The sequence below is a fragment of the Ochotona curzoniae genome, unplaced genomic scaffold (assembly GCF_017591425.1).
Source record: "Ochotona curzoniae isolate NIBS_2020 unplaced genomic scaffold, NIBS_Ocur_1.0 scaffold_3208, whole genome shotgun sequence".
Classification (NCBI taxonomy): Eukaryota; Metazoa; Chordata; class Mammalia; order Lagomorpha; family Ochotonidae; genus Ochotona; species Ochotona curzoniae.
In genome coordinates this window covers 10,283,774-10,406,970 of record NW_024467106.1, presented here as the reverse complement: position 1 = coordinate 10,406,970, position 123,197 = coordinate 10,283,774, and the positions used below count along the sequence as shown (strand labels likewise).

At 49.1% G+C, this 123,197-nt stretch overlaps 2 protein-coding genes and 1 long non-coding RNA gene across 8 annotated transcripts; 2 read left to right on the top strand and 1 right to left on the bottom strand.

The window, feature by feature from the left end:
* The first annotated feature begins 23,735 nt into the window (after nucleotides 1-23,735).
* Nucleotides 23,736-27,541, top strand: LOC121144887. Its single transcript, XR_005881924.1, has 2 exons — nucleotides 23,736-24,080; nucleotides 27,267-27,541. It is a non-coding gene; the product is annotated as an uncharacterized LOC121144887 (long non-coding RNA).
* An 8,115-nt stretch (nucleotides 27,542-35,656) lies between these two features.
* On the top strand, nucleotides 35,657-86,830 carry GSN (gelsolin). Of its 5 annotated transcripts, none has more exons than XM_040963184.1 (17): nucleotides 35,657-35,722; nucleotides 66,458-66,662; nucleotides 67,568-67,722; nucleotides 72,480-72,641; nucleotides 73,908-74,057; nucleotides 74,689-74,778; nucleotides 76,107-76,239; nucleotides 77,011-77,099; nucleotides 77,205-77,420; nucleotides 79,319-79,452; nucleotides 81,284-81,374; nucleotides 82,405-82,575; nucleotides 82,937-83,111; nucleotides 83,738-83,862; nucleotides 84,055-84,132; nucleotides 85,642-85,702; nucleotides 86,448-86,830. In XM_040963184.1, the coding sequence occupies exons 2-17, from the start codon at nucleotides 66,467-66,469 to the stop codon at nucleotides 86,615-86,617; spliced, it is 2,196 nt and encodes a 731-aa protein (XP_040819118.1). In that variant the 5' UTR covers nucleotides 35,657-35,722; nucleotides 66,458-66,466; the 3' UTR covers nucleotides 86,618-86,830. The 5 variants fall into 5 exon arrangements, with proteins under 5 accessions (XP_040819118.1, XP_040819116.1, XP_040819113.1 ...); XM_040963182.1 differs by lacking the exon at nucleotides 35,657-35,722 and adding an exon at nucleotides 51,147-51,537; XM_040963179.1 differs by lacking the exon at nucleotides 35,657-35,722 and adding an exon at nucleotides 64,878-65,027.
* Nucleotides 86,831-93,180: 6,350 nt separating this feature from the next.
* On the bottom strand, nucleotides 93,181-120,977 carry STOM (stomatin). 2 transcript variants are annotated; one of them, XM_040963185.1, is made up of 7 exons: nucleotides 120,849-120,977; nucleotides 107,532-107,638; nucleotides 106,907-106,979; nucleotides 105,686-105,768; nucleotides 101,084-101,287; nucleotides 99,866-100,000; nucleotides 93,181-93,629 (listed from the first exon to the last, which is right to left on the bottom strand). In XM_040963185.1, exons 1-7 carry the CDS (start codon nucleotides 120,907-120,909, stop codon nucleotides 93,435-93,437), a joined length of 858 nt encoding a protein of 285 aa, XP_040819119.1. In that variant the 5' UTR covers nucleotides 120,910-120,977; the 3' UTR covers nucleotides 93,181-93,434. The 2 variants fall into 2 exon arrangements, with proteins under 2 accessions (XP_040819119.1, XP_040819120.1); XM_040963186.1 differs by having other exon boundaries at nucleotides 107,532-107,635.
* Nucleotides 120,978-123,197: the final 2,220 nt, after the last annotated feature.

The following is a 123,197-nucleotide window of genomic DNA, read 5'->3' as shown; positions in this document are numbered from 1 at the left end:
TTTTAGGGCCAGAGGAAGAATGCTTTAAGAGAACAACTAATGAAGACTGAGGATGCTCGCAGAAAGAGAGGGTCTGGGCAACCGACTCACTGATCTGTTTGACCCATTTCTTTCCACACCAAGGGAGGAAAATGGCCTGAAGGCCATTTGGGGGCAATGGAAGAGCATTCTAGATGAGCAGAAACAAACTGCCCCACACCCTCTTCCCAGTATCTGCCACACACCCTCTTAGGACTTGCTCGTTGCTGACGGGAGCATAGCAAAAAGCTGCTGCTCAGAGGAATGTGGTATAAGTGACAGCAGCTGGTAGTCTGCTAAAACAGGAGCTACCCCAGGGTCATCCACTCCCTGGGTTGCCCCAGTCATGGTTGTCATGGCCACCTGTTCTTGCTTCATTTCTCCTTATATGCTTTATATCTATTTTGTAAAAATAGATGTGATTATATTCATTTTCTTCTTCCAGAGCCTGAACAATGAAAGTCACTTATATATCTCTCTATTGGGCCTATTCAAGCAAAATCAATTCATTTCCTTATTGGTTTCATAGGCTTGATTTTTACTGGTTTTCTTTGTATGTTTCTGGATTTGGGTTTGAAGGTTTATCTTGGATTGCCCTTTCAGCTCTCAGCTCATTCCTTCCCGTCTAGTGGTTTTGGAGTTGCTGCTAATCCAGAATCAAATGCTAAAATTTAGGCATTTCAATTCCTGAGTTAATAGTAAAGATTCAGCAGCACTAATATAATTTTAAGTGTAATTTTGTTTCTTGGAAAAGCAGAGAAATGCCGACAAACAGATTCCTATGCAATGGGTCATTCCCCAAAATGCTCCCAACAGCCATGGCTGGATGAGGGCAATGCCAGGAGCCTGGAACTCAGTCCAGGTCTCCACTGTGGGTGCAGGGAACCCAGTACTGGAGTCATCCCTGCTGCTGCCCAGGGTGTGTATTCAGAGGAAGCTGAATCAAGAGCAGAGGAGGCAGTGCTCAAACCCAGGCACTCTGCCATAGAATGTGGGTGTCCCAAGTGGTAGTTTGTCACACCAAAAGCCTGCCTCAAAACGAATACAACTTGTGTTGTAAATTTTCTTACCGCATGTATGTGTCGCTTAATTTTAAAGACTGATTTATTGGGGCTGGCATGATGGCTCAATTGGTTAATCCTACACCTGCAAGCATCAGGATCCTGTATGGTCATCAGTTTGTGTCCTGGCTGCTCCACTTCCCATCTAGCTCCCTGCTTGTGGACTGAGAAAGAGTAGAAGATGATCCAAAGCCTTGAGACCCTGCACCAACATGGGAGACTCAAAGAAGGATCCTGGTTCCTGACTACGGATCGGCTCAACTCCGGCTATTTCAGCCATGTGGAGAACAAACCAACGGATGGAAGAGTTCTCTCTCTCTGTATCTTCCTTCTCTCTGTAAATCTGCCTTTCCAATACAAATACATAAATATTTAGAAATGGTAATAAGAATAAAACCAATATTTTTTGATGTGTGGTTGATTGGCTTCCAATAACATGTAATTCAGTTCAGTTTTAAAAAAAAAAACACTAGCTAATTTAAAAAAATGGTAACTTATATTTCAGAATTTAGCAGGTTGGTAGCGAAGTCAAAATCAAGTGATGCATGGATATTTTGGTTTCTGGATACAAAAAAGGATTTGCTTCAGCTTACAGTACTAAAGAAGATGATGCGTACTTGTAACAAGTTGTGAAAATGTTGTGTTCATTAAAATACCTCCTCTCACGTTGACATGTACTTTACACTGACAATTCTCAGAAATCACAGTTTATGAGGGAGTCACATTCTAAAGTTGGTCACATGAGGAGGCAAGCACTTGGCCTAGAGATTAAGATGCTTGTTGGAATACTGATTTCCATTGCAGTGTGCCTGGGTTCAACTCCCAGCCAAACCCCTAATTCCAGCTTCCTGTTGATGTGGACTCTGGGAGGCACACAGTGTGGCTGAAGCGGTTAGGCTGCTTCCACCCACATGGAGACCTGCGTTGAGTCCATGGCTTCCTGGCTTTGCTCCCCAGCCATTACAGATATTTGTAGAAAAAAATCAGCAGATGGGAGCACACATTCACTCCCTCCTTCTCTCTCTTTTGCATGCTTGCTCTCTCTCTCTCTCCCTCTCCTAGAAGTAAATTTTAGAAGGATTTACTCACATAAGATAAAAAGTATCCTTAGACATTTCTCAACAAAGCACCATACTGGAGAATAATTTATCATCCTTGTTTTCTTTTGGTGTTAGATCTGACAGTTATTACTTTGGCTAACCACCATGAGTAATTTTTATTTATAAGCCATGCAACATGGAAAAAAAAATCTTTGAACTTCAGGTTCATACCCTTTGTAGCAAAGTGACCATATTACAAGATCTCCATGGAAATTGAGATCTACCGAGAAAACAGATTAGACTCTTCCATTACATACTCACCCCATGGCATTTACTTCTCTAGAAAAGGAAAGATAACTTCAGTGTTTTACTTGATCTTGTATCTTTAGTAGAAATGGTTGAAAATGTGTATGAAGGGGCCCGGCGCGGTGGCGCAAGTGGTTAAAGGTCCTCGCCTTGAACGCCCGGGATCCCATATGGGCGCCGGTTCTAATCCCGGCAGCCCCGCTTCCCTTCCAGCTCCCTGCCTGTGGCCTGGGAAAGCAGTTGAGGACAGCCCAAAGCTTTGGGAACCTGCACCTGCGTGGGAGACCCGGAAGAGGCTCCTGGCTTCGGATCGGCATAGTATTGGCCCGTTGCGCTCACTTGGGGAGTGAATCATCGGACGGAACATCTTCCTCTCTGTCTCTCCTCTCTGTATATCCACCTTTCCAATAAAAAAAATAATAAAAATAAATCTTTAAAAAAAAAAAAAAAAGAAAATGTGTATGAAGAGTTGGCGTTATGGCTCAGTGGGTTGGGCCACTGCCTACGATGCCAATAATCCCATAAGAGTGTCAGTTTGAGTCCCAACTGCTCAACTTCTGATCCAGCTCCTTGCTGGTGAGCTTGGGAAAGTGGTGGTGAACGGTCCAGGTCCTTGAGCCCCTGTACTCATGTAGGACATCTGGATGGAATTCCTAGCTTTGGGCTTTAATGTGGCCCAGCCTAGCTGTTGTGGCTATTTTGGGGGGTAAAACAACAGATGCAAACTCAGTCTCTCTCTCTCTTTTTCTCTCTCTCTCCTTCCTCTGTCCCTCCCTCTTTTCCTCCCTCACTCTGTAACTTTGCTTCTCAAATAAAGAATAAATCTTAAAAAACAAAATCAAAAGCATGTTGACACAATTGTATTAAATTGATGGAGACTCTCAAATGGCACAAAAATGGCAGGTACTGTCAAGAACTAAGAGACCAAAAAATGATAGTAGCTTTCAAAGATAGAAATTTCCTTATCTCTCACTGAAAAGTCTAGGTAGTCAGTCCGGTGCTGATGTGGCAACTTGAAGGTATTAGATGAGCATTTTCTAGAAATACAGAATCAATAGGATGTGTGTATATGGGTCTACAAAGGAGGATTTGTTAGGGGAACTGGTTAATACAATATAGCAGCTGAGATGTCCCAGCAGGGACTGTCTGCAGGTTGGAGCTGCTGGGATGCTGATATTGTAGCTCAGACCAAGCCTAATGGCTTCAGCACCAGGGGAGCCAAGGGTGTAACCCTTAGTTTAAGGTCAAAAGCCAAAGCACCAGCACGACAGCCACTTGTGGAAGTCCTGGAGTTGAAAGACCAGCAGCTGATGTCCAAGGCAGGAGGAGTGGAGCAGGTGTCTCAGGAAGAGAGACCAATTTGTCTTACATATTTGTTCTCTCCAGATTCACAGTCATTTCATGGTGCCACCCACATGGAGGCTGGGTCTTCCCAACTAGTCCTCCCAGTCTCACACATTAATCTTGTTTGAAAACATCATCAACACACCCAAACCCACGCATTTCCAGGTTTCTAGCATTTCTTGTTATGTTGAAACGGCACATGCAATCATGTTGACACCATGATATTAACCACACAAGAGGCAAGTATTAAGATCCTTGTTGTTTGGTGCACTGCCACCAAAAACATAACAAACCAAAACTGCTTCCATCTAACGGGTGCAAGAACTTATATTGGGTGGGAATTTAGGCTAGTGACTGAAATGTTACTTTGAAATGTTCATGTAAACAAATTAGTGTGGGCCTGCCTGGCATGATTGGCTAATCCTCCCCTGCAAGTGTCAATGTTCCATAAGGGTGCTGATTCGTGTCCTGGCTGCTGGACCCATTCAGCTCCCTGCTTGTAGACTGGGAAAGCAACAGAGGATGGCCCAAAGTCTTGGGACCCTGTATTCCTATGGAAGACGCGGAGTAGGCTCCTGCCTTCTGATTGGCTCAGTTATGGCCTTTGAGACCATTTGGGAAGTGAACCAGCAATGAAGGATCTTTTTCCCTGTCTCTCCTTCTCTCTGTAAATTTGCCTCAAAAAAATAAATCACGATGGGCCCGGGACGGTGGCGCAATGGTTAAGGTCCTCGCCTTGCACCCCGGGATCCCATATGGGCGCCGGTTCTATCCCGGCAGCCCCGCTTCCCATCCAGCTCCCTGCCTGTGGCCTGGGAAAGCAGTAGAGGACGGCCCAAAGCCTTTGGGACCCTGCACCCGCGTGGAAGACCCGGAAGAGGCTCCTGGCTTCGGATCGGCTGTTGTGCTCACTTGGAGAGTGAATCATCGAATGGAAGATCTTCCTCTCTGTCTCTCCTCTCTGTATATCCACCTTTCCAATAAAAAAATAATAAAAATAAATCTTTAAAAAAAATTAAAAATAAATCACGGGCCTGCACATGACTTAGCATGGGCTAAGAGACTGAAATCCTTGTTTTGCACGTGCTAGGATTCCACATGGGTGTCTGTTCATGTTCTGGCTGTTCCACTTCCCATCCTGCTCTCCGTTTGTGGCCTTGGAAACCAGTAGAGGGTGACCCAAAGCCTTGGGACCCTGCACCAGCGTGGAAAACCAGAAGCAGCTCTGGATCAGCTCAGCAATGTCCACTGGGGCCACTCAGGGAGTGAACTAGCAGTTGGCAAAGCTTTCTCTCTGTATTTCCTTCTCTCTGTAAATCTGCCTTTCCAATAAAAAAATAAATAAATCTTAAGTAATAATAATAATAATAATAATAAATGAAACAGAGTGCCTGGGTTTGAGTCTAGGTCCTGCTCCCAGTTGCAGCTTCCAAGTGTCTGTGCACACCCTGGAAAGCACAAGGTGATGGCTCCTGTAGCTTGGGGCCCTGCGGCCCACCTCGGAGACCTGGGTTGACATCTTGGCTCTTGGTTTCAGCCTGGCCCAGACTCAGCTGTTACAGCCATTAGGAAGTGAACCAGTGGTTAGAAGCGTGCTCTCTCTCTCTCTTTTTTCCTTATCCAACAAATAAATAAAAACATTTTTAGCAGCTGACAGAAGGAGAAGAGAAAGAGTACATGACATACCTTCATTTTCAAGTGCATGATCCCAAATTGCATACATTACTTCTGCTCATACTCTACTGATGAACCATGTTGCCGCATCTATCTGTAAGAGATGCTAGGAAATTTAGTGTTTATTCTAGGGACAATTATTTCAAACAGGGGAGGAAAAGTATGGGTGCTGAGAAACAGCTAGTCATCTTGCTACTGTACTTCTCTGTTTAAAAGAGGGCAGACATTAAAGTAAAGACCTAGAGAAGCTAAAGTTAAACCATGAGGTCACCAAGATAAGAATCAAAGTTTGCAGTAGATCATGAATTCATTTCCACCAATGTAACTCCCTCAGGAGGCCCATGTGGGCCTCCCTGCAAGTCTGAATAAATAGCTTTGAATTCTGAATAAGTTGAGGAACAAAACTAAAAAGATGCAAAAATAAGAAAAGGTAGAGGGCTAAGTTGAGCATGGCCAAATCTTCTCAAGTTAACCAAACACATGAGTCCTTTGTTTCGCTAGGAGTGGATAAAGCAGAGAAAGGAGCTACCACCATATGTGCTCTGAAAGAAATCCTTCCTCACTGAAACCAGGTGGGGAAAAACAGTTCCCGACCATCCATGGTGAGCAGAGTGGTGCTTGGAAATAGCAAAGGAGATAACTTCCATCAAAAATACACAACAACAACAAAAAAGGAGTACACACACACACACACACACACACACACGATCAGACTACCAGGAATCAAGAAAAATCGTCAGAATGTTTCTCTACTACAGAATGAAGGTAGACTCCCATAATGAGCAAATAATTGGAACTAGATCTCTTTCATTTCTATTTTTAGGAGATTGTGCCCTGGTGATGCTCAGTGCTAACATGGCTAGGGATGTTTGGCTCATCCTCTCAGGGAACAGCGCTTTCTTGTTTCAATCTGCAGTTTTGTGGTGTCCAATCTGATTGTTTTTCCTGTGAATTTTACCTTTTCGCACTTCTTAGTTCTTTGTATCTTTCTCAATAAGTTCTGTGATGTGATTCATTAATCAATCATCCAGAAGAGACTAATTGCTTGCAAACACCTGCGATTGTTACTGTTCCTTTCAACACTGTTTTTGCTACATCTCATGAGTAATGACGTTCTAGTTTTTATTGTAACTTTTTTTTAGCACCACATGGGTCATGCACTGGCATCTATTCCTACATGAAGGTTTTTGATTCTCTTCTTCACCATTGTAGTTACACTTTTTTTTTTAAATTTTGAGTATTCATCAACTTCATGTTGATTCAAGTTTACTCTTTTTTTCCCTCCCCATTGTGGACTATGTACACTGGCTCTGTATTTAAGGAGAAGCATAATGGAAATGAAGCAGAGACTGATATGCTCAGATGTGGAGACAGCAGTATGTCTCTATGCACACAAAACAAGGGTAGACTCCCAGTGAAATGGCTGAAGATGTCCCAACAGTAGGATGCCAGACTCTCTGACATTGTCCATGCCTACATGGTCGGGAAACACTTCAACGGCAACATGATGGACTTATCACTGTTTATGAAGAACACCTATTGTAAAACTAGAGGGGAAGTCAATGGGGGCGGGGAGGGAACTTGGGGTGGGAGACAGGAAATCCCAGTACCTTAAAGCGTATCATAAAAAAAAAAAAAAAGAAAAAAGAAATAGCAGAGGAAGCAAGTGAGAAGAAGCCTACAAATGCAACTGAAGTGACAGGAAATTACTCATCAGGACACTTGGATTGGCGTCTCAGCCACGCCTCTTGGTAGCTGAGCGACTTTGGATAAGTTCCTTGCAGAAGGTCTCAGGTTCGTAATTCTCCATTTCCTTGTTTCTAAAACGAAGAACTAGCAGTGCTTAGTCCCTAGGGTAGTTTCTAGGACAGAGCATGTAAAGCTGTCAGCATTGTGCCTGGTGGGGCACAAACACTGGGGAAGCTTCTGCTGCTGTTACTGTTTCTGAGAGCTAATCACTAGATCCCGGATCAACTCCTCCATAGCCTCAGGGAAAGAAGAAAATGTCACCTATCACAGAATTCAACAGAGATCATTAAGATTTCTGAGGAGTAATACTCATTGGAGACAGAGGCGGGGAAGGGAGGAAGGAGTGGGGAATAGACATGGCTAATTTCGAAGGCTGGCTGGCGTCCAGGGCAATCTGGGTTGGGCCTTTCCTTTTTCATAGACCCTGAGCCATCCCAAACACACACACACACACCATAGAATAGTCAAGACTGACACAGAATCAGACGTCTCAAGTCCTTTTCAGGACAGGATATTGACTATAAAAGCCATATAAACTAAAAAGCGGGGAGAGGTTAGGTTTTGTTGGGTAACAGTAATCCCCAAATCTCAGTGGCTTGCAACTGTAGAGGTTCATTTTTCTTTCATCCCATGACTGTAATGAGTCCATTGCTTCTGTGTTTCTTGTAGTCCCCACTCTGGTATGGCTGCTAAGGACATGCAGGTGTCAGTGCTGCCAGCTGGCTGGGGATGGGGATGGAATGGGTGAACTCCAAAGCACGGGCTGGGAGCCAGAATTTGAGGCTGAGCCATAACTCAGTGGAACCCAGCTGGGTGAGGGCGGGTGGTGTCCTCCCCTTTCTGGGCCTCATTTCTCCTTTCTTTGATGTGGAAAGGTTTCTTGATCTCAAAGAGCAACAGTCCGGCCCCATGAAGGGTCATGGAGTCTTTGGGGAGGGAGGAGAGTTCAAGTAGGTGAGGCTCTGTGCCCCAAATATGTTCCTGCTACTTCCCCACCAGCAGCTAATATTTTAAAAATAAAAATAAATAAATCTAAAAAAAAAAAAAGACACTGTGGACTGGATTTCTGTTTAAACATATTTCTAAAAAAAATTGTTTATTTTTATTGGACAGGAAGATTTACAGAGAGAAGGAGAGATGCAGAGAGAGATCTTTCACCCAGTGGTTCTCTCTCCAAATAGCCACAATGGCTGGAGCTGAGCCAATCTGAAGCCAGGAGCCAGGAGCCTCCTCTGTGTCTCTCACAGGGGTCTAGGGCCCCAAGGCCTTGGACTGCCCTCTACTGCTTTCCCAGGCCACAAGCTGGGAGCTGGATGAGAAGTGGTGCAACAGGGCACAAACTGGTGCCCATATGGGATTCCGGCACTTGCAAGGGGAGGATTGGCTAATTGTGCTATCATACTGGGCCCTTTAGTTGAAACACATTGAAAACAGGTGGCTAAGGGGGATCTCTCAAGTTTGATAATGCTCTGATTTGATCACTTAGGAGATCTGGCCTATGGCTGGCTGGTGCTGGGATTTGTCCTGGGCTCCTGTCCCCTCCTGCCCACCTAAATCCTTCCAGACACCCTTCCTGTGTTTCTGGCCAGGCCTCCAGGCTGGCAGGCCAGAGAGAGACCACCCATTTTTCTGCACTAAGCCTTCACTACACAGAGAACACAGAGCCAAGATCCTACCTGACCGGCACAACTGCCAAGCAAAGTGATTTCTGAGCTGGAACTAAACACCAGACTTTGACCTTTTTGAAAAAAGATTTATTTATTTTTACTGGAAAGTCTGGTGCATGCTCCACGTTGGGGACCCTGGGATGCGTGGGTGGGGCTTCTCCCTTTATCTCTCCTGTTACCCCAGATCTAGAAAAAAAAATAATATGGAAACAATGGCCTTACCCCCTTTCCTGTAGTCCTTGACCCTTTGTGCCCTAATCAACTCTATAAAGATTATCCAAAACAAAAACAAAACAAAAACCCACAGTGGAGCTGAGCATTTCCTGTGTGCACCACAAGAGGGCGAAGCAGGTCCACGCCAGACCTGCCGTGTGGCCAGTAGGCTTGGCCTTGGCCACCGTCCCACTTGTGTGCTCAAACAGATCTGGTTTGGATACAGGGCTTCCTTGGTCTTTTCACAGCCTGGGAGCAAGTGAAGAAACTTGGGAGTCAGGTGCACTTGGATTGAGATCTTGGCGTTCTCAGCTGTTGACTCCCTGCAAAGGCTGAGGAATCATAAATTCATCCTCTTGTCTTAAGACGGGTACTCTGATATCACCCAACAGAGTGCCTGCATGTCATAGAGCAAGGCACTAGGGTCCAGGCTAGACATTTCTCAACTACTGAATGCGTAAGATATGAAGAGCATTCCTCAATGACCAAATGAATGGCCAACTAGGAAGCCCTTAGAAATAAAGGCAGCCATGATGGCAGAAGGATTGGGTTAGGTGGGATTTGGCCCTAAGCTATTGCTTGGCATGTTCACACCCCATATCAGAGTGCCTTGAATGAAATCCCAGCTTTTTCGCTTTTAATCCAGCTGGCTGCTAAGACACATCCTAAGAGCAGCAGGTGATAGCTCATGAACTTGGCTTCCCACTAACCATGTGGAAAGCCCAGATGGAATTCCTGTATCCTGGTTTTGCCCAGGCCCATCACAGGTTGCTGCAGTAGTCTGTGGAGTGAACCAGTGGGTGAAGGAGGTTCATTATCCAGTGGTTACTAATTTGAGCAAGTTACTTGGCCCTTACACCTCAGTTTCCTGTCTCAATGGTGGGGGCATAAGATGAGAATATGGATAATACCTGCCTTGTAGGGTATTGGGAGGGTTCAGTGAATGCCCATTCCAGAGCCTGGCACTTCACAGGCCTTGATATTAGTCCTTAAGATCTAGGTTAAGCTGGTATGTGCCTTAGTGTTCTCTTGTGTAAACTGGGAGTTTTTCATAGCACTGTGGAGAGATCAATGGTTCAAGGTGATGATATGAAATAAAATTGATGACTGTAAACATTTCATGGAGGAGTAACTATTTCTCAGAACACATAGGAATAAGGCTGAATTCATACCCATTCCTGAGACCTATCACATGTTATTCCTAAATACACTGTTTTGTGTAGAATTGCTCTGTGTCTCACTACCTACACAGCTCTGGTTCAAGGTCCTGCCAAGCAACCCAGTTTGATGACCCCAGAGATTCCTATCTTTCCCTCTTCAGCAACTTCTGCATCAGTTAAGATCTTATATTTTGGGCCCAGTGGCGTGGCCTAGTGGCTAAAGTCCTCCCCTTGAAAGCGCCCATATGGGTGCCAGTTCTAATCCCGGCAGCTCCACTTCCCATCCAACTCCCTGCTTGTGGCCTGGGAAAGTAGTTGAGGGCAGCCCAAAGCTTTGGGACTCTGCACCCGCGTGGGTTACCTGGAAAGAAGTTTCTGGTACCTGGCTTAGGATCGGCACAGCACCGGCCATTGCGGTCACTTGGGGAGTGAACCATCAGACGGAAGATCTTCCTCTCTGTCTCTCCTCCTCTCTGTATATCTGACTTTGTAATAAAAATAAATAAATCTTTTTAAAAAAATCTTGTCTTTTGTCCCCTGGACCTTTGCCACACACACACACACACACACACACACACACACACACACACACAGGGTTAAGACCCATCCTGACTTCATTTAAAAGATTTTTAAATTTGTTTTCACTTGTCAATTGAAAGGCAGCTTCAGGACAAAGAACAGAGACAGACAAGAGAAATACGCTGTAACAGTCTGTGCTAGACCAGGCCAGCAGCAGGAGCCCAGACAGCAATCCAGTTCTCCCACATGGGTGGCAGGGATCCAGGTACCTGAGCCATCATTGCTGCCTCCCAGAAGTTCCCTGGCTGGAAGCTTGGCAGGAAGTACGCCAGGAGACACAAAAACACGGGCATCCCAAGCAAGGTCTTAACCGTGTGTCAGTGTTCGCCGCTTTCTTCTAGTTTTGTTATATCTTTAAAGATCCCCAAATCTCCAAATACAACCACATTTAGAGGTTCTGGGCATTAGAGCTTCTATTTAAACTTAACCTATAATACTCATTTAAGTTTGTAAGAACTCCAATAATGCAGAAACTTAATTAAATTATTAAAATGTATCTTTCATTTGATATGATTGGGAGAAAGAGAGAGAGAGGTCCCCTCCCACTGGCTCATGCCCCTAAATTCCTGAAGCAGCCAGGGATGAGCCAGACCAGAGTAAGCAGCTGGGAGCTCCCTCCAGGCCTTCCCAGGGGATGGGAAGGACCCAAGCACTAGAGTCGTCACCTCCTGCTGCCCAGAGTACACATTAACAGGAATCTGGAGTCAAGCGCAGATTCAGGCCTGGAACCCAGGCACTCAGGCACGGGATGCACATGTGCCAAGCAGCATCTTCACTTCAGGGCCAAATACCTGTCCAGTCCTTCTCAGTAACCTTCGAGGAGTGCCTACGCACCCATCCTGAAGGACAACCGGAAGTCCAGTAATTTTAAGTTTCACTTCCTCTGTGTTTCTGAGAATCCTGGGGAATCCTTCCATTCCCCACACCCCAATCCACATAGTGCGAGCCAATTCTTTTTCCTTTTTTTAAAAAACATGTAATTATTTGAAAGACATAGAGACAGAGAGGAAAAGAAAGAAACAGAAAGCTTTCATCTGCCGATTCTCTCTTCGTATGTCCACCACAACCAGGATTAGGCTAGACCAAATGACTAGCAGGAACCCAGGGACTTGGGGTCATCAGCCATTGCCCCTCAGGTGCATTAACAGGAGGCTAGATTGCAGGCTGGGGTGGCCAGGACTCCAAGCAGATTCTCCAACGTGGGATCCAGGTGTCTCAGGCATTTGACCCCTTGTGCCATGTGGCATCAACTCCTTTTCCCAAGTAGCTCTGCTGATCTGTGTCCTGCTCGCTCTGCACCTGTTTTCCAGGCATGGTCCCTCAATGTACATCCAACCTCCAAAGGCAAAGAGAGATATTTCCCAAAACCTTTCTGATGGCACAATTCTCATCTTGACCCTTTTTGCCTCTAAACATATGCCTTCTATCTCCACATTCCCCAGAATCTAGGGAGTAGAGTCTGTGATTGCATCCAGTTTTGCAGGAGAAAACAAAGTTCAGAGAGGTTAAGGAAATTTCTTGAAGTCATTCAGAAAACGGACAGGAAAGCACAGTCTGGTCTAAAGCATCTTGCAAAGTTGGGCTGGTACCAGTAGTGGAGCTGTGGCTAATTTTAGCTACTCCACATAAACACATTAATGTAACTGAACCATGAGCAAATGACTCTATTTTCAATGATCTTCTCTTCTTTCTGATAAAATCAAGGGAAACCTCAGGTTGCTTCTAATATACCTTTAAGAGTTCTCCATCACATGCCAACTTCTCTCTCTAACAAAGAGAGAATGGGTAATAGTATCTGCCTAGAATGCATTCACCTTGTTTTGCTGTCCTTAATTTATTTTTCTGGGAACAATGTTGATGTAGCATTGTCACAGCCAGCTAAGGGTCCTCTAAAAGTATCAATGAGTTGACATGCAGGAAAGTATTAAGTATATCACAAGGTGATTCAATTACTGAGGTGGCAAAATCAACTAACCAACCAAACAAACAAACAAAAATACTAAACCAAAATATGGTGAGATTCAGGCCCTGAAGGCTGGAGAACTCTATAGGTAATATAGAGGACTAAAGCCCATGCCAGAATCCATCTCCAACCTTTTCTGTATCAAATCTGGCAGGGACCCAAGAGAGGCCCTCAGCCCAGCTCTTGTCTAAGAAAATCCACATTAACATAATAAGCCGTTCCTTCTTTCTGCCTCATTATCCTAAACGTCTCCATTTCAAGGGGGATTTCTGTTTTCTTCTGCCTCACAAAAGTTCTCTGATCACGGTTGGGTTTTGTTTTGTTCTCTTGGGTTTTTTCAGTTCACTGAAGGGCTGGTAGAGCATCAAGTGTTGAGGGCAGCCTCTCTGGGCAAGCCTTGACCTTGATTCTGTAATAGTCAAACCCTCCCTGTTGTTTCTGGGCTGATCTCCAGGTCCTTATGATCAACCCAGGTCAGTGAGGCATTAAGGCATTTAGCCAAAACTCTGCTCATGGAAAGCCCAGTGGCTGGGTACCCTCTGTGGCTTCCCATACCTCTCTCCCTCTTCAGGCCACAGGCTCTTCTCAGCAAAAACAAGAGACTAGGTTGGGTGAGCCTTCTAGGGCTGCCTGGTTGTGGCCTGAATAAGGGTCAGCTGACAGCTCTGGATCTAACCCTGATAAATAAATCCTCCTTTCCTTCTCATGTTTTGATTTATCGGTGATTTGGGAACTAACAGAATGTCGGTTCAGTTCAACAGATGAATGATGCTTGCTTGGGCATTCTGGGGACTGACTAGGGGGACACGGCTAGAATGGCTGAACTGAGATGAGGAAGACATTTGTGACTGCCCAGCCTGGTTTTAATAGACACCCTCCCCCACCTAGGTAATAATGTTCAATCAAATACTTTAGGCCAAAGGAACCCACTTAACTGGCATCAACATAATCAATGAAACTGACCCTGGGAACCTACCTGATCAATTGACTAAACCCATCATCTTTGCTCACCTCTCTTAACTTCCCTTTTCCTTTGAAAGTCCTCTTGCTAATTTGCACATGGAGAAAAGCCCTTTGAGATCAAAGATGGCTGTTTTCTGCCAAGAAATGCTTGTATCTTTGTGTCAGCTCTTGTTTTTGGTGAATTTGCTGTGCAGTGGCAAGTAGCCCAGGCCCAACAAGAGGTGAGGCCCAACCTCAGACATGATCATCCTCAACCTGACCATCAAGAGTGCTTGGCTGCCTTGCTGTGTTCCATTACTTTATGCCTGAATGCCTTGCGTTGGGAAAGACAGATCTGCTGGGAGCTAAGCTGGTCTGGCCTCCTTCCCAAGGGTCTCCTGGCATCAGGCAGGAGAAATGAGAATGAGAAAGCTGCTCACATTGGACCACCCCACCATCTCTCCTATCCCAAATGACCAGTTCTGGGAACAAAACCTTCAGTTTAGTCTTTTTTTTTTTTAAAGATTTTATTTGTACATTTGAAAAGGAAGCATTACAGAGAGAAAGAGAGACAGAGAGATCTTTCATCTGCTAGCTCACTTACCAAATGGCCACAATAGCTGGGGCTGAGCCAGGTTAAATCCAGGAGCCATGAGCTTCCTCTACATCTCCCAAGTGAGTGCAGGGGCCCAGGAACTTGAACCATCTTCCACTGCTTTCCCAGGTACATTTAGCGGTGAGAAGAATCAGAAGTGAAACAGCCAATACTTGAACTGGCAACCACATGGGATGCTGGCATCAGAGGGCAGCATACCCCATGGTGCCACAACGTTGACTCCATATTTTGTCTTTGCAAGAAAGAGAACAGATGTCTCTCTGTTTATTCAAGTTGCCATAAAACAGAATTCCATTATAAACAATGTTTGGACATTAGGGAGTGCAGTTACATCTGGACCTCGTATCCCCAGCTCAGGAATTCTGGCATCAGCATCTCCTACCTGAATCCCTTCTAGCTTCACTGTGGCCATCTAGGACCTGTGAGGCGAGGTCCCATTGCTGAGGACCTGGTTCATCTGGGGGTTCATTAGGTAGGCAAAAGTTCAGGTGCCACATGCTGCCTGCCTCACCACCACAGCCAGTAGGGACAATGATCCCAGTCCTGATCTGAACTCGGTTGCAAACCATCAGTTTCCTTTGCCAAGTCTCACTTTTCCGTCTCTGGCATGTAGCCCATGCTATAATTGCCTCCTCATGGGTCTTCCTCCATGACCTCAGGAGCCAACCCTGAAAAAAGGGGCACCTTCCTCTCCATTCCCAGCCCCAGCCCAGACCCTGAGGTGCAGTTCGATGCACATTTGTTGAAAGAATAGCAGCTGTTGCTTTGCAAAGAACTGGATTCCTGCACTAGCTATGTTTGGTTGGGCATCTTTGGTGTCCTGGATGCATTACCCATGCAATCTTATGACATTGCTCTTTGGAGAGTGGCATTACATTTTTCTCCATCCTCTCATCGAATCTACGTTCTGAAGAAATCCAGATAGGTAGGTTGAAAGAACGTTATGACAAACACCTCTAGGTTCTTCATTCAGGTTTGCTAACTTTGCACAGCTTATTTGTCTCTGTGTGCATAAAAGTGTGTACATATATGCACATGTGCAGGCATGAATATGTATACATGCACACACATGTCTAAAATCTTTCTCATGTATCTCCAAAGAACTAGGATGTTTTTCTATATGAATATGATGCCAACATCATAAAAATACAGGATATCTATACAATAATATCTAAGAATAGTCCATATTTAAGCTTCTCCCATTTGCTTAATTATGCTGTGAATAGCTTCTTAAACTTCCTTTAAAAAGATTTTTTATTTATTTGGATTGGCGAGAGAGAGAGAGAGAGAGAGAGAGAGAGAGAGAGAGAGAGAGAGCTTGCTTCCACCTGCTAGTTTACTCAAATTCCCACAGTGGTCAGTGCTAGGCCAGGCTAAAGCCAGGGACTCAGTCCAGGTCTCTCACATGCGCAGCAGGGACTTAACCACCTGAGCCATCCCCCACCACCTCCTGGTGCACACACCGGCAAGAAGCTGAAACTGAATGTGCAACTGACACTTGACACCAAAACGAGAGTCCCCAAGAAGCATCCTAACCCAGGCACCAAAGCTCATTCCAGCTTCTTAATTTTCTTCCAGCATTATAAGGAGCATTCAGTTGTCATGTCCTTTAGTCTCTTTTAGCCTGGAAAGAAATTCTGTTATATTTTAATCATTCATGATAAAAGTTTGAAGAGTCTGGTTCCAATATTTAGCATATATCTCACAATTTGGCTTTGTCTAATAGCTCTGCATTATTAGATGTGTTACATATTTTTGGCAAAAAAAATACCATTTAGTAATGCTATGTTTTTTGTTTTTAAAGATTCATTTATTTTTACTGAAAGACAGATTTACAGAGAGAAGGAGATATATAGAGAAGGATTTACTGTATACTGGCTCATTCCCCAAGTGGCCTCAATGGCCAGAGCTGAGCCTATCCAAAGCCAGGAGCTTCTTTTGGGTCTCCCATGTGGGTGCAGGGGCCCAAGGAGTTGGCTATCTTCCACTGATTGCCCGGGTCCTAAGCAGGGAGCTAAATGGGCAGTGGAGCAGCAGGAGCACATACCAGCAGCCATATGGGTACCAGCACTTGCAAGAGGAGGATTAGCCAGTTGAGCCACTGCCCCTGGCCCTGATGCTAAGTCTTCCTAGTGCATCTCATCAGAAGGTACAGGCTGTGAGCCAAGCTGTAGGTGCCAGATTTCAAGAAGGGATTCAAGTGAAGACAAGGACTTTATTGCCAGCTCTCCCTTTCTCTTTGTGATTAATAAGTAAGTTCTAAGGATGGACTATGAGACCATATGAATATTCTGTTCCCCAGTGATTTCTTACAGACCATGTTGCGACCATTGATGAGCTTACACAAGCAAATCACCACTATGGTGATTTTCTCATCCCTTTTATACTTTATCTATTTGGATGCAGTATCACTATGCATTCAGGGCTTTTTAAAAAAATTCATTACACAACAACTTTTTATGGTCACTATTAATTTTTGGTGCTTAAATCACCTCACATTTGACCAGCAGGACTTTGGGCTGGCTCTCATGTGCTTGGATGCATCTTCAGTAGCTTGGCCATTGTTTTACAGAGACGGAGCACAGAGGGAGAGAGAGAGAAGACAGAGAGAGAAAGGACTCCTTCCACACAGTATTGGCATTTGGGAGATCCTAACCACATTTAGGACTTTTGATTCCGAATCTCTAAGAAGGCAACTAAACCGATTGGCTAGCCAGTCCTACAGGTTTAGACAAGATCTTATCAATCCGGGAAGGTGATCACAAAGCCAGCTACATCCTTAGCAACTGCGTGGAGTGTGCCTAACAAGATAGAGACATCTGGATAATAATTGAACATAGACAAATAGCAACCATCCCAAGGATGTTTTATTTTTTGAGGGATAAAGTAGCAGTGGGAGTGTGGGTTTCAGAACATAAATTAGAACTCACAATCCTCCCCTACGAACTTTGCAGCAACACTCAAGAGATTTCTTGAGCACCTGCCATGTGCATGTATTCCACTTCCAGCAATAAAACCAAGGGGTGGAGGCTTGCCAGGCAACTCCTAAAACACTGTGCTCAGTGGGCATCCCAGAGGCAATGTGTGGCAAAGCTGGCATTCTATTCAACCAACTCTGCCTGCCCTCACTGCATTAGATGACAGAGTTCAGAAGGGTAAGCAAGAACTAGATGTGAACATTCTTTGTCAAACCCTCGTCCTGCATCAAAGACAAAAGAATGTCATCAGCAGCAGCATCGCTTTCCTGCCACGGACAATGTCATCGTCAGGAAAGCAGGAGACTTTGGACCTTTTCCCCCCTGAGTCTTGAGTTAGCACTATTTACCAAGAACCCCTCCTACATGACAAACAGGGAAGGGAGCAGAGCTTCACCCAGGCTAAAGAGCTCAACTGAACAAGTTGATTTTAAAACTGCTTTGGGGCCCAGTGTTGTGGCACAGCGAATAAAGCCACTGACTTTGGCACTGGTAACCCACATGGGTGCCAGTTCAAGTCCTGGCTGTTCTGCTTCTGATCCAGCTTCCTTCCCATACACCTGGAAAACTAGCTAAAGGTGAGTCAAATCCTTGGGCCCCTGCATCCACATGGGAGACGTGGATGAAGCTCCTGGATCCTGGGCTCAGACTGACCCAACTCCAGATGTTGTGGCCATTTGGGGAGGGAAACAAGCAGATGGAAGATATTTCCCTCCATCTCTCTCTATCTCTGTAACTTTACCTTTTAAATAAATAAATAAATAAATAAATCTTAGCAAAGCTCTTTGGAGCTATAATTCATTGAGGACACCATTTCCAAGAATAAGAAAATTAAGATAATTCAGTGACTTAATTGAATGTCAATTCAACCAGAGCTGGAAAATGGAGAGGAGAATGTTCCAAGCATTTGACAGATCGATAATAGGATGTTAAACTGCGTTTGTAGTGATACTGCCAGCAGGTGTTTCATTGTTTCAAAAAAACATAAATAAGAATAAAATGGGGGGGGGGTTGCCAAAAAAAAAAAGGGAATAACAATGGAAAATGATGGGGGAAAGATTTATCTTTAAAAAGTAGAAGCTTTTTCAATCATTCCAGATTACCATGGAAAGAGGTGGAGCAGGGACTGGTAGATGGGAACTGTCACATGTCCATTTGGGGCAGAGTGGGTTTGAGTGCCAAGGGATCAGGACCTGGACCTCTTCAGGATACTTTGTCCAGTGCCAAGCATGGGGTCTGGCTCCTGGTGGGAACTTGGGAAGCACAAGGAGAAGAGTTGGGGAATGTCACAGAAGATCCTGATCCCTCAGGGTCCTCATTGGGAATTATAAAAAGCATCGTAATCTGTTTCTGTAGAGATAAAAACCCTACTTCAGTTTTCATCTGGGAGTGTCGGGAAATCCATGAGTTATCCCTTTCACAGCCTCACAGTGGAATCTTGTGGGTGAAAGGCCTGTGTTTGTATGACAAGCATAGACCAATTGGTGAAGAAGCCAAACCCAACCTCATTCTTTTCTTTTTAATTTTAGGTTATTGCGATGAGAATACAGAAGATGTGGCTGGCATTGTGGCACAGCAAGTTAAGCCACCATCTGTGACAGCATCATCCCACGTGAGCACTGGTTCACATTCTGGGTGCTGTGCTTCTGATTCAGGTTGCTGCTAATGCACCTGCAAAAGCAGCAGATATCCAAGTATGTGGACTTCTGCTCCTAACTTCAGCCCAGCCCAGGCCATTGCAGCCAACTGGGGAGTGAACCAGCCAATGGAAGATCTCTCTTTCTTTGTAACTCAAGTAAATTTAAAAACAAAAACAAATAAACAAAACAAAACAAAACACACAGAGAAAAATTCAACACAGCTTTGGAATTTGCGGAGCATGGGCCACACTGAGGTGTTAGGGGACCGCCCCTTTCCCTGATTTCTGCTTGGCAAGCTGAGGATGAAGCCCTTTGCCCTTGGACTTTGCAGTAATAAACGGTGTCTAACATTAACAGTGTCTACGAAATCCTTATTCCTTTTCTGTTAAGTGACATCGTTTATTTCCTCTCTCCTTAAATCTGGGTTGGGCCGAATACCTAACCAACCATATGCAGAAGTGACTGTCAGTTTTCAAAGCAAAATTTTAGTAAGACTGACAGCTTCTTCTTTTTCTTTCCCCTTGGAGAGCAGGACAGCAGTGAGCTGTGCAGATGAGAGCTCCATGTCCTTCTGGTCAGTTGCCTCTTCTCTCACAGTCCTTTGGGTTGGCCAGTGGTGGAAGCGGGAATTGCTGGGGATGTGTGAGCAGACAATCTTTCCAGGACCTCATGCAGCCGCAGAGGGGCAGTTCGTCCAAGGAATGTGAGGGCTTGTTATGAAAAGCGGGAGCTGAAGGCTGTGCCCGGTGAAGTGGCATGTGTTTGCTGTACTTCCCCATGCATTTGACAAACACTCCCAGCTCAGGCAGCTGTGGCACTTGAAGGAGCCATTGAGTCATCTGGAAAACACAAAGTTGTGGAAGAATGCAGTGTCATGTGGAAAAAATAGGAACACGCCTATTGGTGCCGCGAGAACTGTTTAAACTGCTTGCAGATGCTATGCTTCTGTCCTGAATACAGAGGAGAGTCAGCTGCAAACTTGGAAACAAGAGGCTTCAACCAAGTGTGGAGTCGCTGATGGGAAGGAAGTAAAACTGATGCAATTAGGAAAAAGCTGTAACAGAAACCAACATGTTGTTCAGCCTACTTATGGAGGCCAAGTGTACAGACATAAACCCAGCTAGAAATTCTCAGCATTTCTATTAAGAACAAATACCATAAAAAAGAACAATAAGAGAGTTTAAGCCAAGTCAAAAAAACAAGGTTGGGGGATGAGGAGGGAAGAAAAGGAGTAGGCATTTGGCAGAGTGGATTAAGCCACTGCGTACAAGGTTAGCATTCCTTCTCAGAGCTCCATTTCCAATCCAGCTCACTGCCAATGTGCCTGGGAAGGCAGCAGTTGCTGGTGCTAGACATTGGGCTTCTGCACTCACATGGGAGACCTGGGTGGAGTTCCAGGTTCCTGGCTCTGCCTTGGCCAGCCCCAGCCATTGCATCCATATCGGGGAATGACCCAGATAATGGAAGATTCTCTCTCTCTCTCTCTCTCTCTCCCTAACTCTGCCTTTCATATCAATAAAATAAATATTTAACAGCAAACACTTGGTTCTCTTGAAAGCACAAAGGGCGTGTAGATCTGAGATAATAAATATGTCATCTCTCCTCAAAGGAATTGATGAATTCAGTGAGAATCTCAGCTGAACGACAGAGCAAGCCTCAGCCAATCCAAACCCCTTGAAAATGTGATCTAGAATGTACAGGAAGAGTCCCTGTCCTCAGCTGTCATCTTCAGAGACAATGAACTTCCTCCTAGTTTTTTTTTTTAAGAGTTACTTTATTTATTTGAAATGCAGAAAGGGAGAGAGAGAGAGAGAGAGAGAGAGAGAGATGATCTTCCATCTGTTGTGTCACTCCCCAAATACCTAAACTTCCAGGGCTGGGCCACTCTGGGGCCAGGAGGCTGGAGCTCTATCTGAGTCTCACATTGGGTGCAGGGGCCCAAGCAAGCAACTGGGTCATCTCTTCCGCTGCTTTCTCGGATTCTTTAGCAGGGAGCTGGATCGGAACTGGAATGCTCAGGACTCTTACGGGTTGCTTGCATTTTAGGCAGCGGCTTAGCCTTCTGTGCCAAACACTGGCTCCCTCCCCAGGTTTTGGTTGTGTCTCTGTCATTGAATGATCTGTAAGTACAGCTGCAATGGCTGGAGCTGGGCCAATTTGAAGTCAGGAGCTTCTGCTGGATCTCCCATGTGGGGTGCAAAGTCCCACGGCTTTGGCCCAACCTCCACAGCCTTCCTAGGCCACAAGCAAGGAGCTGGAAGGGAAGTGGAGCAGCCAGGACATGAGCTGGAACATGAACTGGCACCCATGTGGGATCCTGGGGCTTGCAAGGAAGAGGATTTAGCTACTGAGTCATTATGCCAGGTCCAGCTATCTGCTTTTGTAAGCAGGCTTGTTATATGACTGGTCTAAGGTATAAATTGATTGGGTTATTAAATAAATAATTTGTAGTAGCACCACCTAAGTTGATTGGAAGATCCCTGGTTGCTGCATGTCATGGGAGCTTAAAAGCTCCTGACTTCAGCTATGCAGCGAGGTGGTTCCTGGAGTGCAGCAGCAGGAGCTGCTGTTGCTAAGTTTGGCCACTGAAGACTCCTCCTAACATCCTACACTTGGTGTCTGGCGTGATCTTTCTCACTTTCTGTAACACAGGCAACCAGTTTTAGCCACTATGCCACAGTGCCAGCCCCTGCTTACTACTTCTTGATTGCTTTGAGCTCAAAAGTATTTATGTCAGAGGCATACTGTGTGGTTGGCACAGCCCCTGGGTGGTCAGGATCCAGCCAGGCCTCAGCTGCCCAGGGAAAGGCGGGGCCAGCACTCACACAGGCCTGCCTGCTTCCACACAAGGTTCCCTTGCCACACCTTTGTTCCATATTTGCCCTGTATTATTCATTTGTCACAGCTCTGTCAGTCCACCCACTTAGTCTGCCAGGCAGGCGTGATGCGGCAGCTGTGGTCTCCCATTTACGCAGCTCCTCATTGCCTCCAGCCTTCTATTTTGGTTCCCAGTATTCAGACAAATTGCTCTAGGCAGATAAGTAACAGTAGCTGCAAACAGTTTTGTCTCATCACCCCTTCCAGCTGTCTGGTTCAAGCTCATTTTTTTCACTCCCTTTAAGATTTATTTTATTTATTTAAAAAGCAGAATTACAGAAAGATATAGAGAGAGACAGAGAGAAGTCTTCTATCTGTTGGTTCGCTTCCTAAATGGCCACAATGACTGGAGCTGGGCTAAGCCTACCCTAGCAGCTTCTTCTGGGTCTCCCACATAGGTACAGGGGCCCAAACACTTGGACCATGTTCTGCTGTTTTCCCAGATGTATTAGCAGAGAGCTGGATTGGAAGTGCAACAGCTGGGACTTGAATCGACAACCAGTATGGAATGCTGGTATTGCACATGGAAACTTAACACAACATGCCATAACACTGGCTCCTCGAGCCAACTTTTCTTTTCTTCTTCTTTTTTTTAAAAAAAGATTAATTTGTTTTTAGTGGGAAAACAGATTTATATAGAGAAAGCGAGTCAAAGAGAAAGATTTCCATCTGCTGGTGGCCAAGTGGCCACAGTGGCTGGAGCTGAGCCGATCTGAAACCAGGAACCAGAAGCCAGGAGCTTCTTCTTCCCAAGACTTTGGGCCATCCTCTGCTGCTTTCCACAGAGAGGGCGGTGGATGGATGGAAAGTAGAGCAGCCAAGACATGAACTGGCACCCATATAGGATAGCGGTTCTTGAAGGGGGAGGATTAGCTAATTAAGCCATTGCGCGGTCCAGCTACTTTTCAACCAAACTAATCCAGAAACTTGAGAAAGGAGTGGGCAGGAAATTTTTTGTTTGTAACTGATGGTAACCAAAGAGCTGTGGGCAATCTGTTGCATTCATCTCATTCAAGAGGTAAACAGCAAAAATACATACAGAAAGGACCCCAGCTAGAGTCATGTCATCAAATGTACTCAGCTGTTCCATTGTGATCCTAGTAAACTCCAGTGTTAGCCCACCTGACTCACAGAAGCGTGGTCATGAGTCACTGACGAAACCCAGCTCCAGCAACCTCACCCTCAATGCTCCACCCACTTGTGGTCTCTAGTTCATAAAATGTCTGCCACACCATGGCCAGTTGATAACCACAGATGTTTGCCTAGACATGAAGGCAGTGCTGCCATACCTTTTTCTTCATTTGATCCCCAATACACCTGTGCGTTGGCTGGGGCAGGTGTTATTTTGTAAACGAGGCAGTGTGACAATGCATCCATGTTGGTAGGTGATACACAGGTGTCCTAACTTCCAGCCTTTGGCAGTTTCTTTAATCTTCCCTTCCTTCCTCTCAAAGCATTTGTGGAGTCCTTCGATGGGCCAGGCTGTGGGCTTGGCACTGGCATCCAGTGTCAGTAGGACATGCTGACTCCTCTGGGCAACACACACCTATCGAGAACTGATAATAGAACTAGGAGAAGAGGGAGGGCAGCTCAGGAGAGGGAGGGCTGCTGCCAGACCCAGGAAGGTCTTGAAGTCTCTGCTGGAAAGTGTGGACATTGCACGGACCACGGAAACGGGTGAAGCAAGAAAACCACAGCAGTCTCAGGTTGCAAGAAGGCTCGCATGGAGGCCATCATGTGGTAGATGATGAGACTCACATGAGCCTGCAAGGCCCTGAGACCAGTCAGGAGGTTGTTGCAACAGGCCCACCAGGGTGTGCAAAAACAGGGTATGGGGCAATGGAAGTGGTGAGGTAGGGACTATTTCACAGGTGGAGCTCTGAGACTTGGTAGTGTGAGATGACACACATAGAGGAAGAATCCCATGACGGGGTTCCCCCTGCTTTTCCCGGTCGTGGGCCTCACTGCCATACTCTCCAGGGAACATACTCGCACAGAAACCGCTTTCTCAGGAATGGCTCGCCCTCATGCAGATTTGATAGGCAGCAGCTGCTGTGTCTTGCCACCTTCTGGAGCCTGGTCCTTCTGCACACAAGGCCAGAGTGTGAAATAGCCCTGGATGTGCCTGGTCACTTTCCACCGTGGTCACCAGGGGACCCAATGGGCACTCGAGAGAGTTGGGCCAATCTAAGGCCCCTGGGATCTTGAAATTGGGACCAAAATCACAGCTACAACTCTCCTAAAATGACAGCAAAGGTAAACTTGGGCGTGGGCTAAGTGGCTGCTTCTTAATTTAAAAGGTTAGTGATGGGTGTTTGGCCTAGTGGTTAAGACGCTTACATGCCACCCATACTGGAGTGCCTGGTTCCAATTTTCAGCTCAGCCTTGCTATTCCGACTTCCTGCCTAATGTAGATGCTGGGAGCGGCCATGATGGCTCAAGTGATTGGGTTCCTGCCCCCACTTGGGGCACCTGGATGATTCTCCAATTTGTAGCTTCAGCTCAGCTGTTTTGGCCTTTGCAGACATTTGGGTAAATCAATCAGTGGATGAAACGGGCTTGCCTGCATATGTATCTCAAATAAATAAGGAGTGTAATAACATGTGTGCTCAGGGAAAAGCAGAGATGCAACAAGTGGGCTCTCTGCGTTTCCCGCAGCACCTGCAGCATAGCTTCTACTTCAGCCCATGGCCAAGGTGAAATTCCACCCAGCTCCACACTGAGTGTGCTCTTGCAAGTATCACTGCAGCTCAAACAGGGCTTGGTGCAATGGCCTAGTGGCTAAATCCTTGCCTTGCATACCCAGGATCCCACATGGGAGCTGGTTCATGTCCTGCCTGGTTCACTTTCCATCCAGCTTGTGGCCTGGGAAAGCAAGCAGTCGAGGATGGCCCAAAGCTTTGGGACCCTGTACCCATGTGGAAGACCCGTAAGAGGCTCCTGGGTTCAGATTGGCTCAGCCTTTGCAGCCACTTGGGGAGTGAACAGCAGATGGAGGATCTTTCTATATCTCCTTTCTATACATCTGCCTTTCCAATAAATAAATAAATAAATAAATTAGAGATTACAGTACATAGAGATTTCCCCCATTTTGGTTATGATACAATGGTATTGCAGAGAACATCTGCATTAGATTTATTCAAATAGTTTGCTTATGCACATTTAGGTGAGTTCAGTTTTCTCTATGATAAGCAAGGTTTGAATAACCTTGTAGATATGCCATTTCTACACAAACTTGAATAAATCCATAGAAAAAAATTCCTGTAGGCGAAATCACTGCATCAAAGAGAATAAAAAATATTCCAAATTACCCTCTTGGAGGCTTGTACCAATTTATACTCTCACTAGCCATTAGAAGATTCTGTTTTCCCACACGGCATTCTACATGTATGTCTAGAAAAATTCTTCTGGGGCCAGGAAGCATTGGTTGGAGGGAGAGTGCCTGAGGACTCCAGGGAGGGATGCTGTATTCTGTCTTCAGTGGGGCTGGGGCAGACTCACTTTCTTTGGGAGTCCAAGGTTTTCAGGAGGCAAGGACTTTGAGTTTAGTGTTAAAAAGGCAGGAATTTATCAAAAGTTGTGGGCGTAGAAGGTGGGCTTGGAGGTATATGTGGTCATGCTAGCTCTTCTGGAGTGTCTGGTCTGGACAGATGATTTTTACACAGGAAAAAAGCTGTATGCCTCAGGATGCTCCATGCAAAAATGATCTACAAGAATAAGAAATAGGAAGCAGTTTGGCTAAGGTTAAGAAATCATGATAGATGAACACAATGGAAAGTAATATAATCATCATCATCATAGGTCGGCACCAGGGCATAGGAGGGTAAGCCTTTTCCTGTGGTGTTGGCATCCCATATGGATACTGGTTTGAGTCCTGGCTGCTCTACTTCTAACCTAGCTCCCTGTCATTGTGCTTGTGAAAGCAACAGAAGATGACCTGAGTTCTTTGGGCCCCTGCACCCTTTTGGGAGATCCAGAGGAAACTCAAGGCTCCCGGCTTCGGACTAGCCAAGCTCCATCCCTTAACATCCATCTGGGGAATGAACCAATAGGTGGAAGATGTCTCTCTCATTTTCTCTATAAATCTGCCTTTCTAGTTAAAATAAACAAATCGTTAATAATAATAAAAATAGTGGTAATAGAAGTTACTATTTATTAAAAAAAAAACACTGTGTGTTAGGTACTAGGTTAACTGTTATGAAGTTCTTTTAAAAATTGAGTCAAATCATTATATCAACTCTAGGTAATGTACCATAGTGTTCAGTTTCCAGACAAGACCCAGAGGATCAAAGGTGACAAATGAACTTGCCCATGGTAACATAATAAGGAGCTCACGGAGCCAGGATCCCCATAAAGGAGTGTGACCCCACAAACTGTGTTTTCACCCATGAAAGAGCCCCTTTCCCTTTACTGACCCCTTGTGTACTCTGGGCAGGTGTTCTTTGAGCTGAAGGCATCATAGGTGGGACAACGGGCTCAGGAGATTAAGTGAACTATTCAGAGGAAACATAAAGAATCCATGACATCATGGGAAAACGGTTGCTAAAGAATGTGAAAAAGAAAGCAAGCTGTGTGCGCAATTGTTTTGTTGTGCTGATCACAGCTATATAAAAACAAAAATATCTGTGGGTGTGCTGACGGCCCAGGCAGAATATTCTAGGGCAGCCCTACCTCTGAGTTCCTGAGTACTGACAGTTTTAGCTGCATGCTTTGATTCTAGGAAACCTGGGGAATTGCAGCTGCTTTGCTTAATGCTGAAGAGTATCTTGAAGACATTTGAGTAGTTGCTGTTTTTTTTTTTTTTTCCTTAGAAATGAAACTTGGGAGAATCAGGGGGTGTTATCTGATACAAACTTAGAAGATCAAGAAAGCAGACATTTTGAGAAGGTAGCCTAGCCTTACTAATGAATGTAAATTGATACCAATGCCTCACCTATTCATGAAAGGGCTACCCCAGTCGTTGGGTTGTTTTTTAAAGGTTAGCCTTGGCCACCTCCATTAGAAGTTGTTGTATCAGTCTCCCGCAGTGCCAGGAATCTTATTTTGGCTCAGATAATGAAAGCAAAGCAGGTACTCATTGCTACAGAAAGGTTATTGAAAATCCCTTTATTCATCGTTGCCTTCGTGTTAGTTCTTTATCCACTTCATTCTTCCCCTCTGCCCACCATTTGCTAGTCTCCTATTATGTACCATGCCCTGTGTTTGGCACTGGGTGCATAACAGTGGCACAAGAGTGCCAGGTAAGAAGAGGCCTAAGGGGCCTGAAGGACAACCAGCAGCCAAGACGCAGGTGACTGCCAAAGCCAGGCTCCAAAAGCTTGCCCCCAAAGTCTGTCTATGACAAATGTATTTTATGCCATGGGTTAAGCTGTGTTCGTTAAGGTGTCATTGATGCCAGGGGAAAGATTTAAAGATTTCACTGTTTTCTCTTTTTGGTTCTAGAGAAAAACGGGTTTGGAAGTTCTCTTGTCTGGAAGTTGCTTTCTCTCCCATAATCCAGGATATGTGGGGCATCGGCAGAGAAGAGAGAGAGTGGGGTGAGTTCCCTAACGAAGGACCCATGTTGATACACGGCTCCTGGCCAGTGGGGACCCTGAAGATACTGCCTGACAAACTGATTCGGGATCAGGGCTAACACACCTCCCTAAGATACCTTGGATCAGTAAGATCATCTGAAGTCAAGGTCAGAGAACAGAGCCTGAACTAAGAAGAAAGTAGAAACTTCAGATAGGCAGCAGGCTCTGGGCTTGGCCTCCTCCTCTTTGCTGGGGCTGTCAGCTTCCATTGGCATTACTGATGTTTGAAGCCATGCTCACACATTGCACAAGCTGGAGCGACTTGAAAGTCTGGGCTGGTGTTCTGAAGAAGTTTATGCTAGCGTGGGGCTGATGCAGCTCGACCAGGAGCTGGCCAGACTCTTGGCTCTCTATGCCAGGTGGACACTCTTAGAATCAGTCAATCTTTTAGTCCCAGTTTGCAGATGAGTCAATTAGAGGCTTAAAGTCTTTCCCAAGGTGGAGGCGGAACAGGAAGTGGAACTCTTGTGTCCTAACTCCCACGGTGAGGCTGCCCAGACTCAAGACTGAAGACAAGGGGGGGAAACGAGAAAGGGAAGAGAGAGCAAAGAGAGGGAAAAACACGGGGGAAAGAAACAGAAGAACAAAAAACTGGGAAGAAGGGACCGGACGAAGAAGAAAACAGCAGAGGAGGCGGGAGCTCAACATGTGACTCTAAGTTTAATCCAATCAGCTGTTCTAAATTTTTTTTTAAATTTCTCCAACTTCCAAGGGAGGCAATGCATCGCTCACTTGGTTGTCTTTCCACTCCAAGGCAGAGCCTGGCATCTGAAAGGCGCATTGTCCCTCGTTGTGATAATGTAACTCTCTGTAAATGCTGCAGTCCAATGCACCAAGTCCTGTGCCCTGCTCTGCCCTCCCCCCGCTGGTGACCTGTGGGGACAGCTGAAAGCCTTCGGGTGCGCTGAGGCCAGAAGAGTGGGACTGGCCTTTCAGAAACAGCTGGGCTGATTCATCCAAAACAAAAGCCAGCTCTTCCAGCTAAATCCCTGGCAGGCACTGGTTGCCAGGCCAGCAGGCGCCTGTGCCCCTTGCCTCAGCTCCACGAGTCAGTCTGTCGTCTGAGAGCCTGCCCGAGCTCCCCACGGCCCAGTCCGCTGTCCCACCTGGCATGCTCCCAGCCCCACATGGGAGGCCGTGAATTTGGAATGGTAACAGGGTTCTGGTCCCTTTTTGCAGCTATGCAGTGGCAACAAGTGACTTCATGTGGCTGAGCCATCTGTGAACTGGGAGCCAGAGCAGTTTTAATCTGAGCCATTTATTGTTGGATTTGGACGAGATAATACCCAGAGCAGGCAGCCATGAATACTGTGGTTATTCAGTTTTCTTTGTTGCATCCTTATTTTTTTTTCCTGTTTTAAGATTTATTTAGTTGAAAGGCAGGGTGACAGAAAAAGGGAAAGAGAGACAGAAAAGTGTTCTACGTGCTGATTTATTCTCCAGATGTTTGCAACAGCCAGGGCTGAGACAAGGCAGAATATAAGAGATTGGAGGAACCCAAGAACTTGGCCATCTTTCATTGTTTTCCCAAGCATAATAGCAGGAAGCTGGATGAAAAATGGAGCATCTGGGACTCAAAGTGATACTCATATGGGATGCTGCTGTCACAGACTGATTAACCCGCTGTGCCCAACCCTTGCCCTGTCTGGATGCACACCTGTCTGACTTGGTCTTCTTCCAAACTCAGTGCACACACTCACACGGGCTGGCAAGAGCTCACCCAGCTTAAACACCTTGGCACTGCTTCTGGTGGACTCACACCAGTGCCTGTGTACAGAGCAATCTCTCTGCTCCAGATCTGGACATGAATAAGTTCATTTCCCCACATTTCTCTAACTGGACGTTGTTATCAGATAAAGAAACCAAGGCACAGACCTGGTGTTGCTCTCCACTAAGGTTTTTGAGTTTAAGAATACTGTGAAGTTTGACAGCAACTTTCTGGGCCAATGGAAACTCGGAGGTGGACTAGGACAGCCAATCAGCCTTGCAAAGATTTCCTCATCTGTGGAGCAGCACTACCAGCAGCATCTCAGAACTACTGAAAACCTATGAACAGAACCCTCAGAAAATGCTCACAGTGGGGAACCTGGGATGACATCGGGTGGCAGTTCCCCATCCCCCGGGGAATGTGGTGGTTGGGAGGCTGGGTGTGGCTTCTCTTGTAACCCCTCTCCCCGATATATGGGAAGAAGAAAATGTGTGAACAATCCACTATCCCCTGATCCTTGGCCCTTCCCACCATGATCAACTATGTACACATCATCAACAATAAAATTTTAAAAATTAAAAAAAAAAAAAGAATAACACTGCCTGAAAGATCGTTTGGTATCTGTGTATTTGAGGGATTTTGTAAATTACTTTTTAATCCTAAAAAGTAAAGGTTGGGGGCCAGTGCTGTGGCATAACAAGTAAAACCTCCACCTGTGGTGTCCCAGCTACTTCACTTCTGATCCTGTTCTCTGTCTACGGCCTGAGGAAGAAACAAAGGATGACCCAGTCCCTGAACCTGCCTGGAGGAAATTCCTGACTCCTGGTCCTGGTTCAGCTCAGCTCTGTCTGGCCATTGTGGTCATTTGAGGAGTGACCAGTGGATGGAAGATGTCTCTGGCTCTCATTCTCATTGTAATTCTGCCTTTCAGATAAAAATCAAGAAGTCTTTAAAACAAACAAAAGGGCCTGGTGCAGTAGCTTAGTGGCTTAAAGTCTTAGTAGCTTAAAGTTTTTGCCTTGAATGCGCTGGGATCCCATATGGGCACCAGTTCTAATTCCAGAAGCCCTGCTTCCCATCTAGCTTCCTACTTGTGACCTGGGAAAGCAGTCGAGGATGGCCCAAAGTCTTGGGACCCTGCACCCATGTGGGAGACCCGGAACAAGCTCCAGGCTCTTGGTTTCAGATCAGTGCATCGCTGGCCATTGCAGCTGCTTGGGGAGTGAATCATCAGACGAATGATCTTCCTCTCTGTATATCTGACTTTGCAATAAAAATAAATAAATCTTAAAAAAAAAAGTGGCGATGCAGAACAGGTCTATGTGCCTTTAAAAAATGAACAAGCAAAAAAACCTCATGGGTTGAGCACCATGGAGCAGCAGACTCAACCACCACCTATGATATTGGCATCCCATAGGAGCACAGGTTTGAATCTTAGCTGCTCTACCCACCTCCGATCCAGCTTGCTGGTAACACACCTGAGAAAGCAGTGGAAGAGAGCCCAAGTGTTTGGATCCCTGCCACCTTTATGGGAGACCAGGGTGGAGTTCCTGGCTCCAGGCCTTGGCTGGCTCAACCCCAGCCATTGAGATCATTTGGGTAATGATCCAGAGGATGGAAGATCTCTCTCTTTCCCTCTCCATAACTCTGCCTTTCAAGTAAATAAATCTTTTTTAAAACATAGCAATCTAAAAGCTCTCTTAAGATCGTTCTACATGTTTTAAACAATTGCAGAAACCATCTGAGAAAAGAAACCATGAGCTGCTACTGAGGGCTGCAGGAGGCGATACAGGCAGGGCCTGACACCTGGCCTGAGCACTGTCAAGATGAAATAATCCCTGACCCCAGAAAGTGCTGCGGAAAAGGGGGGCTGTCTTGTCCTTGACTTCTTCTTCTATGGCTGCAGAAGGAACTGGGTGCTGCGGCTTGAATATGGTTGGAGTATGTGTCTCTTCCACTCCCTCCCAAGGGACTTGTGTGTTAGATGCATGGTCCCCAAGGTGGCAGTGTGAAAGGTAATGAAATCTCTAAGGGGTGGAGTCTGATGGAGGTGTTGGGCGGGCACGTTGTTCTCTGTAGGGATAAGGTGGTTCTGTGGGACCCAGTTAGAGGGTGACTGCAAGACAGCAGGGCTGTCTTCTCCCCATTGTCTGGTCTCTTCTCTCACCTGTGATCCCTGCTGTCACGTGAGTACCTGCCACGAGGCCCTCACCAGAACCCATGCCTCGCCATTGGAGCTTTCAGCCTCCAAAACTCTGAGTTAAATGAACCTTTTTCTTTTGCAAGTGATCCAGCCTCAGGTAGTTCATTGTAACCAGGGACACTGGGCTGTGGAGAAAGGTCTGGAGTGTAATCTCACCCAACAAAGAAAGAGTGAGCAGACCATGCTAGCCACCTCACTTTAGAGGTAGGTGTGAGGCTTTGGTTGAAGTACCAAGTGGGAAGCCTATAGAAGGCACTCAGATTGTGGTAGTTAGAATTAGTTATCATGAGGAAGGTCATGGTCATAGTTGTTCCTTGGCAGTGATAGGCATCCGTGCTAAACACTTGTTTTGATTTGACACTGACGTTAGATCAGAAAATCAGGCCTTTGTGCCTTTTACTTCCAGGGCCATCTGAATGCAGGATGCTGACCAAGGGGCCCTAAGGGGTCAGAGCAGTGGCATTCTGGTACACCCTTAAGTGATAGCTTCTCGGTTGCAAGCATGACTGCAAACCTAACTTTTAGCCCTACTGGCATGACATTACCAAACATGAAAGAAAGATGCAAAAACATACAGTTAGAATATTTCTTTTAGATAAATAGCTAAAATCACCATAAGAGCATAGGTACAAGAAAGTAATTAGAAAGTACCTTTGAGAACTGGTGGCCTTCCAGCATAACTTCCTTAATTATGTACGTTTAGAGGCATGGTTATTGCAGGTTGTGGTCAACAGCCAGCTGTCACAATTCCTGATTTTTTTTAAAGGATTTAGTTATTTTTATTACAAAGTCAGATATACAGAGAGGAGGAGAGACAGAGAGGAAGATCTTCCATCTGATGATTCACTCCCCAAGTGAGCATAATGGCCGATGTTATGCCAATCCAAAGCCAGGATCCAGGAGCTTGTTCCAGGTCTCCCACATGGGTGCAGGGTTCCAAAGCTTTGGGCCATCCTCGACTGCTTTCCCAGGCCACAAGCAGGGAGTTGGATAGGAAGTGGAGCTGCTGGGATTAGAACTGGTGCCCATATGGGATCCTGGCGCATTCAAGGCGAGGACTTTAGCCGCTAGGGCACCGGGCCCACAAATCCTGAATTTTAACAGCCAACTCTTGTGAGTCAGAGTGAGCTGAGATGAAGATGGAGTTAGAGTGGCAGAGCTTAGGCAGCTGCCTGTAGCACTTGGGCCCACCTTGGGTCTAACCCCGAGGCCTGGCTTTCTCTAGTGATCCACAGGATGGATATTCTAGGGTCTCCCCAGAGTGTTCCCTTGAGTCAGCATTTCCACGGAATCCAGGTCTTATTCTCTGCCTCCGGGACCCACTACAATGCACTAGAGGCTCAGAAATCACTTGTGATATAGGCTTATGTGTTCTGAAGCTTGTACCAGAAGAACTCTGCAAACAGAAGGGCCCCACTGACCGAGTTCTCCCTGGCCAGCCTCGCATTCTCCTCTGTGAGTCCCCAGCACCCACTGGCCGCCAGTCCTACTGGCTTTCACTGTGAATGCCAGGAAGGCAGCCACCTCCCAAGGATGGCCAGAGCCTTTAGAGTACCAGTCATGACTAGCCACGATCATTGCATCCTAAACCCTGGTCCAGGTCCAGCATGGTTCCAGTATCCACACTCAACTGTGTTCTGGGGGAGGATTATACTACAGCACAGATGCCAACTGGGGATCCCTGGGGGTGCAGAGAGGGACTCCCAGGAGGGGATGGGCCCTCAGAATTATCTATTGCATGGCCTTTGTGTGGCCTTTGTTTCTTCCCATCTTTCCCTAGGGAGGAAATGATCTTCTGGAATAAGACAAAGTTCTGCTATCAGAGGAAACCCTGGTCAACAAGGATAAGCAAGGTCCTCCGGGGTGAGGATCCAGGGCCAGTAGGGCTTAGATCAAATGGGAATAGGAAGACACAACATCCAGAAGAAGCAGGGATGGACATATCCAGGTGCCCATGTAAGACAGACCTGACTCTAAAAGTACAGGCTGGGATACATCCTAACTGGTTATGAGACACATGTGTGGCTGTGTGAGGCAAAGCCTTAGGAAGGAAGTGGCTTGGTCCTCTGATGGAGGTACTGCTGTCATCCTTGGCCATCATCACCTGTAATCACTTCTGGTGACAGCCTGTGCCTGCGCACCCCTCCAACCTCTAGGTGAAGCCATCACAGGCTACAGGTGTAAGGACCTGTGCTGTTGCCCCATCTCTAAACATGAGAGGTTGGCCCCACTGCCCTCCAGGATGTCCTCCTTGATGGGCCCGTACCTGGTTCTGCCTGACTGAGAGCGCCATTGATGTGTCAGATCATATCAGGGCATGGGAATGCAGCGTCCTGAACCATAGTGCTTTGAGCCAAAGAGCTGAAACTTCCGGCCTTTCTCCCTGCTGGCCCCACAGTGGACCATGGGCAGCCTGGGGCTAGTGCCGAGCAAGGCTGGATGAAGGCGTGAGCACCCCTGCCCCTAGGCTGTGGACACCTTGCTTCAGCTCTCCAAGAAAGTGGAACTGGGCCTTTTCCCCAGCCCATCAGGGTGGTAGAGAATGATGTAAGATGTTGAGCAATGGAGCAGGGCACGAGACTCTGGCATAGAGGCACTGCTTGCACACTACACTTTGCGGTGACGTCCTAGAGCTGCAGAACCCTTCCTGGTAGTGCCTACCTGAGGAAGAGAGGGCAAGGAGGTGAGAATTATTGTCAGCAACACAAGGGCAGCCCAGAGTGCAGCTCACGCCATCAGGAAACCAATTCCCGTGATCACTGAGGTTGCACCAAGAGTAGGAGGAGGACAAGCCAGGCTGGGATTCCCCAGGCCTTGTGGCTTCCCTGGCTGTGACTCAATGGAAAAACCAGGAAGTGAGTGCAACACGCCCAGCTTTTCTGCCACTGAAACGCCAGCCTTGCTGGCTGTGATCCCTAGCAGCTGGCAATGACCACGTCTGTGTTGGAGCTGTCCTTGGCTGGACACGAGGCTGGCTTTTGGCACCCAGGCTGGGAGTGTCTACCTAAGATGTCTGGTCCTGTCCATTTGGAGTCCCAGAGCCACCGCAGGAGGCCTGGACCCACGTGTGCACCAGGACTGTTGGGGGGCAGTTCTCTGCACAACCCCCTCCCCCGTGACTTTCTCAGATGCATGTGACATGCTGTGGAGATAAACAAATCCTTTCTTTTAGAGTAAGAGAGGCCTTATAGGGTTGGTGTTGGTGTCGTGTGTCCTGCTTGCCCCACTTCTGATCCAGCTCCCTGCTGATAACCTGGGGAAAGCAGGGCAGGATGGCTCAAGTGTTTGGGCATTTACTACTTGGATGGCAGACCTTTGGCATCAAACTGGTCCAGCTCTGGTTGTTGCAGCCCTTTGAGCGAACCAGCAGATGAAAGACTGATCTCTCTCTCTCTCTCTCTTTGATTCTTTCAAATAAATAAATAAATAAGTAAACGAATAAATCTTTCAAACAGAGAGACCTTGCTCTGATCTTTCTGACTCATGTGAGTTGTCTGTCACTCCTAAGAATCCACAGCCCTTAGGCATTTTTAAAAAATTTATTTGTATTGTAAAGTCAGATAGATATACAGAGAGGAGGAGAGACAGAGAGGAAGATCGCTCGCAGATTCACTCCCCAAGCGGCCACAACAGCCGGAACTGAACTAATCCAAAGCCAGGAGCCAGGAACTTCTTCTTGGTCTCCCATACAGGTGCAGGGTCCCAAGGCTTTGGGACGTCCTCAACTGCTTTCCCAGGCCACAAGCAAGGAGCTGGGTACCAACCCGGGCCAATATGAAATCCCTTTGTGTGCAAAGCTAGGACTTTAGCTAGGCTACTGCCCCGGGCGCTAAGGGCCTTTTACTAAGTCATTCCCACCACTCTGTGAGGAGGCAACCCATTGTGTCCATTTTCCAAATGAGAATACTGAGTCTTAGGTTGTCACTAGCTTCAAGTTACAGACCAGAGAAACGGTGGGGGGTCCAAGCCCAGGCCCTGCCTCTTCTCTTTGAAGCACAACCTTAACCTTTTTTCTTGCTCCAATCTGGGGAGTTCATTTTACTCTCCGAATGGTTTCTAGCCTCAAGTCCTCCGCGGGCCCGGATCCAGCCCAGGACTCCGCCCACCCCAGGCTCCCTCCTGACTCCTCCGTGCCCGGGGCCTCGGCGCTGGGTGCCCGGCTGCTGGGTGTGGCACTGGGGGGTGCAGAGCGACACGCAGCGCACGGGACCGGCCTTACCCTGGAGCCAGAGTCGCCATCCCCGCGGCTGTCCGTGGACTGGCCGGACGCTCCTCCCTCGACCCCGCCCCAAGGGAGGCTCCCACCCACGCCCGGTCCGCCCCGGCCACCGTGCCCCGGCCCTGCCGCCCGGAACCAGCTGAGCACAGCTGGACCCAGCAGCCTCCATCTCGCCAGCCGCCGCAGCCGCAGGTAGGGAAGGGACACCTGCCCTGCCCCCGCCACCAGCTGACTTGAGTCCTTGGCTGGTTGTCCGGCTGCAGGGCCCACCGCTGGGGATGGGGCTCCCTGGGGACCCAGGAGCGGGGGGGGGGGGGCTGCGGAAGGGGGGGGAGGGGGCCGGGCCTCCCCTCGGTGCTGATCGAGAACCCTGGTCCTACTTCGACCTTGTTCCTGCGGGTGCAGGAGCGGGGACGCAGGTGAGCATGCACGCTGGGGGTCTGTCCCCCAACAGGCAGGTGGCCGCTGGCGGCGTTCCGGGACTTCCCTCTTAGGTGTGTCTCCTGCACTCTCCAGGGATGGGGAGCCGGCCACCGCTTCCTGTTTGTGGGCCCGGCACTGTTAACAAAGTTCTTCCTGGGACTGGGCTGTGAGCCTCGGCTACCTGGAGGGGCCGCTTTCTCCTGCCCCGGGCTTGCTCCCTTCCCTGACTCACGCGGAAACTTATTTGCTGGTTGAAGGCGGGGATTGCAGTAGGCTCCCATCTCTTTCCGCTGCTCCGCCGGCTCTCCTATCACACCCCCAATCTGAGCACAGCATCTTCACCGCGGCAGGTTGCTGTTGGGGACTCGAGGAGGACAGCCCTGGTCCAGTGAAGGCTGGGCCTGGGGGCAGGTGGGAAGCCCTATATGGCCCTCCTCTGGCCAGGCGCCTCCTTTCCCCCCTCCCCCAAGATGTCCAGGAATCCATTGGCTGTCCTGGGGCGTCCAATGAGGGCCTTGTGAAGGCCTTCAAAGAAGCGCTCCTGGTGGCTGTTTGGCCCAGGGGTGCTTGGGAGGATGTCTTGTTCTCCCAGGACCTGGGGCTGCTGTGCGTGCGGTGGTGATCAAGGCTTGCAGGAGTCCAACCACTTCCCCCTGCACAGCCCAGCCCCTCCACCGCTCTGCACTGTGTGAGGTTTCCTCAGTGGGGCTTTGAGGGCTTTCTGGGGGTGCAGGGTGCCTTTGCTGCAGCGCCAAGCCGCAGACACAGACACTTGCTGATGAGGGCTGGTTGGTGTTTCTGGGAGCGAGTTGTAAGGGAAGGTGGGAGGGGACTCTGAGCACCCAGCGTCTTTGAGCTGCCTTTTCCTTTCTGGGGTCTAGCTATTTATAAATGCCAGGGAAATTGTAAACAGTCGGTGGAGCTTTGGTTGGCACATGGGTGAGTTCCACAGCAGCCAAGAAAAGTTTTTTTTCTGGGAATCAGGGAAGGAAACTTTCTAGAATTTTCCATAGTCTTTTCAGGATGGACTAACATGACCTTAGGAATGCAGGAGCTGCAGGACTACCTCTTGTGGCATGTCCTTCTCTTCTTCCTTCCTTCATTCAGCACCCCTTGGCACCATGTTGCCCTGCAAGGCACTCGACGGCCCTAGGGAAAGACAAGGCTCTCTTTCCTCAAGATACTGCCATTCACAGTGATTGCCACAGCTAGGCTGAACTGAACAACTTTAGCCTGGAAGGAGGGGTGACTGGTGCTGTGAGCCCTGAGAATGAGGAACCGCTCACCGGGAGGAAAAGAAATTGGGAAAAAGTCACTGCACAAACTGGGAACAGCAGGTGCAAAGGCCCTGAGTGTTTCTGAGCGACCTATGGGGTCGGAATGGAGGGTGGAGGGGTGGGAGCTGAGGCTGGAAAGGAACTTGGAACTGGATAGCAAATGGCCAGGGGAAGCTGAGAAAAGTTGTTGATGGATGGAAAACTCTCATTAACCTGTTGGCCGCTGTTGGGGCTGGGTGGGCAGTAGAACTGGAAGCAGAGAGCCCCTGGAGGAGGCTGTGGCTCAGGCCAGTGAAAATGGATGCAGGTTGAAACCATGGCAGAGGCTGCAGAGCTCCAGGGGCAGGTCTGGCAGCCCCGCTGAAGGGCTTGGCTGGAACCCACTGTCCATCCCAGTCGCCCGCAGCTACTGGGTAAAGTTGCTAGATTGCTTTGAGTTTTTCAGTGATGTTACTTTCCCCTTTTCTGTATTGGCTATACAAAAATATGAGAGGAGTACAGGCGCCCCCCTACACCGTCCAATCTGGCTGAAATGTTTTTTTCCCAGAGGCACCTGCTGGGGAGAGCCACAGCCAGGGCTGCGACACTCCCTGGCCACCCAGAGGCACCTGCTGGGGAGAGCCACGGCCAGGGCTGCGACACTCCCTGGCCACCCAGAGGCACCTGCTGGGGAGAGCCACGGCCAGGGCTGCGACACTCCCTGGCCACCCAGAGGCACCTGCTGGGGAGAGCCACGGCCAGGGCTGCGACACTCCCTGGCCACCCAGAGGCAGTAGGGTCACCTTTGCCAACTCGTGGGGGGAGTTGGGTTCTATTGCCACTGGTCCTTGGTTTTCTTCTAGAAAACTGTGTGTATTCAATCGGCACTCCATCTCCACAGGTTCTGCAATCTGTGGGCTCTGTCTACTGTGGATCAAAAATATACATATTTTAAACACAGCCTCGGTGCTGAACATGGGCTGCCTTTTCACTTTTCTGCCTAGGTAGTGTGCATCTGACAGCGATCTGCACACCATCTGTGTTGGATGGGGTATTTCAGTTCATCTGGTAGGGACTTAAAGTAGCCTGGAGGATGTGTGTGTGTGTGAGAGAGAGAGAGAGAGAGAGAGAGAGAGAGAGACAGAGAGACAGAGAGACTTCATGTAAGGGTCCTGGAGTCTGCAGGGGGCACGGCCTGGAACCACTGGGCTGTTTGCTTATCAGAGGCCACAGGTGTGAGGAGTTAAGTGCACTGACCTAGAAGTAGAGACCCCTTTTGGTGATTCTGTGGCAGCTTCCACAATCCTGCCTTTCTCCCCTTGCACAGGTGAGAAAACAGAGGCTTAGCTCAGGGAGGCCACCTGCCTTGCCGCGGTGGTGGGGCGGGGAGGTGAGCATGGCTATTAGGAGATGGGTCCGGATTCCACAGGTCTGACCTCACTCTCGACCCGGAACTCCAGCTCTTAATGAGCACCCGACATTCGCCTTGACTTTCTCCTGTCCTGACTTGCGGAGTGGTGAGGGAGTTTTGTTGTGGCTAGCAGGAGGCCTGGGTTGGAGGGGGGAGAGGTCCATGTGTATGCCTTGGGGTGGGGGTAGGGGCTCAGTGCTGACACAGGGAGGTCTGAGGGTCTCCTGGGGCTATTCCTCAAGTCAGACCTCACTAGCTGTGGGACCTGGCTCGTGCAGAGGAAGTCATGGCGTCAGGACACAGGACTTGGTGGGCAAGGTCAGCTGGTGAGTTGAGAGCCTAGCCAGCGCCTATTTGCATCCTTGGAAGTGGTGCTCTGGGAATCTAACCTCTTGCCCTCTGGTTATTTCCTGGAAAATTGCCCATGCTGGGGGTGTGCATTTAAGGGAGGAGGGTGGGCAGCAGAATGGTGTTCTGTAAAAATCTCTCCTTCTTTTCAATTGAGTGTGTGTCATAGTTCAGCCCGATGTGGTTTGCGAAGCTGGATTCGCAGAACTGGCAGGCTGGGTTCCCGTGGTCTGTGAGCATTCTCCTCTTGCCCCCGTACCTCACCTGCAGCCCCTGCCCTACCTGGGACCACATCAACAGTTTGAGGGTATGGCAGAGCCTTGTGCTGCAGCTGATGAAGGCCCCTGGTTGGAGCCCTGGCCTTGCCCCTCATAAAATGCTGGGAGACTTGAACTCATGCATGCGTGCCTTTCTCTCTGGGTCACTGTGCCCCTTCTGCATCTTGGGGGTGGGCAGCAACAGGAGGGTCAGCAACCTTCGCGCTCAGCCCACGGCCCAGGAAGTGCCTGCCACCCTGCAAGCCTGCAGCAGTCGTGTGTGTTAACGTGGAGCTTGGATTTAGTCTGTTCAGACTGCACTGATTGCCCCATTCTATAGACAGGAAGGTTGAGGAGCAGGACTCAGGTACATGCCCTGTCACCCATTCTGCAAGCCGTGACAAGGGTCCTTGTGTGCAGCACACATACTGTGAGCTTGTCTTTCACTTTTTAAAAAAATGCTTATTTGTATTCATCAACTTGAAAAGCAGAGAAGGAGTGATGGTTCATCTTTTGCTTCACTCCCCAAAAGAGCACAAAAGCCAGAGCTGGACCAGACCGAAGCCAGAAGCCAGGAGCTTCATCCACGTCTTCCTCCTGGGCGGCAGGGAGCATCTTGCACTGCCTCCCCAGGTGTTCCCAGGAGCCCGGATCAGATCTGGAGGTGCTGGGGCAGGTGCGCTGCTTGGGACTGCAGGTGTCCTGAGGTTTGCCTAGCCCGTTGAGCCGCAGCACCTGTTCCTCCCTGTCTCTTTCATCAGCCCTATGTGGCAGGTGGCACTGACCCTGTATTACAGAAAAAAACTGAGGCTCATCCTTGAGGATGGGAAATGATTCTTTTTTTTTTTAAGTTTTATTTTATTTTTATTGGAAAGTTAGATATACAGAGAGGAGGAGAGACAGAGAGGAAGATCTTTTGTCTGATGATTCACTCCCCAAGTGAGCACAACGGCTGGTGCTATGCCGATCCAAAGCCAGGAGCCAGGAGCTTCTTCCAGGTCTCCTACATGGGTGCAGGGTTCCAAGGCTTTGGGCCATCCTCGACTGCTTTCCCAGGCCACAGGCAGGGAGCTGGAAGGGAAGTGGGGCCGCTGGGATTAGAACCAGCACCCATATGGGATCCCGGCACTTGCAAGGCGAGGACTTTAGCTGCTAGCCACGGTGCCAGGCCCTAATGATTCATTTTCTTTTCTGTGAGTCTCATGGTTACCTGGCTTGACTCTATGATCCATCTTACAGATGAACAAACCGAGGTCTGGAGAGGTCAGCTCCCTTGCCCAGAGCTACCCAGGGATCACCTAACCAATCGGGTGTTTTCCCAGGCTCTCCCCTCCTCCCCGGCATCCAACTTGTTCTGCCTCCTGCTTTCAATGTAGGGATTGCAAGCAGAGAGTAGCTCTCTCCCTAGACTGTAAAGTACCCTTGAAACCCAGGAGGGACTCACAAGGGGCTCACGCTGCAGAGCCTCAGAGTAGACTGCAGAAAATGGACCATGCCAGTGGGAATGGGCCCCCTTGCTCTGCTGGGAGGTGCTTCAGCAAAGTCTTGGTATTTTCCCACCCCAACGGGGACCATCATCTGGGTATATTCCTTGTGCTTGAGCTCTCTGGGTGGGGCGTGGCTCTTGGCTGTCTCTGCAGCAGCTGTGGCTGGACTGGCCTCTTGGTGGACGCTCAGTAAATACTAGTTAGTCCGTGGGCGTGGCTTCCCCTTGAGGGTGGCACAGGAACTTTTTCCTTCTCCCCTCTGAGTTCCCCACCACGATAATAAACACTTGTAATAGAAAATTGTAAAAAGTATATTTTAAAAAATCAAGAACTGTCTGTAGTTCTGCCAATCAGACATAATTCTACTAAGCCTTGGGTACTTTTCCACCCTTTTCCTTTTAAGCCAGAACTTCCTGATGTTTTGTTTTGTTTTAACCATTGTGTGGATAACATTCGATTGTAGCTTTTAGCTTTTTCTCAACAATGTAACATATTTTCTCATGTTTTTAAGGATTCTTTCTAAATGTAGTAGTTTTTAAAATAAGGATTTATTGTTATTTAAAAGGTAGATTTACAGAGAGAGGGAGACACAGAGAGAGAGAATTTTCTACCCACTGTTCACTCCCCAAAAGACCACAGTGGCTGGAGCTGGGCTGATCCGAAGCTAGGAGCCTCCTCCAGGTCTCTCAAGGACTTGAGCCATCCTTTGCTGTTTTTCCAGGCCATAAACAGGGAGCTTGATTGGAAGTGCAGCAGCCGGGATATGAACCAGCACCCATTTGGGATGCCAGTGCCATAGGCTGAGGATTAGCCTACTAATATGCTGTGATGTCAATCCCTTAAATGTGTGTGTGTGTGTGTGTGTGTGTGTTTTAACAGCTAAAAATTAAATTCTATTAGAGAGAGAGAGAGAGAAACATACAGACAGAACTACCTGATGTTGGCTTACTCCCTCTAGTGCCTGCGATGGCCGGGGCTCAACGGGCAGACAGGAGTCTGGGGGTCCCCTGTGGGTGACAGAGCCCCAGGACTGGAGTCATCGTCAGGAACTCTCTCAAGCACTCTGATACAGGGTGTGAACATCCAAACGGCTTAGCTAACTGCCTGCTCACATCAAAAGAGTTTTAAAGTATATGGTGCTTCAGTAAGTGAATGTGTGCTTCTTCTAGCTAAACATTTTCACTGCAATGACAGCAAGAAGTAAAGGAGTGAAATGATGCCTTTTAGATGTGCCAAAACAGTTTGACTTTTTCAACGATGGCAGTGATAATGACGTGATTTTTTTTATCATCCTCTATGCCATCTTTGGTGTGTGTATGCTGTATTCTGTTACTAGGCTAATGAGCTCAGCCCATTAACCACGTGCTAAGCAATCCTGCCATGACATTGTGGCGCATACTCCTTCTCACCCTTTCTTCATGTTTTCCCAGAACAGAGCATGGGAATGGAACTCGAAATGGAGTTTTTGGGTCAAAAAGGACACCTGTCACAGCTTCTGCTGCATTTTTGCCAAATTGCTGCCCAGAAGGATGACAGTGGTCCTTGGTCCTGTCCATGATGTGTCAGCTGGGGTGGAACATTCTTAAAGAAGTGCCTGAAACTGGTTATTGGGAGTCCACCTGTCCTGTGAGCAGGGGTATCGGCCAGTGAACTTTCCTTGGTTCTCCTTTGGTTTCTGCTTTGTCTTAGGACCATGTGCCTGTCCCCTGTCCCAGATTCCCTTTCCTCATGCGTGCAGGTGCCGCATCTCCTGTGATTTAATGCTGACCTGGGAAGAGAGTGGAGAAGGACAGAGCCTTCCTGGGTTCACACTCCTGAAGTGCCTGGCCACATGTATGGAGCTTTCTGAGCTTCGGATCAGGACGTGGTAGACCAGTTGAACAGTTCCATTCTGGAGGGTCAGACAGGCTCTATTGAGTGCTAATCTGGTCTTGTCCCACTTCAGTAATCTTTAAAAAAGGTCCTAAAGTTCATGCTTGCTGACAATTCTGCTTTCATCCTTATGAATGGGGTTGGAAATGCACTGGGGCTGTAGTGGTGAGTTCGCAGCCCCTCAGCCCTTAGGGTTATTATGTTTGCATTTCAAATAGATAATGGCTTGGGGTTTAGCCTTTGTATGTCCCCTGTCATATTTGGGATATATGTATATCAAAAATCCCAATGTGGATTTGAAATTCAAACTGAACTGGCCCTGCATTTCTCCAAGACCTCCAGATGATTTGTGTGCAAATTCCAGTGTAAGAAACTGCCCAAGGCTAGGGTAGATCCTTGTGAAGTGATGTTTGTATGAGAGCACTATTTAGGGACTGGTTCTTTCCATGTCATTTGCATGTCAGCATGATAATGGGTTGAGTTTTCTTGATACAGGACACCCCTGTGTTGTTGTCAGCTGAAGAGAAAAGCACTTTTGGCAGGGAACCTTCCCTTAAAGCCTCAGTTTCTTTGTCTGTAAAATGGGCTGCTTCTCGAGCATCCCTACCAGCCCACAGTGAAGAATGAAGTGGCCTCCAAAGGGTGCTTGGCCAGTGCTCCTCTGCCTCCACAAGCACTTTGTGTTTCCGACCCCAGAGCATCTCTGATGATCCTTGGCGCATAGTCTGAGGTCATCTCCCATGTCCTCCTCTGGCTCCCCCTGGGACCACCTGGCCCTACCTCGTGTCTCACAGCCAGGGATTCTCATCTCGGAGAAGGAAGTGACTTTCCTGAAGTGGACAGCAAACCCTCCCTTGGCCATGCCCCCACATGCAGGGTTGCCAAAGTATTCAGGGGGAAGGAACGCTCCTGCAGTCACTAACCAAACCCGGGGCCTAGGAAGGTGTTGCAGCCTGGCCGTGTCCATGCCCCCCGTGGTGTTGGCCGAGTGGCCTTGGGGAGGTTGTTTTCCTCCCTAACCTGTGTCCCACTCCATTCCCTTGTGCCCCAGGGTAGGTTTCGGCACTCAGGGCAAATGTTGGTCTGCCAGCTGTGACTCCTGAAGTGGGCGCGGTATGAAGCCCCTGGCTTGAGTGTGTGAGAGCAAGGCCTTAAGACTGACTGCACAAGAGATGCCTCTAGGCCAATTCCCCCCCTCGGGAAAAGGTTGTGTTAACTTTGTAGGACAGAAAGGAGGACCTAGAGTGCCCCTAGCTCACTGCGCACCCAAATCACATGGGGGAGCTCTTAGGATGCGGATTCTGGTCCAGCGGACCTGAGCCTCTGCACTGGCTTTTTTGTTTGGTTGGCTGGTTGTGTGGTTTTTTTTTTTTTTTTTTTTTGAGAGTTTTATTTATTTCCTTGTAAGGCAGAGTGACAGAGACGGGGAGAAAGAGAGAGAGACAGAGATCTCCCATCTGTTGGTCCATTCTCCAAATGGCCACAATGACTGGGGCTGGGGACAGTTCCCAACTAGGACCTAGAACTCCATTCTGGTTTCCCACGTGGTTGTAACAGGCCCAAGGGTCTGGACCAACTTCTGTTGCTTCCCCAGCTACGTCATTAGGGACCCGGAGCCAAAGCAGGGCAGCTGGGACTTGAAGCCACGCCCTGATGCGAGATGCCGACATCACAGGTGATGGCTCAATCGAGCGAGCCACAATGCCAGTGCAAGTCTGCTTTTTTTTTTTTTTAATTAGAAAGTTATATTTACAGAGTGAAGGAGAGGAGAGAAAAATCTTCCATCCACTGGCTCACTCCTCAAGCAGCCACAATGGCCAGAGCTGAGCCAATCCAAAGCCAAGAACCAGAAGCCTCCTCCAGGTCTCCCACGCGGGTGCAGGGCCCCAAGGCTTTGGGCCGTCCTCGACTGCTTTCCCAGGCCACAAGCAGGGAGCTGGATGGGAAGGATACAAACTGGTACTCTTATGGCATCCTGGGCATGCAAGGCGAAGACTTTAGTCACTAGGCTACCATGCCAGGCCCAAGTCTCTGCTTTTTTTTTTTTTTTAAGGTTTATTTTTGTTGGAAAGTTAGATATACGGAGAGGAGGAGAGACAGAGAGGAAGAGCTTCCGTCCAGTGATTCACTCCCTAAGCGGCTGCAACGACCGGAACTGTGTCGATCCTAAGCCAGGAACCCGGAGTCTCTCTGGGTTCTTCTCTACCCCCAGGTGCAGGGTCCGGAGGCTTTGGGCCGTCCTCGACTGCTTTCCCAGGCCACAGGCAGGGAGCTAGATGGGAAGCAGAGCCACCGAGATTAGAACTGGCGTTTGTATGGGATCCTAGTACGTGCAAGGCGAGGACTTTAGCTGCTAGGCTACTGAACTGGGCACAAGTCTCTGCTTTTATAATGAGCTTCCCAGTGATGCAGATGGTACAGGGTTCTCTAATTGGTTAGGAATTGATATTTAGGAGGCGAGGGACTTCAAAAGGCCGTCCCCTGGAAGGATTAGAGAACACTGGGAGTGATGGGCTGGGTCTCGAGCCCAGGAGTCTGCCAGTGTCAGCACTGAATTCTCCCGCCTGTGCGGTTCCCTCCCTCCGCTGTTCTCCATCATGGCTTGGGCTGTCTGTGCTGTTGCCAGCTGTGAGTTTTCTGAATTGTGAACAGCTCTTGAAGTCCTTTGCTGCCTGGCGTCAGAGCCCTTGGTCAGGAGAGAGTGACTCAACAGGCAGCGACCGGTCCAGAGCTGGGAGAAATGCAGCCGGCTGGAGCACTTGGCCTGGAGGGCCGTTTCCAGCAGAAGGTTTTCCACTTAAGAGGATAAACATGACTCTGTGTGTCTGCAGGCTGTTGCCTACCTCCCTGCTGAGGCCTCTGGCTGTGTTTAATATGCCTCTGAGCCTACGTGGGATTTAAATGTTTAAAGGGGTAGTATTTAAAGAGAAAGGAAGGGAAGGGGTGGGGGGAAGGAAGGCTATGTAACAGTGAGGAAGGTGTGCGAGTCTGAAATACTTCCTGTCTGGCTCAAGAGAGACCATTTGTTGATCCCTGATCTTGAGTGACTTAAGCCTTGTATTTTGCTTGCTTGTTTGTTTTTTCCAGCTAACAAGAGGCCTGGCCTCATTGCTTGAATGTCAGTGATGCCAAGCCAAGGGGATGCTGGGAATGCTGATGGAGTGTCTGGGCGATCCTGGGAGCAGTGCTGCTCCACCCTAAACTTGGGCCCTGACTTTAAACAATGGGGGACAATGCCATCTATCAGCCTGGCGGTATTATTGTGAGGGTATTATGATGATGATGATGATGATGATGGTGATGATGATGAGGGTGAGACAGAGAGTGCCATAGTGTGGAATGCTTGGCAGGGGCCAGAAAACGGTGTTATTAGTGCAGGCAGGCCACCCATGCCTTAACGGGTTGCTGTACTCAGGTCCAGAAGGTCTTTCAGGAGGAAAGACAGGGCTCTGCTCCAGGCTGCCTCCATCCACCCAGGGCAGGAAACTTCTCTCATGTTCCCTGAGCAGAGGGGGTTTGCAGGAACCCCAGCAGCTCTCTCTTTCTCTCTCTCTCTCTCTCTCTCTCTCTCCCCAAGGGCTGGTCTTTCTGCAGGTGCACCACCCTGTTAGAAGGCACCGTTTCTCCAGCCTGTCTCGTAGGATGCAGTTCAGCACGGGGCAAGAACAGCCGGGCTGGGACCCAGGGTGCCTGAGGAAAGCCGACTCCAGCTGCATCTGGGGTGCATGGGCAGGGGACCGAAGGCAGCGGTTTGCAGGTTTCCTTTTGAGCCTGCTGTAGCTTCAAGATATGGCAGGCAGACACTTGAAGCTAGCTGGGGCTGACTGAACCCAGCCCAGTTTAGAAACTTGGAGCCTGCTGAGTCCTTGTCTTGGAAACAGTGTAACACTTGTCTTGCCCATAGATGGCAGCATCTGTTTTGCTAGCGGGCTCTGTGCACGTGCGGGGGGTGTGTGTGTGTGTGTGTGTGTGTGTGTGTGTGTGTGTATGCGCACATTACACACGTGTGCCTGCATGTGATTCACTACTTCATACTTTTTTTTTGATGACTCTGTTTTTTAAGATTTATTTGGAAGGCGGAGATAGAAAGGGAAGGAGAGACACAAGAGAGAACTTCCATTCCATTGATTCACTCCCTGACTTGGCCACAGCATTCAGGGCTGGGCCAGGCCAAAGGCAATAGTTAGGGACTCCGTCTGAGTCTCCCTCATGCATGCAGGAATTCAGGTACTTGAGACCTTATCCTGTGGCTTTCTCTGCTGCATTAGCAAGGAGTTGAAGGGAAGCCATCCTACACAGCATCTCAAGGCACTCCACCACACTGTCCACCCCTTGGCTGAATCTTGAGTGGCAACAGCCTCAGCGCAGGCTCTTGGGCACTTAGTCTGCTGGAAAGCTGGATGTAGACCATTGTAGTACTGTGTCACAGGGAAGGGCAGGGGCCTGGGGACGCATAGGAGAGACCCTGCGTGGAATTTATGCAGAGGGCTATGGGTCAGTGTGCAGGTGTAACTGGCTGGCGCCTGGAGTTGTGTGTTGGGGGGACAGGAAGAGCGGCTCTTCATTGTCTCTTGGGACAGATCATGAAGCATGAATGTGGATGGCTTGCTAAGATCTTGAGCTTCATCTGGGGGGCCCCGCTCGGGAGCCATGGCGGAGTCTGGGAGGGAAGTGATGTGGTCCGGACTCTGTGGCTCTATAGAACCTGCCTCCCAGAGGGGAGCAAGAGGAAGCCACTGCAAAGACCCTGGTGACAGGTGGTGGTTAATGTAGTCAAGGTAAGGGACAGATGCCTTTGGGAGTGGTCAGGAGCTGACGTGGCAGGACCTGGTGATCCGTGAGATGTGGGAGTGACAGTGGCTAAGGGTAGAATGGCAGGTGGTGAGGAGAGCGATGCCCTGGACCACTGTGTGGATGGATGGATACTGTTGCTGATGGTTGCAAAGGGGGAGAGCCGGTGCACCTATATTCAAAGACTGCCCCTCGCTCGGGTGAGCCTGAGGCGGCCTGGGCTGTGTGGAGGGCAAGGGACCACTTATAAGCATTGCAGACCCTGCTCTGCTATGCCAGGTCCAGGGGAACCTGGACACTTCCGAAGCACTCAGAAAGTTGCACAGAGATCTTTCTGGCTCCGGGCCCCCAGAGGGACGCTCACTCTCTCACCTCTCCATTTTCGGGTGCTATGACTACGGATCTGCCCCCGTCATAGTTCGGGTCACTCAGGAACCTCTGGGCCATTTGCCTTTGCCTCGGGAATGGGTCTCCTTTGTGCCTGTGTGCCCAGAGCTTTCTGTGCCCCCTTCTGTTGGGGGAATCCTCGATTCTCCCTCAGGGCTAGGAGGAGCTGGTGTGGGCAGAGATGTGCTGGGGCACAAAACTGGAAAGGTGGCCTGTCGCCGTCTGGGGCCCCCAAATGAAATGGCATGGGTCCAGGATTAGAAGGAAACAACTTACAGGAAAAAGTCTCATGCCTTTAATGATTAAAAAGTAGAGTAAACATGCGTGAAACTCTTGCTATTTTTTTTTAAAGATTTATTTCTTGGAGGCCATAGTGATGTAAGTGCATAAAACTACCACCTGTAAGGCTGTATCCTCGTTCATGTCCTGTCTGTCCTGCTTCCGATCCAACTCCCTGCTAATGGCCTGGCAAGGCAGTGGAAGAGGTCCGAGTATCTGAGCCCTGCTGTCCACATGGGAAATCCAGAAGACACTCCTGGCTTCTGACTTTGGCCTCGCCCAACTCTGGCTGTTGTAGCCATCTGGAAAATGAACTAGCAAATGGAAGCTCTGTCTCTCTCTAACTCTGGCTTTCAAATAAATAAATACTTTTTTCAAAAAAAAAAAAGATGTTTTTATTTACTTGAAAGGCAGAATGACACAGAAAGAGCCATTTTCCATTTGTTGTTTCATTCTCCAAATGGCTGCAATGACCAGAGCTGGGCCAGGCTGTGTCTTCCACGTGGATGGCAGGGACATCCACTTGGCACTTGGGCCATCTTTTGCTACTTTCCTAGGGAACAGGATCAGAAATGGGACTTGAAGTGCCACTCATATGGGATGCCTGTGTTGCTGATGATGGCCAAAGCCCCTGTGCCACCGTGCCAGCCCCCTTCATTTAATCCTTACAATGTCTGCATGAGGGTGTTCTAATATTATCCCCTGGAACTGAGTAGGAAGCAGAGACTGGGGGAGGTGGCTTGATTTGCTCAGTGACACAGTGAAGTGAGGGGCTGGTTTGTATCACTCCAGACTCCTGAGCTGCTCCTGTGAGCAGAATACAGCCGGGCAGTGGGGCTGCCTTGGATGCCACTGGGGTGAATAGAGGCCTGGTGTCTAGAATGGTGGAAGTGATTGCTTTGCCCTGGGTAGAGCTTGTCTAAAGGTCTAATTCTGGGTCTTGGGCTGTTAGTAGGGTCAGAGTTTACCTGGAGCACACCAGGGAAAGGCTTATGAGAAGCCTACGCCTCGGTGTCGGGGAGAGCTGAAGTTCACAGCTGGCGGAAGAGGTGATGGATCACTGTCTTCAGTCTCAAAGAACCCACTGGAAACATGAACAGACCTGTTTTGAGTGCCCCCCCTGCGGGCAGGTACCAGACCCTGAGGCCGTGGGGAACCTGTCCCAAGGGCGTGTCTACTGTTACCCAGCCCTGGTAGGAGGCGAGAGAGTATGCAAGTGGGGGTTGTGTGACCCCTGGTGGTAGGGAAGAGAATTGCACCATGCACCATGGCCCTGGGAATTTAGCCAGATAACCTTGAACTCCCCACCTCACTTAGTGCTGTGATCTAGGCCCGTTTACAGGCAGTGTTGCTCATTCCCTTTGTCCCGTGCCTTGGGCACATTGCCTCCCTAGGGAGCAGCTGTCCTGGCAGTACAGCTCCCTGAGAGCCAGGTAGATCGAGGCAAGGCAGGTGCACGCTGCCTGCCCCAGCCCAGCCTTGGTTGCCCTGGAGAGTCTGGGGGCAGCCCCCTCCCGGGAGCCACAGTGGATTCGAGGGGAGTCAGGCTCAGGATGTGTTTCTATCAGCCCTATGGCTTTTCACTCTTGAGAGAGGGGCCCCCGGCACAGGCAAGCCAGTAGGGAACAGGCAAGGCACCTGGGCACCTGTCTCTCGCTTTGGCCATGCAGCTTGCCACCGCGTGACTCTGGGGAAATTGCTGGCCCTCCTACGCCCATGAGAAACAGGTGCAGGATTTCTCCCTGGAGACTGCAGGGAGGTGAGAAGAGCTGAGGTGTGGCCGCCACCAAGTCCCCTGCCTTCTTGTTGACTGTAGGAGGAGCACCTGAGAAGTGTGAGTCACGGGGAAGGAGATGAGTCATACAGCCGCTGGGGACAGCTGGCAGGGTGGGGCCCCTCCCCTGACTGTCACATTCGCAGGTGAGGTGACCCGCTTTGGGAGGCTAGGGGTAGTGAGGTGGAGTGCAGTGTTGGGCCAGAAGATCCTGTTCACACACCAGTTCAGGCCTCAGTTTCTCCCCCTGTAAGGTGGGTGCATTCTCCTCAGAGGAGGAGGACCCAATGAGCCAGCAGATGCGGTGGTTGTAGATGGGCTTAGTGAGCTGAGAAACAGCAAGGCTGCTGGGACCAGGGTGGGGAGCCCCAGACCCCTGGAACAGAAGCACATTCCTAAGAGCAGCTGCCCCAAAACCTTGCAAGACACCTCCTCGGCTGGCTGACCGCGACGTCACTTTGCATTGGCAGAAGAGGGGGCTGGCACACAAGGTGGCCTCGCGCCCAGAGGCCTGGCTGCCTTGGGGGGGGCTTGGTCAAGCTGACCGTGCTCAAAGCTGATGTTCTTTCCCAAAGCTTGGGTGCCAAGGTCCTTGGTGGGGTCTCCCCTCCCCAAGCTGGAGAATCTTCGAGAGCTTGCTGGACCTAGAGAAGGAGCACTTGCTGTTCCATATCAGCAGCTGCAGGGGGCTCAGCTGGCCTTGTGGAAGGACCCATCGGCCAAGCCTGGGTGCCCATGCTCCTGCACCTGACCACGTGGCAAGGTGATTGCCCCTGTGAACCCTGCTTCTCCTAACTGACCCAGAGGCACGGGCATCTGCTTGGCCCAATTCTGCACACCAGGGGGCCTGGCTGAGCACGCATTGACCCACCACATAGCCTGTTCTTGTAGCCATGAACTTGGGTTGAACCACGGAGGCCCCGGTGATCTGCTGGTGATCAAATCCAGGCGTGTCACATACCTCTGTGTACCTCGTGCGCTGGACATCCACTCTCTGAATCCCCCCGCCCTTCTTTGCTCTGTCTGGTTGATTTCCTAACTCCCTGTCCTGGATTTGTACTCGGCTTTGTGTTTTGCAGTTTTTCTTTATGCTTCATTTTACTTGGAGAGAGACAGAGAGAGGGCCAGACAGGGAGTTTCCATCTGTTGGGTTACTCCCCAAACACCCACAACAGCTGGGGAGCGGCCAGGCTGAAGACAGGCTGGGAGACAGGCCTGTTCATTTTCTCCTGGCTCAAGTGCATGTTGCAATTTAAAAATACTAAGATGCAGATAATCAAACAAAAGTCCCTGATCAGCTGGGTAAAGAGGGAGAATTTGCAGGGGACAGGGGCTTGCCTGGGCAACCCAGAGTTGCACTGGCTAGAAGAACCTTGAGGGTATTACGTCCAACCTTCCTGGCTTTTATCTGGGGGAACTAACCCCAGTAACTGACCACGGATGTGCAGGACTCCTGCCCCCCACATCCTCTGCCGTTGTCTGAGAAGTGAGGGATGCCGGTATCCTGGCTTTCATGCCGGTATCCTGGCTTTCTGGGGGCCCTTTGCCTTGTCGCTGTGTTGGGAGGAGCCCCAGGCTTGTGGAGTTGGGCCTAGCACAGCTGTTTCAGACTGGGGCCTATGGTCCTATTTATAGGCTGATTAGCAAGAGGCCTGTGGCCTGCCTTCCCTGCCTGGCCACAGGATGGCAGAGGATGAAGCCTCCTGGGGCAGTTCCGACTGGGTGAGTAGTGAGGGAACGGGATGGACCCCAGGGGAAGTGCTGTGCCAGCTGCCATTGCAGCCACCAGCCAGGCCCCTGCAGGGAGGAAGCCAGCTCTGCTCCTGCCACCAGGGCCACTGTGCCGGCCACCCATGCCGGACCACCCACCTGTGAGACGGAGAGTCTCTCCTCTGAACTTTGGCTTCTGTTTCCAGCACCACCCCCTCCTCTTCCTCTACCCCTGTTCCCTGCCCCTTCTCCCCCTCCCCCACCCCGCCTTCCCTGGGCCTGGCTTGCTGTTCCCAAAGACAAATCTCTGTTCACTGCTCAAGGCTCTGCCCGGTCACCCCTACTCTGGCTCCCCGTTTGGCCATGGTGCCCCTTGTCTGCCTTACATTTGAACCATTCCCCGTGTGCTGCCCCCTTCCCGGGGCCAGGGAGTCCCCTCCCCACCCCCAGAAGGCCTCATGCTGAGAGGAAGAAGAGCCTTGCAAGGGAAGGTCCCTTGACCCCACAGGTCTAATGAGATCTACCCACACCACCACCTGCAGCAGGTATGTGGACGTGACAGCCAGACTCCCAGGGGCAGGCAGTGCTGGGTGCAGCCCCTTCTCTGCACTTCCTACTAGGGTGAGCCTTTCTAAGCCTCAGTTTCCTCATCTTTAAGATGGGCTTGATGGCAGCTACTTGTGTCTGTTGCCTGCTGAGTCATCCTGAGCTTTGGCGCACAGCAAGAGGAACATGACTGAGCTCAGAACAAGCAAGTTCTTCATGCTCAGAGCCCCACAGCAGGCAGTGGCCAAGCGGAGAGTACAGGCCTCTGGCTCTCCAGCCCGTGTTCCCAGGCCCTCCCACCCTGGGCCTCTAGGGCCTCGTCTGGTGCGGGGAAGCTTTGTTTGGGGATTGTTTTTCCTAAGAAGGTTCCTGTGCAGAGCTGCTGGATGACTCATAGCCCTGAGTCATGGGAGGCAGAGAGCATGGGAGGGAGGAGGGAAAGAGGGGAGGCAGAAAAGGGAAAGGGGTCCCCTGCTTTGGCCCTAGTCTTGCGCTGCTGGCTCAGCATCGACCGAAGGGTCCTACCCTCCAGATATTTTAAAGGAGGTCGGTGACTCCCAGGGGTGGCTGAGCTGCAGTCTCAGCTTAGCAGGCCCCACCCCAGACTTCCGGGTCCTGGGGTGGGGCCTGGGAATCTACAGCTCACCTGTGCTCCCCTGGGGCCAGGCTGCTGCACACCTGGGCTACCTGGCACCCTGGAACCACCCTCTGGTGTTCTCTGGCCCAAGGCTGCTCCCAGCTGGAGGTCGGAGGTCGCAGCACTTGCTTGAGCAAGGGAGAGCTGGTGCCACCTGCCAGGGTTGTGCACAGGAGAAGCTTGTAGCTGTAGGCAAATTTGCACATGATTTGCCTACACTGTTCACACGTTGTAATGGATCCAGTGCTCTTTGGTAAATGCACAGACGTCTGTGAACACTGCCGCAGTGGAGAATGTAAAGCCTTCTTAGTGCCTGCTTGCTGTCACTGTCCATGCCGCCTTGCAGCTGAGCCCCGTTGCTTTCTGTTTCTTTGAATGCCCAGGCCTGGGTTCATCCCTCAGCCCCACCCAGCTTGGCCCCATGCCCGCATGCGAGATCGCGGCTTTCACCCTCTGTGCAGAGAGCTCCCTGGACCTTCCTGCAGGTGACTGCTGAGTTTCACGAGTGTGCAGAGGGTCCCTGAGGGAGCCCAGGAGCAAGAAAGCCAGGACCCTCGCCCATAGTGCCTGTGATAGCAGTCAGGCACCCAGGCCACAGTTATGGGTCGTTCCAGCAGTTGTTTGAAAGCTGTGCCAGGCACCGGGCATTGTCCACACTGAGCATCCCCTGTAGCTCATTCCCATTTTATTGGTGAAGAAGCTGAGGCAGGGAGAAGGAAAGGAGTTGCAACAAGGTCATGGTCACTTGGGTGAAAGCCTGGAGGCCTTGGAGCCGGCCCCAGGCCCTGAGTTCCTCACCCTTCTGTGCACAGCTTCAGGAAGGTCATGCCAAATGCATATTCTGAAAAGATGTACTTGGATTTCCAAGTTGTTTGGCAAACACACTTTTAATTTAGTCTTCTGCCCCGTGGCCCATACTTTCCAGGGCTAGAGCCTGCTTTGATGGGCATGGCTTGGAAGGATGGCGCACAGTCTGGAGGCTATCACCAAGGCATGATCCAGGGTAGTAGTGACATGGACTGCAGCTTCATGGAGACACGGAGGGCTCAGTGTATGGTGCAGACCTGGGGTCCAGAGGACTCCAGCATGGGCCTCAGTGTGGGATCAAAGTTTTGGCTGCTGGGCCCCACTCTCCCCAGGGCAGTGCCGGAGGCTCCAGCAAGCAACTGCCGTGCAGCCAGTTCCCTCAGATTCTTCCCCTCTTCCCTGTTTCTCCCGAACGCCAAAGAATGGGAGTGTCCCCAGAGGAGTGATGGCGCCAACTGGAGTACTCCCCAGCCCCCTCCTGTTAAGTTGGACAGGGATTAGGATGTGAGCCAGGGCTGGGGCCTCTCAGAGGCAGGCAGCCAGTGCCGGTGGGGGCCAAGCTGGGTAATTTTCCTCTAAGCCATCCTCACGTGCTGGGGAGCGGCCTGTGCTTAGGAGCGGGACCAGTGAGAGCCTGACCTGCTACAGAGGCACAAAAGCTGACAGCTGCCGGCCAGCGGGAGTGGCTGGTGCAGCAGAGGGGGTGAGGGGTATTGGTTACTAGTACAGGGGAAGGCGGGCATGGGCTGTTGGCACACATTCCTGTGGGCACCTGGAGCTCACTCCCTTGTTGGGACCCATTTGCACAAGAGCCCGGAGAGCCTGATGATGATGAAGAAATGGAGTTTCGGAAAGGCAAAGGGCTGGCTGGTCTGGTGGCTGCGGACCAGGTGTCAGCTCTTCCGGAGGCAGAAGGCTGTCAGTAGAAGCAAGGTTGGATGGTGTAGAAGTTGTGGGAGTTGTGGGCCATCAGGGTACCAGGGTGTGTGGGCACCAGATGAGAGGGGACCAAGCACTGGAGTCCTGGCACTGGGAGCCATAAGGGAAAAGGGGCTGGGAGAACTTAAGGTAGTGATGAAACAGGTGCAGGGACTACAAGGAAAAGATGGGGGCTGGTTGGTGGGCTGGCATGGAGGTGGGTATAAAGTGTGGATGGGGTGGACTTGAGCCTCTGAGCCGTCATGATGGGGCAGTCTTGGTGGGGTCCTGCCACCAAGGGTCTCTCGGGGGGTTCAAAAGCCCCCGAGAGACAGGCATCTGCAGGAAGGTGCTAGTGATTGGGCAGGCGTCTGCGTGGGAAGGAAGGCAGGACACTGTGTGTGTTCCCTATTGTTTGGGATTATGCTGAGGAAGAAAGAGCATTCCAGCACCGTGCCTCTGTTTAGGCTGAAGGGCTGAGAGCGCTCTCTGAGGACACCTGTTTGAGGAGTACATGGTGGCGCGGTGTGTAAAGGCCCGCAGAGGATGCCCACACCCTACACTGGAGTGCCGGGGCTGCTGTGCCAGCTCTGCCACTGAGCTCAGCTTCCTGGGAGGCAGGTGGGAGATGGCTCAGGTAGTCACGTTCCTGACATCCACATGGAGTTCTGAGCTCCTGGAGTTGACCTTACTCCAGCCCTGGTTGTTGTAGGGATTTGGGGAGTGAACTAGCAAATGGAAAATCAATTCTCTCTTTCCCTCTTTCTGTGAGTGTATGTCTCTTCCTTTCAAATAGTAGTTTGCAAAGCCTATCAGAATTAAAGTGACTAGTAGCAGTAAAAATATCTGAGTCTCTGATAATTCTATTATAGTTAAAAATTCAACATAAATTAGAGATATTCTGAATATACTGTAGTGTTTGAAATTTTTCTTTTTAAAAAATAAATTTTACTATTCATATTTAAGGAATACAGTATGCTGGTGTGAGATACACATAGATAACAAACTGGTTACTATAGTGAAGCAAATTGACATAATCCATCGTCTCACCTGGCTACCCACTCTTTAAAAGAGTTATTTATTTTTTATTTGAAAGACAGAGTTACAGAGAGAGGTTGAGAGAGACAGATTTTCCATCTGCTGGTTCATGCACAGTGGCCACGTTGGCCAGAGCTGGGTTGACCCGAAGCTGGGAGCCAGGAGCTTCCAGTTGACCACCCATATGAGTTCCAGGGGCCCAAACGCTCGGGCCATCTTCTGCTGCCTTCCCAGGCCATAAGCTGCAAGCTGGATCAGAAGTGGAGCAGCCGAGACTTGAACCGCTACCCGTATGGAATGCTAACACCACAAGTGAAGGCTTAGACTACTATGCCACAGTGCCAGCCCCAACCCTTTTTTGTTTTTGTTTTGTTATATGGTTTGTTTGCATGGCCAGAGCAGCTAACATATGTTAGCAGTATTCCAAAAGCAAAGCGTCCTGATTGCCTGGACTCCATCTCTGAGATTTCTGTAGGCTGCTTAGTATCCGCTGACCTGCAGCTGCCCACTGGAATTTTTCTGTTCTGGCAAGCCTGTGAGGGTATCTGACCTGTCTACACCTGCAGATACTGAAGCTTACAGAGGTTGAGGTCTGTGCCTAACATCACCCAGCCTCCCGGTGGCATGTCTGGCATCCAGAGCTCTCTCTTTTCTGGATGGGACATAAGAGTTGCTTTGGAGAGGAGTGGGGTTGTGATAAGCGGCAAGGCTGACCCTTCAGGTGTGGGCTCAGGGCCCTCTCCTGAAAGGCTTCCCGTGTCTGACACTGACCACTACCCCAGGTCTCTGGGCTTGGCTGGACTGTCCAGCTCTGCCCTACTTTGGATGCAAAGACCTAGAGGTCAAGGTCAGGGTTGGGGGTGCTGGGGCTGGTGGGTGTGCAAAGAAGCTGGTCACAACTGAAGGCTTCATCTTTGGATGTTACGGTTGTACCTGCTGTGTGCCAACCTTTGCTCCTCCAACCAAAGACATGATAGGAGCCTCATTTTACAGAGAGGGGAGCTCACTACTGCTGAGGAGCCTCTTTTCCAAGTTCACCGGTGGTGCAGGTTCAGGCTCTGTCCAGACTCGTGCCTGGATGTTGCTTTGTATTCCTTCGGTCTAAAGGTTACTCACCCTTCATCTTGTGGGTCGTCTTTGGTATCTCAGGTTCCTGGGGATTCTGCACATGCTCTCAGCTCCTGTCTTTTGCGTCTGGTCCCTGATCTTACTCCCTGAGTCCTCCTCAGGAGACTTCTGCCTGTAGGGTGCTAGTTGACATTCAGGCCAGAGGCTGGCACTTCCTGCCAGCGTCCAGCAATGGGAGATCTTGGCGGCAGATAGCTGGGGGAGTCTTGAGGACAGGGAAGGGCTTCATGGGGTGCCTGCAGTAGGAGGGGTGTGGCCTGTCATCGGGTGGGGGCATCATGGCTCCCATCAGGGTGATAACTATTCTGGTAGCTTCCACCAGCTCGGCTGGATCCTGGTGGAAGGAGAACCTGATCCTCTGACAGGGAGGACAGGACCTTGACCGGATGCACCAACACTGTTGGCCTTTGGCCAGTTCTTTCAGCATTGTTGAGTCCCATGGCCTGAAGAGTCTACCGAGACGGGCAGGTTCGTCCACTTGGTTCGTCCACTCAGGTTCGTCCTGAGTCCACTTGGCCGGGCTAACTCTGGGCAGCTCACCTCTTGGGAGGAGGAGAGTGACACCAGCCTTTCCTCCTGACAGTTATTTTATTGTGGCAGAAACACACAGAATGTAAAATATATGCCACCAGAACCTCCTTTTTTTTTTAGATTTATTTATTTATTATTGGAAAGTTAGATTCACAGAGAGAAGGAGTGAAAGAGTGAAAAATCTTTCATCTGCTTTTTCACTCCCCAAGTGGCCACAATGGCCAGAGTTGAACAGATCTGAAGCAAGGAGCCAGGAGCATCCCCTGGGTCTCCCATGAAGGTACAGTGTCCCAAGACATTGAGAGATCCTCTACTGCTTTCCCAAGCCACAAACAGGGAGCTAGATAGAAAGTGGAGCAGCTGGTCACTAACCGGTGCCCAGATGGGATCTCGCTGCATACAAAGTGAGGATTTAGCCACTAGGCTATCACCCTGGGCCATTGGGAACTTTTTTTTTCAGTTTTTTTCTTTATTATTCTCATTTTATGATACAGTTCCATAGGACCTGGGGTCTCCTTTTCCCCTTCCCCAAATCCCCTCCCCCCCGCCCACTGAATTCTTGTATATTTTTACTATAGTACAATTCTTCATAAACAGTCATATATTCATCATGGACAATCCCAGAGAGTCCAGCATCCTATTGTCAAGAGATAGTTAACAGTTAACAGTTTCATTGGGAGTCCATCTTTGATCTGGAAGTAGAGATGCATACTGCATTGTATCCTCACATCTGGATAGGATAGTCCCCATTACACAGTTAATATACATCCCCTTAAATGAAAACCACAAAGCAGAATCAATGACAGGAAGCAAAATAGAAATTTACAATGCCATGAAGTTAAATAACATGCTACTGAATGACTAATGTGTCACTGAAGAAATGAAGGTCAAGAACCTTTCTTCTTGAAGAAAATGTTGCTACTGTATGATCTATGAGTCAGTGAAGAAGTTAATGAGAAAGTATTTTGGAAAGATGAAACTAAAAAAAAAATCAAAATCCATGAGATATAGTTTCCACTGATCTTTGCTGGTGAGACATATCTCCTATAGGCAACAAATAGATGTTTTTTTTAAGGTTTATTTATTTTTATTACAAAGTCAGATATACAGAGAGGAGGAGAGACAGAGAAATATCTTCCATCTGATGATTCGCTCCTCAAGTGACCGCAACGGCCGGTGCTGCACTGATCTGAAGCCAGGAGCCCGGAGCTTCTTCCAGGTCTCCCACACAGGTGCAGGGTCCCAAGGCTTTGGGCCATCCTAGACTGCTTTCCCAGGCCACAAGCAGGGAGCTGGATGGGAAGTGGAGCTGCTGGGATTAGAATTGGCTATTGTTCTGGGCCCACATTTAAGGATCTTTTCTCCTTATGTTCGATTAAAGAGAGCTTGATTATCAGGTGTGGTGGTGAAGATCACTGTGGTCAACCCTGAGGGACTCAGAACCTCCTTTTTAAAAATAAGTGCATTTGAAAGACAGATTTCCCCTCACTGGTTCACAGTCCACAATGCCTGCAACAGCACTGGGCTGGGCCAGGTGGAAGCCAGGAAGTGTCCATGTAGATCTGGGTGTCCATTCCTTGCTGCTTCCCAAGGTCTGCGCTGGTATGTAGCTGGAGTCAGAACTCAGGGCCACAGTGGACACAAGCACTCCAACTGGGTGTGCGGAGGTGGGGGCTTGGATGGGTAACAGTTCCTGTCCCGGCAGCTTATACGATACCCAGCAGGGGACTAAGCCCAGTGTTTGTACCTAGTGAATGCTCACACCAGTCCCCAGGGGAGTGACTTGCTCAGCCACTGAGCTGGAGATTGGAGTTGTCCCAGAGGCTGCTCCTTGGAGCAGGACACTGCCTGGGGATGGCGGAGGGTGGGGGGAGGGCTTCTCCTGCCCCATTTGAACCTTGTGGACCATACCCCACAGGAGATCTGCAGCCAGCCTGTGCAGCTCCCAGTGTTCGCTGGTGCCAGTGTCTTTGTGCTGTGCTGGGTTGTGTCTTGCATGGGCTCCCGGATGAGCGGGATTACGGGCTGATGGAGCACATGGCTGTTTGTAGCTCTGTGCTGGCTCCCCAGGCCTTCAGAACTTCTTCCCCCTCAGGAAGGGTAGGCTGATTGCTGCAATGCCCCTGGTAAGAGGAGCCAAGGCTCACAGCCGTGGATAGCTAGGTCGGGCCACTTCCAGGGCACAGGGTCAGGAAGTGGTGGGGCCAGGCCATTTCCCAGTGGCCTGTGCTGGATCTCAGCACGAGGTGGAGCTGGCTCCGGAAGCTGGGAGAAAGCCAGTGGCTTGGGTCCCAGGGATTGTTGGTCTCTTGCAAGCGGCTTCAGCCAAGCCCCACTGGCCATCTCCCAGAGAACTGTCCACACCCAGGATGGGTTGGGCCCCAGCAGGACCCACGCCAGCTCTCACAGGGAGACCCAGGCCTCAGCTCTGACCTAATGCTGAGAACCCCAAGGTCTAGATTTGCTCTTCCCAGCACTTGCTTTGTGGTTCTGAGTCCTCCTCTTATTCTTTGTGCCATGGTCCATAAAAGAAGGGACAGACAGGTGATCGCTGCTGCCAGAAAGTCCTGCTTAGGTGTAGGATACGCCGCAAGCTCATTCCCATTCTCCTGCAGGCCCACAGCTGGACACACCTCTCCATATTGATAGAAGATTGATCTGAAGATCAGAGAGGGACAGTAACTTGCTCCAGGCCACACAGCACCATGCTGTTCTCACCTGGTGTGCCCAAGCTGGACACAGGGAAACTGGACTGTTTTGGAAGGATGCTAGAGGCATCCAGGGAGCTGCTGCTGCAAGTCAGATGTGGGATCTTCTTGTTCTTTCCATTTCATCCATGGGGAAGCTGAGGTCTTGATCGCAAGTGCTAAGCCTGCCTGATTCTCATAGCTGTGTTCTTTTGAGTTCATGGAACTTGCCCAGGTCCTGTCCAGTTTGCCTGGGTTTCATAACTAGCTTCTCTGTTTACCCAGCTAAATCCCAGGCCCAGAGGGGTGGGTGTGCCCTGCGGGACTGAGAACCACCGTGAGCCAAAAAGCAAGTGTGCTCCGAGGCAGCCTGGGAAACACAGAACAGCCGTGTTTTGGGTGAACACGAAGAACAGGGCTGTATCTTCCAGGTCCCGCTGACGCCTTCTGTGCCTGTGGCCTTGGGCAGAGGTGACACTGAAATCGCCTCCGCTGGGCTCTGGCCGCTGGTCCTGGAGGCCAGTGGAGATGCAGGGACTATGTGCAATCACATGGGGAAGGGGGCTGGGCTGCTTTGGGGGATCCTGGCTTTCACTAAGGAAAGGGAGAGGTCTGTGGTAGGGACACGGCTTCTCCCAGTGTGTCCTGTTGCAGACACAGGGAAGCTGTGTGCATGGCACCAGGCAGGACTTGGGGATAAACACAAACAATTGCTAAGGAGACCTGCACAGAACTCTGGACAAGACCTAGAATGTGCTCTTGTAATCAGTTGGTGGCAAGCCGGGCTGTCCCCAGGCCAAAGAAACTGTGCCAGGGGCAGGTGTCTGGCACAGCGGTTAAAACACATTGTGTGTCAGGATGCTTGGATTGCAGACCTGGAACTGCTCCCAGTTCCAGCTTCCTGCTGATGCACACCTTGGGAGGCAACAGGCCACGGCTCAAGCTGCGACCCCTAGTGGAGATCAGAGGGAACTCCCAGCTCCCAGCTTTGGCCCGACCTGGCCTGGCCCCGGCTACTGTGGGCATTCAGGGAGTCAGCCACGAGATCTCTATCTCCTTGTTTTTCAAATAATCAAAAAGGAAATTTAGGCACAGGAAAGAAGCCTTGCCAGGCAAGAGTGTAGGCTCTGTCGTCTCCTTTCTCTCATGGTCACAGCCTGGGGGTCCTCCTAGGATACACTTTGTGGAGTGTTTCTAGCAGGTGTCTGCAGGGCTAGAGGACTTTCCTGTGGGGCCACCTGCTCTGGCCTAGGAGGCGTGGTTGGGACAGCTGCCATGAGGCCCCTGGGCTTAGCCGGGGCATGACTGGTTTAACAGCTGGGCTGCTTTACCTGGCTGTGGCCTAGAGCAGGCAGTGTCAGGAAGGGCCTGGTATCCTGCAGTTCACGGATCATGTCTGAGTTTCAGCTATGTTGACTGACCCTCAGCAAGTGAGCTGCTCCACTCCCACTCCCAGGTTCCCCTATGGAAAGGCAAGCTGCTGCTGGTCGCTATAATGCCTCCTTATCGGCCATGACCTAATCTGATGCCCCCATTTTGCAGGTAAGAACCACGAGGCTCAGGGATGTATGAGTTCTGGATAAGACTGCCCAGCCAATGTCTGGGAATGCTTTGAAGTAGGGATGAAGCTTAGAGGCAAAGCACTGGAGCCCACCCTGTCTGTTCACTGGGAAGCATTGAGGTCCAGAAGGGGACGGCGGCTTACCCAAAGTCATGCAAGAAGCCAGTGGCAGAGCCAGCCCAGTGCTCCACCTTTTCCTTCCCACCAAGGGGCTTTTCTTTTGCACTGGAATTCTTCACACTGCCCTGGACTCCCTCACTCTGTTCCAGCTGGAGTAAGACAATGTCGCCCCATCATAGCTGCTGCCCTGTGGTTCAGGGGGCCTCTGGCTCTGGGCTTCTAGAGCATGGGGGTGTGTATTAACTGTGAGAGATAGTGTGTGTGTGTGTGTGTGTGTGTGTGTGTGTGTGCCTACCCTGCCCCCAGTGCCAAGGACTCAGGCTACAGAGCTGTGTGGCAAGCAAGCTGCAGGGCCTTTGAGATCATTAACCTGTGGTCAGCGACCCTGGTCTGGTGGTCAGTGAGCCCCAGGGCCAAGGCCACACCACAACAGCCTCCTGTTAATCACCAACTGGGCAGGTTGGGGCCACACTGCTCCAGAGGGGCTGTTCCACTGCTCCAGCTGCTGGCTCAGGGTCACTCTGGGGATCAAAGGATGAGGAGATTTCCTCTTCTGGTTTGGATTTTCCAAACTGATGAGCAGGTATCACCATAAGTATATTTTAAAGCATTGTTTTTGGATTGTTGATAAATAAATTTAAATGGCTTCAAATCTGACAGTTCTCGCTCTCTCTCCACCCTCTTCTCTCTCTTTGTTTCTGTATGTATGTGTGTTTGTTTTGGAGAGGCAGAGAGAGAGAGAGAACACTCCCATCCACTGATTCATTGCTTAAGTGCCCTCAATAGACACTGCTGGGCTGGGCCAAAACTGGGGGCCAGAGACTCACTCCAAGTCTCCCACTTGGATGGCAGGAACCCAGCTGTGTGAGCCATCGCTGCAGCTTCTCAGGGGCTGCAGAAGCAGGAGTCAGGGCCCAGGGCTGGGGACCAAACCCCAGCATTGTGATGTGGAACTTGGCATCTCAACTCCTTTCTTAACCACCCTGGTGGTGGTGTTTTTAAATTGTAAACACATGAATTGGAATACAATTTACATACCATCGCAATTCACCCACTGTAGGTGTCTAGCTCTATGACTCCTTGTGGATTTAATCAGTTACGTAACTCACCAAAATGCAGTGTTAGAACAACATTCCCATCACCCCAAATGCTTCCTAGTGCCGATGACAGAGCTGGAGGTGCTTCTCACATGTTCAGACAGCTGCTGCGGTGTTAGAGACTTGAGGCCTCCCCTACATCCCTTCTGGGCAAAGCACTGGGACGGTCTGGCATGTACCTCCTTAGGCTTGCATGCGTCTCTAAGCAGAGGAGCCAGGTTCTGGCCCCTGGCATAGTGCTGCTATTTTGCACCTGGACATTGTTCCCTGTTCTTTGAGTGCCTACTGTGTGCCAGGCGCAGTCTGACCCACTTCGTTCTTTTCTTTCCCAGCTGCACAGTGGTCAATTGTGAGGAGGCTCCATCATTTATTTAGCCAAGACCTTTGGGTCTCTTCCAGTTTTCTTCAGACAATGCCACAGTGAACACCCTTGCACATACATTTTTGTGGTCGCCTGTAAGTCGTTCTGTAGGGACTGGAACTGTTGTTGCATTGTGTGCCTTGAACCGTCGTTAGCCAGTGGATGGTGGCATGTGAGAGCTAGGGGGGTTTTCATCATGCTGCAAATGGCTGGGAGGAGGAGGAGTCTGGGTTTTAGACAGGTGGCTCTGCAGGTTTAGGGGTGCACTCTCCCTGGGGAAGGGTCCCCCATATTCTGGGATGGAACTTGGACTCTGCAGTGGAGACACAGGCCCCTGTGACAGCTGCCATCTGGTGCAGCCTCACTCTCTCCAGGTTGCACACTGGCTGTGGCCCGTGTTGGCCTGTCCTTTGCCCCCACGGCCCCATCCCCCAGGGATGCCTTTGCTTTTCAGTCTCCATTTTTCTTGTCCTTCCAGGTTATTCCTCTCCTCCCCTCCCAGGTCACAGTAGCTGTCGCCACTCAGTTGTCTTAAAATTCCCCCAGCCAGGAGGATCTTGTGTGTATTGCCTTGGCTTTGCAAGGAAACATTGCCCTGCAGGTGGAAGGAAGCTGTGCTGGGAGAGGGCAGACACCAGTCCTCAGCCTCCTTAGGAGGAAGCTGGGCCGCAGGAGGAGCTGTGGGGTCGGGGACTAAGGCTGTGTGCTGCAAACAGAGGGGCTGCCCCTGACCTCGCCATAGGGCCAGCTGTGGTCATGCAGACTGATTTAACCCTTGGCACCTATTGCACCCATCTGGTAGATGAGGACACTGAGGCATGTGAAAAGGAAGCACCTCGTGCCTCGTGGAGGTGGATAGAAAACCCAAGCATGCTACTCCTCACTTGACTGCCCTCACCACACCAGGCTTGGTGGGGGGTGGAGGTGGGGATCAGGGATGCCAAGGACATGCAGGTGGATCCCCCAGAGGGGTGGAAAGTGGGGATGGGGGAAGGTGGCGCTTCTCCTAAGCTAGCATGCGTCTAGTGGGGTGTGTGTGTGTGTGTGTGTGCACGCTAACCCTAACCCAGAGCCTGTGCCACTGGGGGCTGGGTGGGAAGAAGAGTCTCAAACCTGTCCTCCCCAGGGTTCCATAGGGGGTGCCTAGAATGGACAAAACTCTCCCAAGGGCCTGTTATCTGCAGATGAGGCTGCGAGCCCTGAGTCATCTGCTGGGGAGGGCCAGCGGGATTAATAGTTGGGACATTATGTTTTGATCAAAACTTCTAGAAACAAACAAACAAAAAAACCAGTTTTTTTAAAGTAGGAAAGATAGGCCACCTTGAGTAAGGTAGACCCAGCCATCCCAGGACATGAGAGTTGGGCCTGCCCGCTCTGAGCCTGGTAGCTGCTGGCTAGGGGTCAGGCAGGCTGCCTGGGGCTCTGCCCAGCCCCAGTCCCAGTTCTACCAACAGTACTGCCGGTACAACCTCTAAGCTCCCTTTGCTGCTCTGTAAAATGGGCTGTGGGCAGTACCCACTCTGAAAAGGGTGATCTGGTGAGGCGGCTTCACTGTGCGGCTCCATCACATTAGCATTTGCCTGGAGCAGAACTGCCAGGAGCCTGCTGCGGACACTGGAGAGAAAGAGACTGAGCTGGACTCCCCGCCACGAGTCCTTCCTGTTTAGCATGCACTTAGAACCTGCTGTATGTCAAACTCCGTGCTTAATTTCCACCCTGGAGCTGGGGTGCAGGCGCGGCCGCACCCAAGTCGGGTCGGATCCAGTGGGAATCCAGATGTCTCCAAGATCCCTGACAGATCTCTGCCCTGCCCTGCGCCCTCCCTGCGGGGGAGGTCCGGGCTGGGGCCGGCTGGGGCGGGCTGGGGCGGGCGGCTATTTAAGGTCGGCGCTCCCGGGGTTGGGGCTGCGGGTCCTCTACCGACGCCGCCGCTGCTATGGCTCCGCATCGCTCCATGCGCGCGCTGCCAGGCGCGCTGCTCCTGGCGTTGTGCGCGCTGTCGCTGCTGTCGCCGGCACTGGCGGCCACCACATCGCGGCGGGTGGCTCCTTCTCGGCCGCCCCAGGCGCGGGTGAGTGTCGGGGGGGTTCCCAGGGCCCCCAGAGTAACTCTGTGTTATAAGTTCTTGCAGATAACAGCGCTAGGAAAAGGGGAGTAATTCAGGTCTAGAATGGAAAAACTGTTTTGTTGCTTTGTAAGTATCTCTGGCTGTTTTAGGGGGCTTGGCGGAGGGTGGGCGCCACGGGGCTCTGGCTGCCTCCCTTGCTGGAGTCTAACCTCACCTCAGCTGGATTTCTCTTGTCTCTTCCACCTTTTCATTTTGTACCCATCTCCACTGGCTGAATTTTCCTTTCCTTGTCTAAGGTCCCCCCTCCTCTCCCCAATCTTCTTGCATCTCATCCACCTCTAAGGTTCCTCTCCCCCCTCCCCACTATCCCCTCCTCTTGGGTGATCCCACCCACCTTCTTGTCCTTAATGACACCCAGGTTCTCTCCTCTCTGCTGTCTCCCCTGCCCTGTTTGATCTCTCCCCCATACCCCACTGTTGTTATTTGTTCCATTTTTGTGCCCAATTCCTTCTCCCCATCTGACTTTACTCACTTCTGCCCTCTGGGTTTTGCTCCCCTCCCAGATCTCTCTTCCAGCCAGCAAGGTGACTGACCTGCGCCTGCTAATTGCCATTCTCCAGGTCTTGCCTAACCCTCCGCACCGCCAGCCGCCATCCCAAAGCGTGTCTGACAGCCTCCTGGCTCCCTGACTACTCCCCGCTACATCACCCTCCCCACCAAGCAGGCTCCTGCAGACCCTTCCCTCCCCCACCCCAGGGCAGGGTATCCCCTCTGCCTTTACCAAGGAATGGAATTTGGGGGTGGGCTGTTGGGGGTGGGCAGAGGGAGGAGGCAGACAGCACAGGAGACTACTTGGGCTCAGCTGTTCAGACCCTTCCTGCGGGATATGAAGTGGATTGGTGGGGCATGGAAAATCTACCCAGAGGCTATGACCTTGAACTAGTCTCCTCCTTTCTTTCGGCCTTGATTCTCCCTTTTTCAGAGCAGGGTGAGATACAGAGCTCTCTGAGGGCCCTTAGCCTTAAAAATCACCTAGGGTGCTGTAAAGCAGCTAGCCAAACCCCTGGACATCCCCTGGGTTTGCCACTGTGTGTGCGTGTGTGCTGGGTGGTGGGAGGATGGTGGTCTACCCATAGCCTGGAGCCTGTGGTCTTTGCGCTGTGGTCTCCTGGCATGGTGTCCCGGTCACCTGTACTCTCAATGCCTAGATGAATATGGTCCAGGACAGGATGAAGATATGGCAGAGGGAGGCAGAGCCCTCCTTTCCCGGGGAGTGAGCATCCAGGAGGCTAACTGCCTTGGGTGTGGAGCAAGCAGGGGGTCCAGGTGGACGCTCTCGGTGCTGGAAAGCAGCCTCCCTCACGCCCGGGGTCTGTGCCTGCTGAGGCACGGGGCTCTCCCCAGCTCAGGCACCACCGTCTGTTTCTCCCCAGCCCAGCAGCATGGTGGTGGAGCACCCTGAGTTCCTCAAGGCGGGGAAGCAGCCTGGCCTGCAGATCTGGCGTGTGGAGAAGTTTGACCTGGTGCCCGTGCCCCCCAACCTCTATGGGGACTTCTTCATGGGTGATGCCTACGTCATTCTGAAGACGGTGCAGCTGCGCAATGGGAACCTGCAGTATGACCTCCACTACTGGCTGGGTGAGGCCCCTGCCCAGCCCCCCAGCCCTGCCCCCCACCTCTGCTCAGCCTTGCCCTGCCCCCCTTAAGTGCAATAGGGGGCTTACTTTTTTTTTTTTAATTTGAAAGGCAGAGAGAGAGAAATTGACACACACAAAGTCAGAGAGATCGTCTGTCTTCTGGTCCATTGCTCAGATGTACACGAGAGCTGTGACAGAGCCAGGCTGAAGCCGGGAGCCTGGGGCTACAAGCTGGGCCTCCTGCATGTGGTCAGTGGAGACCCCAGGACGTAGGCCATCCCCGCTGCCTTCCAGGTTGCACCTTAGCATGAGGCTAGAGTCAGAAGCAGAGCCAGGCGCTCTGACGTGGAATGTGGGCACCCTAGGTGGTGCCCTAACTACTATGCTTGAAAGCCCACCCTTGATTATTGGCATCAAGCAGTGTGCACCAGGCTCACCAACCACCCCCCTCGCCCTTCCCCTGATGCTAGGGCCAGCTGGGCTCCTGACCACAGTCTGCCTCCGCCAGGTATTTGTCATGGCTCTGGGAGCTGTGAGGTTAATTAAGCAAGTTGATGTAGTTCTCAGACTTGAGGCGGGGGGGCCTGCAGACCCTTCCCTGGCTCTGCTCTGAGTCCTGCCACTTCACCAACCCTCCATTTCCTGTACTTGAGCTGGGCCACCTGTCCCAAGTCCTGAACTGAAGGAGAATATGGAGCGATGTGGCAGAGCTGGGAAGACCCATAGGATAACATAGTGTCCAGTTCCGTTCCCGCCCTGTGCTGAACCCATTGTATCGATGGGTTAATTCAGGCTCACAGGGGTGCGGGGGCTTGCCCAGCTTCCACAGGAGAACCAGGGAAGTACTTGGGAGGGCTTGGGGGCATGTTCAGGAAGCCTGGCTCATGCTGCCCTACTGTCTCCTAGGCAATGATTGCAGCCAGGATGAGAGTGGGGCGGCCGCCATCTTCACCGTGCAACTGGATGACTATCTGAATGGCCGGGCTGTGCAGCACCGTGAGACCCAGGGTTTTGAGTCGGCCACCTTCCTTGGCTACTTCAAGTCCGGCATCAAGTACAAGGTGGGTTGGTCCCCACCTGACTCAGGTAGATGTGTTAATGATGGCTCGGACTGGTATGCTCATCTTTCAGCCATGAGGGGTGATGTGTGGAGGTCAGGGGTCAGCTTTGAGTGAACTAACCCCAAGTTCAAATCCTGGACTCTTCCTAGCTGTGTGACCTTGGACAAAGCACACTTCCTCTCTGAGCCACTGGCTCCCTATATTGATGTGAGTGGCAGAAAAATCCCTCGGGCTTCTTTGGGTTATGTGACGCTCCTTCATTCCCTGACCCCTGCCAACAGAGGGCCAGCCATGTGGTAGTCATAGCATAGGACAATCTTAGTCACTTTCCTCTTTCTGTTTGATAGGTTCCACTTTGAACTCGTGAGTCTGGACCAGCCTCAGCTCCTTTCCCCAGCTTCCAGTGGCTGGGACGAAGCAGATCCTGGCTGAGTCCTATAGCCTGTGGTGCTGCTGGTGACACAGGTGGCCTCCTTGAGCCTGTTTGTCCTCTGCAGTCACCTGAGAGCCAGTTGTACCTGCCCTACAGGGCTGGGGAGAGGATCTGGTGAAGGGTGGCTAGGAAATGCCTTCAGTGGGCTTGGCTCCTTGGCTGGCCAGAATAGGGAAGGGACCCCTCCCCTCCCTCCAGTTGTCATGGCCAGGGGGACTCTAAGGTTAGAATTCAGACCGCTCATGTTTTCCTGGGGTAGGGATGGCAACTGGGGCTTAGATAGGCTAAACAACTGCTCCAGGGTGGCACAGCGAGTTGGTGCCGGAGTCTGAAACACAGCCCAGACTTCCCTACTGGCAGCACCCTTGCGACCAGAGGGCTGGGGTCGGCCTCAGCTCTGGGCTGTGCTGTGTGGCCCTGGAGAAGTCTGGGCCTCGCCAGGGGCCCGGCTTTTGTGCAGCAGCCGTCCTGTGGGCCCTGGTGAAGCAACCGAGACTGAGTAATGGGAGGGTGCCAAGGGGGCTCTGCCAAGGGCAGGGTGTGTCCTGGGAATGGGAGCCAGCCTGGGTGTGGCTGGGCTGGATTCCCTGGAGCCTGTTGGTCTGTGCAGTTCTGTCCCATTCCCGCAGCCCGTTCTGCCCTCCATACCGCAAGAGGGAGAAGGGCCAGGTGTTTTTGCATCCCCTAGGACAGGAAATGGCAGAGTGTTTGACACAGGAGGAACTGCAGAGATGGGGGTCCCGGGGCCAGTCTATACCTCCGGGCGTTTGATGTCACTGGTTGTCCATGCATCATTTGTTCACTGAGTACTTGGCACAGCACTGTCAGAGCAGCACAGCTTGTTGTCACTGCTGCTGTAGGGCAGGCTCTGCACCCGGGACGTAGCTGGCACTGTGCTCACGCCCCATGGAGTGAGGCAGTCGAGGCCCATGACTGAGATGGACTGTGTAGCTGGTACAAGATGTTCATCTTCAAACCTGTGTGTGTGTGTGTGAGTGATTCCTTGGGTGCTCTAGTTGTGTCATTCATTTCATGCTGGGAAGTGGTTTCCAGTGTTAGCACCATTTGGTACAGAACACCAAGGCACAGAGATGCCAGGCAATTTTTCCAGCATCACAGTTCCTAAGTAATGGCACTGGGGTTTAGACCTCAGGGGTCCAGGGGCTGCCCAGAGCTGGGACAGAGTGGACATGGCCAGGCTCCCACGTCTTCAGCCGGGATGGGGTTCAGGCTGCCCTCCTTTATTAGCCATCCTCCTCTCGCCCAACCTCCCCACCCTCTCCTTGGGCTAACTGGGGACATTCTTGACCGTGCCAGGGGAACACTCCAGAGGGTAGGGTCCAGCCCAGGCATGAAAGGCAGGCGTCCCAGGTGGACCTGCGAGGTCCCAGGCTGGTCCTGTTTCTTGCCGACCCCACGTCCTCAGGCCGCCCCCGCACTTGGCCGGGCCTGAGGTTCTTGGCCTGGCACGCTCATCAATTATACAGGCAGAGGAGCTGGGCTTGTTATGCAAGACTTGTTCCCCTGAAAGCCTCTTCCTCGAGCCAATCAGGCCCTGAGAGTATGAGAGGGGCAGGGAGCGGTGGGGCACCCAAAGGCTGTCTGGGGGGCCTGGCCCTTCTGGCTTCCTGACCCCCGAGTCCTTAAACGTCACCACTCTGCAAGCCCATTCCCCATCCCTCGTCTAGCTCCTCCTTCCCTTCCTCCTCCAATCCTCCCCTGTTTTCCAGCCCAAATCCTCCAGACCCCCTGGGGCCGGGTTATTTGAAACCCTTTGTGCAGAGGCAGTCTGGGTTGGATCTTGGCCCGAGACCCTGGAAACACAATGAGAGACCCACAAAACCTTCCTCAGCCTTAGAGGGTGGAGCAGACTGGCCCATCAATGCAATTTTTGTTGTTTTTTTTTCAGTTTTGTTTTTTTGGATTTATCAACGTGGGGGTAAGGGAAACTATTCTGTTGTAAATATTGGCCTGGGAGAGCAGGACCAGCTTGTGGCAGAATGTCAACATTGCGTAAGTCCAGGCTTTGGAAAGTAAACGCCTCTCATTATTTTACCCATGGAGATGGACCAGAAGAGTTTACACAAAATAGTTTAACTAGTTTAAAACATCGTAAGTTTACTGTGGCACAAGAAGAACATGCTTAGCATTTTCCTAATGAATATTCTGCATGAACTTTTTATTGCAGCATGAATTTCCGAAATTTTTGCAACAAAATAAACCCATCTCTTACCAATTCTTTTCATAACTTTACAAGTACCCTTTATACCCAATGGTGGTTAATATTTTCCTTTTTTTTTCTGTCTATAATATATCTTCACTTTAGTATGGAAAGTGTTTTTTTTTTTTTTAACAAATTTACCCTATTGCATTTTGTCCAAATATTATTTGATGCCGGTTTTTCTCACTTAAAGATTTACACTACAGGAAGCAATAGCCTATCCTAAAGACTATAATGAAAGAATTAGGAAAAACCTAAAAAAGTTCCTGCCCCTGGCTTTTGGATTTCCACAAATGTGTTCAAAGAACTTGCTGTTACTCTCTCTTTTGTTACTAATCTTTCCAGGTCTAATTTCCTGAATTAAAAAGGGTTTGTTAGGATTCCCCTGGCCACAATCATTAGAAATCAAATATTGTTTTTATTTTCTAAATTAATTTATGGAGAACTTCCAAGAAACAAGGTTTATGATGCAAAGCAAAGCTTTCCCTTTAAAAAGTATTTTCTGGTTTTTAGATGACAAACCTCGAAGGCATGCTTGATCAAATAACATAGAAGGATATAGACAAGGCAAAGGCGTGCGTCTCCCTATTTCCTTGTGTCGGAGGTATTGGTGGACATGGCTGTGGGTCCATTAGAGTCCTTTGGAAAAGCTGATCACACCTGCCTCTCTGAGGGCTGACAGGTGGACACGGCTCCTCCCTGGAAAGGAAGACTTGGGGTGGGAGTGGTAAAACTCAGACCCATGCCTGCTGGCTGGGCGTCCTGGCATTATAGTGCCGGATCTCTGAATCTCAGTCCCCGTACAGTTCCGGTGCAGATGAAGCACTGATCCCTCCCTGCGGGGCTCCTGTAAGGTGAGGAGCTAGCACATTGCTTGCTGGAGGAGCAGTTGTCTAGCTCTGGCTGGAGCTCGGTCTTCAGGCCCACCTGGAGCCTTCCTCATGCTCTTCCTCCCCTTTCTTCAGCCAGTGGCTCTCAGAGCCTCTCCCCTCTATCTCTCTCTCTCTGCCTCTGCTCCGCTTACAGCTCTGTGCCTCCAGGCCTCTCCCAACTCATCCCACTCTAGAACCCCAACACATCCCTGGTGGTGGGATGGTTACTGTCTTGCGCACAACCCCATCCCTGCTCCCCTCCGAGGTTCTGCCTACAGAGTAGCCGTCCCTCTGTCTTCTTGAAAGGAGCCTGGGACAGGACAGGAGGACAAGGAGTCAGCCTGTGAACAGGATGGCCCTGTTGAACCCAAGGGAGCGTTGGAAGGACCCTGTGGTAATTCCAAGAAGGGATACCAGGGGGCGCTGCAGCCACCCGCATCCCAAAACACCTGTCTACTCCAAAGGCTGCCTCCCATGCTGGGTGACCTTAATGACAGTGGATCTCAGGAAACCTGGTGTTGGGCAAAGGACGTGAGTTTTACAGATTCAGACATGCCTGGGCTGGCTGTGCCTTCTTGTGTGGACCCTGCGTTTCTCATCAGTGCGATGGATATAGTGCTGAGAGCATAGCCTGTGTGAGCAAGGGCCCAGCACCCTAGGGGTTATTGTTTCAGAAATGTTATCTTATTCCATAAGATGGTATGCTGCTTGTGAAGCCAAAGGAGGCAGGTGCACTGACCATAGGGTGTGCCAGCGTCTCCATCACATCCATGTCCATCATTTCACGTGTGTGTGAGTGTGCACTGTGGGTAGGGAGGGAGTAAGGAACTCTCCCTACACTTGACCATGAACCTTCCTTGCAGGGAATCTCGTGTTTGGGGGTGGGGAGGGCTTGGGTGCTGCAGAATATCCTGTTGTGAAATGCTGGGTTTGAGAAAGGAACGTTCACGATTCTTGGATGCAAGGGGGTCTTTGTCCACAGTCAAAGATGGCAGCCTGGAACAGTCATTTGGGGTCGGGCACCTCTCAGCTGCATGCTGGGCCAAGTCCTTGCCCTTTCTGAACCTGGGTCTTTTTTTCCTGTAATGGTTCTAAGAATGACCCAGGCATGCAAGGGCTGTGTAGGTTGACCTCCGTGTTGTCAGCAGGCCGCTGATCCACAGGCCACCTCAGTCCCGTTCGCCCCTCTGGTCCCTCTCTCCTGGACTAATGCTGTCTCTTGGTCCCCCAGAAAGGAGGCGTGGCATCGGGATTCAAGCACGTGGTCCCCAACGAGGTGGTGGTGCAGAGGCTCCTACAGGTCAAAGGGCGGCGTGTGGTCCGGGCCACCGAGGTGCCTGTGACCTGGGACAGCTTCAACAACGGCGACTGCTTCATCCTGGACCTGGGCAATGTGAGTGCTGGCCCCGCCTGACTTTGGGGAGGTGGATCCGGGAGTGGACACAAGGACACAAGGAGGGCACACCCCTGAGCTTCGTTGTGAGCCACCCAGAGGTCCAGGCACACACGTGTCTCGCGTGCAGTGGCTCCCATACGTGGCGTCTCAGAGCCTCATGCACATGGGTAGGCCTTGAGTGTCACACAAGCTCACCAGCGTCCTCCGTTCACGTGCATGCCTTAGGTACTGCTGTCCACATAGCTGCGCATCTGTAAGCATGTGGCAGAGGCGGGGTGAACTGTCCGCTCCTGCCCACCACCAAGCCTGCGCATGGGCATTGTATTGAATTCCCACATGTGCAGACTCATGGATGTATGTCACACATGTACACTGTTTCCACATGTGTGCTGCTTTGCATACTCTTGCCCATAAATCCATGCGAGTGCACACCTGCAGATGGACACAGCTGGACATTCTGTCCCACACCTTGTGCACACGTAGCGCCGTGCACACCTAGCTATACACTGACTTAGTAGATGCTTTTTTATAAAGGCGTGGGTCCTGAGCATACAGCTCTGTGGAGCTCACAAAGTGAGCACCCCCAGAAGGCCCTGGCTTGAGAAACTGCAGCCCAGTTACTCAGAAGGCCTCCACTGCCCTGCCTCTGGTGCCCCATGCTCCCTGGGTAACCAGCATCTTGGGCTGACTCCTCTTGGTCCCCAAGGTTCCGTGAGACTCATGCATGTTGCTGGGCCGGATGTAGTTCTTCATTCTCTCGCACAGCTCGGTCATGTGGGGAGGTCGTGATCTGCTTTCCATTTGTTTCACTGAGAGGCTAAGGGGGCGGTTTCTGGCGTGGGGGCTGTCATGAGCTGTGCTGCTCTGAACAGTCTCACACAGGGCTTTTGGTGAGCAGATGAGTCACTGGTGGAAGAAGATCGCTGGGTCATACAATGTATGTTTACTGAGGGTCAGTCACTGTGCCCACATAGCTTGCCAAACAAGTAGCCCCATTTACCCTACCATCAGCAGGTGAAGATTTCTCTGCCCTGTCTAGGTGTAGTTGGAGCTGTGGGAAGGCAGGTGTGCCCAGACACGCATTTGCATGTGTCTGCGGGAGTGCAGCATGCTTGGATGCTGCATGTGTGTGGTCCCTTGCAGCCCTCAGCTGGGCATGCCCAGCACACGGTGAGCTTGTGGACACTCGACTTGGTGCTGTGTCGCTGGGCAGGGCTTGTGTTGAGCCTGGGGCACTGACTTCTGGGAGACTCTGTCTTACAGGACATCTACCAGTGGTGCGGTTCCAGAAGCAACAAGTTCGAACGACTGAAGGCCACGCAGGTGTCCAAGGGCATCCGGGACAACGAGCGCAGCGGCCGGGCCCGAGTGCACGTGTCTGAGGAGGGCTCTGAGCCCGAGGGCATGCTTCAGGTACCCTGGGGGTGCAGGGCAGGGGCACATGTGGGCTCATGACTGCCCTCTGCCCTGTAACATAGTGATTGGAAGAAGCCCTTAGCCCTGCTAGATCTCTAGACCCTTGGTGCTTTCCTCCAAGCCTCAGGACTTCAGATAAGCTTCCCTGGCAGCTAACTCCCAGATGGGGCGCCCATGGGGATGAGGGTGGGCCACATCCCTCAGCAGGGAGGACCTTGTCCCCTGAATGAGCTGACCAGGAGCTCTCCCAGGATGCCCTGGGGGCCAGCGTGATGCTAGCGCGAGGTCAGAGGAGACAGTTAAGCTCAGAGTGCTCACCTCTCTTCTGGCTCCTTCTGGTAGTTCCTGGCTTGTGTAGTCCACTGCCTGATGGGCTGGCGAGCCTTCACGCTCCAAGGACCTGTCCATAGAGACAGGTTCGTCAGGCAAAGGAGGAGCCCAGGAGCCCTGCTCCTTGCCCTTGGCAGCTGTTCTCCTGGGCGCATCTGGGTCCTCCAGGTTTTAGAAGAAACCAAGGGGGATTACCCGGAGGAGGAGGAGCCTGGGAGACTCTCTTGGCAGTGCCCCGCTCCCTACACCCCAGTGTTCCCATGGCCATCCTTTCTTTCCCTCTCCCTGCGTCCTGCAGTATCTGGGCCCCAGGCCAGCTCTGCCCGAAGGTGCTGAAGACACAACCAAGGAGGATGCGGCCAACCGCAAGCTGGCCAAGCTGTACAAGGTGAGCTGCAGGTGCATTGGGCCCTGGACACAGGGTAAGCACAGGGGGTTGGGGGGTGCCGAGAGACCTGGCCTTCCCAGCCCCATGGCCTTGGCACCCTCTAAGCAGGTGGGCTCTGCTTCTCATGGGGCTAGAGGGGGCCCATTCACAGCCTGGAGGGAGAACAGAAAACACAGTGAAGTCCAGACTCGTGTGGGACTCCCTGCTCCGTGAGGAGCGAGCCAAAAGTCCTCAGGGAGGATAGAGGACAGAGCAAGTTGAGAAGATGCTTGGGGACAGATGAGAGTAGAGACGGCGAGTGGGCAAGAAGGCCCACTGACGGTTATGGTTAGCAACGGTGCTTTTCATTTCTTCCTCGTGACTTTTGAAACTGGATTGAGGCTGATGCATTTGGCCGAGCTGCACTTGAAGGGCTCCCATGATTGCCCTCAGCAGGTGCCCGTTGGCCCAGGACCTGGCTGACGTTGGGTCAGGCTTTTGCATTAGAACCACTGTGGTACATTTTGTTTTCTTAAAGTTTGGTGAACTTTTTGCTTTGCAATGAATTTTAGGCTTATAGAAAAATTGCAAAGATGGTACAGAGAGTTCCCATGTATCTTTTACCTAGCCTCTCCTTAGCATCTTAACCAGGAAAGACATGTAGGTTCCACATTGGTAGCTAAACTACGAACTCCGTTCCAGCTCCCACAGGATTCCATCTCAAGTCCTAGTCTGGGATACTGCATCACAGTTAACTTTTTCTTTTCTTTCTTTCTTTTTTTTTTTTTTAATATCTATTTGAAAGGCAGAGCAACAAATAGAAGAGAGAGGGGGGAGAGAGGAGATCAGTCTTCTATCCATTGGTTCACTGCCCTGATGGCCGCAATGGCGGTCCAAGGGCAGGCTCCGACGGGAGCCAGCAGCTGTGTCCAGGTGTTCCCTGTTAGTGCAGGGGCCCAAGCACTTGGACCATCCTCCACTGCTTTCCCAGCTGCATCCACTGTGAGCTAGATTGGAAGTTGGGCAATTGTCTTTTACTAACGAGGTCGACTATCTTTCCAACAAACTCCTCCTCATTGGCTGCCCACCTTCCTGCCTTCTTCTTCTCCTCTCCCCTCCTCCCCCCCTTCCCTCCCGTCCCCTTCCTCCCCTCCTCTCACCTCCCCTCCCTTCCTTTCCGCTTCCATCCCTCCCCTGTGCAGCCTGCATGTTTTACCTGAATGTGGGCTGGCAGGTGCTCCCTGACTAAACAGTCAGGGAAGAATGAGGCCTGAAGAGCCCAGGTGATGGGGTGGCCTGGTGGGCAGCTGCAGACATTCAGTGCCTGGCCCCTCTCCCTCTCCCCGTAGGTCTCCAATGGCGCAGGCACCATGTCCGTCTCCCTGGTGGCGGATGAGAATCCCTTCGCGCAGGAGGCCCTCAAGTCAGAGGACTGCTTCATCCTGGACCATGGCACTGATGGGAAAATCTATGTCTGGAAAGGTACGGGGACCAGGGCAGGGCCCCAGGCAGCTTCCAGGAAGTGGCTCTGGGAGGGCAGCGAGGGTGCTGTGTGGGAGGACCCTGGCCTGTTGGCATTGGGTGCCTTGGGCTCATGCCCTGGCCTTACCATCATCTTGCTTTGTGATGCTGGGTGCTTTACTTACCCTCTCTGGGCTGCAGAGTCCCTGTTTGGGCTGACATTTATGTTGCCTGAGTGTATATCAGTTGTCAGAGAGGTTGTTTGGTGTCATGTAAAAGTCTGGGAAATTCATCTGGCTGTGTGTGGTCAGGTGCATTCTTTGGTTCACTGTGGAGTAATTCATGGGAGACAGGCTTGCTGATTGTGGGATGGCTTCAAGCCACTTGATCTGAAAGGGTCTCTGGTTTCTGTTTGGGCAACATCATGCTAAGGGCCCTGGAACCCCTTGAGGGAGGTCTCAGGCCCATGGAGGTGTCGGCCCCGTTGCTTCTGCAAGGGCTGTGGGATGTTCTGACACTGTCAGGCCAGTTCTGGGGAAGAGGCCTGGCCACTCTTAGTCCTCCTGCCCACTCCATGCTGACCTGGCACTGGGCTAGCTGGCCAGGGGCTTGGCTGACACGGACATGTGCCCAGGGTCAGAGAGCTGGGTGTTCGCTGGGACAGAGGTGGAACCGCAGCTTTTCTTGCTTGGTGGGGGCCTCCATCACGTCTTGCCACCTCTCCAGGACTGTGGCTTCCTTGTATGCCCATGGACATGAGATAATAATGTTGTTCTCTCTGGCTGCCGACAGGCAAGCAGGCCAACATGGAGGAGAGAAAGGCCGCCCTCAAGACGGCCTCTGATTTCATTTCCAAGATGAACTACGCCAAGCAGACGCAGGTGGGGTGTGGTGGGAGGAGGCGCCCCGGGATGCCGTGTCCCTCTCCTGGTGGCCGGGGTATCTGAGGCTCCACCCTACCATGCTCTTCCACCTGCCATTGCCAGGTCTCTGTCCTTCCTGAGGGTGGTGAGACCCCACTGTTCAAGCAATTCTTCAAGAACTGGCGAGACCCAGACCAGACAGATGGCCCCGGCCTGGGGTACCTCTCCAGCCACATTGCCCATGTGGAGCGGGTGCCCTTCGACGCGGCCACCCTGCACACGTCCACCGCCATGGCTGCCCAGCACGGCATGGATGACGACGGTACTGGCCAGAAACAGGTACCGCAGCCGTGGGGGCACTGGGCTGAGTGTGCTCCCTGTCCAGCACCCAGGGACCCTGAAGCTGTTGCCCGTCATGCTTTGCAGCAGTTAGGATGAAATCCCTTTATGGTACTCAGTTTTTATGACAGGTATAGCCAGAGTTCCTGTTGCATTCCAGCCCCTGGGTCAAGCACCTGGTCTGCAAGGGGAGCTGACCCAGCCATAGCAAACTGTGGATCTGGTCGTGGGAGGAAGCCCAGGGGAGGACACAGGAAGGGCAGGGGGAGGTGGGATGCCCGGGGCAGCCTTCACAGGGATTCTTGGATGGGGTGTTTGCGTGTGGGTAAGAGTCTGGGTAGGGCCAGACTGGCCACTAGGTATGGGAGGAAGGAGCTGTCCCCAGAGGCTGGTGCTAATGGTTTCCTTGGAGAAGGACCTTGAATGCCAATTCCTACTTGCTCCCATAACCAGTGACTTAAAGGGGTTTCACAGGACAGCCTCAGTTCTATGCCTTAGAAAGTCACCATGAACTTGGGTTTGGAGAAGGGGTGGGTGTTTGGCACAGTGGCTGAGACACCGCTTGGGATCCGCACACCCCGAGTCAGAACTCCCAGGTTCAATTCAAGTTCGGCTCCCAATTCCTGTTTCCTGTTGGTGTGCAGTGAGAATGTCTGTCGGTAATGGTTGAGTAGCTGGGTCCCTGCTGCCGTGGGATGGCGTTCAGAGGTGCTTGTCAGGTCAAATCCACTGCAGGAAAACATTGGTTATATTCCCAATGATCAAGATAAGACAAGTATTCATCTTAACTTGTTGATGTCTTTGATATTTTTCTTATTCACCCATTATTTCCATGGTGGGGAGGACTGAGCTCTGGCAGGACAGCTGTGTGGCCTGGACCAAGTTCCTTAACCTCTCTGAGCTTCACTTCCTCACCTGTGAAATGGGGCTAATCTCATTCCATCACCTTTAAGTGTTTTCCAAATCTGGACCTGGTGGGCTTGTTTCCTGGGTCATGATGACCTCAGAATGTCCACCAGGTGGCGCGACAGGGCTCATGACCACTAGGAAAATAGTGGCGTCACCAGAGCCGGGGGCACCTGCCAGCAGGGGTCATCCTGAGGTCACCCAGTGATGAACCTGTCTCTAGGGGTGGCATCCAGGCTGTTCAATACTGAAAGAGATATTAGTGAGAACAGCCCGTGGTCTTGGGCTGGATAGTGCTGGGTTTTCATGAATAAACTTTTTAAATAAGGAAGGTGCTGTTGGTTTTTACACTGTAGTTGAGAGGTACAGACAAAAACAGAGAAACGGAAGACAGCGAGCTCCCATCCCCTGGATGCAATAACTAGGGCTAGGATGGAGCCAACCCAGGGCTCCTACACAGGTAGCAGGAACCTAGCCACTTGACCTGTCCCTGCAGCCTGCCTCTCATATCTGCCTTAGTAGGAAGCTGGGGTCAAGAGATGGAACTGGACGCAGGCCTGGAGACTGACACGGACTGAGGGCATTGTAGCTGCCAGGCTAAATGCCAGTCCCGTAGGCACTGTTACCACGTGAGGAAGATGAGGCTCAGAGAGGTCCCACAACTTGCTAAGATCATTCCCCATAAGGGGGTGGAACCTTCTTTGGGTCTGGTCTGGCTGTGAGCCCTCCTCGTGCTGCATTCACGAGGAGTTGCTGGAATGTTTCCTGTGTGCTGATGGCACCGCAGCAGGAAGCCTAGGATTCTGTCCCAGTGCCACCTGCTGGGAGCTGTGTGAGTTGGGTAGAGTTTTTAAGTTCCATGTGGGCCCAATGACCAATGACAAACTTGGGAAACAGGCAACCATTGTCTGCTCCTGATGCACCATTCTGTGCTTCCCAGGCGGACTGAACTGGGGGTGGGGCAGGGACTGACCTTGGCTTTGCCCTGGCAGATCTGGAGGATTGAGGGCTCCAACAAGGTTCCTGTGGACCCTGCGACATACGGACAGTTCTACGGCGGAGACAGCTACATCATCCTGTACAACTACCGCCACGGTGGCCGCCAGGGCCAGATCATCTACAACTGGTGAGGGGCCTGGGGGTGGTGAGGGGTACACTGGCTGGGTCCTGAGCATGGCTACAAGGGATGGGCGTAGGGTATGGTCAGCCACATTCTTGGCAAGGCTGTCATCCATGGAGCAACACCACTGTCTCATTTCTCCAAATAGCTTTTCAATGATTCTTATCCAAACAGTACACGTCCATTGGAAGGACATACCTTCTACAAGATCATGCCAGGCGTTGTTCACACCAGGGTCTCCCCTCCCACAGGGGTCTTCCGTGTTAAAATCCTTTGAAACAACAGAGAATGCCTTGGTATGGTTCAAACATCATAACAGAATAGAAAGGTTGGGAAATCCTCCCCGACCCGCTGTTTCTGTTTTCCGCAGTCACCAAACCCCACCCATTTGTAGGGAACTGCTCTGATATTTTCCGGTGTGTCTTTCCAGTAAAGCTTTATGCAAATATCCGTAACTGACCCTGTGCCTAGTCCTCCCCCTTCCTCACCCAGCAGGCAGCACGCCACAGCGGGGGCGTGGGCCTCATCCTGTGTTCAGAGCACTTCCTGGAGACCTGTGTCTGCAGCATTTCTCTGAGTGGGTTACTTAACAAACACGTGGGGCTGAGGCAGGCAGGTGAGGGTGGATCCAGAGTCCAGCCCTGGGGGCGGGGGCCTCGCTGTGGTTAGCATCCTTAGGCAAACATCATTTTGAGCAGTGCCCAGAGGGGCATTTTCTGGGCCAAAGAGTCAATGCTTGTCCCTTGGATAGATAGCGTTTCCCTTGCTGGCTGTGTTTATAGCGCTCTGCATTCCCATCAGCAGTAAATGAGAAGGCCGCCTCCCCCACCCACAGCTCAGGGCTCCACCTGACAGGTTAAAAAATTGCTGTCTCCAGGTGTTGTAGTTTGTATTTCTCTTACTATACTATCTCAAACTTTTTTTAAAAAAATGGATTTGGCAACCAGGTTTCTGTGTGTGTGTGAGAGTGTGTGTGTGTGTGTTTAACCTTTTGTTTTGAGATTGTTTTAGGCTTGCTGAAAAGTTACAGGAATTGTTCAAATAGTTCTCATGGATCCCGGGTTTGACTCTGTTCTGTTCTGCTACAACATTGTGCACTTGGCCTGACTATCCCCACAAATGCCCCTTCCTGGTCTTGGGACCACCCTGGGGCCCTCACAGCGCTGTTCTTCCTTGTGTCAATGACAGAATGCCTCGCCTTCCCTTTTCTTTTATAACCTTGCCACTTTGCAAGGGTTCTGATCAGTTGGCCTGGAGACAGGCTGTCAAAACCTGACAGCCTCAGACTTTCAAAAGTACTGTGTTTGTGTACTGGGCATGTGCGCGTGCTTAGGGTTTAAAACAAACAAGAAAACTAGCTGTATTGGCATGTAGATGTGTCAGATTCTGCTTGTTCACTCAAGTAACGTTTGCGTTTATGGGAAATCAGCTGGAGCAGCAAGGGGCGGAGCAGAAAGCCCCACTTCCCCCTCAGGGAAGTCTCCAGGGACTCTGCGATCAGTGTAACCCTCTGGGGCTGAATCAGCTGACACCTTGGTCCCCAAAATGAGCTCATGTCACACTTGCCCCTTTCTGAGCTGCAAAGCGTCCTGGCCATTTTCCACTTCTCAGATTCCAGGCCAGGCCGTGGCTGTCCAGTGTGGATGACCAGCCAGTCCCCTGAGCACCACACTGAGGTTGAAGTCCAGCCTATGTAGGATGATGGCGCAGCTGAGAGAGAAGTGTTGGTTTGGTCTGGCCGTGCTCTCTTTCCTTCAGGGTCTCAGTTTTGTTGTCTGTAAATGTAGGGGTGAGTGGGTGTCGCAGGCCCAGGACTGAGTCTTGCTTCCTCTTTCAGGCAGGGGGCCCAGTCTACCCAGGATGAGGTTGCTGCGTCTGCCATCTTGACTGCCCAACTGGATGAGGAGCTAGGAGGGACCCCTGTCCAGGTGAGCCAGTCCACTGCCTCTCTGGCCTACAGCTTGTCCCTCTGGTAACTCATCCCTGACTATCCATCCATCCGTTCCATCCATTAACCAGCCATTTACTCACTTATCCATCCCTCTACCCATTCATCCACCCATCCATCCATCCATCTACCCATCCATCCATCCATCTACCCATCCACCCATCTATCCATCCATCCATCCATCCATCCATCCACCCACCCACCCACCCACCCACCCACCCACCCATCCATCGTGCCTTGCACTGCATCAGCAACCATGGAACCCACAGACACTACCAATGTGCTGAAGAGCTTTACATACCAGGAGAGATAGACACTCAACAGAGACACCCAAGGACATGTAGTCACACACTGTGACGCATGCAGAGTGAAGACGCTTGGACCTATGGCAGAGGCCACGTGGCAGAGCAGCTCAGAGCATGGCTGTGAGCCAGCCCTCTGGAGTTGAATCCTGACTCCCTGAGGGTAACTTGGGCAGTCACTTAGGACCCTTGTGCACCTGTGTTCTCAAAATGGAAATCCCAGCAATACCCCATCTCCAGGGCTGCTGTGCGGACTAAGAGGTGGCATTTGGGAAGTATCTAGAGCCATGCTTGGCATGGCAGGCCCCTTGCTTCTTTGATGAGGCTCCTTCAGAGGAGCAGACGCCTCAGCTGAGGCCTCACGGATGCATAGGAGTTGGCCAGGCAAGGAGTGAAGGAAAGCACCTTCCAGGTCGCAGGAAGACTGTGTGTACAAAGGCCCTGAGGCAGGAGGGAGCGTGAGGGAGAAGGCACCTTGACAGGAGGCTGGAGGGGTGCTTGGAGGGGCCACAGCAGCTAGAGGCCACACTTGACCTTGATCCTGAGAAGGACAGGAAGTTGCTGGAGGTAAAGTTGAAATGGAAGGATTGCTGGTTGAGAGGTCTTGCTCGCTGTCACATGAGGCCCTGGAGGGTGACAGGGCCACCTCACAGAGGAGGCCAGATACCCATCCCAGCTTCCCCATCTCCCCTTCTGTGTCCCTCCCAGAGCCGTGTGGTCCAAGGCAAGGAGCCTGCCCACCTCATGAGCCTGTTCGGCGGGAAGCCCATGATTATCTACAAGGGTGGCACCTCCCGTGAGGGCGGCCAGACGACTCCTGCCAGCACGCGCCTCTTCCAGGTCCGGGCCAGCAGCTCCGGTGCCACACGAGCTGTGGAGGTAAGGTACAGATCCCCAACCCACAGGAGGCCTTGCCCCTCCTGTATCTCCTGGCTTCACGGGCAAAATGAGGTCCTGGGGTGCAGGATTGAGGAGCCCTGGCAGCAAGATTATCCGTTTTAGGTTTCTCCCCAATTTCCATTGCATGCCTTCCATGATGGGCAGGTCACTACCTTTAATGCGGAACATGCTGGACAATGTGGATACCGTTTCTGGTTGCGTTCCGTGCAGCCACGGTCCCTTGGCCTATGACTCAGGCTCTGCTGGGATGAGCTCCCGTAGGACCCTGTCTAGGAGCTGGCTCTGCGGCAAGCTCTCTCCCGATGGACAGCTTCCTGACTGACACACACTGCCCTCCCAGGTCCTCCCCAAGGCCGGTGCACTCAACTCCAACGACGCCTTTGTCCTGAAAACCCCATCGGCCGCCTACCTGTGGGTGGGAGCTGGAGCAAGCGAGGCAGAGAAGACAGGGGCCCAGGAGCTGCTCAAGGTGCTGAGGGCCCAGCCAGTGCAGGTGGCCGAAGGCAGCGAGCCAGGTAGGAGCTGGGGTCGGGTTGTGCTCCCAAGAGAGCTCAGAGTGGGCTGGTGCAATCTGGGAGGGCTGCTGGAGGAGGCGGTTGCTTGCTAGAAGGCAGCACTAACAGCGTCTGAGGGACAGTGGCTTCCATGTCTGGGATTTCCATGTGGGATGTTGGCTTTGCATGTAGCAGCTAAGCTTGCTGTGCCACAGTGCTGGTCCCGGAACAAGACTTAATTGTGTTTCATTAGAATGAATTTAAATCCCAGTAGCCACACATGGATAGAGCAGAAAAGGAGTGGGTAGAATGGGAATCTGGGGACTGGAGGCCAACCAGAGGAGCTTCCTGGTTTTACCATTTATCAGCTCTGTGGCCTTGGAGGAGTTGCTTAGCCTCTCTGAGCTGAGAGGGAATAACTGTCCCCATCCTGCAATGATGCCGTTGTCAACCTCACGCCAGAGTTTGCGTTAGCTGTGTGTCTGCTGCCAGGTTGGTCCTCACGGGGACTCTCTTTCATCACCTCTGGCTCCCCTAGACCCCTGGGGTTTTAGAGCTGTTAGCAGGGTCTCCCAGGGCCAATGTGGTCTGCGAGAGGACCCTGGGCAGCCCTAGGCAGCTGGTGTGGCCTCCCCCACCCTCAACAGATGCCTTTTGGGAGGCCCTGGGCGGGAAGGCCGCCTACCGCACGTCCCCGCGGCTCAAGGACAAGAAGATGGACGCCCACCCCCCTCGCCTCTTTGCCTGCTCCAACAAGATTGGCCGCTTCGTGGTGAGCACCCTGGCAGACACCTTGGGAGGCACCGGGAGGGAGTGGGGCAGGGCCAGGAAGTGGCTGCAGGAAGGAAGCAGTGCCCCACCCCCTGACATGGGCCCATCCCACTTGGCCCAGAGGATGCCCACCTCGGAGAGGGAGCAAGCGAGTCTTGCTGACACCTCTCTCATCATATCTGTTCCCTCCCAGATTGAAGAGGTTCCTGGCGAGCTCATGCAGGAAGACCTGGCAACCGATGACGTCATGCTCCTGGACACCTGGGACCAGGTGAGTGAGGGAGGGCAGGTGGAGGTTTTCCCTGCAAGAGGGAGAGAAGAAGCTAGCCGGGCAGCCTTAGGATGACTGCCCGAGGCCCAGAGGAGGCACAGCAGGCGCAGCTGCTGCAAGCTGCTCCTCCTCTCGGAGTCTCCGTTTCTTCACCTGTCACATGGCAGTGATGATGCCAGCCTGGCAGGGGGCACCACCTTGAAAGTCCAGGCAGCATGAAAGCACCCACCAGGTGGCCTTCTGGTTTTCTCAGTGGTTACACTGACACTCCTGGCAGGCATGGGTGGCCTGGTGTCACCTGTAGGTTTGGAGGTGGCTGAGGATCCTCTGATTTTCCTAGGGAAAGCTAGGGTGTAGGACTTGGTAGGGGAAGTGCTGTCCATTCATTGAGACAGTATTAATGGTGTCCCTGCTCTGTGCCACATGCTCTCTGTTGTGGAAAGGAGCAGTGAAGCCAAGCAGACAGTGATGCCCTGCCCTTGTGGGGCCCAGTGGGGGTGCCAGGACATGAACAATCCTCATGACCAACCTGACTATTCGCTGAGTTCTAAGGGTTAGTGAATAACTGGCCACGAAGGCCGGGGCCAGTGGCTTCTTCACAGGATCATCCAACTGGCTTTTGCATCTCTAGCCGCCCCACTGTAGTCACAGGTGGTTCTGTGGGTCCCTGAGTCTGCTAGCTCCTGTGTTAATTCTTTCACTCAGTCAGCATTTATCAGGCACCAGGGCTTGCAGCAGATGCATCGTGTTGGGAGTCAGTTCTGTGATAGGCCAAGTAGACGTCACACCTGCCAGAGAAGGGCTTCCGGTCCAGGAGGGAACTTGTTTGCAAGCTAGCGAGAGCGGCTGAGTCTGGTATTCTGTCGTTTGATGTCATGCTGTCTGTGCCAGGTGCTCCTTTGCATGCCATAGAACTTGTTCCTAAGACCCAAAATGGTGGTCGTGGGCCTGAGCTGTTTTTAAATTCCAAGTGTGAGACCCAGGTTGACCAAGACACATGGGAACTGACACTGTGAAGGCTGAGTGAATACATGAGACTGTCTCTGCTCATTTGTTGAACAAAAATGTCTTGGAAGAGTTAATTCACAGAATGTGAGAGAGGGATGTGTCACTCAATGTCTGATGACACCTGGCTGGTGGCAGCAATGGGTGAAGCAGGCTGAGATGGGGAGACTTGATGGCATGGTGAGGCCTGAGGCAAAGTGGAACTCCTCTGTGTAGGGTCACTCAGCTTTAGTCATGTGACCATGGCAGCCCAGGGCTGTCGGATCCAAGTTTCCAAGAGAAATTGTAACTGGAGGTTTATGTTATCAGCTGCTGAGAAAGACAGCCGGCCAGGCCAGGCTGGTGGATGGCCAGACGGCATTTGGAGGTCTCCCATTGCTGTCTTCCCATCTTTCCAGTCCTTGCCCAAGGCTTGGCCTAGGCTGCCACCTGCTGCCGGTGCTGCCTCGAGGCAGTGACTGTCCAGCGCAGCTCATGTCTGACTCTTTTCCCATCACGTTCCAGGTCTTTGTGTGGGTTGGAAAGGACTCCCAGGAAGAGGAAAAGACCGAAGCCTTGACCTCAGGTGAGGACTCGAGGGTTCCTGGGCTCCGCTGTCTGCCGAGTGGGAGCAGCAGCTTCTGGGGCAGGGCATCAGGAGAGGGTGCGGGGACTCACTCCTCCATGGCCGGTAAGAAAGGACTGGATAGCCGGGCGCGGTGGCGCGCGCCTGTAGTCCCAGCTACTCGGGAGGCTGAGGCCGGAGGATCGCTTGAGTCCAGGAGTTCTGGGCTGTAGTGCGCTATGCCGATCGGGTGTCCGCACTAAGTTCGGCATCAAAATGGTGACCTCCCGGGAGCGGGGGACCACCAGGTTGCCTAAGGAGGGGTGAACCGGCCCAGGTTGGAAACGGAGCAGGTCAAGAAAGGACTGGATATGTGACCCCCAGAACTCCCCAGGCCTGCACCTCTCAGGACTCAGTGCTGAAAAGCAGATCTTTGACAGTTACTGCAGCGTACAGCTGGATAGCAGGCTGGGAACCCCAAGACAGGTTCTTTAATATCTTCCCACTGAAGGTGTGGGCTGCTCCATCCAAAGAGGGATGCAAGTGTTAGGAAGCAGGGATGCCTATGCTGTGCCTTCCAGGCAGGCTGGGGGAGCACCCATAGGGTGCCACTAGCTCCAGGGCAGGCTGCTGGTGTCCAGGCCAGGGGTGGGGAAGCAGGGACAATTGGACCCAGACCGTGCTCTTCGGCTGCCCCTGCCCTGAGCCCCTGGCGAGGGAGGCACTGAGGATTCCTGGGGCTTCTCTTTCCCACCTGTGTCTGCAGCCAAGCGCTACATCGAGACAGACCCAGCGAATCGGGACAGGCGGACGCCCATCACGGTGGTGAAGCAAGGCTTTGAGCCGCCCTCCTTTGTGGGCTGGTTCCTGGGCTGGGATGACGACTACTGGTCTGTGGACCCCCTGGACAGGGCCCTGGCTGAGCTGGCTGCCTAAGAAGGCCAGGGCCACCCGAGTCACCAGTCAGTGCCTTTTAGAACTGTCCATGTCTCCAAGAGAACTGCGGGTGTGTGTGTGTGTGTGTGATTCTTTTACCTTTTTTTTTAATAGTAGCCAAAAACAGCCCTGCAAAACTTCAGGGTCCTTGCAAAATTGTCTGTAGTATCTGTGCTTTGGAAATGAGATACAATAAAAGCCTTTTGAAGTGTGCTGGTCTTGTGTGGTTGATCTGCTCTCTCACTGGCTTGCCAGCCCCTAGCTAGTGGGGTGTTCCGCACAGCTGTTGTCCTGTGTGGGGAGTCCTGGTGCGTCAGAGAGCCCACAGGCCTGTGTGTCTGCATGAACCTGGGTGCCTGTACACCAGCCACGCCCCCACCAGGACGTCAAACCCATACTCCAGGAGGCAGACACAGCACCGTCACAGGAACCACAGTTGTGGGGGGCCTGCCAGGGTGACTCCTCTGTGTCCCTTAAGGACCCATGGGTGCTGAATGTTCAGGAGGTTCCAACACCCCCATTTGGCACATTTGCCACCAAACAGGTGTGAGGAACTTGGTGCAGCACAGACCCTGTGCCTTGCCGGACCCTCCCAAGTCGCTTCTCATGTTTCCTGCCCTTATTCTGCACCAACCACCCCACTCTGCTCCTGTCCTGGTTTTGCAGGGAAGACTCGCATGTGTGGGATTCTAGAGCCAAAACCCACAGGAAGTTCATGGGGTGGGAGGCTGTATGTGCGTGAGTGTGTGTGCATGTGTGTATACACGTGTTTATCTTGTCATTTCCAAAGCTGACTGATCACCGAGATCACCCAGGGAACTTTTTCAAAGCGTGGATTCCTCAGGAGCCCTACCCCGAGAGACTGCTGAGGCTGGCAGAGAAGAAATGTCCCCAGTGAGGCGCGGGGGCAAGATCAATCATTCCATGCAGAAGTGCAGCAGGTACGGGGGCAGGTGGTGCTGGTGAGAGCCGTGGACCCTCGAGGCCAGGCAGCCCATCAAGGCTGGAGCAGAAGCAGGGTGCCAGACCCAGAAACTTGGAGTGGCCAGGGACCTTGCCATGCCAGGGAGCTTGGAATCAGCCTTGTAATCCCCGAAGGCTTGCTTTCAGGGGCAAAGCAAGCACTGAACAAATGGAAAGTGCTGGAACAATAGCAGGACATCACTTGAAGCTGCTAGGGTTTTTGCCACAGGCAGGCAGAGGCCTGTCTGGACAAAGTCAGGGCACTTCCTGGATGCTGGTCGAGGTCTGCTCGCTGGGCACCTGCCCAGACATTCTTCACTGGGAACGAGGTCGGTCCACAATGCTCTGAATAAGACATTGGTTGGGGCAACAGACTTTTTCCTAAACACTAAAGAGAGACTCCGGAAGTACATCTTTCAACCACACGTTTTCCTGGCAGCTTTAGATTTTATTAAATCTTGCAATGGAGAAGCCATTGTGAAATATGATGACCAGTGTCAAAGGGCTGTCTTTTAGGAACAGGTTGGCCTGGGCTCAGATTCTGTGTTCCATGTTGGGCAATTTGGTTTCACTGGGTATTCTATATTTGTGTTAGGCATTAGAGATGCACATTTAAAAAAGATATTTCCCTGACTCTCAAATTTTCCACCAGCAAAAGGGTAATGATATGTACTAGGCAGAGAGTCAGCAAAGGATAAAGGAGTAGAGAACTTTCCTGTAGTTTTGGTGCCTTATCCCTGCATTGTTAAATCACGCCACCCCTTCCAGGCCAATTCAGCACATCCAGTTTCTGATGATGTACCTGTACGCCCTCCACCATAAAGACACTGTGATGAGCTGATGAATTCTGAGATCTGTTGTTGATGCCACAAATCTGCCCAAAGCTGCCATGTGTGCTGAACATTGCTCCAACTCTACCCTGTTTGCATTCACGGCAGGGTGCCACCCCTACCCAGTACAGGGTGACTGAATGGAGTAGGGCACATTTCTTACCTTATAGGGCTGCTCATTTCATTTCTAAGTGTGTTCTAGCTCTTTCATATTTTTAAATAAATCCTGGTCCCATTCTTACTCTTCATCGATGTCTCTGTTTTGAATTCTCGTACGTGGAGACAGGACATGGAGCATCTTGCTGTGGACTGCCCTGTGTAGTGGACCTGGAACGTATCCACAGTAGTTATTTATGAATAACATATTACCTAGTTGGAGGTGGTAACCTACAAGGGTTGATAGCTGGGCTTTCAAGGCAGTCCTGGGCTCAAATCTTCATCCACCGTTGAATCCTACTAGCCACACAATCTTTGTGACTTCCTGGGTGGCAAGATGGAAATAAATGCAATGTCTACCAGTGAGGAGCATTTTGAGGATTTAAGGAAGCCATGTTTAGTGCAACATCTGACCTGCTGTATGCACTCAAACATAGTAAACACAAAAGGGGCTTAACCACCTAAAGGCTGGCATCCCGCATGAGCACTGGTTTGATTCCCAGTTGCTCCACTTCAGATCCAGCTCCCTGCCAGTGCCCGTGGGAAAGCAATGGAAGATGGCCCACATACCTGGGCTCCTGAACCCTCATGAGAGACCCAGATGAAGCTCCTTGCTCCTGGTTTTGGTCTGACCCAACTATGCCATTGTGACCAGTAGAGAAATGAACCAGTCATGAAAGATTTCTCTCTCTCTCTAACTCTTTTCCTCTCTCTGTAGCTCTGCCTCTCAAATAAAAGAAATTTTTAAAACAAAACAAAAAGTCAAAGGGCTTAGTTCCCAGCAGCACCAGGGTGACTCCCAGCCATAGTTGGGAGGGAGCTAGATGAAGTCCTGTGTTCCCAGGAAGCAGGTGGATGGCCACTGGGGGCACAGCATCTGTGATGACAAACTGTTGCTCGAAACAAGAATTATTAACTGCTACAGGTCCTATGCCTGTGCCACCTGGTAACATTCAGATGGCTTCATTTCTAGCCATTTTGTTTCCAGAATCTTTTAGAGAGATTTCCCAGCTCAATACAGCTACTAGATTTCCAGAGCTTCCTAAAACCCCAGTTTTAGTACTGGCTGCAATTTCCTTTCTCTCCAAGAATACTCCTGGCTGTAAGGTGGGTGGAAAAGGCTGCATCTTGTTGGCGACTGTGAGCCCGTTAGGTGAGTCCCAGCCTGGGGAGAGCAGACGACCTGAGGTGAGCAGCTTCACCATCAGGAAGCATCACAAGTTCACGTCCCAGGTCGGTTGGTGTAGCCGGAATGGCACTTCAGAACTTTGATGTTCAAGTTGGGGGTTGTAGGACCCTGGGGATACTTCCGTGATCTCACAGACACCTGATTCCAGTTCCATTTGTAAAGCGGTAATAAAAGTCACACTTAGATGCAAATGGAGAAATCAGCTGGGTGTACAGCCTGTGTTGCTTATAACTCTTTCATGACTGGTTAGTAGTATTTCTATTTTTAAAAGAACCTCATTTGTCACTTTGTGGTATTTCACTTAATTTTTAAAGGTGTATTTATTTATTTATTTGAAAAGCAGAGTTAGAGAAGAAGAAAGAGAGAGAGCAACCTTCCATTTATTGGCTTTCTTCCCCACTGCCCGCAGCCCAGGGGTGCTTGGAGACCCATTTAGGTGTCTCACACAGGTGGCAGGGCCTAAGAATTTGAGCCATCTGCTGCTGCTTTCCCAGGCACATCGGCAAGGAGTTGGATCACATTAGGGCAGCCAGGGTTCTCCTAGCTCTCATACGGGATGCCAGGGTCACAAGCAGCTGCTTAACCTCACGTGACACAGCATCTGCCCCTTACTTTATAGGGTTTTAGATGTGAAACATATCTTAAACATTTTATCAGAGCATGGCTTGCTTTGAAGAAATAAAAAGGGTTTGACCCTAGAAAGCCAGTAGTGAGTGTGGGAAGACTTCAGACTGCGGGGATCCCAAGATACACAGAGAAAAGGCCGTAAGCTCAACGTCTGTGGAACCCTTGGTTCTCCTCACTCTGGCCATTGTGCTGGTGTATGCTGGGGTCACACGTGCCTGAGTTCCCTGATTTATACTGAACTTGAGCTAGATTTTGTTTAAGGCCTGCTGGAGTGTGAATGCAAAATCGTATGAACTCCAACAGTCTTCAAAACTTGTGATCTACATATACAATGGCTGGTGGTCCTGGTGTGTGGATGGATGCATTAAAGAGCCCTCGCCACCAGTGGCAGTTCATCTGGGTTTGAATCCCAGGTCTGCTCCTTACAGACCATGTGACTTTGGCTAGCTCTGAACCTTGCAGCATCAGCGTTCTCATCTGTGAAATGGGGGTGATGACGTCTCTGTGTCATCAAGCTGCTTTGAGGATAAAATGATGGGCTAGATGTGCAAGTTTTGAGCACAGGGCTGAGTGACTAGGGCTCCACAAATGGAATTCATTGAGTCCAGGCAGCTTGTCAGAGTTGGATGGTACAGGGAAACCTTAGGGGTTTTCCACTAGATTTCTCTATTTAAGTAAAGATTTTGGTTTTTGGTATAATTAGCTGAATGAAACCAAGAAGTGGTTTCTGTCCTGCTTGCGGAAAAGGCAAGGCAAAGGAATCCAGTCTAGACTTTGTGGGGACATGCCGTGGCAAATGCAGTGTTGGCGCCCCAGGGGTGTGGGGACATTGGGAGGTAGTGGGTGGGCTACAGCCTCTTTGTTCCTCTCAGAGTCTACAGGTAAGCCAAGGCTGCTGGCCCAGGACTGGGGGTGGGTGGGGATACCACTTCTTCTTCTTCTTCTTCTTCTTTTTTTTTAGATTTATTTACTTTTATTGGAAAGGCAGATATACAGAAAGGAGGAGAGACAGAGAGGAAGATTTTCCATCCAATGATTCACTCCCCAAACGGCCTCAACAGCTGGAGCTGAGCCAATCCAAAGCCAGGAGCCCAGAGCTTCATCTAGGTCTCCCACATGGGTGCAGGATCCCAAAGCTTTGGGTTCTCCTCGACTGCTTTCCCAGGCCACAAGCAAGGAACTGGATGGGAAGTGGAGCTGCTGGGATTAGAACTGGCGCACAAATGGGATCCTGGCATGTTCAAGGGAGGATCTTAACCGCTAATGCTATCGCGCTGGGCCTGACACACCACTTCTGAAACAGGTGGAATGAAACCATCACCCAAAGCGAATGAGGTAACATACCCATGGCTTATTATGTCCACAGTTTATTACATACAAAGCATATGAGTTAGCATCCGCACAGTTTATTGAGCGTGCTGTCGGGAAGGGCGCCGTGGGAAGACTCAAGCCCTGCCTCTTTCACCCAGAGCTCCTCTCTCACTTCCTTCCTACCGAGAGATTTGATTGCAACCTGCTGGGCTCTGAGTTCTCCAGGCATAAAAGCATGGCCTGTGGAGTGTCTGCAGATAAGGGCGCCATGACCTAAAGTCTAAAGGAAGACCCTAGGCCAGAAGAAGGCGTTTCCTGGTTCGTGGGGGTGAAAGGTAAGCTGCCCTGTGCGGTGGATGAACGCATCGCTTCCAACATCAAGATATAAACACCACATGACCTCTAGTCAACTCAGCTGGGAACCCTGGCTTTCTAAAATCAGCTTGGAAAGGAGATCTGTGTGTGTGTGGGCGGGGGGAGGCGTCTACAAGCTGGGGCTGGCAGAGGAGGCAGCCACGAGCATGTGGAATTGGGCAGGAAGCTATTTCTCTTGTCTCTGGGAGAACCCAGAACCTCAAAGAAGCAGTGTTATAAATGACACCAGACAGATGCCCCGACAGGAGAAAACATGCCAAACTCCTCAGGGTGTGAGTGGGCATCAGCTTACTCACAGGGCAGACTAAGAAACGATAACCCAGGAGGGCAGACTACTTCCTCTTTCAGGAAAAAGGATGAGCGGGCAAGCCAGGAAATTCTCAGTCTACACGGACATCTGGTTTGAGGATATTTGCCCAAGCTCAGCAGACATTACACACCCATATATTGTGAATTCCTCATACTGCGTAGTGAATGCTGCTGCTAACAAGATATTTCAGAGTACCATGATGGGTTAACGGCATGCGGAGAGTAAAACAGAATGGCTTTTTTGAAGATTTTTTTAAAAAGTCTTTCAAACTATTCAAATGAGTATAGAATTATTTATAGAAACAATTTTAGAGAAAATTGTTTAAAGAAAATTGTATTAAAAATAAAACTATTTAAGACCTGATATGTGAAAACAGGCATAAGCTAGGAAAAAGAAGTACTTTTGTAACAAGTACTTAGCTAGCTTGAAAGGCCACAGAGGACATTGTTTACTCATAAAAAATGCTCGAAGCTGTTAGAAACGCACATATTTGTTATAAAAAGGATCTGTATAACAGGGAATCTCAGAGTCTTGGAAGGGTTAGGGTCAGCTTCCTCACTGATCTCGAATTTCCTTCTGATCTAACAGGGACGGGAAGCAAATGCCTACGTTCAGGTGGGAATTGTTGTGAAACACCTGTGGGTTTAGAAGGTAAATGGCCATTAGGGAAACGTCACACTTCAGGCTCTGAGGGAAGGCAGTAGGCGCTTGTAGCCCCAGGGTATCACTTCCAGCAAAGCTAAAGCCAGCCAGGGGTGCCAGCTGCGCACTCCAGCCTCTGGGCCGGCTGCTGAGAAAGAGGCTCCGAATGACTCAGCAGAAGAAGAGCAAGGGGACCTAGCGCACAATTATCAAAGACTATAAACAGTGTAGCGCAGATTATCTTGTATCAATTATCTTTCATCTGGCTTCTGATCACTACCCACCCTACACAGCCTGCGGAAACCATTTGGAAGAGGAAAGGCAAGGTGAAGGGTCGAGGGCCGCTGCCCTCCCCTCCGCTCCCCTTAGGACACGGTCCCCCATGGTATATTTGGAGGGAGGAGCCTGCGTGGCTCAGTGTTTGGCCCCAAACATGCCTTGCAGCATGTCTATGGGCAGCGGGAAGACGATGGTGGAATTTTTCTCAGCCGCGATGGTGGTTAGCGTCTGAAGGTAGCGGAGCTGAAGGGCAGCAGGAGACTCGGTGATGACCATGGAGGCCTCCTTCAGGGCCCTGGACGCGTTCATCTCTCCCTCTGCTGCAATGACCTGGGACGAAGCGAAAGGAGAAGTTAAATGGGAGAAAGTGCATGTGGTCTCACGCAGCCATCCTGACAAGGGGAAGGCAGACTTCACAGGGTGCACACAGCTTTCCTGAATAGCTCGAAGGAAATCAATTTCTACACAGTTTCTTCTTAAAGCCATTTGCCTGAGCTTGATCAGTGTCGAGACCACCTCTTTAACTGTTGCCCTTCTTCAGTTGACCAGGTTGCCAAACACAGTGTGGCAGGAATTGCGTAGGGGTTAATAAAAAGTGAGTCAATTCAATTATTGGTTACAAATTCTTTTGAAAGTTGAGTGGGCTTCCAATTCTTTGATTATAAAGAAAGGGAAGAGGGCTTTATAGAACTGAAAGTCGGTCAGTCACTGAAATTGTTTTCAATCAAAGATTGCTGGATATGTCATTACATGAATCCAAAGGGATTCATTGCTAAGAGGTACATGACATGACTTTAAACAAAACTTCCATTTCCACCTACTTCTTTATGTAAGCCAGGTTTCTTAGTCATTGTATTTATACAAATGCAAAATGGATGCTGAATCCTGTCTCATTCTAGCAAGACTAACCACCCGCATGCCTGTGATTTGACTTCTCTTTCATTCCATTAAGAGAAACGTTCCTAGTTAAACTTCCTTTTTTCTCTTTAGGGGAAATTCTGAAATAGTTACACAGCCTTTCTCCAGACTTAAGAGATTTTTAAAAGTTTTGATTTACTAGAATGAGACAGGATTCAGCAACAATTTTATTCCCAATTTTCATGAAAATATATCAATATTAGCGTTATCATTGTGGTGGTGAAGGCAAAGCTGCCTGCAATGTTTACACACCATACTAGTGCTGGTTCATGTCCCAGATGCTGCACTTCCAATCTAGCTCCCTGTTTAATTGGCCTAGGGAAAGCAGTGGAAGATGGCTCAGGTGTTTGGGCCCTTGCAGCCACGTGGGAGACCTGGATGAAGTTCCTGGCTCCAGCCTGGTCCCGTGCTGTTATGGTTTATCTAAATAATGAACAAGTAGATGAAAGATCTCTCTCTGTCTTTGCCTTGCAAAATTTAAAAAAAAAAAATCTTAAAAACAAAAAGTATCGGTACTTACAACACGTCAGAAACTACATGTGTATGACCGATAACTATATAAGATCAGTACAAACATTTAAATACCTAAAGTATGTCTTTAGTTTTTATGAATTCTTAAAGGGGTAACAGGAAATTTATTTATTTATTTTTTTTGCATATCACTGCGAGGTCAAGACTGCAGGGACTTTGGAGTTCAATGGCCTGGATCTCAAATCCCAAACTCAACTCCTTCTCTCAGGTTACTTGACAGCTGACTCTCGGGTTCCGGTTCTTAAACGGGATGACTGACTTGGAAGGATCTCTTGGAGGAAGACAGCAGGGATCTAAGTGTGGAGTGCAACACAGCAGGAGTTATTTAGGCCTGGCAAGTGACATGTCAAGGCCTGACTTGCAATCCAACTTTTATGCTTTTAAGACACAAAAGATTGAGAAACTAAATCAAGGCAGTTCCTTTCATTCCTAGTCCTAGGAAGCGCGTACAAACATGATATTTATCAAGGTTAAAAGTGCAGCTTTATCAAGTTTTCCTCACATGAATGTCAAAATAGGGTTCATAGTACTCCCCAGGACGTCAGAATTAGACACTCATGTCTCCAACAAAACTTGGGGGCTTTCTGAGCATTGATGAGCCCTGGATGGGAGCCAGAGTGGACAGTAGAACTTCAGTGCCCCCCCCCCCAAGCTCCTGCTCAGGCAGGGGAGCCAGCCATGGCAACGGGTCATTTCATTTTAGTGTGACAAATGCTAACAGAAACATGGAGAGGCAATTTTCACAGACAGCGAGGTGTTGAGGCTGTAGAAGTTGAATATTAAAGGCTGAGAAGTTTGTTATTTGGACAGAGAAAAAGAGGAACATTTTAATTTTTAACTTCTTTCTCCATGTGAGAGGCAGAGAAACACAGATGGAGAGATGGAGAAAGCTCCAGTCTGTGGTTCATTCACTAAATACCGTCAACAACCAAAGCTGGATCGTGCTGAGCTCAGGAGCCAGGAACTCCAGCTGGATCTCCTACACAGGTGGCGGGGACCCAAGCACTTGAGCTGTCACCTGCTACCTCCCAGGGTGTGCATTAGCAGGAAGCCAGAGTGGAGCTAGCACTTCAGCCCAGACACTTGGGATCTGGGGTTCTTAACTGATATCTTAACCAGCATGCCAGATGCCTGTCCTGGAAAGAATGTCTAGATAACACACATGAAGTAGTATTGTGTTATTATTATTTTTTTAAGTCTCACGTATTCTTGAAAACTTTTAAGTGGCTGACTACTGTGAGGGAGAGGGGTGAGGGGACTGGGGTCTGAAGGGAAATGAAGGCTCGGGATGTGGTCTCTGCTCAGTGAGCCATGGGAAGCCACAAAGAAGTTGTCTACAACACAAGGAGCCTCATCAGATCCAGTCTGAGGGAACAGTCCCATGGTTGATGACAAATGAGACAAGGCTGAGAGCTGCTTGAGAAGAGTGGGTACAGTTCACTGGTGGTAGGCATGGGGGACAGAAGGGCCTGGGGAGCTGTTCAGGAGGGAGAACCAACAGATCCTGGAGACTGGCTGGGTTTGAGCACAGGGGACCGAGGTGGCGTTCCAGGTTTCTATTCTTGCTTGTGTGAGCAGAGCTGCTGGCCAAGACAGGGAACACAGGCTCTGGGTACTTACCCAAAGGACCTAGTTTATAGAATTAAAGACCTTCAGTTGTCAAGGCAAACTAGTATGTCCTACCCAGGTCTGTGGGAAGGGGCAAGTGCCAGGGCTGCTGAAAGAGAACTACATCACTGCCGTTACCAAGGCCAGCACAGCAGGGGATTCACACACAAACCCTGCCTTATCAACAGCTGCCTCTGACTTCTTTCCATGCCTTTTCAGATGTCCAATTAAACTTTTCTTTTTTTCTTGGTCTGGAGAAGAATCAGCTGCAAAGATACCTTATCTCCCACCCACTACTGATCAGCCCACAATCTCTTGGCTGCATTGCCAGACCCATTGAGTTGGGCACACACTTTGTTTGCAGAAAAGCTGCTCTGGGCAAACTGTCAGAGATGTGAATACAGTGCCAGGCACTCTGGTGAAACCAGGCCAGATGCGTTCTGTTGATAGTATCTTGGCCAAGCAAGCCACTTTCAGGTGTAAGGGATTTTTCCAAATGTACCATCATCCTCTGTCAACCAACACTTCGTATTTTCAGATCGCCCCTTTAAAATCTGGCATTTCTGTGTGTGAGGATGGGGCTGCGTGTGCCTTCTGCAGACCATGGGGGCTGGTCAGTGGCAGGGGCAGAGAAAAGGGATCTCCATTGTTACACACTAGTCCCTCAGCTGGTAGACCAGTTGGCCCTGAGATGGGTGCCTGAAGGCATGTGCCTGTTGTTCTTCTAAGAAGTATGAAAAGGAATTAAGGGATAATGCAGAAACAAAAGCTACTGCATTTCAAACCATTGTGAGTTGGCTCTAAAACCATGAAAAGGATGCTCGGCTGGCACATGGTAAGATATGTGGAAGGATCTGTCCTCTCTTGTAACCAACTTCTTCCTCTCAAACTGTCCATGAGTGCTCATGTCTCCACCCTCTCTATCTAGTAAGTAGTCACTGGTATCTGGGGGAGATTACAGAGAGCAGCCATGAACTGTCTAGTGCATGCCTTTACATGCAAGCACATTTGCGTTAGGTACGTACCGGAAGGGGAGCCACCAACCACACGTGTAAGATGTTGGGTTTTGGTAGATACTGTCAAGAGTCTTACCCAAAGTGATTTAATCCATTTACATTCTCACCACAAGACTTTAAGTTCCGGTTTTCTCTTCCTCAGATTTGGTTCTCTGCCCCCTCTTTTTGTTTTTAAGCCATTCTAGTGGATGTCTAGTGTGGCACTTGCTTATAGTTTGAATTCATATTTCCCTGGTGACTAATTAACACATTTCTCTCTGAAGTCTCTTGGCTCTCCTGCCTCATCTCCTCTCTCTTTTCCTTGGATATTTATTTGTTGAAGAAATAGTGTACATAACAGAAGGGCTAGGCTTGCAGTGAGGCTGTGTAAAAGCTCCTGCCTTACAGGCAGATGTCACTGCCCACATTCATGAGGCCTCTCTTACACTGACCCTCCGGCTCCCTCTTAATGAGTTTGTGGTAGTCATTCAGGATTCCAGCCAGCTTCCTGATCTTCCCATTGTTGGGAAGGGAAGACAGGAACTCTTTTCACACAGATGTCAATGCTATGCAAGGGGCTCTGGGAAGTTCCAGGAGGCACTGGGAAGCACTGCCTCTAGTCAACTCAGTGACCTGAAGAACGTCACTTTAGGGATTGGCATTGTGACATAGCATAATAAGCCGCCATTCAAGGCTGGCATCCCATATTGGAGTGACAGTCTGAGTCCTGGCTGCTCTGTATCTGATTTAACTTCCTGCTAATGGGCCTGGCAAAACAGTGGATGACAGCCCAACTCCATGAATCCCTGCCACCCATGTAGGAGACCCAGATGAAGTTCTGGGCTCCTGCCTTCAGCCTGGCCCACTTTCTAGCTATCACAGCCAATTTAGCGGTGAACCAGTAGTTACCTGAAGCTCACTCTCTCCTCTATCTGACGCTCTGCCTTTACAACAAATATTTTTTAAGAAAGCAAATCACTTTACTGAATTTAAATTTTTCAGCTGAATAGGGAAATGGGAAACCAGTTTCGTTTTTAGGACCAGCTGTAAGCAGTGGAGGTTGTTAACTGGAGATGGGTTCTGAGACCAAGTCTACGCCCAGTGAAAAACAGGGCTGTGGTTAATTACTGGCCTGGGAATAAGAGGGTGGGGTGGCAGCATCTGGGCTGGGGATTTGTCATCTTTGGAAGGTAATCTCTGAGGACTTTTCGAGCTCTCATATTCTGGATACTGTAGACATAGTAAATTCCCTTATTCAACATGATCTAAAATGAGCTTTTGGGTTAGTAGCAGATTCTAGGGAAAAGCAATCCCTAATTTTCAAAGTAATGTGATAATTTCAGGACATATTTAAAACAGCACCATAAATGTAATTTGGCTTTCTAAAAAGCAATGGTTTAGTAAGAAGGCCCTTGAGGGTTCTAAAGTATTCTTGGCTAGTCATCACAAGTGTTAATTATCACATTAGGGAATCCTAAAACTTCTGGTCAACAGAACATTTTGGCAGCTGTGTGTCCGATGAGCTTCCACTCTTTTGGTGTTAGCTAAGAAATTACAATGGCCAGTTGTGCCTTAAGGATTTCTTAAAAGAAAGACAGGGCTCTAGTTGGCCAGTCAGCATCAGCTGCCACTGTTTTTTAAACAACACCTCGCTTTGCTCCATGTGTCCTGGAGTCTCTGTGAAGTTCATAGCAATCCCGCCTATGAAGATTGCTTCTCTTGCTCTTACCCGCTCACAGCCACAAGGCATTGGGACTGTGTTCGTATCTGACTTTGCCCTTTGAACAAGTTGGACCAAAGAGAACCTGTCTGGGAAAGTGAAGTTAAGGCTGGTCTGTCTCCTTTAGTGTTCACCTGGAAAGACACGTGAACTTGGAGTCAGACGTTTTCCTCCGTGGGTTATCAGAAGAGTGTCTCACAAAAGGGAATCCTTGCAGAATTCACTGCTCCCTGTTACCTGGTTCCAATTCTAATGAGGCTCGCGTCTACTTCCTGCTCTTGGGCTTGGTAAGATATCCCTGCATTTTTTCGCTTTCTCATCTTAAGAGATCCTCTTTCTTAAATCAGCTTAACAAATATTTCTTCTGTATTTCCCAGAGGGGCCATGCTACTTTGTAAGGTTAAGCCAGAGGAAGGAATTACGATGAAAAGAAAGAGGTGGGGTGGGGCGATATCCAAGAAACAGAAATAAAAAAGAAGAAAGTGGAGAGACAGGAAGAGTAAATTGTAAGAAGGACAAAGAGCCATGCCAAAGGAGAGACCATGAAAGAGAACGGATGGGGAAAACAGATTATGCACTTGTTCTTAGTAACAGATCGAGAGACTAAAATATAGCACACACAGGAGTAAGAGAATAAGGAAATTATGTGTACTAACACTCCAGGAGACAGTAAGTCCAAAAAAAGCAACTTTTAAGCTAATGATTCAAACACATCTTCTAATAAAGCCTGAAAAGAAAATTCAAGAAGAAAAACAAACTAAACAAACAGACAAACAAACAAAAAAAACAATGACCTTGGCGCGGGCCTCCCGGGATGCTTCAGCTTCTGCAGCCATAGCTCGCTGGAGCTGCACGGGCAGCTTCACGTCCTTGATTTCCACACGTTCTACCTTTATCCCCCAGTCATCGGTGGCCTCATCCAGCGTGCACTGTTACAGGAGTGAAAAGACAGGTGAAAACCAGTCCGCCCCAGCTGCTGACCGTGCCTGCCGCGGCTGTCTCTGTTGGGGTGTGAAGCAGAGAAGGTGCTAGGAAATCTCTGTCCTACAGTGGAAGTAGGGGCTGCATTCCCTGGGGAGCTGATTCTCCTTGTCTCATTACCAAACTGGTATGGGGCTGAAGGGCTTGTACAAAGATGGCACATTGCTTACTGGCAGACTCTACTGCAACTATTTAATCCTGTGGTTGAAGGTTAAAAACAGCCATGAATGGTAGGTCAATATACAAATGAATGACTATATCCCAATAAACATATATTTAAAAAAAAAAAACAGGGGGCCGAGTGAGACTATAACATGCTGGCTTCTGGACCAGTGTGACTGTGCTAATCGTATTTACTTATTTATAATACACATATTATGTATGTAATTATACATGCTATAATTATGTGTCCTATAATTACATAAGCATACATACTACTCCCTTTAGACTGATTGGACTAAACCATATTATCTACTTTGTATGGTTCTTATGAGCATCAAATAAGATCATTTTTTATCTACAATGAAATCTATACAAATAATAAGAATTCATGTTTGAAGTACTTTATCTTTTTTGAACAAGCTAGGCTTAATTCAACTTCTAACACTCAAGCTAACTTAGAAAGCAGAATAGTTGTAAGGAAATTCATGAGACTGGACACATACAACAGCAGTTCTGTTTTGTAGATCAGCCTTTGAACTATCTTGCTAAACAAAAAAGTTAATAATCACCCAGGAGAAGAAGATACATCCCAGGGGGAATTAAAAAAAATAATGCCTGAGTCTGAGTGTTATTAACTCCAAGAGCTGTTAGTGTAAAGAAATGTCCTTTTCCATCTAGTCTGGAAAATCTTACCATAAAAAAGAAAAGAAAAGCAAAAAGAAAAAGAAAAAGGCCAGAGAACACGCAACTAGGGTGAATGAAAGGTTGTCAGTGTTAACTTTGGCTCTTGTCAAAGGTTGTCCAAGTGAGCAATAACTCGGCTTCCCTTATCGACCTCTGCTGGATCGCAGTGTGGACGCCTTGCTCACCTGCATGTTGTGCGCAATCTCTTCTCTGTCAGAGAGGATCTGGGACAGATTCTTGGTGCCCAGGACATTCCTCAGAGTAGTCTGTGCCAAAAGTCGGGTTGCTGAGTCAGCATTGGTGATATTGGCCACAGCCAAGGTTGCATTCTGAACACGGTAATAGACCACGCCATCCACGCTAACGGTCACTGAGTCCTTAGTGAGGATCTGCAAGACAGAGGAAGCAACTTGACAGCTACCAACCAAGCATCTCTCTAAGATAGCTGGAAAGATTGTTATGTTATAGGACAGCCGTTAACACTGCTGCATTTTCTTCTAGGACATCAGAAAGTTGGGCTGGGCACAGTAGCCTAGTGGCTAAAGTCCTCGCCTTGCACACTCCAGGAGCCCATATGGGTGTTGGTTTGTATCCTGGCAAACCCGCTTCCCATCCAGCTCCCTGTTTGTGGCCTGGGAAAGCATTTGAGAACAGCCCAATGCCTTGGAACCCTACACCCACGTGGGAGACCCGGAAGAGCTCCTGGCTTCGGATCAGCTCAGCTCTAGGCATTGTGGCTACTTGGGGTGTGAATCAGCTGATGGAAGCCCTTCCTCTCTGTCTCTCCTCCTCTCTGTATATCTGACTTTCCAATAAAAATAAAATAAAATCTTTAAAGACATCATAAAATTACACCTTTAAGAATTCAATAAAATATTCAAGTGAAGTTCACTAATTCACTCAACCAATCAACAAATACTGAGATGCCCACTCAGTAGCCGTGCTGTCCTAGATAACCAGACCAGGGATGAGGGTTTGAAAAAGTTTGGCTTCTCCTTTTCAAGAGGTTACAGAAGCAAGGGAGGTTTTCAGGTACTGGTTATGGGCAGCCATAGGTTGCAAGGGTGATATCTTAGTCATTTCTTAAAGAAAAGAATACAGTTTTTCAGGGTGCAGGGGAATGTATCCTAGACAGAGAGAATAGAGAATGGGAAGGCTGAGGGATCCTGAGTTGCTGAACTAGTAGTGGTACAGGTTTACTGGAACAAAAGGTACATATGGAGAAATAAAAAGTACATATAGTAAGGTCAGGATAAAAACAAATTTGTAATACCGCCATGTAAAAATGTTTAATATGACATTTTGTTTAGATCTAAAAAGTTATCTGAGTCAGAGACTCCAGGAAAATAATAAGGCAGAACTCAGTTTCTCATTTGTAAAGTAGAATTAATAACAGCTTCTATTCCACAAGATCGTCACTGGAATTACTGAGTTACACCGAAGTGCTTAGAGTAGTGCCTGACATTTTTATTCCTTTTTCAGTTTAAATAATGATGTTAGGTTTATAAAGTAAAATAGTACTTATGCTATGTATAAGAAATCAGATCAGACAATAAGAAACCCTTTTTTTAAAGATTTTAATTTTTGTTAGAAAAAAATTATAGAAAGGAGAGACAGAGAGAAAAGTCTTCCATCTGCTGGCCAACTCCCCAAGTTAGCCACAGTGTTTGATGCTGAGTCAATCCAAAGTCAGGAGACAGGAGATCTCCCTCTGAACCCTGTACCTGCTCTACCCCCTCAGGTCTCCGATGTGTATGCAGAGTTCCAAGGCTTTTTGCCATCCTCCACTGCTTCCCCAAGCCACAAGCAGGGAGCTGGATGAGAAGTGGAGCCCCTGGTACATGAGCCAGTGCCCACATGGGATCCTGGAATGTGTAAGGCGAGGATGCGGCCACTAGGCTACCTCGCTGGACCAGGAAACCTGCCTCTTTTCTTTTCTTTTCCTTTTTCTTTTCTTTTCTTTTCTTTTCTTTTCTTTTCTTTTCTTTTCTTTTCTTTTCTTTTCTTTTCTTTTCTTTTCTTTTCTTTCTCTCTCTCTCTCTTTCTTTCTTTCTTTCCAATTCATCCTTATTCATGATGGTTTGAATTATTTGTTTTCCATGTAACACTAGTATTAAAGTGATAGGCATTCAGCAGAAAGTTCACTTTGATTTTGAGATTTTGATCTTTTCATGGACTGGCAACATGTGGTCTGGTCTTTGCTTTCCAATGCTGGGTGGCAGCAACAAGCTGCAGTTTCCAGGCAGCTCCATGATCAACCATGAAAGGAAACAACCTGTACCCCACCATGAGTGTCCCACATGGCCAACCTGTAACAGTTGGAAGACAAGGTGGAGTAAATGCATCTTTAACTTATGATATTTAGCATGGGTTCTTGGGACAGAAACCATTTAAGTCAAGGAGCATCTACATTTGCATAGCAGGGATCTTTTAAGATCTCAATCTTAATTACATTAAACCATGGTTCAAATGCTACAATGGCTTCTTACAGCTTCTGGTCCTTCAATACCTCTCTGGCCCCACTCCCTCCTATACACACTGCACACACGGACATAATGTGGGTCCCCACAGTCACTGTGTTCGTGTCCCTAGGCCTGCATGTCCTCTCCTCTCCATCATTTCTCATCATCAAGGCTCTGCTTGCCTGTGAAACTTCCTTGACTCACTTGGCAGAGTTAAGCACTCTTCCTCTGCGATAGTTTCTGCACCTTTTTGAATGACTGACTACTCCATTAGACTATAAATTTCTCAAGGAAATTCTCTGGCCACGACAGAGTGATTGCTAGGATGCAGGAATAGCCAAAAAAACAAGGGATGAGTTGACAGTCCTAGGAATAGGGACGGACTAGTACAGGAGTGAGAGTCAGGACCTGAGCTGCTCCAGCCCTGCCCACACCTCGCTGTCTGACCTGACCAGCAGCAGGGCAGATAAAGCATCTGACCTACAGATTCCTTGCTTGTGAGATGGAGCTAATCATAACTGATTCTACATAATCAATTCTACTGTGTAAACCAAGGTAACCACCACAATGTTGGCACAACATTTCTAACTTGGACGAGAAATGGGAGATTTGTAAATACCAGGGTTCTTTAAAAGGTGCGTAGAATTATAAGTTCACTTCAGTCAAAGATTTTTGAAATCCATAGTTTTTTTATGATGCACATTTATTTCCATAAACTTTCTGAAGACCCCTCGTAGATGCACAGTACATTACCACTGTGCATAAAAATTTTCTCCCATGATGCGTCAGAAACGGTTCTTCATCGCCAAGCAAATTCTTGCCACAGTGAACTTTGCCACAGCGGCTTTTACAGCTGCAGTTTCTAGTTTACTGCAGACCGTAGACAGAGTACTTTACTCATTTCCCAGCACGTTCACAGGGGCTGGAAAAAAGGGATTGCTTGCCAAGTTGCAATCTGCTCTGAGTTCAGCAGTTCGCAGGAGAGAACAGCTGGAAGGCAATCCTGCCAGATGCCCGCCATGCTCAGCAAGGAAAACACCAGACTTGCTGGCGGCCTAAAGGAGGCTCCTGAGACTCAGTCTTCTCTAAAAGATGGGAAAACACGCAGAGTGCAAGGGCGCAATCTGGCTTCCTCTGTGAGTAAAACGCTGGTTAACATGACTTCCGGCATCACTCAATCCAGGTGGATTTTAAGGTCTGGCTTGGCCTACTTCTTGGATTAGCACCAGCAAGGGTATTCCCAAGCTGGTGTTTGGATTTTGAGACAAATGAAGACAACCTAGTTGGACTCCATCAGCATGCTGGGAGTTGGGCTCTTGGCCAGCAGCCTGGCAGTGTATCTCTGTTCCTCCCTTCATCGTGTTGTAGGTTTTCTGCTGCACTATGCCTTCTAAGCCATGGGTCCTTGGATGGCCATCGCTTTTAGGGTCTTGACAGAGTCAATGGAATGTATTTAGCATAGTTATAGAAAAGGCACTGGAGAAGGAAGAGCTGGATTTGGACCTGGTTCTGCTACTGTAGTCTGGAAAAATTTCATTATCTCATTTCAATCATACACTTTCTGCTGTGAGTTTCAACTGGGATACTGTTCATGAAGTGGTTTGAAAAGGCATAGGATAACCACTAATATGAAGCATGCAACAATTTGTATAAAATGTCAAACAGTTTCTAATTTCTTGGCTTGTAACTAGCATATCCAGCATAAAATCAAGAACTATAAGAAGAAAGAATGTTGTACAAACTAAGACTTCCCATCAGAAAGCCATGGAGAAAAAATATCATAGTAGGAACAACGGTGATGACAACATGGACATCAATGTTGTATTTACATTAACTTCACACTATTGTAATACATGTCCAGTATCTTTACTCCAAAAATCCAAAATCCAAAAACTCTAAAATTCTAAACTTTTGAAGCACCCACATGGCACTCAAGTCTTGGAGCACTCTGTATAAATATCCCCAATCCAAAAATGTCCAAAATTTGAACTTTTCTGGTTCCAAGCATTTTGGAATACACAAACTATAATCATATAATACTGAGTTAGCACAACAATTTATTAGGCATAGTTCTTACAGCTTACCTATATCATCTCACTTATTCCTCACAACCAAGTAAAGTAGGTCCTACCACAATAACTCTATTCTAGAGATGAAGAAAGGGAAGCAGAGAGGAGACAAAGAACTTGTTCAAGGTCACTGAATTAGAAACAGTGAAGGTAGTCAGGATCCAGGCCTGGTGCTCTACTCTTATGGCTGGATTCCTATCGTTAAAGCATGTTTACACATGACAGCCCCGTCACTCATGGTCAAGGCAACCCTTACCTCCTGAGGAGGAATGTCAAAGGAGATAGTTCTCATGTCCACTTTGATGAAGCTGTCTGTGCACGGCAGAATAAAAAACAAACCTGCAGCAAAGACACACAGATTACAGAGAACCCTCAGCCCCTTATCAGTTCACATCTGCATTCAGTTCTAATAGAATCAACTGGAAGTCACCAGTTCAGCTCTGCGAATAAGCCAGAAGCCAGGAATGTTATCCCTGACTCCTCTTGCTCTCTTCTCAACTCTATCAGTCTCCACTAAGGTATGTGGGGCTCATTTCCCTCCTCTACTCCTACTGTAATTATTCCTCCACCCCAATTTGGACTAACACAATCACTTCCCAATCCATCTTTCAGGTTCTCTCCCATGAACTGTTTCCTAGGCTGTAAGAAGAACCATTTTCCCTAAGACACACACATGCCACACACTTGGTCCTGCCGGCCCTCATGGGTTCATCTCTTCAGCCACTTTACACTGCACTCTTGCCTTCCAGAGATACTTGCTGTTCCTTGAATATGCAATACAGGTTCCTCTTCCTGTTGGGAACACTTCCCTCTGGCTAATGCCTTTTTGTGACTCAAGACACAGCCGAGATGTCACCGCTAGAGAGGCTGTCTCTCCCTACTTCTCATTTGGGTTTCTTCTCTTCTCTGGATTTCTCTTTTCTCACAGCACCCTGTATCTGATCACAATACTTATCAAATGGGACTACAGCTGACTCCTTGTTGTGTGGCCTACCACTAGCTAGGAAGGGCCTTGAGGTTAGGGGCTATGTTTTCGTCTCCCTTGATTTCTAAGCTCCTAGGACCCAGTAAAATCTCAAAGTTGCCAAATGATTGACTGAAAGCCTTTCTTTGGTAGAAATTCTCAAACTCAAATTCTACAGCTGTAGCTATTGTTGGCCTAAGACAATCTTATCAGCTCAAGTGGGAAGGGAAGAGGAAGGGAGGGAAGGCAAGGTGACAATATGAATATTAGCTAGGGTTATTTCTGTTGTTACATGAAAGATCTCCAAAACATTCATGTGAAATGTACCTAATGAAAGTTTTTGCATCAAAATCAACTTCTTTTCTCCTTTTATTTTTCCATGAACTAGTTTAAACATCCCTATACAACTTTGCTTCCTAAACCCTTTCTAAGTCAACCAAGAGGCCCTTAAAGGGAAATCACACCAGCAACAAGAACTTCAGCTGCTAAACAAGCCAGAATCGTAGTACTTACCAGGTCCTTTGGCTCCTCCTTGTAAAATGCGACCCAATCTGAAGATGATGGCTCTTTCATACTCTTTTATAATCTAGAACAAGGACACAAAATATCATTTCAAATGAGGGGAAAAACATTTACATGTACAACATGCCAGAGTACCTCAAAAAGTTTGTAGAAATTGGAATTAAAAGATACATTTATTTTGTTCAAAAATACTTTGAAACCCATCTGTAGGAGGGCTCTTCAAAGAGCTCACACGCACAAAAAACGCACGCTGTGGAAAAAACTTGGCAGCAGGAGATGGTCCTCATGCGTGGGACCCTGCACCTAACCAAGAGGCCAGTCCCCAGCTCCTGGCTTTGATCAGGTCCAGCCATTGCAGCCATTTAGTGAGTGGATCAGCGGATGCAAGCTCTCTTTTTGTCACTCTCTCTCTTTCTCTCTTTTTTTTTTTTTACCAGCCTTTCAAGTGAATAAATAAATACACCTTTTAAAAAAATAAATAGAATGAATTTTGCAAAAGAAGGGTAAAGGAAAAATAAGTACAGGCCAATATAATCCATGTCTTTTGCAGACACACAAAGTGGGCTTGTGTAGGTAGGATTTGTATCTCTCCAGATGCAAATGAAATATTCCTTACCTTTATACACATCCATATTGATATGGGGAAAGTTACAAGTGTGAATAAAAAGGAGGCAGCCACCAAAATCCATCCACAAGGTCCCAGGCCCTTACTGGGGCTATCTGCTAAAAACAAAACATACATTGTTATTAGTGTGATCACCACCATCTCCTTCCCTATGCAGCGAATGGCTGTGTGGCTTACATTATTATTTTCCTTAATCTACTTAACATAGTTTTTCACAATGTTCATTATTTCATCTGGCAAACACTTATTAAGCACCTGTGCTTTGTATTGAATCAGTAGAAACGAACCAGTAGAAAATGAATTAAGACTCAGACCCAACTTACAAGAAGGTTAAAGTTTAAGAGTTAATTCTTTGAAAAGCAGAAGGGCCGGCACTGTGGCATAATGGGCAAAGTTGCTTCCTGCGACATAAGCATTCCATGTAGGCACCAGTTTGTGTACCAGCTGCTCCTCTTCCAATCTGACTCCCTGCTAATGACCTGAGAAATGCAACAGAAGATGGCCTAAGAACTTGGGCTCCTGTCATCCATGTGGGAGACTTGGAGGAAGCTCCTGACTTTGACCTGGTTCAACTCTAGTTGATGTAGCCTTTTTGGGGAGTGAACCAGGAGATAGAATCTCTCTCTCTCTCTCTCTGTTACAAATGCTTTCTTAAAAAAACAACAAAAATTCTTTTAAATAAAAACATGTTAAATGAAATTTGTAACATAATTTTCTAAAATTATTTATTTACTTATTTATTTGAAAGACAAAGAAATACCTACTTCATTGGCTCAGTTCCCAAATACCTCCACAGCAGCTGAAGTCTAGGCAAGGCTGAAACCAAGAACCAGAAACTCAATCCACATCTCCCAAGGGTGTGGCAGCTACTCAACCATGTTAGAAACCTGAGCCTTCTGTCTCTCAGGGTGCTCCAGCGTGCATGTGGGCAGGAAGCAGAGCTGGGGAGTGCAGCCGTAACTCAAGTCCAGGCACCTACATCTGGGATGTGGGCATTCCACAGTCTTTTTTTTTTTTTAAAGATTTATTTTTATTATTTTTTTATTGGAAAGGCAGATATACAGAGAGGAGAGACAGAGAGGAAGATCTGAGCGCAACGGGCCGATGCTATGCCGATCCGAAGCCAGGAGCCTCTTCCGGATCTCCCACGCGGGTGCAGGGTCCCAAAGCTTTGGGCCGTCCTCTGCTGCTTTCCCAGGCCACAGGCAGGGAGCTGGAAGGGAAGCGGGGCTGCCGGGATTAGAACCAGCGCCCATATGGGGTCCTGGGCGTGCAAGGCGAGGACCTTTAACCACTTGCGCCACTGCGCCGGGCCCGCATTCCACAGTCTTAACTGCTCTCCCAAATGCCTACCCTTTGCGATCTAATTTTTCTCTCTTCTACTTCCCTTTTTAGCATTTGCAGCTAAGCAATTGTGCTTTTCTTGTTTTCATTTTAACTTTTTGTCAAAATTACACTTGCATAAACGTTTAAAGGTCAAATAGTTCTATAAAATCATTCCTAAGAGATAATAATTTTTTTTAGAAGATTTATTTATTTATTGGAAAGTCAGATATACAGAGAAGAGGAGAGACAGAGAGGAAGATCTTTCGTCTGATGATTCACTTCCCAAGTGAGTGCAACGGCCAATGCTATGCCGATCCGAAGCCAGGATCCAGGAACTTCTTCCGGGTATCCCACTTGGGTGCAGGGTCCCAAGGCTTTGGGCCGTCCTCAACTGCTTTCCCAGGCCACACACAGGGAGCTGGATGGGAAGTGGGGCCGCTGGGATTAGAACCGGTGCCCATATGGGATCCTGGTGCGTTCAAGGCAAGGACTTCAGCTGCTAGGCCACGCCACCGGGCCCAAGAGGTAGTAATTTCAAAAACAACTGCTCTTTTGGTTGAGGGCTTTTGTATTTATCTCTGCCTTTTGTAAATACTTATTGTTCTGTTACTTCTTGCAACCTTAGCTTTCAATTAGTGATTTCTATGATAGAGAGGATTACGTCCTCCGACCTCTTCTTCCCTTTCCCGGCTGCACAGATTCAGCTTCCCAATGTAATTACACACTTTCGTTTAGGTCAGTAGCAAATTCTGTCACATCGTGACCATGAAACCACGCATAAAGCCACATAGAGGAAGTATCCTTAGTCCCCGTCTTCTGGACAACTTGTTTGTCTTTTTTCTTCTGGCATTAGTCATTTTATCCCTTTGCTCTTGTGTTTAATGTACTGTTATTGATCCAACTTCAAATCCATCAATTGTCTAAATCTCCTCCCAAAAGGACCAGTTTATTATTTTTTTTTATATCACCTTTTCAGAGCCCCGTCTGCACTTTGCTTGTCTAGTCCACACAGCTATCAGTTCATGACTCCAGGGTGACATTTCCTATTTTCGGTATCCAGCGCCTTCCTCATCACTGGTTTGTTTTCCCTTTCTGTGGAGGACATGTGGCTGAGGAGGCTGAGGGATAACCATGGATTCTTATCAGTCACAGGGGGCTTCTGCTGTATTCTTAAAGCTGTCTTGGTCGAGGAAGGGAATTTGAGAAGCGGAAAAGAATGGTGCCAGGCATGTGGTACTATTCAGAAGAAAGGGCAAAATGGTTGTGAGACAAGACCTGGACAAATAAGAGGCCAAGAAATAAGCAGAGAGTTCAGGCAGGGAGCATGGGAGAAAAGAAATACGTCTCAACCCCCTGGTCACACGCTTGAAAACCCAGGATGGAAAACCAGAAACAGTGAGTACCAAGGAGTCATGGGTATCTCACTTTGTCATTTTCTGATCCTATGACACAGTGTGAGGTAGATGTTCTCTTGCATATATAAATAAAAGTGATGCAAAAGTTAACCCTGGGGTTTTCTAAGTCATGGTTGTTAGAGAACAGCCATATTCACTGATAGAATGTTCAGTGCTGCTTGTGAATTTAACTATCGGACACTTAACTCCAAAACCCATGTTCTAAATCAATTCTCTTTTTTGACCCTTCACCTCTAAATTGAAACATCCTCCTTCAAGATGCTTTCACACTAAGAGCCCTTACTCAAGACAGAAACCAAACTGGGAAAGCCTAGTAGGACTTTGAGATTGAAATCGCATCTTCTAGCAGAGGAAGCCCTCTGAATTCCGGCTGTGTTATAAATAGTTATAACCCAGGCCTAGGTTTTCAGAGTGAAATGTATTCCAAATAAGGGCTACATTAGCTACAAATACTTATCTGACAGCATTTGGTGCTTTCTAAAAATATTGTCCCAAGTCTCCCGTTTTTCTAGGGTCCTGAGCACAAGACCTAGGAGCAGGAATGTTGCTTATTCATTTTTATATTCATAATGTCTAGTTCAGCATCGTGCAGATATAAAATACTCCCCACCAAGTTCTCCAGCTAGATGCCATCTTATAGCTCTTCAAAAATGTCCCCTGGGCATTTACATTGTATGTAATACTTGAATTTCTTATGTACTTACATCACTTTTTAAATATAGATTTATTCATTTTTATTCGAAAGGCAGACCAGATTTATGGGGAGGAGAGACAGAGAGAAAGATCTGCCATCTGCTGGCTTACTTCCCAAACGGCTACAACAGCCGGAGCTGAGCCAATCCAAAGCCTGGAGCAAGGAGCTTCCTCTGGGTCTCCTCCTGGGTCTCTGTGTCTGGGTGCTCTACTGCTTTCTCAGGTCATAAGTAGGGAGCTGGACGGGAAGTGGAGCAGTCAGGACATGAACTGGTTCCCACACGGTATCCTGGTGCATGCAGGCGACAATTTAGCTACTGAGCCATTGTGCTGGGCCCAACCATGTAAATGTTTTAAAAGATTTATTTATTTTTTATTGGAAAGTCAGATGTACAGAGAAAAGGAGAGACAGAAAGGAAAATCTTCCATCCTCTGATTCACTCCCCAAGTGGTCACAATGGCCAGGGCTGCATTGATCCAAAGCCAGGAGCCCAGAGCCTCTTCTGGTCTCCCATGCAGGGTCCTAAGGCATTGGGCTGTCCTTTACTGCTTTCGCAGGCCATAAGCAGGGAGCTGGATTAGAACTGGTGCCCATATGGGATCCCGGCTCGTGCAAGGTAAGGACTTTAGCTGCTAGGCCACCGTACCAGGCCCAACCATGTAATTTTTTTAAAAACAAAATAATCACTATATAAATTAGAAATAGCTCAAAAATAGAAAAAAAGAAAAACTACCTATGCTTTCATTATTTTTAGATTATGATTTTTTTTCCCTTGGCTACATGTCCTTTCAATCTTTCCAAAAATTAAATAAATAATGGCATGCCTAATGATTTTAAACATTTATTTATTTGAGATGGAGAGAGAGAAAGAGAGAACTGTCATCTGCTGGTTCACGCTCCAGTTGCCTGCGATGGGCTGAGGTGGGGCTGGGTCTGAAGATGACAGCCGGGAATGCAGTCCCGGCCTGCCACATGGGAGGCAGACACTCAACAATTGGAGCCCTTTGTACTGCCACCCACTGTCTGCACTGGTAAGAAGGCAGTCAGCAACCATAACTGGGAACTGAACCCAGGTCCTCCAGTGTGGGCTGCAGCATCTTAGCGGCTGGGCTAAGTGCCTGTCCTTACATAATGATTTGAAAGCTGCCTCCTTCGCTCTATTGTGAACATCTTTTCATGTCACTATGTGTTTTTTCCTCATTATTAATGGCTATGTAACCCAGTGTTTCATTAATGTGCATTTACGTTATATCTAAGCGTTTCAGAAATTCTGCTGCACTAAATATATTTTTAGTAGTTTCCATATGTCTCTATTTATTATGTAATTCGATTTTACTAAATAGATGAAGTTGCATAGTTTTGAGATTTCATTCTACAGGTATTTTTATTACTAGTAATAACTTTTACTTATTGAATACCTGTTAATATGTGTTAGCTGCTACTAATTCCTTCTAAACATAATTTTTGATGTTTATAAACATCTGTAAAATACATATAAAATTTTCCTTCTGGAATCTCAAAACAATAAAGTAAATGACCCACTGTGTAAAGAAAAGAAAGCAAAACAAAATTATGAAACAAATAAAAGAAGGGAAATTGTACAATAATTTCCATTCAGAGAGCTTTAGGAAAAGCAGCAAAACATCCTTTCTAAGATCATAACAGTTTAATGTCCAGCACATCACATGTTGCTACCAAGCCCACATTAGCCGCTTCACTTTAAGATCTACTGAACTTGGCAACAGAGGAAATCATCTGGACTAACAGATTCTACTAATCACCTAGATGTAATTACTCTGACATTCAAAAGATATTAGATTTCCTGTTGAGAAAGGCCAGAAACATGCCTTACACAATACTGAAAAACATTTCTTAGGTATTATTGCACACTACAGGAATAAGATGGGTTTAAAATTACTCAAATAACCTAAGTTGCTCCACATAAAGGGCAATCTTCCTTCCCTTCACAGTGTGCAGGTGAAATAGCCCTTGTTGTAAACTGCTTGCAAGAACAGTATTGTCTGGGCGGCAAAGATTAGGATGGCTTGGCATTTAATCCCCAAAACACATTCCGTTGGGTTCTAAGAGCCCTTTTTAAATGTATAAAGCAAACTCCAAGGACCAAGCAATTTTTACAGTTTTCTCCTTACAAGCAGATATTTTCAGGAAATCCGTGAGTCACTATGATCTTTCATCAGAGTCCATGTCAGGACTTGGCAACCGTTTCCTGTAAGGGATCTGGGTACACTTTGCATGCCATAGTGTGTGGCAAGTACTCAACCCTGTAGTGCCAAGGCAACCACAGACAATACACGAGTGAGCCTGGCTGTGTTCCGATAAACCTTAAATCATGCACACCAAACTAAAAACTGCATAGAGTTTTTACTCATAATCAACTATATATTGTGACTAGTTAAAAATGTAAAAACTATTCGTATCTTGCAGGCGGCCAGATCTTGTCCATGAGCAGTTATAATCCTGGTTCCTGTTCTATGTCAAACAAGCAGTTATACGAGGAGAAAGACTTTCCTAAATTAAATAAGGCATTTGATCTTTCTCCCAGTCTTTCAAATAGGGTTATGTTTCCCATCTTCCAAGTTTTTTGTTTGTTTGTTTTTTTGTTTTTGCCTTGAAATGACTCTTTATAAGATACGCTAAATAAAACCTCAAGGTGGAAACAGACAACAGGGTAAGTACAATATACGAAAATAAATATGTCTGCAATAAATGAAAATCTTAGGGTAGCTTTTCAAAGACTGGAAACATAGGAGAAGGAAAATAAGAGACACAGAGGAGAGAGGGAGTGAAAAGAAACATTAAAATGAAGGCGGCATCCTAACAGGAGATAAAGGTTGAAGCGCTAGAAGGGGGGATGTGGCGGAGTATAACACAGGACAGTCTCAGTAATTACACGTGGGACAAGACGGCGGTACTTAACTAGAGCACAGCTGGCGGCTCATTGAGGATTCCAACAAACAAGCATATATTATAACATATAACTTCTTAGAAATGATTATTTTAATTAGGCTCAGTCTTCAGTTCTTCAAACACCTTTATCCTTAAAATGCCATGGGGAAAAAAAAATTTATTCTCTGGGTTACAGCAACGATAACTCAGATGGTATAAAATTGCAAACTATGACTGAAAAAATACAAATTTCCCTTCCTACTATGAATGAACTATAGCTATAAACATTAGGTCAAAAGCACTGATATTGATGAATTGCAACTTAAAACACAAAGAGAAAAATGCATTCATTATGAAAAATTGAAGAAAATTAAATGGACTAATCCTTTCAAGAAGGATTTTTCAGTAGGTTAAAATAAAGGGACTCCTTTGCTAATTTAAAAGGGATGAGGAAACTAAATACACATGAAGAGTGTATTTCCTAAGCATTTTGAGGATTTTCTGAGCTTTCCTTCATTCAATTGCTTTAGGTCTTGAATAGGAGGAAAGAAGGACTGACAGCAACCTGAATAAATTTGAACTCCTTAAGTTTTACCACACCTCCCTCTACTAGGCTGTTATAACATTTTGCCCTCTGCAAACATCCATCATATTTCTAATTGTTTTATTCAACGCTTGTCTTTTCTATGAGTTTTTGTTCTTGTTTTTAAAAAGGGGGACTGCAGAATGGTCTCAGAGTTGGCTCTCTGACCTACTAGCTTTACATCTTGCTAGTAAGAGGACTAATACAAGGCTAATAAAAGAAACTTCTCAGAGTTGGTGTGATGAATAAATGGACAGATATGGCAAATATCCCACAGAAAACAGGTATTGCAAAAACATTTGTTAGATACACAGTTAATGAATGAGTTGAATGATCCTACTGCTTCTCTGGAGAAAAAAGGTTTCCTACCACAAAGGACAAACTAAAATTACATGGCAGCAGACAGGATCCAAGAATCACTCAGAATCTTCTGTCCCAATGTGGTTGTCAACAGTTTTCCTACTGTCTTCTTTCTAAACATTAGACCTTTTCCAACCTCGAGGTCAGAGAATTCAAAAAGACATGAACATGACCCACGTGTGGAAATATATAAATACTAATGCTCAGAAAAATTAGGGAAAAAAAGCAATCTCATAGTGGATATTAAATTAATTAAATCTAGACTAGTCCTGAAATACATGAAAACAGAGCAAAACCCTTTTATGTTTTCAAGGTTTTTTTTTTAAAGATCTTTTACATAGAAACATCTTTAAATTATCTATAATAAAGTCTCTTAAAAATGTTTGGAGGGTGACATTATTTTCACCTAAAAATGGGAAAAGGCAGTACAAGGAAATTGATCATAAGATTTTAAGAACTAGAGTAGCACAGAACTTGAGGTTCAAGGGTCAGTTGCCAATTTTACCACTAAATTTTCTCAAGAAAAAAAAAGCGGGGTGGGGAGAAATGAACAACAAAAAAGTTACTTCAGTGGTTGTTACGAATGACAAAACACGAAAAATACTTGACAGAAGATGTTGAACAAATAGTTATTATTATAACTTCAAGGTCATTATTGCTACAGTTTGTAGGAATATGATTTTTACTGAGTTGCCTTCAGGGATCTGTACTCCACGTAGAAAGTGCTCAAGACTAGCAATCTACTTGGGGACTCCAGCTCAGGAGCAGAAACAGACCGCACCCGGGGTACTAAGTCACAGTCTAAACTCTTCTGGGATCATCTCACAGGCAAATCTTTTAAATTGGCCCCTAATCTGAATTCTCCACAAAATGATCAGTTACGTCCATAGGGCAGTAAGATTTTTGCCCAGCACACAGATGGGAAACCAACTCTTTGGAGGTTAAGAGACTTGCCCAAATGACCTAGGTAAGAAGAGATGGTACTGGAATCTGAACCCAGATTTTTAAATATTGAATTCCACTTGTATTTTTACCCAACCATACTTCTTTATCATAAGTGTTCTCTGTAAAGAAAGTTTGGTGGCATTTTCTTGGTCTAATGTTATATTCTTGTACCTCCAAGGTTTATTTACTCAAATCTTTGAGGTTTAAGTTTATTTACTAGTCCTGGAACATAGACAGAAACTTAAGGGTGAATGGGTCCTGGCACAGTAGCCTAGCAGTTAAATCCTCCCCTTGAAAGCGTCAGGATCCCATATGGGCACCAGTTCTAATCCCAGTGGCCCTGCTTCCCATCCAGCTCCCTGCTTGTGGCCTGGGAAAGCAGTAGAGGATGGCTCAAAGCCTTGGGACCCTGCATCCATGTGGGAGACCCCGAGGAAGCTCCTGGCTCCTGGCTTCAGATCGGCTCAGCTCTGGCTGCCACAGCCACTTGGGGAGTGAACCAGGAGATGGAACATCTGTCTGTCTCTTCTTTCCTCCATCAATCTGCTTTTCCAGTAAAAAGTAAATAAATAAATCTTTGAAAAAAAAAGTGGAGGAACAATTCTGTGCCTCTTAAGAATTGACATACTTCTCTCTTTCTACTGATGGAGATCTCTAACTTCCCTCTTTCCAAGCTTTCATAAACAATATTCTGTATTAAGTATTATATATTATCTTGGCACAATAATATTTTATTTTGGCAATAATCCTTTTATTGATCATATAAAGCCAGACAGATATTCTGTCCAGTAAAATATGTCATAAGGAATATAATGTGCATATCCTAAAAAAATTTGGTTCAAATAATCTGTGAGGCAACAGTTAACAAACATTTAACACGTCATAGCACAAGAGCAGCTTCTTCATTCTTCTCAGTTTCGTTTCAACAAGAGTTTTGCACATGTACTAGGGCCCCAAGCGACTACGAGAAGAGACAATCCCTGCTTTCAAATGTTCCTGTGATCCCACAAAAGAAGAGTGACAACCTTTGATAAAAAGATGAATCAATTGATAATTCTAATAGTCAGGTGTTTTAAAATGTATGCAGAAAATTAAATTAAAGGTGTATTTTGATGCAAACATTTTTGAAATTTGTGGCCATGAGGGCTCTTCAAAAAGTTCACATGGAGTGTGCATAATGAAAAAGTCATGCATGGATTTTTTAATTCCATTCCCTATGAGCTCTTTGAAGTACTCTATAATAGCCATTACAGTAAAGGGATTCACAGGAGACCAGGCCGACTCAGAAGAGAGGTGTTCACCTTTTTGTGATTACAACAGTTTTCAGGAAGTTAAACAAATTTATTTTGAAGTGTATATGTAACACTTCATTAACCTCTTAATGACTTCTTTTTCGGGGACTGGTATTGTGGTGAGGCAGGCTAAGCTGCTGTCTTCAGAGTTCTGATTACAGTTCTGGCTATTCTGCTTCTTTTCTGGCTTCGTGCTAATGTGCCTGGGAAGGAAGCAGAAAGTGGTCCGAGTTCTGGGTTCCCAGGCTGGAACAGGCCTCACTGTCATGCCCTTTTGGGTAGTGAACTAGCAGATGAAAGATCTCTTTTCCTGTTGCTCTGCCTTCCAAGTCAATAAATCTAAAAACGTTTTTTTTTCAAAATGAACTAGGAAATGAGGGACTTTGTTTCTCATTGTGTAAAGTTTACACAATGAGGTGGCACCAAAACGTTACTCATAAAATACATAAATGCCAGTTTTTATAGACTTGGGCCTCAGTTTGAGCTAGTTTTGGCCGTTGGTACTTTAACTCAGATTAATTATTGAAGACGCTACGATCTGATTAGCCCTAACAAACTGAAATAAACAAGTCAGCCTCATGATTCTGCCTATTTCCAGACAATCTCCCCCAAGGGATTCATTCTGTCCATGTGGCTCTTAATTAGAACGATACATTTCTTTGCAATCCACCTGCATAATTATATTACAAAGTGAGTGGCGTGGCTTTAAGGAAAATTTGGTTTGTTACCGGCTTAGTCCTATTTGCCTGCCCAGGACTAACAATCAGCAAAGTCATCACGAAGCAGGGTTCGGTTTTTCATCATTCCACTGCTTCCCTTGGCCAGAAACAGCCCTCTGGGAGCTGCTTTAGCCAGGGCGCCTTGACTGAAGTCGGGGTCCTTTGGGGTTTGTTTGTTTACCGTCTCTTACCTTCAGTGAAAGTACTGAAGCTAGATGAGGTTGGACATTTCGGTCTGTGTTTTGGGGACAGCTCTAAGATGGGAAAGATAGTTAGGAAAATCAGACAGGCCCAGTTAGACACCTGGCTGGGACTCCGGTGAGCTGTGTGTGGTTTTCACCTCTCAGAGCCTCAGCTTCCTTGATGAATAACAACATTTTCCTTGTGGTGCTTGCTGCAGATTCTGGTTAGATATCTGATCTGAAACTCATCTAAAACATTCAGGCTGTGTTTCCACAGCAACTGGTCGGTAAATAATACTTTAATAAATTCTAGTAATAGTTTTCTTATTTCAAATTCCTAAGGTTTACAGTTAAAAATGAAAAGAAGACATACACCAAGTGAAATTTTATTGGTATGAGGAAATTTCTGAGGAAATGCGGCATTCATTTTCGTTGGAGGGTTTTTTTTTTTTAAAATGTTTCAGTTTATTCTGGAGCTGAAAAGGAAGTTGTTCTTTCATTGTGACCACAAAGTCACTATTGTCTTAGTTAACGAAGCTAAATCACATATTTTAGCTTTAATAAGATATATTCAAACATAACTTTAAATTTCTCCATTTTACACTATAGCAAATATGGCAGCTTCAATCATTATCAATTAAGGAATAAGTAATGGCAATTCTTTAAAAATTGTGCTTATTCGTTGGAGTTTTAAAGCATTGATGTCCAGGGCCTGTTACAGTAGCCTAGAGGCTAAGGTCCTCGCCTTGCATGTGCCAGGATCCCATATGGGCGCCAGTTCTAATCCAGGCTGCCCTGCTTCCTATCCTGCTCCCTACTTGTAGCTTGGGAAAGCAGTCGAGGTGGCTGTAAGCCTTGGAACTCTGCACCCGTGTGGGAGACCCAGGGGATACTCCTGGCTTAGGATCGGCGCAGCTCTGGTCATTGAGGCCACTTGGAGAGTGAATCAATGGACAGAAGATCTTCCTATCTCTCCTCTTCTCTGTATATCTGATTTTCCAATAAAATGAAATTTTAAAACATGTGTTAAAAAGGCATAGAACCAAGAGAAAGAACTTAGAAGTCTATGGTAACAGCAAACAGCCAGATGAACATTAAGCATAAAGATGCTTTATTTCCAAAGTACTCTTCTAACCAGATTTCCCACTCGGTCACAACAGGGAAAAGAGGTTTCTACTCACCTTTTAATCCAGGAAAATACAACTATCAAAGAGGCAGTATTGCAGAATTTTTAGAATCAGTCAAATCCGTATGGAAAATACAGCTCCATGGGACAGGCCTTTGGCAGAGCAGTTAAACTGCTGTTTGAGACCTCTGCTTCCTGGATCAGAATGCCTGGGTTCGAGCCCCAGCTCTGCTCCTTTTTAGCCTCCTGGGAGGGAGCAGGTGATGATCCCAGTAGGACTGACCCTGCTGACCTACATGGAAGATCCCAAGTGAGGTCTGGGCTCCCAGGTTCAGCCTGGCCCAGGCTTGGCTGTAGGAAGCATCTGCTGGGAGCGAACCAGCAAACTGGGACACCTCTTTTAGTGTATCTGCCTGTCTCTCTGTTTTTTCATGGAGATAATGAGAAAAATAAAATAGAATAGGGCTCCAGTGTGGAAAACAATTTTGCTCTGGCTCTCATCAATTCCTTGCCACACTTTCGATCTGGTGCTTAGCGGAGAAAAAGGAAGGTGCTCCTGGAACTACGTGAAGACAGAGATCAGATCTATGGGCGAGCAAAACGGGCGGTCCCAACAGACAGATGGACAAGGCTGGCTTTACAGCACAGGACTCCAGGGTACCGTGTTTGGAGGGGTACTGGAAAAGTCACCTACGTTTCTTTCATTCTGTCAGCCTTTCTCAAAGTCCATCTTGAGGAATTCTTCCACAATTCCAGCCCTTGGCTTCCTAAGAGCTCCGGAAATTATCTCAATACTCAATCACCTCTCTATTATTGGACACCCTCGTCCCCCAGGGAGTTAGCCAAGAAAGGTGCGAGGCGGGAGGACTCCCTCGCACTTGCGTTGGTGCACAGGGGAAAGGGAATAGGCCATTCCGGGTTTCTGTTCTGTGGCCTAGGAAAGCCCTAGAATGAAAGGAGGAGGGATGGAGGATTGGGGAACGCGAGGATGAGGGAATGTAGAACTGCCTGTAGGAAACAAAAGCTTGGGAGAATTCCTTAAAGCCCTGAGAGTATAGTGCAGGAGGGCACAAAATGAGAGAGACTTGAAAGATTGGGGAGCAGGGGGTATGTGCTAAAGTCCCAGTGCTTCCCTTCTCCCTGCAGGACCGCCCACTCTGCGAAGGGAGGTGGGGTCTTGCCTGTTCCTACAAACTTGCTCCGGGTCACGGGTCACGATGTCGGGGCTCAGGGTGCAGGAGTTCCTCATCGGCAAGGAGGAAGTGGGCTCACACTGAGGGCTCCGCGGAGACGAAGGTCTCCAGCAGGTGGGGTGGAACGGGCAGGAGAAGAGTGGGTGACGGGGGAAGTTCCGGGCTCCCGCCCCACCCCTCGCTGGCGACTGTCAGTTACTTCTGTGTGATCCGGGCTGCGTGGATGGCACGAGATAACGAAGCGCTGGCACCGGGTCGGGCAGCTGGTGACCGCGGGATAACGCAAGCCCGGGCCACGGTTCCCAGTACGTCCACAGGGTGCCCTGCCCGAGCTGTGCTCTTTGCACCCCAACACCCCCATATCGTGGCCCCAGCCATTCTTCTCAGCTGACGACCGAGGAGACGGCAGATTGGCGAGGAGCTCACGCTGCCCAAGTCGCGCTGACCTGCCTGGGACCCTCGTGTCAGGCTGCACAGCCCGCGTGACAGACTGAGGATCGGTGCCCGGGGAGGGTAGGGGGCGTGCGGGGACTCCGGGAGAGTCGCCAGGGGCGCGAGGGGCTCACCCTTAAAGGAGTCGGGGAGCCGATGTCCCTGGGTGTCCGTGCCGTGCCTCTTCTCGGCCATGCTACCAGAGCCGGAGTCGGGTTGTCGGGTCGCTGTCGCCGAAGCCGAGGTCGCCAGGAATGTGGAGATGAGGCGCCTGAAGGAGGGAGACCTCGGCTGCAGCCCCGCCCCTCCAGAGGCCACGCCTCCCTCCCTGCGACCTGACCAATCGACTCCCAGCCTGGGGGGACACGCCCCTCCCCGCCACGCCCTCTTGCGCGCGCGCACGTTCCTGCAGGTGGGCCTCGGGCAGATGGTTTAGCCTTCCGTCCGCGGGCTGAGGCGCGTGGCGGGAAGAACAAAGTTTCCCACTTCGGTGGGGCTCAGGCTGAGGAGATTCTGGAGGCGGTGGAGGGAAGGTCTGAGGAAAAGGTGTGAATGGGATGAGGCGACCCGCCGGGGAGAGGGACTAGGGCTGGGCGTCTCCTCTGAGCTGGGGAAACTAGAGGGAAGAAAATGGCACCCTCTCTTGACCGAGTGAGGTAGGAGCTGAGGCGAGAAAGCGAGAGGACGCCAGCCGAGTCAAGGCCAGGGCGCTGGGAGCCCTGAGGTGGGACGGGAGGCTGCCCGTGCGACCGCCCCGGAGCCTGGGCGAAGGTGCCTGAGGGAGAGATGGGTCTGGGGCTCCTGGCATCAGGCCACGGCGCGGAGAACCTGACGGCAGCCTGCCAGCGAGCAGGTCACGGTGCAGGATGAGCATGCTGCCACGGGAATCGCTTTAGCTCAGGAACAAGGGGAGAGTGGCCTGAAGAGGTCACGAGAAAGATGAGAAGGAGCCCACCTCGGGAAGCCGGACAGACGGTGCGAGACAAGAGGGTGGGATGGGTAGCCCGGGCACAGGGAAGCGTACCTGCAGAGGCGCCCAGTCCCAGCCTCGAGCTTTCTGGCAGCTGGGGACCCAAAACCTCCCTGTTGAAAACCACCTTTCTGTTTCAATCTCTGTGATTTGGCCTCAGGCAAAATGTGCAAAGTGTGTTCCTGTAACAGAAGGTGCGCTTGTAGAAACACCTTTTGCAATGAGTACAGATTGACAGGTGGTTGTGAAGACCCTCTGCACCAGTCACAACAGGAACCCTGGCTAGCAGTCACAGCCAGGCAGTGGAGCAGGGCAGGCTATGCATGTGTGTATCTCTCTTACACACAAACACGTAATCTATAGATAGCATGCATATATCAGGTCTTATGTCACCTATAGGGGTTCCCGTAACCAGGACAATCAAGATGCAGAGCCATTCCATCACTGGAAAGCTTGCCTTCTTCCCGCAAAGCTCTGTTGTCTTCATTCAATCTTTGGTTGTGTAACACCTCATATTTTGTGCGTAGGTAATGTGAAATGATAACATAAACTTTATGATTTTGTAGGGCTGGGCCCTTTGAGGATGTCAGGCCAGGAGTGTTAAGGGAAATGTTTCTATGACTGTTGATTCTGGAGGAAGGCTTTTATGTATGATAAAAGCCTGATTCAGAGCTTCCACGTTGACTGCTGGCCAAATTAGCTCAAAGGACTGTTCACATTCCTGGAAAGGTGGAGGGCTTGTGCAGTCACTATGTTTATTAGCCTTCTGGAGAAGAGAGTGGAGTCATTTAATCTTCCATCCTCTCCAAGTCATCCTTGAGAAAGTTCATAGCTTCATTTTTTTCTTTTTTAAGCAAATAAACCCCAGAGACAGAAACTTCCTGTTTATGCTATGATTCCCAGAAAAGAAAAAAAAAAAAACAAATGCACCCAAACTAATTAAACCCTGCCACAGAGAGAAGTCCAGTTTTCATTTTTGCTGGAAAGGAAAATATTCCAAAATGAATTTAATGTATGTAGTCTCCCCTGCTACCTTAGCTCAAGTCTCAAGGCAATCCCAACAGCGTCAGTCTTGGAGAATTAGGAAAGAAACCACTCCCTTTGGGACCAAGACTTCAGTAAACACTTGTTGGCTCTGGCCTCAGATTGCATCAGTTCTGCAGAAGAAATCATTCCAGGCTCCAGCCCAAGAACAAGCTTGAACTTGACTTACAAATTATTGCAGAGTAGATCGGTTTCTAAGTTAAAATGTGCTTTCACTTGCCCAAGAAACTGCTATATTCTGGCTTTCTCACAAATATTAAATACATTGATAACATGTCATCCTCCCCGCTGGGGAGATTTTTAATCCTAACTTTTCTCACAGGAATTACTAGAAGCTAGGATGCCCAGATGTTGCTTGCTTGCTTACAACTTAGACTTTGAAGATAGAGATTTCTAACTAAGTATTTAATGTTGCAATCTGGATGTTCACATCCCACATTGGAATCCCTGGATTTGATTGTTGGCTCCA

Coding starts and splice junctions, on each gene's coding strand:
- GSN (XM_040963181.1), top strand. CDS start 64,893: ATGGCTCCGCATCGCTCCATGCGCGCGCTGCCAGGCGCGCTGCTCCTG. Junction 72,642..73,907: donor TCATCCTGGACCTGGGCAAT/GTGAGTGCTGGC, acceptor TCTGTCTTACAG/GACATCTACCAGTGGTGCGG. Junction 77,100..77,204: donor ACTACGCCAAGCAGACGCAG/GTGGGGTGTGGT, acceptor TGCCATTGCCAG/GTCTCTGTCCTTCCTGAGGG.
- STOM (XM_040963185.1), bottom strand. CDS start 120,909: ATGGCCGAGAAGAGGCACGGCACGGACACCCAGGGACATCGGCTCCCC. Junction 106,980..107,531: donor CAATATGGATGTGTATAAAG/GTAAGGAATATT, acceptor TCCTTGTTCTAG/ATTATAAAAGAGTATGAAAG. Junction 101,288..105,685: donor TTGACATTCCTCCTCAGGAG/GTAAGGGTTGCC, acceptor TCTGTCTTGCAG/ATCCTCACTAAGGACTCAGT.